Genomic DNA, 142,605 nt, shown 5'->3' with positions numbered 1-142,605 from the left:
GTCCCTTCCCCCTGGGGTTGCTTTCATTTTTCGCTGCCGGGAAGCCCACATTGGGCCTTCCCTGATGGAGGAAGAATGAGTTTCAGTGGTCTCAACACTGAAAGGGAAGACTCTGAGCCAGGTGCCACAGGCCTGGGTGAATGAGAACCTGACGGGGTCACTGACACCAACCATAAGGGAGGGAATCACATGACCATCCAGGGGTGGGAGATGATTGGTCTGGAAAGAGCTCCTGGACCCATTGCCCTGAACTGTAAAGTCAAGTCGGGAGAGCAGAGACATCAAGGTGTCAAGAGTGCCCTGCACCCTCTGAGGGCTCCAGGGGAGGATCCTTCCTGCCTCCTCAGGCCTCTGGTGGTAGCTTTCAGCCCTTGGTGTCCCTTGGCTTGCAATTGCATCATCCCAGTATCTGCCTCTGTTGTCACATGGCCTCTCCCTATTTGTCTGTGTCTCTTTTAAGGACACCAGTAATATTGGGGATGAAGGATGCTCTCTACTCCAGTATGACCTCATCTTAACTAATTACATCTGCAAAGATCCTGTTGGCAAATTAGGTGCCATTCACAGCTGCTGGGGGGTCAGGACTTGAGCATATCTTGTTTGGGTGACATGAATCAGCCCACGGCAGTCATCACCAGAAGTGCTCCTTGAAGTAAAGTATTCTGTGTCTTGAAGAGGCATCTGCACCCTCAACTGTGGGGCATGGCGGGGCTCAGCAGTCTGCACCCACAGCTCCAACCACAGGGAGTCAGAGCCAGCTCTCAGGGAAAGAATTTGCATCAGATTCCCTCCCCTCTGGAACTTGGTAAAAGCTATCATTTTTAGATATTTAAACTTTTGTACTTTTTTGTTTGTTTTTGTCTTTTGTCTTTTTAGGGACGAACCCTCAGAATGTGGAGATTCCCAGGCTAGGTGTCGAATCCGATCTATAGCTGCTGGCCTACACCAGAGCCACAGCAACGCTGGATCCAAGCTGTGTCTGCGACCTACACCACAGCCCACAGCAACACCGGATCCTTAACCCACTGAGCAAGGCCAGGGATTGAACCTGAGTCCTCGTGGATACTAGTCAGGTTTGTTAACCACTGAGCCATGACAGGAACTCTTTTTGTACTGTTTTATCTCAATTTTATTTCATACTCTGTAAGAGAAGCTGACTGCAGTTCATGTTTTCCTTTGTATTTTCATAATTCCAGGTGATAGCACTTGGTGTCTATCCTTGCTGGCTTTTGCTATATATTTATACATATGTGTGTATATATGTGTATTATATCTATAGATGAGCATAATATTGTTTTGATTTTATTATTCCTTTTGTGACAGCATTATGAGATATAATTCACATACTGTACAATTCATTCTTTCAAAGTATGAAATGTAATGGTTTATTATAGTATATTCACAGAGTTGTGCAACCATTATGTCTCTCTAACTCTGGAACATTCCATCACCCCAGAAAGAAGTCCTGTCCCCATTACAGTCACTCCCCCACCCCAGTTCCTGACAACCAGGAACCCACTCTCTCCCTGCAGATGTGCTTGTTCTGGACGTTTCCCATCCATGGAATCCCACACCGTGTGTCCTTCTGTGTCTGCTTCTCTCACTGAGCATCGTGGTCTCAAGGTCCATCCATGTGGTAGCGAGTGTAGGTGCTTGTCTCCTTTTCGTGGTCAAATAATTTCCCACTATATTGATGTTGTATGTGGTGTTTATCCATTCTTTACTTGATGGCCTTTTGGGTTGTTTCTACCTTTTCACCGTTGTGGGTTATGCTGCTGTGAACATGGGTGTGTAGGTTTTTTTGTGGATGTGTCTTTTTTTCCCCCCAATTTTTTTAGGTAGATACTAGGAGTAGAACTGAGTCTTATGGAAACTGTAACCATTTGAGGAACTGCCAGACTTTTTTTTTTTTTTTTCTTTTTAGGGCCCCACCTGCAGCATATGGAAGCTCCCAGGCTGAGTTGGAGCTACAGCTGCTGACCTACGCCACAGTCACAGCAACTCGGGATCCGAGCTGCGTCTGCGACCTACACTACAGCTCATGGCAACGCTGGATCCTTAACCGGCTAGGCAAAGCCAGGGATCGGAACCCAAATCCTTCTGGCTCCTAGTCGGGTTTGTTAACTAGTGACCCACAAAGGGAACTCCCCAGACTTTTTTTTAGGGCTACACATGACATATTGAAGTTCCCCGGCTAGGGGTCAAATTAGAGCTGCAGCTGGGGGCAATGCCAGACCCTTAACCCACTGAGTGAGGCCAGGGATTGAACCTGCATCCTCACAGACACTATGTCAGGTTCTTAACCCGATGAGCCCCAACAGGAACTCTAGATGAACTGCCAGACTTTTTTACAGTGGCTGCAACATTTTCCATTCCCACTTGCATTGCATGGGGGTTCCATTTTCTTCCCATCCTTGGCAACACTCATTATTGTCTTTTTTTTTTTTTTTTTTTTTTTGTGGCTGTGATCTTGGCATATGGAAGTTCCTGGGCCAGGGATTAAACCTGAGCCTCAGCAGTAACCTGAGCCACAGCAGTGACAATGCTGGATCCTTGACTCACTGCACCACCAGGAAACTCCTTGTCTGTCTTTTTGGTTCTAGCCATTCTGAAGGTGAGGTGCTATCTCCCTGTGGTTTTGATTTGCCCACTAACTCTGACGGTTAGTGATGTTGAGCCTCTTTTCATGTGCTTATTGCCCATCTGTATAGTGTCTTTGGAGCCTTGTCTCCTCTTTAACTGAGATTTTTATTTTAAAATCATTTTACTTTTTCTTTTTCTTTTTTTGTCTTTTTGTCTTTTCAGGGCCGCACCCACGGCATATAGAGGTTCCCAGGCTGGGGGTCGAATCGGAGCTGCAGCCACCGACCTACACCAGAGCCACAGCAACGCAGGATCCGAGCCACACCTGCACCCTATACCATAGCTCACGGCAATGCCAGATGCTTAACCCACTGAGCAAGGCCAGGGATCGAACCAACAACCTTGTGGTTCCTAGTCGGATTTGTTTCTGCTGCGCCACGATGGGAACTCCAATCATTTTACATTTATAGAAGAGTTGCTGGGATGGCATAGAGACTTCCTACATAGTTCCCACAGCTTCCCTTTGGGTAGTGTTCTCAGCCGTTTGTTTTTTTTTTTAAATTATCACCCCCTTTTTAGTCATTTTTCCCCCTAATCCCCTTTCCCGTGAAACTCTTTTTTGGGAGGAGGCTACTATTTTTTTTTTGAACTTTAAATTTTGATTGATTATAGACTCATAAGAAGTTGCAAACTCAGGGCCGAGTCCCAGGTACCATTCCCCAGCCTTCGCCTTGGTCGCAGCTCTATAACTATGGAACCAGAAGGCGAGGTTTTCGCTGAAGTGACTGAGCAGGGTTTTAGCAAATTGGGTTATGCAGAGATGAACAAAGTTCTCAGGAGCCCAAAGGTCAAGGCCAAGTTGGGATGAGGGCTCAGAGGGGCTGAACAACATTTGGTCATGGACAGGAGTCCCGAGTTGCGGAATCAGCACAGCCCAGATCCAGCCTGAGCTCCTTCCTGGAAGGAAGGGAGTCCCCTGGGTCTGGGGGGACTTCAGAATTCCCCGCAGGCATTCAGGACCGCATGCTCCTGTTTCTCCTAAGGTGGGACGGGCCTGTCTAGGTCCTTCCTACTATAGTGTGAAGCAGAAAGGTCTCGAGGAGAAGAGAGGAGGGTGGGAGAGGGAGCCAGCCATGGGAAGGGGGAGGTGAATCTGATTGATGCAGGGGCGGGGACACCTCAGGGGTCTGAACTGAGCCTTCCAGGGATGTGGGCCTGGGAGGTCGTTCTGGGTTGAGCTGTGTCCTCCCCCCAAAAATTCATGTCCACCTGGAAACTCTGAATGTGACCTTATTTGGAAATAGAGCCTTTGTAGTTGTAATCAGTTAAGATGAGGTCATACTGGAGTTGTGTCAGGCGTTGGGGGGGGCGTGTCCATATAAGAAGAAGGGAGAGGGAGGTCCGTGGTGGCTCAGTCCGTTAGGGATCCAGCATTGTCATTGCCATGGCTCGGGTTCAACCCCTGGCCTGGGAACTTCTGTACACTTCGGGAGTAGCCAAAAAAAAAGAGAGAGAGAGACAGAGAAGTTCCCGTTGTGGCTGAGCGGGTTAGGAAACTCGACTAGTATCCATGAGGATGTGGGTTTGTTCCCTGGCCTCACTCAGTGGGTTAAGGATTCGGCATTGCTGCATAGGCTGCAGATGAGGCTCCCATCTGGCGTTGCTGTGGCTGTGGTGTAGGCTGGCAGCTACAGCTCCGATTTGACCCGTAGCCTGGGAACTTCCATGTGCCACGAGTTTGGCCCTAAAAAAAAAAAATTAAAAAAAGAGAGAAACAGAGAGATGATGGCTATGTGAAGGGGAGGCAGAGACTGGAGTGATGGGGCCGCAGAAACTGGAAGAGGCAGGAAGGACCCTCCCCTGGAGCCTTAGGATGGCCCTGCCACCCCACAGTCTTGGATTTCTGGCTTCCAGAACTAGGAGAAAGTTAATTCTGTTATTTTAAGCCCATTTATTTTAAGTGCATGGTCATTACAGCCTGCCCCCCCACCTCACCCCTGCCAGACGCTAATACCAAGTGCTTCACAGTAAAACTTGTGTGCTATTGGAGTTCCCATTGTGGCTCAGCGGAAATGAATTTGAGTAGCATCCATGAGGACACAGGTTCGATCCCTCGCCTCGCTCAGTGGGTTAAGGATCCGGTGTTGCTGGTGTAGGTTGCAGACTCAGCTTGGATCTGGCGTTGCTGTGGCTGTGGTGTAGGCTGGCAGCTACAGCTCTGATTCAACCCCTAGCCTGGGAACCTCCATATGCTGTGGGTGTGGCCCTAAGAAGACAAAACAAACAAAAACTTGTTTGCTACTAAGACTTTCAGTATCTTCATCTAGAAAATGGAGCCATTAAGACCCCTGGCCTGCCTGATTTCCATGACTGTCCTCTGTGTGTGGGGTCACCTCAAGTGCTATGGGGGTTCTGGGACCTGGGGACAAGGCTGGGTCTGGTCCTCACCCCGCCTTTCTCCTCCTGCAGCCCTGCCTGCCCAGGAATCTGCCTGCCCAGAGGAGAGGATGGCTGCTGGCTGCCTGCTTCCCTGGCAGCAGGTGAGTGGGAACTTCTACCTCCCCTGAACACACCCAGTGCTCCGGAGGGAGCACACCTGCTGTGTGAGAAATGAGGGAGGACTCCCCATGGGTGTCTGGGTCTAGGCACTGGGCTCCTCCTGGGAATAAGATGTGCACAAGGTCCCTGCAGGGGAGCTGTTCTTCCTGCTATCCCCCAGCACCTCTGGAGAACATGAAGATCCCAAAACTTCCTCTGTAGAGCAGGGAGGGGCTGCCCCAAGGCAACATCCTTTTTTTTTTTTTTTTTTTGGCCACAATTTAAAAATTGTGGTGAAATACACATAAAATTTGCCATCCCCACCATTTTTAAGTGCACAACACCGTGGCATTAAGCACATCCCCATCATTATCTCCAGAACTTTCTTATCCTCCCAAACTGAAACTCTGTCCCTATGAAACACTGACTCCCCCTCCCCTCCCGCAGCCCCTGACCCCACCATCTCCTTCCTGTCTCTGTGGGTCCGACTCCTCTAGGGACCTCCTGGGAGTGGAGTCAGACAGTGTTTGTCCTTCCATGTCTGGCTTCTCTCACTGAGCATCATTATTCTCCACATTGGAAAAACAGGGCCAATCCATAGTTCAGTTTCATTTCCCTTTGGAGAACAAGCCCTTTCTTGTGGAGCTTTGTAAGCACCCAGATGGTCCAGGCAGTGTCTGTGACATTCTCATTGTTTAGATCCCTTGCCCAGGTGTCTTGATTCTGCTCTGGTCCCTGATTCCAAGTCCTGGTAGCTGAACCTGTACCTGCTCTTAGGTCACTGTGGCTGAAACAGCCCATGTGCGCCAGGTTTCAGTCTGGAGCTTTGCGAAAAGCAGAGAAGTGCCCCACCAAGGCTTTTTTCCCCATTTTCCCCAATTGTTATGATTTCTCCATTATGAAATAATAACAATATATTTCTATAATTTATTATATCATAAAAATTTACCATAATACTATAATGATGATTTTTTTTTTTTGGTCTTTTTAGGGCCACACCCATGGCATATGGAGGTTCCCAGGCTAGGAACTGAATCAGAGCTGTACCCACTGGCCTACACCACAGCCACAGCAACTCCAGATCTGAGCCGCGACTGCAACCTACACCACAGCCCAGGGCAATGCCAGATCCTTAGCCCACTGAACAAGGCCAGGGATCGAACCTGAGTCCTCATGGATGCTAGTCAGATTCGTTTCTGCTGAGCCACTACGGGAACTCCTACTATAATGATTATATCGTAATATAAATATACTAATACACTTAATAAATACAAGCCAATAATATTTCATAATGATTTTTTTTGTTATACATCCCATGTAATAGCCATAAAATACAAAGCCATTAACTTTTTTCCCTTTTTATTTCCTTGCAAATTTACTCAAAACCTTGCAGCAAGTTAGCAGTTACAGGGTTAAGGTTAAAGCCTTGGGGAAGAAATGGGCTGGAATCTGGCAGCTATAGCCTCCAGGAGAAAAGGCAGCTTTTTCTGCTCTATTTAAAATGTTGCAGTAGCTCTGGGCACTCATTTAAGCTTTTTTCCGCCATCTAAGAGGAATGGGCCTGGGGGATGTTGAGTATGTTTGGTCCTTTCCACATTCCTCCTTGTAACTGTCTGGGCCCTGTTCTCCCAGAAGAGGGAAAAGACCAAAGGTGTCACCAGCACTTGCTTTTTTTTTTTAAATCTCACTTCAGTCAGAATGGCCCAAACCTGCCAGGGGATCCAGCATATCCACTTCTCTGGGATTGCATCTTTCATTGTCAAATTCCACCTAAAAAAAAAAAAAAAAAAAAATTCCCATTGTGGCTCAGCGGGTTAAGAACCTGATTAGTATCCAAGAGGATTCGGGTTCAATCTTTGGCCTCGCCCAGTGGGTTAAGGATTCAGCGTTTCGACAAGTTGCAGTGCAGGTCACAGACATGGCTCAGATCTAGCATTGCTGTGGCTGTGGCCTAGGCCAGGCAGCAGCAGCTCTGGGAACTTGCATATGCAGCAGGTGTGGCCTTAAAAAGAAAAAAAAAAAAAAAAAAACCCATTATCAAATTCCAGATAGCTTTTCCTTCTCAGGACAGTCTGCAGCCCCCACCTTCTAGGCACCAAACATTCGTCACCCACTAGCTGTCTACCCCTTTTTCTCTAACTCTGCTCCTCCTGAACAGGTAAGTCAGGGGCAGGGGACCAAACCCCACTCCCTGCTCCTCTGTGCCTTGTAACGTGGAAGTCCAGCTCTCTGGCACCCAAGAACTAGTCTCTGTGGACCCCATGTTTTGGATGAGGGCCTCATGGTCAGATGGATTGCTCCCTGTGGCTTCTGGGGTCTCTGGCTCTATCCACAGCAGAGGCCACAACCCATGAAAACTAATTATTTGGCCCTCAGGACAAGCTGCGAGGTTGTCCAGGAAAGGTCAGTAATATACCTGCCATCGCATGACCCTGGAACAGCCCAGCTGTGAATAAGAGAATAAAGGGGAGATTCTCAAATGGGCAGGGCATGCTCACAGCTCCAGAAGTTAGAATTATAGCCGAAACCCAGCCTCTGTCCACCAGCACCAATTAAGTCTTGGAGACAGAGTTTTGTATGAAGTGGAAAGAACAGCTTTATCACTTTGCCGGGCAAAGGAGGACACAAGCAGGCTAACACCTCAAAACTGTATCTTCTCTTGAGAGGGGAGAGCAAGAGGTCTTACAGGTTTAGCTTGAAAATCAGGCTGTTGATAAGGATTAGGGTGTCTGCATTCTTCTCCCTCCATAGGTAACCATTAGTAATAAGTCAGTGGCCAGGGCAGTACATAACATAATGGAGACTTTTAACTAGTTTTTAGCTGTAACAGTATTTCCTAATCATTAACTCTTAAGTCAGCCTTTTGAGACAGAAGGGAGGCTTGGGAGGCTAAAAGAAAAGGTTTTTGCTTCAAAACTCAAGGACCTAGGGTTTCTTGTACATGGTTTCAGAATCACTGGTTTAGGAGTTCCTGCTGTGGTTCAATGGGATTCGCTCAAACCCTGGCTGGGTACAGTGGGTTAAATATCCTGCATTGCTGCAGCTTTGGCGTAGGTTGCTGCTTCGGCTTCTGATCCCTGGCCCGGAACTCCATATACTGTGAGACGGTGAAAAAAGAAAAAAGAAAAAAAAAAAATCACCAGTTCAGGGAGTTTTGTAGTGCAGCAGGATTAAGGATCCAGTGTTGTCACTGCAGCAGCTTGGGTCTCTGCTGTGGCACGGATACCTTCCCTGGACCGGGAACTTCCACATGCTGCAGGTGCAGCCAAAAATAAAAAATATAAATCAACACATTACAAAAAAAAAAAAAAAAAAAAAAGAATCACCATTTCAGTAAGAAGTGGGGAAAACATTTCCATCAGGCCCCAGCATCCATCTGTCCCTCAGGCTGTAAGCCGATGACAGGTGGCCACCAGGTGCACCTGTGGAGTCTGACCTCTGGGTGCTCCAGTCCAGCTGTACTCCCTCTGGGCATGGTGTGGGCCGGGTGGGGGGCGTGTGGGGGGGCTCCTTTCTTGAACAGAACCGACATGGTATTTTAGGAAGTGGTAACCTTGGAGGATGTGGCTGTGTATTTCACCGTGGAGGAGTGGGAGCTACTGGACCCTGCTCAGAAGAGGCTCTACAGAGGTGTGATGCTGGAAATATGTGGGAACCTGGCCTCCGTGGGTAAGATCAGCCGTTCCTTCACGTGTTGGTCGGGTCATGTTTATTTAGCATCTACTATGCGTAAGAACTATGCTGGGAAGTGGGGGTTACTGGTGAGTGAGTAGGGTGTGGTTCCTGCCCTTGGGGGGCTTAGTCTGCTGGTTTTCCCAACACAAGGAATGGCCTGATTCCTTCAGTGGACAGCAGCCAGAGCAACCGCTGAAATGCATCTTAGATTAGGAGGATAACATCCCTGATTCCTCTTGGGAACAGAGTCAGGACATGTGTATACTCTCTGCCAAAGTGAAGAGCCAGGGTTTTTAAAAATTTTTTTAAATTGTTGGAGTTCCCATCGTGGCTCAGCAGAAAACTAATCTGACTAGCATCCATAAAGATGCAGGTTCGATCCCTGACCTCGCTCAGTGGGTTAAAGATCCAGCATTGCCTTGAGCTGTGGTGTAGGTCTCAGACTCGGCTCGGATCCTGTGCTCGGATCCTATGCTATGGCTGTGGCATAGGCTGGCAGCTACAGCTCTTATTTGACCCCTAGCCTGGAGATCTCCATATGCTGCAGGTGTGGCCCTAAAAACAAAAATAAATAAATAAAAATTTTAAATTGTGGTAAGGAGTTCCTGCTGTGGTTCAGCAGGTTGAGAACCTGACGTAGACTCCATGAGGATGCAGGTTCAATCCCTGGCCCAGCTCAGTGGGTTAAGGGTCCAGCATTGCTGCAAGCTGTGGTGTAGATCACAGATGCAGCTGGGATCCCACATTGCTGTGGCTGTGGCCTGGGCCCGCAGCTGCAGCCGCAATTTGACCCCTAGAAGGGAAACGTCCATTTGCCATGGGTGCAACCATAAAAAGAAAAAAATCATCTAAAATTGTGGTAAAATATATGTAGCATAAAATTTTTCCTTTGAATAATTTTTGAGTATACAATTCAGGGACATTAATTACATTCACATTGCCTTGCAGCCATCCTCATCATCCATCTCCAGAACTTTCTTATCTTCCCCAATTGAAACCGTCCCCATGAAACACTGACTCCCCATCCTGTCCCCCAGCTCCTGGCCCTTCCATCTATTTCCTGTCTCTGTGGATCTGACTCCTCTAGGGACCTCCTGGGAGTGGAATCAGATAGTCTTTGTCCTTCTGTGTCTGGCTTCTCTCACTGAGCATCACATCCTCAAGGTCCATCCATGTTGGAGTAGGTGTCAGAATCTCCTTCCAGTGTGTGGATGGACCATGTTGCGTTTATCCATCATCTATTGATGGACACTTGGGTTGTTTCCACCTTTTGGCTGCTGTGAATATCGTTCTACAGGTATCTCTTCTAGTCTTGCTTTCAGCTTGTATGTGTCTCTACCAGAAGCAGAATTGCTGGATTATATGGTGATTCTACGTTTAGCTTTTTGAGGAACCTCCAAACTGTTTTCCACAGCAGCTGCCCCATTTTTCATCCCCACTAGCAGAGTACAAGGGTTCCAATTTCTCCACATCCTCTCTGATACTTATCTTATGTTTGTTTGTTTGTTTTGTCCATTCTTGCAGCATGCAGAAATTCCTGGAACAGAGATTGACCCCACAGTACAGTAGTGACAATGGCGGATCCTTAACCTGCTTCACCACAAGGGAACTCCTGGTTTTTCTTTTAACAATTCTTCCTTCCTTCCTTCCTTCCTTCCTTCCTTTCTCTTTCTCTCTTTCTCCATCCATATGCACCCAGGGCATATGGAAGTTCTTGGGTCAGTAATCAAGTCCAAGCTGCAGCTGCAGCCTAAGTCACAGTTGCAGCAACACCAGATCCTTAACTCACTGTGTCACACTGGGAACTCCTTTTCCATTTTTTTTAAACCATAGTCATTTTAATATATGAAGTGGTATTCACTGTGGTTTTGATTTGCATCTCCTTAATGACTAATGATGTTGTGTTTCTCTTCATGTGTCTGTTGGCCATTTGTCTTTCTTCTTGGGGGAAATGTAAACCCACATTTTTAAAAACTCAGTGAATTTTATTACATTTATAGTTGTACAGCTATCATCACAACCCAGTTTTATAGCATTTCCACCCCCAAACCCCTAGCCCATCTCCCCACCTGTTTCCTTTGGAAACCATAAGGTTCTCAAAGTCTGTGAGTCTCTTCTGCAAAGGAGTTCATTGTGTCCCTTTTTTAGATTCCACATATAAGTGATAGCATATGACACTGGTGTCTCACTGTCTGACTAACTTCACTTAGTATGATAATTTCTGGGTCCATCCATATTGCTGCAAATGCCGTTATTTCTTTTCTTTTTATGGCTGAGTAATATTCCATTGTGTTTATGTACCACATCTTCTTTATGTACCCTTCTGTTGATGGAGATTTAGGTTGCTTCCATGACTTTGGCTCTTATATTTTGTGCGGCAGTGAAGCTTGGGGTACATGTGTCTTTTCGAGTCGTGGTTTTCTTTGGATAGATGCCCAGGAGTGGGATTGCTGGGGCAAATGGTAATTCTATTTTCAGTTTTTTGAGGAATCTCCATACTGTTTTCCATAGTGGTTGCACCAATTTAAATTCCCACCAAGAGTGTAATAGGGTTCCCTGTTCTCCACACCCTCTCCAGCACTTTTTTCAGATTATTTGATGATGGCCATTCTGACTGGTGTAAGGTAAACCCACATTTTTTAATCAGGAAAATAAAACCTTTAGCTTGGTCAGTGTGCCACCCCTCCTGTGTACTCTTCTTTCAGAAGCCTTGAGGAACTCAAGTCCTGAGATTGGCATTGAGGATGGCACAATATCCTCAGCACAAGCTTCCCAAGTCACCAGTCTCTCTCCATGGACAGCATATTCACTCTTTCGACCAGTGGTATCTTCCCACTTGGAGCAAGGAGAAGCCATGTGGACCATGGGGAAAGAAACCCTCCAAGCTTCCTGTTCAGGTAAGAACCAGGCAGATATGAGCTTTTGGGATGGGGCAGCGTCTGGGGACTTCAGTCAAAGACCCCTCCACAGAGGTCCTAATTTTCTAGGTAGGAGGCTGAGCTCCTTGGCTGTACTTTCCCGCATAACCTTCGCTTTGTCCTCTGGCAACTTCTCCTTTGGTGAACTAGCATCCACTGCCCCTGTTTCAGCACAGAGGAAAGAACATCCCCTTTCTTTCTAGAAGCCCTTCTACCTGTGTCCCCCATAACAGCTCTTCCCTCTCTGCTTTCTGGGTAATTCTTTCTCTCTGTCATTCTTCTTCCTTCTCCTTTCTAGAGCAGTTTCTTCTCCATTTACAATTCCCTCCCCAGCATACTGATCCATCTTCCCTTCACCTTGCCTTCCCCTGTATTCAAAGCTTTTTTTTGTTGTCGTTGTTGTCTTTTTAGGGCCGCAACCTTGGCATATGGAAGCTCTCAGGCCAGGGGCAGAATCAGAGCCATAGCTGCCGGCCTACACCACAGTCACAGCAACACCAGATCCCAGCCGTGTCTGCAGCCTACACCACAGCCCACGGCATTACTGAATCCCCAACCCACTCAGGGATCAAATCTGCGTTCTATTGGATGCTAGTCAGATTTGTTTCCGCTGAGCCATGACAGGAACTCTCCAAGGCTGTTTTTTTTATTTTTTTGTTTTTTGTTTTTTTTTTTTTTGGTCATTGAATTACTTCATTTATTTAAAAGTTTTTAAAATTGAAGTATAGGTGATTTATAATTTCTGCTTTTCAGCAAAGTGATTCAGTTATAAAATTATACATGCACACGTGCACACACACACACACACACACACACACACACACACACATTCTTTCTTTTTCCAGCATATGGAAGTTCCCCAGCTAGGGTTCGAATTGGAGCTGCAGCTGCCTATGCCATATCCGAGTCATGTCTGCAACCTACACCACAGCTCATGGCAACGCTGGATCCCCGACCCACTGAGCAAGGCCAGGGATCAAACCCAGATCCTCCTGATACTAGTCAGATTCATTTCCCCTGTGCCACAATGGGAACTCCCTTAAATTTAATTTCTATTTTATATTGGTATATAGTTGATTTACAATGTTGTGTTAGTTTTAGGTGTGCTACAAAGTGATTCAGCTATATATGCATACACACATATACTTATATCCGTTCTTTTTCAGATTCTTTTCCCGTATAGATTATTGCAGAATATGTTATCTTTTTTCCCCCTTTTTAGGGTCACACTTGTGGCATAGGGATATTCCCAGGCTAGAGGTCAAATGAGAACTGCACCTGCTGGCCTGTGCCACAGCCTAAGCAACTTGGTATCCTTAACCTACAGAGCAAGGCCAGGGATCAAACCCACATCCTCATGGATACTAGTTGGATTCTTAACCTCCTGAGCCATGATAGGAACTCCTATATACATTCTTTTTAAATATTCTTTTCCATTAGGTTTATCAAAGGACATTGGATATAGTTCTCTGTGCTATGCAATAGGACCTAGTTGTTTATCCCCTCCATGTATAGCATCTTGCAACTGCTAACCCCAACCTCATACTCCATCCCTCCCCAACCCCAACCCCCTTAGAAACCACAGTTCTGTTCTCTATGTCTGTGAGTTTGTTTCTATTCTGTAGACAAGTTCATTTGTGCCATATTTTAGATTCCACATATAAGTGACATCATATGGTATTTGACTTTCTCTTTATAACTTACTTCACTTAGTATGAGAATCTGTAGTTGCATCCATGTTGGTACAAATGGTATTATTTTGTTCTTTTTTATGGCTTAACAAAGCTTATGTTTGAACATGAATCCACACATGCCTTGTGTATGTTGGAAATACTTTTGTCCCATTGTTCTTAAGGTAGAAATCTCTTTGTCTCCCTCACCCTCAATTTCTTTCAGATTGGAAGACTAGACTGAAAAGCCAAGAGTCAATTTACAGGAAGGATGTTTTTGGGGAAGAACCACCTGGTACTGTGAATATTATAAAGCTCCCCAGAGAGGACTGGGGAGATGCTCAACTTGAGGAGAAGCATGAAGAGCCCCAGGGGCTTTTAAGACAAATGGGGTACCTCCAGATAGAGGCATTTACTCAAGAAAAGGCTACTGCCTGGCATGAATTTGGGGAAAACTGTAATCTCGGCTCAGACCCTGTTTTATCACAGAGAGGTTCTATAGGGAGACATTTCCATGACTGTGACTTAGCTATTGAGAGTTTGGCATCTGATCCATTCTTAAACTGTCATCAGATGGGATATGCAGACCAGAGACCCTGTGAAGGGAATGAAAGTGGAAGGGATCTCAGCCAAAATAATCACCCTTTTCAACATGGAAGAGTTCAAACAAGGGGGAAATCTGCCTGTGCAGAAAGTTGGAAATCATTTAATCAGGAGATGACACTTACCATACACGGCAGAATTAATACAATGGAGAAAGCCTATGAATGTCATCAGTGTGGGAAAGTCTTCAACCGGAGGCACTCCCTAAGTGAACATCAGAGGATTCACACAGGAGAGAGACCATATGAGTGTCAAGAATGTGGGCGAGCCTTTACCCACAGCTCAACCCTCACTCGACATCTGAGAACTCATACTGGAGAGAAGCCCTATTCGTGCAGTGAGTGTGGGAAAGCCTTCAACAGGATTTCATCTCTTACCCAACATCAGAGGATTCACACAGGGGAAAAGCCCTATGAGTGTAAAGACTGTGGGAAATCCTTCTGCCAGAGTTCTTATCTGATCTTGCACAAGAGGACGCATACAGGCGAGAAGCCCTATGAGTGTAATGAATGCAGAAAGGCCTTCAGTGACCGTTCTTCTCTTAATCAACACGAGCGGACGCACACTGGTGAGAACCCCTATGGGTGTCACCAGTGTGGAAGGGCCTTCAGCCAGAGGTCTTCCCTGGTTCGGCATGAGAGGACCCACACTGGGGAGAAACCATATCGCTGTAATGAATGTGGGAAAGCCTTCAGCCAGAGTTCTTCCCTTATCACACACCAGAAAACACACACTAGCCAGAAAACCTATAAAATAATTGATTGTGGGAAAGCTTTCTATCAGAGCAGCCATCTTGTTGGATGTTAGTGGTTGCATATGGCTTTACAAAGTACTGCTTATCGCTTTACCATTCAGACTTTGCTCCTCTGATGTACTCCTTGAGAAGAAGTAGGCTAAGTCCATATTATGGAAGGAAAGAACTGAGGTCAAGAGTTGAGAAAGGATCTTTTAATGGGGAGAAATAGTCATTGAACAATGCTCAATGAGCTCTGCCGTCTTGGAAAAGATTGGTAAATTAAATGGGATTTTGCTGAGAATTAACACAGTAATTTCTTTGTTGAAATGGAGTTCCTACTGTGGCTCAGCAGGTTAAGAACCTGGCTACTATCCATGAGGATGTGGGTTCGCTCCCTGGCCTCGCTCAGTGGGTTAAGGATTTGGCATTGCTGTAAACTGCAGTCAAACGTAGGGAATGTGGCTCAGATTTGATGTTGCTGTGGCTGTGATGTAGGCTGGCAGCTGCAGCTCCAATTCCACCCCTAGCCTGGGAACTTCCATATGCTGCAGATGTGGCCCTAGAAAGAAAGAAAGAAAGAAAGGAAGGAAGGAAGGAAGGAAGTATTGTTTCAACTTTTTGTTTCAGTAATCAGTTTTCATATTTTTCTTACTCCTTCTGCCCCTGTTGGTCACTTAGCTAGGTCCTGAGTTGTCTCACACACTACTTGTCACAGTACCATGGCCATGCAGAACATATGCTAAGACAGAAGGTGCTTTGGCTGGGAAGTGAAAAGCAAAGAGTGCCAAGTATTTTATGTAATTATATCTAGTGAAGTCAAAACACATATGTAAATGGGGAAAGGCCAGAAATGTGGAGAAATGAACAGAGTTTCCTCGACAGGGTCATCTGATTATGTGTGGTTTTCTGCCTGCTGCCATTTCACTTGGTACTTCTGGGATCATTTTCACAATAAGAAACAGAGGAGCCCAAGGGATTTCAAGTTTCATCAATTAGTTGAGGAGGACTGTGGACACTGAGATGGTAAGGATACAATGCAGTAGGTCTTGGGACGTGGAGAGGTGAAATGACCTTGGGAAAAGCCTACTGTGAGATGTACTTGCCAGAGTGTGGATGTGTGTCATCATTACCAACATTTATGGGGTGTTTACTATAATTCCAACACCAGTCTAGCCTCTGTATGTGTTTCCTCATTTTACCTTTTCAACAAACCCCAGGAGATAGGGGTTTTTACAGAAGGGGACACAGAAATAAGGTATCTTGGAGTTCCCGTCGTGGCGCAGTGGTTAACGAATCCGACTAGGAACCGTGAGGTTGCGGGTTCGGTCCCTGCCCTTGCTCAGTGGGTTAACAGTCCGGCGTTGCTGTGAGCTGTGGTGTAGGTTGCAGACGCGGCTCGGATCCTGCGTTGCTGTGGCTCTGGCGTAGGCCGGTGGCTACAGCTCCGATTCAACCCCTAGCCTGGGAACCTCCATATGCCGCGGGAGCGGCCCAAGAAATAGCAACAACAACAACAACAAAAGACAAAAAAAGACAAAAGACAAAAAAAAAAAAAAAAAAAAAGAAAGAAATAAGGTATCTTACCCAAATTCAGCCAACCAGAAAGTAGGGGGATCTGTATTTGAACTTGAGCAACCTATACCAGGCCACTGCCACATTTATAAGTAAGGATATAAGGTGTTTTCCAAACTGTCCCTTGAAAGTCACCACTGGAGTTCCCACTGTGGCTCAGCAGCAATGAACCCGACTAGTATCCATGAGGACTCGGGTTGGATCCCTGGCCTTGCTCAGTGGGTTAAGGATCCATCATTGCTGCAAGCCGAGGCATAGGTTGCAGATATGGCTTGGAACTGGCGCTGCTGTGGCTGTGGCATAGGCTGGCAGCTCTGATTGGACCCCTAGCCCAGGAACTTCCATATGCCACGGTGTGGCAAAAAAAAAAAAAAAAAAGAAGAAGAAAAGGGATTCTCTAAACTTCTGGGTGTTTAATATCCTTCTCCTCCTTTTTTTTTTTCCCCATGATGGAGGTATGTGGAAGTCCTAGGGATCAAACCCATGCCACAGGAAGTTCCTTTTTGGCTCAGTGGGTTAAGGATCCAGCGTGTTCACTGCTGTGGGTCTAGTTATAACTGTGGCGCTGGTTGAATGCCTGGCCCATGGGAACTTCCAGTTGCCCTGGGTGAGGCCAAAAAGGCAAAAACAAAAACCTGCACCACAGCAGCAACCTGAGACTCAGCAGTAACAATGCTGGATTGTTAACCCAGTGAGCCACCAGGGAACTCCTGCAACACAATTTCTAGTCAGAACATCATCTGTTCAAAAAAAGTGCTATATTTCAAACACAAAGATGCAAAGATGTTCTATGAGCATCATCAGGTCACTCCGAGATGTACTGAGTGGGAGCAGAGCTGTGTTGAAGGAGCACATGGCAAGTTCAAATTTTCCTTGTGAAAGAAGTTGAGAATAGGAGTTATGTGTACCACTTACTAAGCTATTGTCTCTCTGCTTCAGACCCACTATAGGAGTTTCCTGCTGCTGCTATGACAAATGACCACATATTTAGTGACTGGAAAAAGCTAGGTTGGTTTTTTTTTTTTTCTTAAAGTATAGTTGATTTACAATGTTGTGCCAATTTGTACTATACAGAAAAGTGACCCAGGCATACATATATATATACCTTCCCTTCCTTCCTTTCCTCCCTCCCTCCCTCCTGCCTTCTTTTTCTTTTTGTCTTTTAGGGCCACACCCATGGCATATGGAGGTTCCCAGGCTAGGGGTTGAATTAGAGCTGTAGCCGCCAGCCTACGGCACAGTCACAGCAATGCCAGATCTGAGCTAGGTCTGTGACCTACACCACAGCTCATGGCAATGCCATGAGTGAGGCCAGGGACTCAATGGCATTTTGCTCAATGGCAATGCCCACTGAGTGAGGCCAGGGACTGAACCTGCGTCCTCATGGATGCTAGTCGGATTTGTTTCTGCTGAGCCATGACGGAAACTCCTTCTTTTTTTCTTTTTAAGGCTGTACCTGTGGCATATGGAAGTTCCCAAGTTAGGGGTCAAATTGGAGCTGTAGCTGCCAGCCTACACCACAGCCACAGAAACACTGGATCCAAGCCGCATCTGCAACCTAGCCACACCTTGCAGCAACTTGAGATCCTTAATTCACTAAGAGAGGCCAGGGATCAAACCTGCATCCTCACAGACCGTGGTGGGTTCTTAACCCACTGAGCCACAGCGGGAACTCCTATACATTCCCTTTGTCATATTATTTTACATCATGGTCTATCCCAAGAGACTGGGTATAGTTCCCTGTGCTGTACAGTAGGGCCTCATTGCTTATATATTTAAGTGGTAATAGTTTGCATTTGCTAACCTCAAACTCCCCATCCACAGCTAGTTTATCCTTATCAGAGTCCTGGAGGTCAGAAGCCCATGTTCAAGGTATGGGCAGGACTGGTTCCTCTGGAGGCTCCAGCAGAGTTTGTTCACACCTTTTCCAGCTCTGGAGGTACCACATCCCTAGCTCGAGACCCCTTCCTCCATCCTCACAACCAGGGGGTCAGCATTTCCCATCTCTCTGCCTTTGACCCTCCTGCCTCCCTCTTGGGAGGATCTTGTGATGACACTGGGTTCCCAGGGAATCCAGGACCATCCCCATCTCAGGGGCCTTCACCGAATTCCACCTGCAAAGTCTCTTTAGACATTCATGAGTTCCAGTAATTAGGATGTGGATATCTTTGGGAACTTTTATCTGCTGGCCGCAGCTATCATTCAATACTTTGCTTCGTGATATGAGTAGAAATGTTGCAAACCATGATTCTGCTTTGCCAGCAGCTTGTGCTGATTGGAGGGAGGATGGAAGACAGGAGGAGAGGGATTGGAGGATGTCTCTGTTACCTTGGTGCTTGAATAACATCCCTGCGTGGCCTCAACACCTTGCCTCGCCCTCCCCTCCCTCAGAAAGCCACATGCTACTCTGCTCTCGTGGCAATGGATGTTTTGTGGAGGTCAGAAACCAGTCTCCATTTTTCCACCTTAAGAAATGAAATGACATTCTTTATGTGTGATGCTCACAAGATAGATCTCTGAGTACATAATGGCAACAGGCAGGAGTGCTTGAGGTCTATGACAGGACCCAGTCTTAGGCAGACCTCGAAATTCCATGCTGATTTATTGAAACTTGGCATTCATTATTAATATCTATCTATCTATCTAATTTTTTTTGCTTTTTATGGTTGCCCCTGCAGCATATGGAGGTTCCCAGGCTAGGGGTCAAATCGGAGCTGCAGCCACTAGCCTACACCACAGCCACAGCAATGCCAGATCTGAGCTGCATTTGCAACCTACACCACAGCTCACGGCAATACTGGATCCTTAACCCACTGAGCAAGGCCAGGGATTGAACCTGCATTCTTGTGAATGCTAGTCAGATTGGTTTCTGCTGAGCCACGATGGGAACTCCCATATTTTTAAAAGTATATATTTTTTAATAGTTTATAAAGCCAGCAAGTAATTTATTTTTGCCTTGATTTTTTTTTTTTTTCTTTTTTGGCTGCACCCATGGCATATGGAAATTCCCAAGCCAGGGATCGAATCTGAGTGGAACCTGTGATCTATGTCACAGCTGCAGCAATGCTGGGTGCCATAGTAGAAATTCCATTGCTTTTTACATGTTAATCAAACACATTTTTATGAAAGCACCTAAACATTTTTGGAAACATTAAAAAAGCATTTCTTTCTTTCTTTTTTTTTTTTTGGCTGTGCCCGGGGCGGGGATCAAACCCACAGCACAGCTGTAAGCAAAGCCATAACAGTGACAACACTGGATTCTTAACCCACTGAGCCAGGAGGGAACTCTAAAAAAGAAATGTAAAAAATTCTGTAATTAAAATGACAAGTGCTAGCAGAGTTTGGGCGTCCACTTAATGTCAAGTGAGAGAATGTTTTCTAAGAGAAGCAGGCATATTAAATATATTTGGTGTTTGGCCCCCATCTATTAAGAGTATTAAGAATTTTCAGGTCCATTCCAAATTTATATAAGCTTTTTTGTTGTTTGATATCAGTTAATAGAGGAATTCAGTTGCCTCTGGGATATCACCGCTTTTTAGAAAAATAAAACCTTTAAAAATATGGTGACAAAATAGATAAAAAAATTAACCATCTTAATTTTAAAATATACATTTCAGTGGCATTAAGTACATTCATATTGTTATGCACTATGAGACCCTTTTCATTTTGAAAATTCTCTGGCTAAAAACCTGATCAAACATAAATTTCTTTGCAGCATAAAACGCACACCTGAGGACTCTGACATCTCACACCTGTGGCTGTGATGACACTAGTTCAGCAGAGAGGCTGGGGTCTCAGATCCACCTCCCACAGGGGGAAAAAGTCCCCAGGGCAGAGTTGCTGATCCCTAGTCCCAGCAGTCGGGGCGCTGCCTTCTCGTGTCAAGGTTACAAGTCAAGAATCGAGCTAGGCCGGACTTGCCGACAGTGACATCACGAGCATCTTCGTTCTTAATCGAAGGGCACGTTTCCACGGTGACCTCACCCACATGGCTGACTCCTGACCCCGGAGGTCACCAGGTCACTCCACCACCCCCTACCCCTCGTCCCGTTCAGTCCCGGCACGGAACAGGAACAGAGGGTGCTTCACGTGCAAAGTGAATCAGGACTCCCCGTTCCTGAGGACTCAGGGCTGGTGGCCAAGGGGCAGGTTCTGCGCCGAGCTATCTCTGGGGTTACGGGTCGGCAATAGATCCATGAGGCCAGTCACTCAATGATCAGAAGGCGTGCCTGCGGCGCAATCTGGCAAAAAAAAACACAAAAAACCGGGCGGGGCTCGGAGAACTGTCCAATTGGGGGCGCTAGGGGAGGGTCTCGGGAAACTGTGCAATCAGAGCCCCCGGCAGTAGTAATGCTCGAGGTCCTGCCCAATCAGGTCAGCGGGACGCGGAGCAGCTTCTACTCAGGAGCCCGGTGGTTGTTGAGTGCCAAGAAGACCATCCAATCAGAGCTGGGGCCGGGAGCGCTTCCAGTCCAGGTGCAGGTCGTTTTCGGCCGGTCGTGGCGCTCTTGCGCACCTGCCCCGCGGGGCCTCAGGTGTTTGTTCCCCATCGCTCTCACCTGCCCAGGCCCTAGGGAGGACGCCCGGGAGATCCTGGAGCAAGGCGGAGATGGTGAGTGCGTGAGGTCGGGGCTTGAGACTAGGAGGGGCTGGGTCGAACCGGCCAGAACTGGCTAGAAGCGGTTGCGGGTGGGGTCCCAGCGTCCCGTCCAGTTTCTGCGCGGGAGTCTGGGGTCTCAGGACTGCCTGGGTGGCCCAGATGCGCACAACCGCCCTCTGCTTGGGGATCTGGGAACCTCAGCCCCTGGTCGTTTCCTCCCTGCCTGCAGCCTGCGGGGGCGGGTGAGGAGTCTGCGGGGACCTACTTGGGGGCCCTGCGCTGGTAAGGGTCTCCTGGTATGCCCTAGGTCCTGAGTGACTCCCATCCCAGTTCTCATTCCCTAGAGGGACACGACTGGTCGATTAACCAGATGCCGGTGCTGAGGAGGAAAGACAGAAATGTTTCCTGCCCCCGGGGTCTCACAGGTGAAGGGAGAAAAACAAAGGTCAAAGGAAGCCCACCCTGGGGTAAGGCAGCACGCCTCACCGTCCCCCCTTCCTCAGCAAAATGCACTGGCTACAGCCAGTGTCCTTTGTTCAGCGAGCACTTCAGGGAGTAGTGGGGGAGGGGTGCTCCACGTGGTAGCGTGACTGCACCTGACCCTTGTAGTTATTAACACAGACCTTTGTGTTCCAGTTCAACACTGCCCCTTCCTGGGTTTGTCACCTTGAAAAGATGTATTCACTTACTGGAACCTCAGCTTTCCAGCAGATGTAAAATACATTTAATTAATACAGCAGGGGAGTTCCCGTCGTGGCGCAGTGGTTAACGAATCTGACTAGGAACCATGAGGTTGCGGGTTCGGTCCCTGCCCTTGCTCAGTGGGTTAACGATCCGGCGTTGCCGTGAGCTGTGGTGTAGGTTGCAGACGCGGCTCGGATCCCGCGTTGCTGTGGCTCTGGCGTAGGCCGGTGGCTACAGCTCCGATTCAACCCCTAGCCTGGGAACCTCCATATGCCGTGGGAGCGGCCCAAGAAATAGCAACAACAACAACAACAACAAAAAAAAGACAAAAAGACAAAAAAAAAAAAAAAAAAATACAGCAGGAAACAGTATTTTCAAAAGAATGAGTTTCAGAAGAAAAAGTCTTACATTCCACTTGTTAAACATTCATTTAAAATCTCCCCCAGTCTGCAGTAAGTTTCTCAAGACTGTTCCTATGGATGATAAACAGAATTCCAGGACTTAGCCTCCAGAATTCTGGGGGGAAAGCATGTCAAAGAAATAGAGAAATTCTCCTTTCCTGTACAGCTGCAGAGAAGTGAATATAGTGCCACAAAGCGTGGTAGGTGAAATTGGTGAGTGTTAAAGATTCACCAGAAATATCAGTGACTTAATTTGTGACAGTAGATAATAACTGTTGTTTCTTATTATCTGCAATACAGTTTGCTTAAATCTGCAGTAAGTTGATAGTTGTCCATGGAAGAGGTGGAAATACAAGCTTCCTGATAACCACTGGTTGTTCTCTGTATTTTTGCGTCACTAGTTTATTTTTGAGATTCCATATACAAGTGATATCATACAGTATTTGTCTTTGGCTTGTTTTACTTAGCATAATGCCAAGTCCATTGATGTTGTTGCAAATGGCATCATTTTATTCTCTTTTATGGCTGAGTAGTATTCCATTGTGTACATGTACCACATCTTCTTTATCTGTTCATCTGTTGATGGACACTTAGGTTGCTTCCATGTCTTGGCAGTTGTAAATAGTGCTGCAGGGAACATTTGGGTGCAGGTATCTTTTTTTTTTCCTTTCTTTTTTGGCGGCATATGGAGTTCCTGGGTCAAGGATCAGATCTGAGCTGCAGCCTAAGCCAAAGCTGTGGCAACACTGGATCCTTAACCCACTGTGCTGGGCCAGGGATGGAACATGTGTCCCAGCGCTCCCAAGATGGGGCCCATTCTGTTGTGCCATAGCAGGAACTCTGTGCAGGTTATCTCTTTGAATTAGTGTTGCTGTTTTTTTTTTTTTTTTTTTTTTTTCCAGATATATACCTGTTTGTCCTGTGCCATGTATTGAAGTATCTGTCATTTCTGCCTGCCTCCAAGTGGCTGCCCTGTCGTGAATCAGGTCTCTCATAAACACAGGCCTGCCTGGGGCTCTGTTCCTTTCTGTAGACCTAGGTCCATTGTGTCAGGAATGCTCTTGCCTTAAAATCCTTGCTGTGTGTGGCTATAAATAAATTAAATCATGTCACAGGCCAGTGGGTTTCCATTCCTCTGAGAGTCTAAGACACGGCAAAATCTAGTCTTCTGTGGACTTTAATTCATGCCTCTTGTAAGGTCGAATACAAGTGAAAAATAATAGGCTTAATTCTCCTTGTTGAAAATAAGGGAAGAGGAGTTCCCGTCGTGGCGCAGAGGTTAACGAATCCGACGAGGAACCATGAGGTTGCGGGTTCAGTCCCTGGCCCCTGCTCAGTGGGTTAAGGATCCAGCGTTGCCGTGAGCTGTGGTGTAGGTCACAGATGTGGCTCGGATCTGGTGTTGCTGTGGCTGTGGTGTAGGCTGGCAGCTACAGCTCCAATTAGATCCCTAGCCTGGGAACCTCCATATCCTGAGGTTGCAGGCTGAAAAGACAAAAAGAAAAAAAAAAATAAGGGAAGAGACTTCCTCTTGTTTCCTGTTTTTAGAGCATTTAGAGAACTTGTTAAATTCTTTGTGCTGTTTCTTTGACATGCATGTAAATCTTTCTAAAAGCTAAATAAACTTTTGGCACCTTTAGTACCCAGGAATGCCTTTCTCAAGGACCTTGACCTGTCTTTTTGAAATGTCATCACCCAGGAAGATAGAGCCCCCATAACCCAGTTTCTGCGGAAGGGTAGGAGCCTAAGTTGGGCGGATGCCTCTTGTCATAAAGAAGTTAATTTTTCCTTTGGATAAAGGCAATTAGCTAACACAGGTGGTCACCCCAACTAAATAAATTTAGGAAGAATTATGGGTAACAAATGGTGCTATCAAGTCCTCTTACCTGACTAGCTTTGTTCGAGAACAGATATGCAAAGGGTTGATCTGCCTGGTTCTATGAAGAGTGAGGTGTCTTACAGTCCTTGTAATCTCTTAGATTGTAATAAGTATCACATTCTGGCTTAATGCTGATTCGATAATGGAATTGTTTTCTTTCTCTTCTAAAAAAAATCCTTGTTGTGTGATGGGCATGTTCCCATCTGGTTCTGCAGAATATTTTGGCTGTTTTTGAACATTTGTTCTTAATAGGTTTGTGAAGTTAGTATGTCAAGTCCTAAAAAACATACCTGGTTTGGGAATTTAATGAATTTTGTAAAGACTATAGGTCATCTTGGGGAGTTTGATATTGAGGTCTTTTTAAGAACATGTGCCATCCTTTCATTTATTTCATTTTGCTTTGTTATTATTCTGGATTTTTATTTTTTGTCTTTCTAGGGCCGTACCCACGGCATATGGAAGTTCCCAGGCTAGGAGTCACATCAGAGCTGTGGCTGCTGGCCTATACCACAGCCACAGCAACACCAGATATGAGCCTCTCTAGTCTGTGACCTACATCACAGTTCATGGCAATATCAGGTCCTTAACCCACTGAGTGAAGTTACGGATCAAACCCAAGTCCTCATGGGTACTAGTTGGGTTTGTTTCTGCTGAGCCACAATGGCAATTGCCTGAAATTTATTTTTATATTGAGTTTTATCCTGGAATCTTTTTCAGAATCTTTTCTGTGATCATATTTTTGTCCTGTTGGTTTCCTACATGTACAGCTGTTTGAGTTAAGCATTAAAACCAGTATTTCTGGAGTTCCTGCTCTGGCACAGTGGGTTAAGAATCTGGCTGCGGGGAGTTCCCGTTGTGACTCAGTGGTTAACGAATCTGACTAGGAACCATGAGGTTGCAGGTTCGATCCCTGGCCTTGCTCAGTGGGTTAAGGATCTGGTGTTGCCGTGAGCTGTGGTGTGGGTTGCAGACGTGTCTCGGATCCTGCGTTGCTGTGGCTCTGGTGTAGGCCAGTAGCTACAGCTCTAATTAGACCCCTAGCCTGGGAACCTCCATATGCTGCAGGAGCATCACTAGGAAAGGCAAAAAGACAAAAACAAAAAACAAACAAACAAAAAACAAAAAAGAATCTGGCTGCAGTGGCTTGGGTTGCTGTGGAGATGTGGGTTCAATGCCTGGCACAGTGGATTTAAAGAATCTGGTGTTGCTGCAGCTGCCGTGTCTGTCACAGCAATGGGTTGGATTCAGTCCCTGGCCTTGGAGCTTCCATATGCCGCAGATGCAGCCATTAACAAAATGGCAAGGGTTTTGTTTTCTGTATTGCACATTTGTTCATTTTCTGGATTGGAGAGCTAGTATAATGTTGACTAATAGTGGGAGCAGGAGTTCCCATTGTGGCACAGCGGAATGGAATCCGACTAGTATCCATGAGGATACAAGTTTGATCCCTGGCCTCGCTTAGTGTGTTAAGGATCAACAATGCCATGAGCTGTGGTGTAGGTTGCAGACATGGCTGGGATCCCATGTTGCTGTGACTGTGACATAGGCCAGCAGCTGTAGCTCTGATTTGACCCCTAGCCTGGGAACTTCCATATGCCATGTGTTTGGCCATGAAAAAGAAAGAAAAAGGAAAAAAAAAAAGTGAGATCAACTGGCCATACTTCATTTGTACATAATTGTCTTAGAGAAAACACTGAACTTTTACTGTTTATATATTCCTTGTTCTTTTTTGAATATTCTTTTATAAATTTTCCGTTATTTGGTCATGCACATTATCATATATCTCCCAATGGTAGGAGTTTTTTTACTATATGACTACTGAATATTATAAAATGCCTTTCAGCAACTCTGAGATAATTATAGGTAAATCGTATGAGTCGACTTTAGAGTTTTCTATTGTATGATACAACATCAGTGTGAGAAAGTGCACATGATGTATGTACAATTGATGGCAATATTAAAAAAAACCCTTTGTGTAATGAAACTCAGCCCTAAATGTAGAACAAGCTTTTATGCCAGATCTGAAATGAACCCCAGCCCCCTCCCCCTCCAAATATAACCGATATGTTGAATATACTAAATTATGTGAATGTATGTATAATTATGCATGTATATAATTGTATATTCATATATATTTTATATTATTATTTTTTTCTTTTTATGATTGCACCTACGGCATATGGAAGTTCCCAGGCTAGGGGTGAATGGGAGCTGCAGCTAAGGCCTACAACACAGCCATGGCAACACTAGATCTGAGCTGCATCTGTGACCTACACTGCAGCTTGTGGCAGTGCCAGATCCTTAACTCACTGAGTGAGGCCAGGGATTGAACATGCATCCTCACAGACACTGTGTTTTGTCCTTAACCCTCAGAGCTGCAACGGGAACTCCTACATATATATTTTAGATTTTTAGGTATCATTTTGCAGTCTTAGCTCAAATGATTATTTTACTGTTGTCCTTTACTCTGCCCTGCAGCCATTCATTCCAGTATATGTGTATTGATATCAGCATATACACACACACAAACACCTGAAAAATCTCTCTCTCTGTATATATATATATATATATGTATCTCCCACTCCATATCCCTTCACTCTGCCGCATTTTCCTCAGTACTTATATTTAATTTGTTTGTTTTCCTCCAAAACAATTTAAGATCCATATTGTTCAGAAGTTTTGTTTGCTTAGTGCTGTAGTCCTAGTGCCTGCAAGATCTATAACCTAAATAAATTTTCCTAAATGAAATAGCCAGGTGTTAGCTCTCCAAAGTATTCTTGCCTGAGACACAGAGCTTGGCCTCTCCCTAGTGCCCGGGAGAAGACAAGCTTATCTCCTCATCACAGTGGGAGATATCACACACTAGGGGAACAACTGTGAGTGTGTGAAGGAAGGGCAGGTGTGCCAAGATGGTGTGATGTCATCACTGTTCTTCATTGCCTCTGCTGTGGACTACTTTTAATAATGTCTGCCTCACAGAGTTACTATAAGGACATATGAGCTAATGTGTGTGAAGCTCCCTGTAAGTCTTTCTCTGTAACCAGGGTGCTCAGTGGCACATTTAAAAAATGAACATTGTAAAGAGTGTTACAGGTATTTGATGGTTTCAAGCTAGGTATGTTGAGAGTCCCTGTTGTAGTCAGCTGGGACACCGTAGTAAAAATCCCCCAGTCCGGGTGGCTTATACGCAGTGGACATTTATCCTCACAGTTCTGGAGGCTGGAAGTCCATGACCAAGGCACCAGCAGATTCAGTGTTAGGTCAGGGCCTACTTCATAGGTGGCCCTCTTCTTGATGGGTCCACACCCAGCAGAAGGGTCAGGGAGCTCTCTGGGGTCCTTTTTTTTTTTTTTTTTTTTTTACTTTTTTCAATTCGATTTTAATTTTATATTGGAGTATAGTCAGTTTATAATGTTGTGTTAGCTTCAGGTGTACTGCATAGTGAATCAGTCATACGTAGACATATATCCATTCTTTTTCAGCTTCTTTTCCCATGTAGTTTATTACAGAATATTGAGTAGAGTTCCCTGTGCTATACAGTATGTCCTTGCTGATTATTTAATCTTTTTTTTTTTTTAATTTTTTTGTCTTTTGTTCTTTTAGGGCTGCACCCACAGCATATGGAGGTTCCCAGGCTAGGGGTTTAATTGGAGCTGTTGCCTCCGGCCTCCACCAGAGCCACAGCAATGCCAGATCCGAGCCACGTCTGTGACCTACACCACAACTCACGGCAATGCCAGATACTTAATCCACTGAGCAAGGCCGGGGATCAAACCCACAACTTCATGGTTCCTAGTCGGATTCATTTCCACTGTGCCACGACGGGAACACCCTTGATTATTTTATATGTAGTAATATATATATATTAATCCCCAACTCCTAATTTATTCCTCACCCCCATTTTTTCTCTACGGTAACAGTAAGTTTGCTTTCTGAGTCTGTTTCTGTTTTGTAAATAGGTTCATGTGTATTATTATTATTATTATTTGCCACACCCACAGCATGCAGAAGTTCCTGGGCCAGTGATCAAACCCATACCACAGCAGTGACCCAAGTCATATCAGTGACAGTACCGGATCTTAACTATTAGGGCACCAGGGAATGCCAATGTATCATTATTTTAGATTCCACGTATGTGATATCATATGGTTTTTGTCTTTCTGTGTCTGGCTTTCTTCACTTAGTATGATAGTCTCTAGGTCCCTCCATGTTGCTGCTAATGACATTATTTCATTCCTTTTTATGGCTGAATGGTATTCCATTGTATATATGTTCCACATCTTAATCCATTCATCTATGGACATTTAGGCTGTTTGCATGTCTCAGCTATTGTGAATAGTGCTGCAGTGAATATAGGGGTGCATGTATCTTTTCCAGTTACGGTTTTCTCTGGGTAGATGCCCAGGAGTGGATTGCAGGATTGTCTTGTAGTTCTGCATTTAGTCTTTTAAGGAACCTCCATACAACTCCATTGTTGTTGTACCAATTTACATTCCCACCAACAGTGTAGGAGGGTTCCCTTTTTTCCACACCCTCTCCAACATTGATTGTTTGTAGACTTTTTTGATGATGGCCATTCTAACTGATGTGAGGTGATACCTCATTGCAGTTTTGATTTGCATTTCTTTAATAATTAGGGATGTTGAGCATTTTTTCCTGTGCTTTTTGGCCATCTGTATGTCTTTGGAGAAACCTCTTATTTAGCTCTTCTGCCCATTTTTCAACTGAATTGTTTTTTTTTGTTTTGTTTTGTTTTTTTCTTTCTAAGAGTTTTATAGTATCCGGTCTTACATTTAGGTCTTTAATCCATTTTGAATTTATATTTGTGTATGGTGTTAGAGAATGTTCTAATTTCTTTCTTTTACATGTAACCATACACTTTTCCAGCACTGCTTGTTCTGGGGTCTTTTTTTGCCCATGCCTGTGGCACATGGAAGTTCCTGGGTCAAGGATCAAACCCATGCCATGGTAGTGATAATGCTGGATCCTTAACCCACTGAGCCACCAGGGAACTCCTCTGGGGTCTTTTGTATAAGGGCACTAATCATTCCTAGACACCCTCAAAAGGCCCCATCTCCGAACACTATCTCATTGGGAATCAGATTGTAACATGAGTTTGGGGGGAGGGCACAAACCCTCAGTCTGTAGCAGTCCCCAAGCCCACCCTAGGTTTGGGGGTTCACCAGGAGGCCTCCCAGGCTTCAGTGAGTAGTTATGTTTGGGGCTGTGATTTCTGTCCCTAAGAACAAAGTGAATTCAACAGAGAGAAAGGTGCCCAGGCAGATTACGAAGAGACCAGGTGCAGAATGCTGAGGGTCCCCTCCTGCAAAATCATGCAGGCAAGCTTCATTCCTCCAGCAGCCCTGGTGACAGCACAGATGAAGTGCTCTGTTAGCAGGGTTTTATGGGGGGGCTGGTCATGTAGATGTCCCCTGATGAGCCAGAACCAAGATTCCAGAGGCCTAGAAGGACGACTTGGCCTTGAGCATAAACTGTATTATTTGCATAAAAAAGGTAGAGGAACCACTGCTGTCAGAGAGGTGAGACCTCTCCCCAAATCTGAGTTCCAGACACCAAGGGGGACCTGCCTCTCATATGGGGCTTTATAAGGAGAGGGACTTTACACCCAGGCTTCTCTGTGCTGTCAGTCCCCTCGGCCTTTGGACGGACATCTTCCCAGCAAATTTATTATCAGTAGGACTATAGCAGTGGAGGGAGACCAACCTGCAGTATCTATTTCCCTTCCGCCCTTTGGGGTCCTGGACAAAGCCAGTTCAAATAAGTCCCATTAACCATGGGGAGCTTAGAAAGCTACTTGGCTACAGGCTCAAGAGTTCTGCATAGCGCGTGCGTACCTACATGAGTATGTGTGTACCCTGTACTCTCTTCCCTGGTCTCGGGTTATCAGTTCCCAGACAGCACAGCTCAAGCAGGAAGCTTGATCACCTGAGTGCCTCCCAGGGATGTGACAGTGTCCAGATGGGTTGCATACCTGAGAAGAGCAGCAGAAGGCACAAGTGGTCCTGGGCGGGGCAGAGCCTACGGTGGGCGGGGTCAGTGCGGGGCAGCTGGGCTGATAGCTGCGGTAGAGTGGGGGCACCGTTGCTTCAGTTTTGTTACCCACATGCTCTAGTTGATGGACCTAAGCCTGTGGACGGCCTTCAAGGCCATCTGCCTGGAAAGCGACAGTTCTGAAGTTCAGCCATTGCCTGACTGCAGGTCCCATCGCAGATCATGCCCTCTCTCGGGTGACTGTAAGGGAGTCAAAGGTGGCCAGCCTCTGTGAGGTTTCCCTAGTTAGGGACAAGTGCTCCTCGTGGTGGGGTTGGATGCCTGCCCTCAGGTCAGCACAGCCTGGGAGACCTGAGCAGCCCAGTGGGCACACTGTTGGGTTTGAACCTACAGTCAAGTTCAGGCAGTTAGGATTTGAGTTTAGAATTCTGTAAAACCTAAGGGGCTTCCCACAGCAGCAAAGCCCAAACCCTGCCAGGTCAGACAGCTGTGTTCTCAGAGCAAGTAGCAGCTCTGAGATGGTCCCAAGCCTTTTTGTCTGTCTGCCTTAGAGCCCAGCTGAACCTCTGCTGGTCAGTGGGCAGCCTCTGAGGGTCATCGTAAGAGTCTGCCTGCAAACTGAACACTTTTACCTAAAATTCCAAAAGTAGGGAGCTCCTATTGTGGCACAGTGGTGACGAATCCGACTAGTATCCATGAGGTCTTGGGTTCAGTCCCTGGCCTTGCTTAGTGGGTTAAGGATCCAGCACCGCCATGAGCTGTAGTATAGATTGCAGGCACAGCTTGGATCTGGCGTAGCTGTAGCTGTGGAGCGGGCGACAGCTACAGCTCTGATTTGACCTCTAGCCTAGGAACTTCCATATGCCTTGGGTATGGCCCTAAAAAGCTAAAATAAATAAATAAATAAATAAAATTATTAAAGTAGATCTCTACTTGGAGATGGGCTGTGTTGGAGTTCTAGCTCTGGTGCAGTGGGATCGGGAGCATCCCTGCAGCACCAGGATATAGTTTCAATATCCAGCCTGGTACGGTGGGTTAAAGGATCCAGCGTTGCTGCGGCTGTGGTAAAGGTTGCAACTCCAACTTTGATCTGGTCCCTGGCCAAGGAACTCCATATGCTCTGGGGTGGCTGAAAAAGAAAGAAAAAAAAGGGAGAGAGGTTGCTTGCCTTTTCATTTTGTTTCCCTCTTTTTTTGAACCACCAGTAGGTAAAAGTCAGTAAAAAACCATTTATGGGAGTTCCTGTCGTGGCGCAATGGTTAATGAATCCGACTAGGAACCATGAGGTTGCAGGTTCGTCCCTGGCCTTGCTCAGTGAGTTGGGGATCTGGTGTTGGGGATCGTGAGCTGTGGTGTAGGTTGCAGACCCAGCTCGGATCCCACGTTGCTGTGGCTCTGGCATAGGCCAGTGGCTACAGCTCCGATTCGACCCCTAGCCTCCATATGCCGCGGGAAGTGGCCCTAGAAAAGGCAAAAAGACAAAAAAAAAAAAAAAAAGAAAACCATTTATGGAGAACTAAACTTGTTTCTAATACTTAGAGTTCATGGCCAACTCCCGCACCAGATGCAAATAGCGGGGAGGCTGGGTCTCACTTTTTCTTTGCACTCACTGGGATGATCCCTCAGGCATTTACAAAATTACAGATACTGTTTGTATCAGTTTTTATCATACAGTCAGGTGCAATAAGTAGCCATAAAACAAAACCGTTTTAAGTAAAAAAAAAAAATCCCTTCCCCTTTTTTCTCATTGCAGTCAGACCCTGTGTTCTTCTTCAAGGAATGCCATATAAGAAATTACCATAGTGTGGGTGGCTTAGAAATGTGTTTGTTCTGTTTGTTCTCTCACAATTCTGGAGGCTGCAAGTTCCAAATCAAGGTCTTGGTAGGGTCCCTCAGAATCCTCTAGGTTTCCTGGGCCTTCCCTGGTGGTCTGGTGGTTAAGACTTGGTGCTTTCACTGTGGTGGCCTGGGTTTAGTCCCTGGTCTGGGAACAGATCCAACATCAAGCTGCAGTCATATCACTTCTGGTGGCCCCAGGCATTCCTGTGCTTGTGGCAGCATGAGTTGAGCCTCTGCATCTCTCTTCACATCACTGCCTTCCCTATGCACCTCTGTCTTGGCATTTTCCTCCTGTAATAAGGACACCAGTCTCAGGATGAGGGCCCACCCTAATGACCTCATCTTAACTCGATCACATCTGCAAAGATCCTATTTCCAAGTAAGGTCACATTTCTTGGTAAGAGGGTTTAGGATTTCAACATATTTGTGGGGGCAGGACTTCATTTAACCCATAACAAGTCCCTTGTAGTAAGTTCAGTATTTACGGAGGGTGTCACAGCTGCCAGGGAGGATCCTGGCTGGCACAGGTGGGGTTGGGGGTGGGGGAGGGCAGGCGGCTGCAGCTGCCAGCAGACAGGTTGAAGAAAAGGTGGAGTTTCCCATGTAAAGGATTACATTTAAAATAGATAAGCAATGAGGACCTATTGTACAGTACAGGGAACTATGTCCAGTCTCCTGGGATAGACCATGATGGAAAATAATATAAGAAAGGAAATGTATATATATGTATGACTGAGTCACTTTGCTGTACAGCTGAAATTGGCACATTGTAAACCAACTGTACTTTAATAATAAAAAATAAAAAAAAAAAAAGAAAAGCTGGGAGTTCCCATCATGGCGCAGTGGAAACGAATCCTACTAGGAACCATGAGGTTGTGGTTTCCATCCCTGGCCTTGCTCAGTGGGTTGAGGATCCGGCATTGCCATGAGCTGTGGTGTGGGTCGCAGATGTGGCTTGGATCCTGTGTTGCTGTGTCTGGTGTAGGCCAGCAGCTGTAGCTGTGATTGGACCCCTAACCTGGGATCTACTATGTGCTGCCAGTGCAGCCCTAAAAAGCAAAAAAAAAAAAAAAAAGCTGGAGTTTCCCCTTCTGTTTGTTTGAAATTTTGCTTCAGCTCTAGGAACTGATTTAACTTTTCCTCTCCCCATGCAGTGCCATCTTTTAACATGTTTTCCCATGCAAAGCTCGCTTTGGGGAACTTGGCCTTTTCTTCTGCCTGGATGGAGGCGAGAATCAAAGGCATTACCAGCCCTGGACTTTGTTTCCTCACTTGAGCAGCATGACCACAGGCAGCTGGTGTGTCTGGTGAGCCAGCCCACCTGGAGTTGGAACTCTAACTTTTACCTCCATCAACTTCTAACCTTGCAACTGACAGCAGCTCAGCTGCCCTTTCATCCCCCAGGTGACTCCACAGCCACTGGGGCACCAAAGGTTCACCCTCCTCTCCCTCTTCACCCTTCCACTTCCCAGATGGCGCTTCTGCCATATTTTAGTGAGTCAGGGTTGCAAATCCCACGTCTAATGTGTCTGGTGTCCCCAAGACCACTCCTAGGTCCTGTTAGGAGGACCCATGTGACTCAGCTCATAGTTGTATTCACGACCGTGGTTTGTTAAAAAGACACACAGTGAAATCAACAAAGGGAAAAGACACATGAAGAGAAGTTGGAAGGAAAGCAGGTGAAAGCTTTCAAGAGTCCTTTCTCTGGGGAATCATACCTGACATGCCAGATAGCCCCAGCAGTGCATTGTGACAGCATGTCTGTGAGGGAGGCTCATTAGGGACAGTGCCTGGGAGCTTTACTGACAGCTGATACGGTACATGTCAGCATGTATGCCAAGCCCAGATTCTCAGAAGCAAGGAGGTGCTCAGCATTCTCAGTGTTGTCTGCATAATCAGGTTAGAGACGGTAATGAGGGTGATGTGAAACCCTCTAAAACTAAAGTTCCCAGGAGTTCCTGTTGTGGCTCAGAGGTAATGAACCTGACTAGTATCCATGAGGATGCAGGTTCAATCTCTGGCTTCACTCAGTGGACTAAGGGATCAGGTGTTGCCATGAGCTGTGGTGTGGTTGCAGCTGCAGCTCTGATTCAATCTCTAGCCGGAGATCTTCCATATGCTGTAGGTGTGGCCCTAAAAAAAAAAATAATTTAAGGTTCCCAGTCACCAGCCAAGGCCACCCTTGCCAGCAAATGTTACTAAGGATAAAGTTAAGGCTTGCAATATCTATTCCTTAACTGTACACTAGGTAGGAAAACTTATTAGAAGAAACTCTACCGGTAACTGTACTGCAACAACTCACCTGGGTTGTAAGACTCACCTGACTCAGGGAGTTCCTGTTGTTCCTTGTACAATAGGGATATTCCTATTAGGCTTCTGCTCTGTTGAATGGCTACTCAATTCTGGCATCACAATTATTGCATGAGGAGTTCCTGCTGTCACAGCAAGTTAAGGATCCAGTGCTGTCTCTGAAGAGGCTTGAGTTCAGCCCCTGGCCCAGGAACTTCATAGGCTGTGGGTGTGGCCAAATAAAAAAATGGTTGCATGAGAGTGTTTTCTTTCTCCAGCTCTTGGATGTAAGTGGGTTGATGAACTCTCACTTTTTTTTTTTTTTTTTTTTTTTTTTTTTGGTCTTTTTGCCATTTCTTGGGCCGCTCCTGCAGCATATGGAGGTTCCCAGGCTAGGGGTCCAATTGGAGCTGTAGCCACCGGCCTACGCCAGAGCCACAGCAATGTGGGATCCGAGCCGCGTCTGCAACCTACACCACAGCTCACGGCAACACCGGATCGTTAACCCACTGAGCAAGGCCAGGGATCGAACCCGCAACTTCATGGTTCCTGGTCGGATTTGTTAACCACTGCGCCATAACGAGAACTCCTTGATGAACTCTGTTAAAAATGGCTTAAGGGGGAGTTCCCGTCGTGGCGCAGTGGTTAACGAATCTGACTAGGAACCATGAGGTTGCGGGTTCGGTCCCTGCCCTTGCTCAGTGGGTTAACGATCCGGTGTTGCTGTGAGCTGTGGTGTAGGTTGCAGACGCGGCTCGGATCCCACATTGCTGTGGCTCTGGCGTAGGCCGTACAGCTCCGATTCAACCCCTAGCCTGGGAACCTCCATATGCCGAGGGAGCGGCCCAAGAAATAGCAACAACAACAACAACAACAAAAGACAAAAAAAGACAAAAGACAAAAAAAAAAAAAATGGATTAAGGGAGGCATGTACCTCAGTGGTTCCTGTACTCAGGGGTTGGCCTGACATGCCCTTGTGCCCAGCAGGGGAGGGACAGGGACAGGAAGGAAGTTGAGAGTGCAGCCTCTAGGATGGTTTGTAAAGAACCATTGTCTCCTGGAATTTGAGGCAAGGGAGTGTTTCCTTTGTAGGAAGGCACTGTTGAATCCTTTATGTATTTTTAAATTATTTTTATTGAGGTATAGTTGATTTACAATGTTGTGTTTCTGCTGTACAGCAAAGTAATCCAATTACACACACACACACACACACACACACACACACACTCTTTTCTAAAATACTTTTTCTGGAGTTCCCATTGTGCAGCAGAAACAAATCCAACTAGGAACCATGAGGTTGTGGGTTCAGTCCCTGGACTCGCTCACTGGGTTAAGGATCTGGCATTGCCGGCTTCAATAGAAATGTTTCAGTCAGCTAGTTGGACTGTCCCTATGGTCTGGAGTTTTTTAAGACAGTATGACCAGCTGGCCCTTTCAGCAGGTTGGGTTCATACAGGCCCACTGACCTCTCATATTTGATGAAGGGAGGAGAAGGAAAGTTTCCAGTCCTTCACTGTGTTTTTATTACTTAAAATCTCATCCAGGTGACATTGGGCTTCATGTGTTTATGGTGTGAGACAGGAGGAGCTGAAATTGCTTGTATCATGAAGGATTGATGGGTCTTAAAATACAAATATTGTTTCATTGGTATAGCATTTTTTTCATTTCTGCAGTGTGGTCTGAACCCTTTGGTTAGAGAAGAATAAAACTTGAGGTGGTCATAGTAAAAATGTAGAAACTTGTTCTCTTTAGTGTACTAGTGCTGTTAACTCTTTGAAGACATGGGTAAGAGGTGTAGTGAGTAAGTGGTAGATAGACATTAGGTCACCACAGTAAGAGGTGTGACGACTGAGTGGTAGATAGACATTAGGTGACCACAGAATCATGTTTGAAGGTCCTCTGCTTGGGTCCAGTTGCCCAGTGCTGTGAGTCTCATACTTCTCCTGTGCATATCTTGGGTGTTTTTTAGGATTCAGTGGTTTTTGAGGATGTGGCCGTGGACTTCACCCTGGAGGAGTGGGCTTTGCTGGATTCTGCTCAGAGGGAGCTCTACAGAGAAGTGATGCTAGAAAACTTCAGAAACCTGGCCTCAGTGGGTAAGAATGACATCGTTCCTTCACTTAGTCTTTTAGAGACAAGCATTTCTGGCACATCACTATTCCAAGATTTGGAATGCAAAAAGGGAATTTGTTAACAAGACAGACATGGTCCCAGCCATCATAGAACTAGAATCTAATAGTTTCTCTCCATAAGAATGAAAATGTTAAGTGTTAAATTGAATTCTTACTGTAAAGAAAGCTCCCTTAGTATCATTAGTGGATATAAGTTTCATGGGGCCTTCGGGCCAAGTGAGGTCTGTTTTTGAACCTTGTGAGAATTTTATTGTGTTTATTGCAGTGCTTACCATCTTGACCCCTTGTATTTTTTACTGATGAAATCTTGACACAGCTAAACTCCTTGGTGCCTTTTTTGACTAACAAATACCTTCTTTCTTGTAAGTTTAGTTCCATTTTTGCTTTCAGATGATGAAACTCAGTTTAAGGCCATTGGGTCAGTTTCTCAGCAGGATGTTTATGGGAATAAAATATCCAGGAAACATAACATACCAAAGTTCACTGGAAATGATTCCTGGGCCTCTGTCCTAGGAAAAATTTGGGAAGAGCTCAACCTTGAAGATCAGCACACAAACCAGAGGAGACATCCAAGGTAAGTCTCACTCATGAGAGAAGGCAGCATTCCGGGAGAGAATCTTAGTATGTTATGAAGTTTAAAAAGCAAGCAAACAAAACACACATAAGCCTAGATCGAATTTGTTCATTCATTGGGATTTTCATGAAGATTTTTTTTCTTTAAATGTGACATTGATGTTGAGTGTTAGAAACAATCAGCAGGAGAGCCTATGTTTAAGAAACATTGTTTTTGTAATGGTTGTGGTTGAGCTTCTTCCATGTTATTGAGTTCATTCCACTTTAAAAGAAGTCAGATAAGAAAGAAAACCTAGGAGTTCCCGTCGTGGCGCAGTGGTTAACGAATCCAACTAAGAACCATGGGGTTGCGGGTTCGATCCCTGCCCTTGCTCAGTGGGTTAAGGATCCGGCGTTGCCGTGAGCTGTGGTGTAGGTTGCAGACGCGGCTTGGATCCTGCTTTGCTGTGGCTCTGGCATAGGCTGGCAGCTACAGCTCCGATTAGACCCCTAGCCTGGGAAACTCCATATGCCGCGAGAGTGGCCCAAGAAATGGCAAAAAGACAAAAAAGAAAAGAAAAGAAAGAAAGAAAACCTAGTCCCCATGCTATACAGTGGGGGGAAAAATTATGTTGGGGAAATACCAATTAAAAAAAAAAAATCTGCACATTAACTGAAATTGGAGAAAGTCTAATCTTTGTACTTACTGATAAATATTAATAAGTCATTAGTAATCAAACTGCTGATAACATGCTTCTCATTTTTAACAGAAATCATGTGGTGGAGAGACTCTGTGAGAGTAATGGTCAATGTGGGGAAAGCTTCAGTCCAATTCCAGATCTTAATCTGTACCAGAAAATTCTTAATGGAGTAAAATGGTGTGAAGCTCATGCAGATGGAAAAGCCTTCAGGCACCATTTACCCCTCAAGAGTCACCACACTGCTCACACTAGACACAAACCATATCAATGTCAGGAATGTGGGAAGGTCTACAATTGTCGTTCACACCTAAGGAAGCATGTGAGAAGCCACAGTGGAGAGAGAACCTACACCTGTAAATTATGTGGAAAAACCTTTCCTCGTACTTATTCCCTCAACCGGCATATAAGGATTCATACTGCCAAGAAAACCTATAAATGTCAGCAATGTGGGAAAGCCTTCATTGATTTTTCAAGTCTTACTAGTCATGAGAGAACTCACACTGGAGAGAAGCCATATAAATGTAAGGATTGTGGAAAAGCTTTTAGTTATTCCTCAACTTTTCGAAGACATATGATAACACACACTGGAGAGAAGCCCTATAAGTGTACAGAATGTGGGGAAGCCTTTAGCTATTCCTCAACTTTTCGGAGACACATGATATCCCACACTGGGGAGACACCACATAAATGTAAGGAATGTGGGGAAGCTTTCAGTTATTCATCAGCTTTTCGAAGGCACATGATAACACACACTGGAGAGAAACCCTATGAATGTAAACAGTGTGGGAAAACCTTCATTTATCTCCAGTCCTTTCGAAGACATGAAAGGATTCACACCGGAGAGAAGCCCTATGAATGCAAGCAATGTGGAAAAACCTTCATTTATCCCCAGTCATTTCGAAGACACGAAAGGACGCATGGTGGAGAAAAACCCTATGAATGTGACCAGTGTGGGAAGGCATTCAGCCACCCCTCATCCTTTCGGGGACATATGAGAGTGCACACTGGAGAGAAACCTTATCAGTGTGGTCAGTGTGGGAAAACTTTCAACTGGCCCATATCCTTACGAAAACATATGAGGACACATGCTAAAGAGAAACCCTATGAATGTAAACAGTGTGGAAAAGCCTTCAATTTGTCTGCCTGCTTTCGAGAACATGTGAGAATGCAGCCGGGAGACAGATCATATGAGTGCAAGTTATGTGGGAAAGCTTTCTATTGCCACATCTCCTTACAAAAGCACATGAGAAGGCACACTGCAGAGAAACTTTATGAGTGCAAGCAGTGTGGGAAAGCCTTCAGTTGGCCTGAACTTTTGCAACAGCATGTGAGAACACACACTGCCGAGAAACCTTACGAGTGTAAGGAATGTGGTAAAGTCTTCAAATGGCCATCATCTTTACCAATACATATGAGAATGCACACAGGAGAGAAACCATATGAATGTAAGCAGTGTGGGAAGGCCTTCAGTTGTTCCTCCTCCTTAAGAAGGCATGTGAGAACACATGCTACAGGAAACCACTACATATGTAATGTGGGAAATCCTCCTGCAAATGAACTCATGCACAGTGCTTCAGAAAATTCACATCAGGAGAGAGGTCTTATAAAAATTGTAAATCTGCCATTGCCCTTAGGAGTATCTCATCGTTAAAATGTACACATAGGGAGTGTATTTCCAGTTCTTTTGCAAATAAACATTTAATTTTATTTTTATTTTTTATTTTTTTGGTCTTTAGGTCCACACTCATGTCATGTGGAAGTTTCCAGGCTAGGGAATCAGAGCTGCAGCTTCCAGCCTAATCCACAGCCACAGCAGTGCTGGATCTGAGCCTGTCCATGGCCTACATCATAGCTCATGGCAATGCCAGATCCTTAACCTACTGAGCAAGGCCAGGGATCAAACCCACATCCTCGTGGATCCTAGTCAGGATTGTTAACCACTGAGCCACAAAGGGAACTCCCTTTTGCAAATAAACATTTAGATGAAAATTGTCAAAGTACCCTTTTAGCTCTAGTACATAAATTTTGCAGGTAGTGGTTTCCTTCTATTTTAAGAAATAAAACATTTAGCTTTACAGTTCGTTGGATTCATGGGTGGTTTGAAATTTATTATTATTATATTTTTTAAAATTTTATCTTATTTTTTCTTTTTCAGCCACACCCATGGCATGTGGAAGTTCCTAGGCCAGGGATTGAATCTGATGTATAATTGTAACCTATGCCACAACTGCAGCAGTGCTGGATCCTTAACCCACTGCACTGGGGATTGAACCAGTGGCTCAGTAGAGACAAACTGGATCATTAAATACCCACAGTGGGAACTCCTTGAAGTGTACTTTTAATGTGTAATTAGTTTTAATATCTTAGTTCTTTAAATTGTTCTTAAGAGGTTATTGGAACAATGACACTGATATTTGTTGGGATTTTCTTACTGGCTTAGTGTGGCACATACTGGACAATTCACCCATTATGTGTTTTCTACCATGGTATTGAGAAAGAGTATTTGTTTATTTTAGGCCAGAGGAGCCTCATTCACACACATAGTTGGCAGAAATTTGTAATGCAGAGTTTTGTGAAGTTCATAGTCTCATGTGAATTGTTATTTTCAGCTTTTTTTTTTTTTTTTTTTTTTGGCTTTATGGGGCTGCACCTGCAGCATATGGAGGTTCCCAGGCTAGGGGCCAAATTGGAGCTACAGCTGCTGACCTACACCACAGCCACAGCAATGCAGGATCCAAGCTGCGTCTACGACCTGCACCACAACTCACAGCAACTCGGGATCCTTAACCCACTGAGCGAGGCCAGGGATCAAAGCCACAACCTCATGGTTCCTAGTTGGATTCATTTCCGCTGTGCCACGGCAGAAAGTCCTGCCCTTTGCTTTGTACTGGCTTGTGACTGGGAATTGAACAGTAGGATTAAATGGAAGAGACACTTGTGATGCAACCATGAGATAGATAAACAGAGTTCTGGATTGTGTTGTCAGCATGGGTAATGGTGGGAACCGTATTTCCCAGAATCGCTTCCTTTTATGATTCTGTGTTCTGATTTACTGGTAGCCTATTGGCATGTGATTTGGAAGGTAGAAGTGAAGCCATTGCTAAGTTTCTGGGGCCACATTAAAGTATGATAGAAAGATGCTTAGGGGCTTCTTGGAAGCTTTCAGTCCATTTACCTGATTGTTGGCCTTACCAATCAAGAGTACCATCAGGAGTTCCCATCATGGCGCAGTGGTTAACGAATCCGACTAGGAACCATGAAGTTGTGGGTTCGATCCCTGGCCTTGCCCAGTGGGTTAAGGATCCGGCGTTGCCGTGAGCTGTGGTGTAGGTTGCAGACGCGGCTTGGATCCTGAGTTGCTGTGGCTCTGGCGTAGGCTGGTGGCTACAGCTCTGATTCAACCCCTAGCCTGGGAATCTCCATATGCCACAGGAGCGGCCCAAGAAATGGCAAAAAGACAAAAAAAAAAAAAAAAAAAAAAAAAAAAGAGTACCATCAAAAGAAATGCCAAGTATTTGATTTCTGTTTTTCTCAGAGTTGTAGGCTTACATAAATATCTCCAAGAGCTCAGTGTCAAGGATGCATTTTAGGGTCAGGTACTCACAGTTTGGATTTTCCTTCAGACCTCTAATTCAGACTCATGGTTAGTGATCAATCCCTAATGCTATGATGGTGTCTGCTCTTCTCTGGATGTTAATATTTTCTTTAAGGTCTAATTTATAAAGAGAACTCTTTGTAAACTTTTCATGGCTCTCTGATCCTAATTCTACCACAAAAGCTACAAAGTTGCAGCAGAACAAAACAACATATGGAACTTTGTTAATCTAATGTTCTGAGTCCTTCTATGTGAGAACTGATGCCTTCCTGATAAATTTGGGGAGATGTCTTGTTAGAGTTGAATGCAGTTCCTTGATACGGGTTTAATTATTATATTTGATTATGACTCATAAAAACAATGTTTTATTTTCAAGTGCAATCTTCTGTATGTATTTCTTTTCATTTTTTCTAGGGCCCCACCTGTGGCATAGAGAGATTCCCAGGCTAGGGGTCCAATTGGAGCTGTGGCTGCCGGCCTACACCACAGCCACAGCAACAGCAACGCGGGATCTGAGCTGCATCTGCGATCTACACCGCAGTGCATGGCAACACTGGATCCTTAACCCACTGAGCGAGGCCAGGGATCAAACCTGCAATCTCATGGTTCCTAGTCAGATTTGTTAACCACTGCGCCATGATGGGAACTCCTGTATGTATTCCTTAGAAATTTTTTAAATTGTGTTTTCAAGTCATTTGTATACAAACAGTATTAGTTTCCTAGGCCTACTATAACCAAGTACTACAACTGGGTGGCTTAGGACAACAGGAATTTTTGTCTCATAGTTCTGGAAGCAAGAGACCATGCTGCCTTTAAAAGTGCCAGAAAAGGATCTGTTCCGGCACTCCTGTCTTCTGTATTTTGTTCACTGGCTTGTGGCAAGCATAAGTAATCTTCATGTGGCATTCTACCTGTGCATGCCTATCTCTTCACGTGGCATTTCTTTTTAAGAACACCATACCTATTGGTTAGAGCCCATCCCATTCCAGTATGACCTCATCTAATTTATATCTGCAACAACTCTGTTTTAAGGTCATGTTCTGAGGTACTGAGATTTCAACATGGATTTTGGGGGAACACAGTTCAACACATAACACTAACAAATATTCTCTTTCATTTACTGAGCATATATTAAAATATGCCATTGCAGTTATGGATCCCAAATCAACTCTGTTAATTTAAGTATTGTACATTATGAGTCATTATTAGCATGTATATACAAGTTAAGGCCGTTTGTCATGTAAACATTTTTAAAAAATTTTTACATACTTGAACATTTATCATTAAATGGATTGCTTATTCATTGTTAATAATAAAAGCTTAAATAGTATTTTGTCAGTGCTCTCTAGCCCCAAACCACCAAGACCACACTGTTTGATCAAACTGGGTATAGTGAGTTAAAGCAGTTTGAATGCACATATAGTGGGTTGTATCAGTCAGGGCTTGTTTAAAAGAATGTATTTTCAGGTTTGGGCTTGTGTTTGCTAAGTTTAGAAAGCGTAAATAATTGAGTTTAGCTAAAACGAATTGGTAGAGCAGCAGTCTGTCATATTATGGAGAAAAGGGGACTGTTTCATCATTTCTGTGATTTGGAGGTAAGCAAACCTAAAGAACATAAAGTATCAACTTGAGTAACATGTAATATAAAATAAAATATATTTGTCATCCTTGAAAAGGAAACTTTTTTTTTTGTCTTTTTGTCTTTTTCGGGGCACACCCACAGCATATGGAGGTTCCCAGGCTAGGGATCCAGTCAGAGCTGTAGTCACCGGCCTACACCACAGCCACAGCAATGTGGGATCCTACCCGTGTCTGTGATCTACACCACAGCTCACGGCAATGCCAGATCCTTAACCCACTGAGCGGGGCCAGGGATCAAACCTGTGTCCTTATGGATGCCAGTCAGATTCGTTAACCGCTGAGCCACTACAGGAACTCCAAAAAAGAAGCATTTTTAATATTTGATAGGAGGAAAGGGGGGAAGCTTTTCATTTTAATGATCTACAAAGCTCCAAAAGCCCATTTTACCTTTTACAAGTATCATTTCCATTTCTGTAGACTTTCAGCACCAGCCAGGAGGAGAAAAAGTAAAATGTAACACCTTGGTGTTTTATTAAAGAGCAGATGAGAAATAGTCTATGTTTTCAAATAAGTTACATGCTAACAAATATCAGTCTCTGTTTTTCCTTTGCTGAAAAAATATTAAAATACTGCAACTATGAGGTGTCAGATCAACTTTGTAACTTTGTAAATTTAAGCATTATACATTTTGAGTCAGTATTACCGGGTGCATACAGGTTTAGGCATTTTTCTTTCTAGTAAATTTTATTTCTCATATTGTTATGATTTTATCAATGTAATTATTCATAACAGTAAAAAATAATAGTTTTATCAGTTTAATTACCAAATGAGTCAAGCAAAGGATATAAAAAGATCCTATTGAGAAAACAAACTTTATTGAATAATACCAAAGCAGAATTAAGTAAAATATATACCATGATAAGGGAGGAGTAAGGAATACAGAATGAATGAAAGTAACGGCCTCAGTAAATGAGGATATCAGCATTAATTTGTATATATTTACAGCATCTAATATGCCTTAAACACTATTTCTGGGACTGTTCAAAGGTGTTGGTAATTGTGGACAGTTACACAGAGATAATCCTCTCTTCATGGATTTAACAGTATTTTCCATAGAAAGAAGATATACACATAGTTCAGTCTCATTTTTGTAGTGGTTCAAGTTTTTAGGGTATATGTGTTTGTGAGATTGTACATTGGCATCTGGGACCAGAGGCTTCATACTGATTTGAACCACAGCGTGTAGGTGTTTGTGTCCAACATCCTTGTGAAAGAACTTAAACATTTGGCATTATCATTTTGCTGCTCCTACACATCGACTGACAGAATTTGTTCTGCAAAAAAGAGTTCCTCACAGCTTGAGGAAGCTTTATGGTTACCTGCAGGTTGCTAACTCCCCCCATGAGTCTTCCAATGAGCAGAGTGACATCTATGCAAGTCCACTATGATTTCCTACTAGAACCTAGGAGAAGAGCTATGGATCATAAGAGGAGAAACTATCCCAGGAATAACTGAAGTGACCTGCTGATGGGGGATACCGTTTTGAGTGACAGCCCAATTGTTAGATACCCTCAAATAGGGGAAATCTTTTCATGCTCTTTTATATTATAGGCGGAGAAAGTATAAGTTTTTGTTTTAATGATCCACAAAAGCCACAGTGCCCCCTTTTGCTTTCCATAGGTATTGTTTCCGTATGCTTACACTTTCAACACAATTAGGAAAGAGAAAAATGTAAAACAGCTTCATGTTGAATTAAAGGGCAGATGAAACCCAGTCTGACCATTTTCTCATGTTAACTCTTGTTTGCAGAGCACTGCAGAGATGAGTGTCACTTCATAATCATTAGTACCTTATATGATCATCCCTCCCCAACGTCCTTCCCATTGATGAATGACGAAGAGTACAGGAGTGGAGTCCTGCTTAAGCTTTTGCACCCTATAATAATAATGGAATCTCTTTTGAAGACCTAACATGTGCTGTACTGGGCACTGTCAAAACTTTTTATTTTTTGTCTTTTTAGGGCTACACATGTGGCATATGGAGGTTCCCAGGCTAGGGGTCGAATCGGAGCTGTACCTGCCAGCCTGCTCCACAGCCACAGCAACGCCAAATCCTTAACCCACTGAGCAAGACAAGGGATGGAACCTACATCCTCATGGATACTAGTCAGATTAGTTTCCACTGAGCTGTGATGGTACTCCTTGTCCAAACTTTTAAATCTATGGAGTTACCGTTGCGGCTCAGTGGTTTAAGAACCTAACTAGTACCCCTGAGGATGCGAGTTCAATCCCTGGCCTTGCTCAGAGGGTTAAAGATCTCACCTCGCTCTAAGCTGTGGTGTAGGTCTCACATGTAGCTTAGATACCATGTTGCTGTGGCTGTGCCATAGGCCAGCAGATGCAGCTTTGATTTGACCCCTAGCCTGGGAACTTACATATGATTCAGGTGTGGCCCTGAAAAGCAAAACAAACAAAAACAAAACCCGCACCAAACAAAAGCTTTTAATCTCACGGCTCTGTAGGACAAGTGTAATTACACAACTTTCAAACTACAGTGTCAAGTTTACAAAGTCTACGTTATATAACATTCTGGGAAAAACCAAGGTATAGGGAACTAGAACAGAATGGGCTGAGTGGGCAGAAAGTCTGTCTACAAATGGACATTAGGAGGGTGTTTTCTTTGGGTGATGGAGTGTTTTGTATTTTAATTATGGTGGCATCAGTATGCATTTATGAAAACTCATAGAGCTACAGTTAAAAATGTGAATTTGGAATTCCTGTTGTGGCTCAGCAGGTTTAAGAACCCCATTAGGATCCATGAGTATGTGGGTCCAATCCCTGGCCTTGCTCAGTGGGTTAAGGATCTGGCATTGCCACAAGCTGTGGTCAAGTGTAGGTAGAAAACAAAATCTCTTATGAGCTAAAAGGAAATTTAAACTCCCCCAAACCTTGATTTTTAGGTGTGTAGCAACAGTATTTTCCACCTCCAAAGACTCGGGGCCCAGCAGGGCTTTCCTGGAACCCCATGTGAAGTTAGGAGTTACTATTCCAGGGTCACACCTGCCCTCACTTCAGGCACATTACCTGAGGACACACTCTCTAAGGTTCACACCCAATTCCTGTTGCCAAAACTCTGGGAATACTGTGGTTCGAATCTCAAAAAGAATCCCACACAGTTCCAAAGGGGATCCTCCTGGAGGTCAAGTGTGGATGTTAATGTTTCCTTATCCTTGGGCAGTCACACCAAGTCCTTTCCTGAAGCCACTTGTGACTCAGGTCCAGGCTACCCGAAATCTTAGGGCCAAACCCAGTCCTGATCCCCACTGCAGTAAAACTTCACTGAAGATCTACATGTGAGCCCCTCTGGCAGTCATTTCTCCGCAGAAATTCCACATGGCTGCGAGGCACAGTGTCCAGAGGAAGGAGTGTGACAGTGACCCACATTCTCCTTCCAGAGTTTCAGTTCCCACATGAACTCAGCCAAATTGCTTCAAATCTGTCAGTCTCAACACCTAACACGTGCACGACGTGGGAGAACGGCGGGCTCAGCAGCGCTCACACTCACGCCCACCTTCCAGCTCTAGTACCCAAGGGGCGAGCAGCCACGTAGGCGCGGTCAACGTCCCCAGTTTTTTTCATGTCCAAACTTCCCAACTGCTCCAGGCAGAATGTGCAGAGATTTTACCAGTGCACAGCACGCTCGCTTCCTGGACACAAACCACCCAGTGGACCCCAAGTCTTGTGGTAAGTGTTCAGAGTAAGAGCCTCCTCAGACACTAGGATTTCATGCTTCGGATTGCTCCCAGCATGCAATGCGACTGCACGCGGATTGGGGCCGCGGAGACACCAGGGAGTCCTGAGGTCCTCATGCTGTTGAGAGTCCTTCCTGTGGTGGGAGCTGAGACATCAACTGTTTGAAGAGCCAGTGAATACGCAGTGGGGGTCAGGGTAGGATTGGAAGTGCTGTGGGGCCTTCCCTCACCTCCTGCCCAAACTCCTGTCTGCCAACTTCCGGTTGGCTTGATGATGGGGCTGGTTGTCAGCTTATGGCCGAGAGACAAGATGTCCGAGCTTGACAGGCCTTTCCTCTCCCCTACCTGGATGCTGCAGGTGTGGTGTGGTGGGAAGGTGACGAAGGGTGGTGAAAGCCATAGGACCTTTGGTGGGAGCCAACCCAGGACCAACAGGGTGGGGAGGCGAACACCAGTGAAGAGCGCAGCAGGAAACATGGTGGCGACTGGGAGGGTGGGGGTTAGGGGGAGGATAGATTCCCTCGAGGCCAGACTCCTGGCGGAAGCAAAGGAACAAGCAAACTCCCTGAGATGTAAGGGAGTGAAAGGCCTTCTGATTACCACACGGAAAATATGTCAAGCCACTGACTTTTAGGATCTCAGGCTTCCGTGACTAGATGATGGCGCTCAGCTCCTAGGAGGTTGCTATGGAGATGAGGGGCTGGGGTGGGTGCAGAAAGGCTTTGTGCACGATGAGGGTTGTGCAGTGTGACACCTCCTACCCTCAGAGCAGGTCTGCCTGAAGGATCCCTTGGGAATTCCTTTGAGGGGGGGGGGCAAAGGATACCCTTTACCATTTGGAATGGAGACGATAAGCCTGAGCAGACAAGTGGATGTGAGCCATGAGAGAGTTAAGGTAAATGGACAAAGCCCCCAGAGGAAGGAGGGAGGGTGTGTGTGTGTGTGTGTACTGGCCTTTCGGTAAGCGTTTCTTTATATATAGCAGGCTTTCTACTGTGTGCTGTTGATTTAGCAGTGATCAGATCCAGGGAAATACCATCCCCTCTTCCAGCTGAATTTCTATGAGAGCTAAACAAGGATACATAAGTGATGGAAGGCATTTCCTCGTAATGAGGTATGGTGAAGTCCTTCTGTAATGGAGCAACCTTTAGTGAGCAACCTTTAGTGGTCCTATTCAGCCATTGGTCAGCATTGTTGTGAGCAAGCCCTTCCCCCAAGCAAGTGACAGTGAGTGACTATTGGCTCTTCCGCCTCCCCTTTCTCAGTATAAAAAGAGCCTGAATTCAGACTGAGGCAAAATGGTTTTTTTGAGACACTAGTCTGCCATCTTAGTCTTAGTCTGCTAGTTTTCCGATTGAAGTCGTCATTCCTTGCCCCAACAATTCGTCTCTGAATTTATTGGCCTGTCCTGTGGCAAAAAGAGTAAACTTGGGTTGGATAACAATTCTGGCTTATACATCATTTGGCTTGGACTTTATGCTAACTAGAACAGCCTGTCTTATGGCCTGCCAAACATGCATTGTAAATCTGCTTTAAGTGTTAAGAAAAAGAATGCATTATCTAAAGGCAAAGAATGTCACTTTGAAGACAGGGATAAATGCCTCCTTTTCTATGACACCCACACTGGTAGTCCTTCCCAGATGCCAAGGCCATACTGACTTGCTGTGTGTGTAGTCATCTGTCTTTTGAAACCTTGAAGGAATGTGCCCCCATCATGGTTGATATATGGTCTTTGTTCTGACAAGATGTACATCAGTGCTGGAAACCATGCTTCCCTGAAGCAGTTTCTTTGAGCTTCTGAGAGGCTGCCTCTTGGGTTCATTGAGCTTGGCTCAAATGAAACTCTTTTCTATTCCTTTTAGAGATGATTTAATGAAGATTTCCCTGGTGGCCTAGCAGTTAAGAACTTGGTGTTGTCACTGCTGAGGTTCAGGTTACTGCTGTGTCTTGGGTTCATCCCTGGTCTGGGAACTTCTATATGCCATAGGCATGGCGGGAAAAGTAAAGAGAGAGAGAGAGAGAGATCATTTATTGATTGTTTGCATTGACATAAGTAAAATATAAGGTGTATCAAAAGGTGGTAAGTCCTAAGGAGAAGGAGAAAGAGGAGGGTTGTTTTTACCCTTTAGAGGTCTGTCTATTAGTGTCCAGTGTCTCAGAGTGTGTGTACTTTTAAGTCCTAGGTTCCAAAGTCTTGATGATTCTGTTTAGGGGCTACATGGTTACGGCCGGGATTACCCATGTTGCTAAGTTGTGTTCAGGCAAGAGTGTCTATGAATCTCATGTATGGCCATGGTGTTTCTTTGCCTCTGTGTATTTTTCCAATTCTGACTATAATAACCTAGTGTTGGCCATTTGGATGTCTCCTTTAAAAAGTATTTATTCAGGTCTTCTCATTTTTTAATCAGATTGTCTGGGTTTTTTGGGTTTTTTTTGTTTTTGTTTTGTTTTTTTGCTATTGAGTTGTGTGAGTTCTTCATATATTAATCCTTTTTTGGATACATATCTTGCAAATAGTTTCTCCCCTTCTGTTGGTAACTTTTTTTTTTTTTTTTTTTTAGGGCTGCAACTATGGTATATGGAAGTTCCCAGGCTAGGTGTCAAATGGGAGCTGCAGCTACTGGCCTACGCCACAGCCATAGCAATGCGGGACCAGAGCTGTATCTGCGACCTATGCCACAGTTCACGACAACACCAGATTCTTAACCCACCTGGTGAGGCCAGGGATCAAATCTGCATCTTCAGGGATACTAGTTGGTTTTGTAATCTGCTGAGCCACAGTGGGAACTCCCTGTTTGTAACCTTTTCATTAAAAACTTTTTTTGGCCACACCCACAGCATGTAGAAGTTCCTGGGCCAGGGATTGAACCCATGCCACAGCAGTGACCCAAGCTGCTGCAGTGACAATGCTGGATCCTTAACCTGCTGTGCCACAAGAGAACTCCTGGTTACCTTTTCATTTTGCTAATGAAGAAAAGTTTCTTAAAATAACTAAAAATACACCTGTCTCAACCACCTCACACCCATTAGGATGACTACTATCAAAATCACAGAAAAACAAAAAAGAGAAAATAACAAGTGTTGGTGAGGATGCGGAGAAATTGGAACCCTGGTGCACTGTGAGTGGGGATGTAATATGGTGCACTTGCTATCATAATCAGTATGGTAGTTCTTCAAATTATTAAAAATAGGATTAACATATGATCCAACAATTTCACTTGTGAGCTATACCCAAAAGAATTGAAAGCAGGGATTCAAAGAGATATTTGTTCATTCACATTCATAGCAGCATTACTTATAAGAGCCGAAAAGTGGAGGCAACTGAAGTGTCCTTCAATTGGTGGATGATAAACCACATGTGGTATATACATACAGTGAAATATTAGTCAGCCTTAAAAAGAAGGAAATTCTGACACATGCTATGACATAGATTAACCTTGAACACATTATGCTAAGTGAAATAAACCAGTCACAAAAAGACAAATACATAGAGACAGAAGGTAGAATGGTGGTTGCCAGTGGTAGGGGCAGGGATGGGGGACAATCAGGAGTAATTGTTTAATGGATATACAGTTTCCATTGCACAAGATGAAGAGTTCTGGAGATGGTAGGTTGATAGTTGTACAACAGACTGAACATACTTAATGCCCCTGAGCTGTACACTTAAAAATGGTTAAGATGGTAAATTTTATGATTTGTGTATTTTACCATGGTTTTTAAAAGCATAACTATCTCAAAATTAGGACCAAATTCATCCTTCATAAAGTATGTCAGTCTCTGCTGGAGTGGAGGGAAGGGCATGTCATCTTTTGAGGCATATGGTGTTCCTGGGCCAGGAATCAGATCCAAGCTGTAGGCAGGACCTAAGCCACAGCTGCGGCATACTACTATTCTGGGCCAGGAATCAAACCTGTGCCCCAGTGCTCCTAAGATGCTGCGGAGCCCATTGGACCACAGCTGGAACTCCAGGGCATGTCATCTTATGTAAGAGTAGTTGTCTGCTGCTGCATAATAAAATCACCTTAAAAACCTATAGATTAAAACAACATTTATTTTGCTAACAAATCTACAATGGAGTGTTCTCTAGGACAACTGGGTTTTAAGGGGTTTATTATGCCTTTTTTTCCCGTGAATCATAGGGAGGTTTATAGCAAATAGTGTTACCGAACTGAACTTGTGTCCACTTAGCCAACTTGCAGCAAAGCCAACCTACTGACACTGGATTGCAGTGAAGCAAAGTACAGTGTTTATTATAGGGTGCCAGCAAGGATAACAGCAACTCATGCTCAAAAGACTCAAACTCCTTGATGGTTTTCAGGGAAGGTTTTTTTGTTTGTTTGTTTGTTGTTTTTTGTTTTTGTTTTTGTTTTTTTCTTTTTGCCATTTCTTGGGCCGCTCCCGCGGCATATGGAGGTTCCCAGGCTAGGGGTCTAATCGGAGCTGAGCTGCCAGCCTACGCCAGAGCCACAGCAATGTGGGATCTGAGCCACGTCTGCAACCCACACCACAGCTCACGGCAGCGCCAGATCATGAACCCACTGAGCAAGGGCAGGGATCGAACCCGCAACCTCATGGTTCCTAGTTGGATTCATTAACCACTGTGCTACGACGGGAACGCCTCAGGGAAAGGTTTTTAATTTTTATTTTTTGGCCATGCCCGCAGCATGTGGAAGTTCCTGGTCCAGGGATCAAACTCGTGCCACAGCAGTGACTCAAGCCTCAGGAGTGATAGCACTGGATTCTTAACCACTAGGCCACCAGAAACTCCCAGGGAAGGGTTTTTAAAGGCAACATTAGAGCTGTGGGTTGCAAGGTACCTGATCAGCTTGTAGACATTCTCCTGATTTGTTGGTGGTGAGGTTAACAGTGTGATGTTTCAGGAATCTCAAGCATCAATCTTCTGGTTCTAACTGGTCTGGGGTCTACATGCTTGTAGTCAGCAATTTCCATTTGGTGGGAGTCTGGTTTCTGTAAAAACATTTTAGGAATATGCATCACACATTGTTATCTATGTCCTTCAGGGAGGAACTAAAAGTTCTGTGACTCTACTATATGGCTGATCAATTGTTTAAATTGTTACCAACTGCTATTCCTTATTACTACATGTTCACATTATTCCAGTCATTAACCCTTGAGCCATCCTGTCTGAGACTCTAGTGAGCCCTAAGGGAATAAAAAAAAGCCTTTTACTTCAAGAAATGGGGACACAGTACTGGGGATGGGGGACTCATGTACCTGAGAGGATCCCCAAGGGTTCTGCTTGGTTTTAGTCCTCCGTTTTCATTGTTACTCCTCAATCCTAAGGGGAAACAAAAGCAGGACAGGAAAAGGAATACAGTTTTGGATAGAGAGGGTTAATCACAAACTCAGGGGAACTTGGTTTCAGTGACAATGTTAACACAAAACAGTATAGTATTTTCCGCCTCCCCCTTTATTTATCCCCCCCCTTTTAGTGAAAGTGTCCTTTTTACATCACTGTTGGTATATCTGCTCTCTGTCTAGTATGAAAGAAAGTCAAAATCAAGTTATAATGGACAAAAAAATTCTCTTGGGTTGGACTCTAAAAAGCTATTACTCATTGTCTTTAACAATCTTGTAAAACAGTCTTTGGTTGTCATTTTCGGAGGTTTGGGGGTGTGCATTACTAGTAGACATCACTAGGTGGTAGGGGAGAGCAGTGGTCAGATTTCAGTAGAAGGATAAGCCAGTGCAAGCTTTAGGATGCTGCTCCAGTCAAGGCTGCAGGTGAAGCACCTTCCCCTGCACACACATGGGGCTCATGTGCCCCTTCAAAAGCCTCTATATTTGACCCTTGGTGTGCCAAATGGCTGCTGGTGTACCTGAAGTTTCTTTGGACAACAGGCTACCATTTAGTGTTGCCTGGCTTTGTGATCCAAAATTTTCCCACTTTTTGCACCCCTCTGCATGTAGGTCTGAGCTGAGCCAACCTTTCCACTCCCCTTTTGTTGAGAGCATTCCCAGGGTCTGCTGGGTCATGTGCTTACCTCTGCCCCTTAGGAATTTTATATGGAAATAAAAAATATGTAAATATGCACATCATGCCATACGTAAAACTTCTTTCCAAATGGACCAAAGATAAAGGTGAAAACTTAATTTAAGAAAGAAACATAAGGGATCACCTTCATGAATTTGGAATAGGAGAAAAGAATTTAAATAGTTCACAAAAATAATAGCCATAAATATAGACTGTACTGTAATTAAGAACTATTTTTAGGGAGTTCCCATTGTGGCTCAGCAGAAATAAATCTGACTAGGAACCATGAGGTTGTGGGTTCAATCCATGGCCTCGCTCAGAGGGTTAAGGATCTGGCATTGCTGTGAGCTCTGGTGTAAGTCACAGATGTGGCTCAGATCTGGCGTTGCTGTGGCTCTGGCGTAGGCTGGCGGCTACAGCTCAGATTAGACCCCTAGCCTGGGAACCTCCATATGCTACAGGTGCAGCCCTAAAAAGCAAAAAGCAAAAAAAAAAAAAAAAAAAAAAAAAAAAGAAGAAGAACTATTTTTAAAAGACTCTATTAGGAATGTGACAGGGCAGCCCATAGGATGGGAGGAGAAGCTCGCAATCTATATTTGGCCAAGAGTTTGTATCCAGAATGTATTATAAGCCCCAACAAATTAATAAAAGTCAAGCAATGCAAGAGGAAGGTAAAACAGAAAGATTCAATGAATCACCCGCAAAGGAAGACATTCAGATGGTTAATATAAATTCAAATTAGATATACTTAACTGTAATTATAATATAGGTATATACTTAGAATATGAATGTTCAGTGTTATTAGTCCTCAGGGAATACAGATTAAAAGCATGGTGAGATACCAGTACATCCTCACCAGAATTGGTAAAATGAATGTATACAAAATATCCAGAAGAATGCCAGTTTTGGTAAAGATGTGGAAGAATTGGAATACCTGTACACTTGCTGAGAGTGTAAATTGATATAACTTTGGAAAACTGTTCCCAGTATCTACTCATGCTAATGCACACCCTGTATCTCATGTATACATACAGATGTATGTACGTCAAATAGAAGTGCATGTGTATTCTTGCCAAAAAGGTTCTTGCTATGATGGTCAGTGCAGCACTATTCACAATAGGTCCAAACTGGGAACTGCTCAAATGTCCATCAACAATACAATGGATAAATATATTGTGGGATAATCACAGAACAAGAATGAATATAAATATAAACAAAGAGACTGAATCTCACAGTGTTGATTAGAAACCCACACACAGGAGTTCTGTTGGTATCTCAGTGGGTTACAAACTCGACTAGTATCCATGAGGACTCCAGTTCAGTCCCTTGGCCTTGCTCTATGGGTTAGTGATCTGGTGTTGCTCTGAGCTTTGGCATAGGTTGCAGACATGGTTTGGGTCTGGCGTTGCTGAGGCATAGGCTGGGAGCTGCAGCTCCAATTTGACCCCTAGCCTGGGAATTTCCATATGCCACGGGTGCAGCCCTAAAAAGGAACCCCCCCTCCACAAAAAGGTATATGCGTGTGGTCCTAATTACATAAAGTAGAAAGTAGGTGAAACTTAATCATGCTATTATCTTTTGGGGATAGTGACTTAAAGCACAAACAGAGCTTCATGTGCTGGTAATTTTCTGTTTCTTGATCTTGTGCCAATTGCCTGGGTGGATTGACCTTATAAGAAATTCAGTGAGCTGGAATTCTCTTTTGACGCAGCATTAAGGATCTGGTGTTGTCACTACAGTGGCTTGGGTCCCTGCTGTGGCTGGGGTTCGGTCCCTAGCCCAGGAACTTCCATATGCTGCAGGCGTGGCCAAAAAAATTCCCTGAGCTATCTTATGTATTCATTTTTCTGTTTGCATATTTCATTTTTATTAAAAAGTTTAGGGGAGTTCCCGTCGTGGCGCAGTGGTTAACGAATCCGACTAGGAACCATGAGGTTGCGGGTTCGGTCCCTGCCCTTGCTCAGTGGGTTAAGGATCCGGCGTTGCCGTGAGCTGTGGTGTAGGTTGCAGACTCGGCTCGGATCCTGCGTTGCTGTGCCTCTGGCGTAGGCCAGTGGCTACAGCTCTGATTCAACCCCTAGCCTGGGAACCTCCATATGCCGCAGGAGTGGCCCAAGAAATAGCAACAACAACAACAACAACAAGACAAAAAAAAAAAAAAAAAGTTTAGGAGTTCCCATCATGGCTCAATGGAAACAAATCTGACTAGCATCCATGAGGACGCAGGTTTGATCCCTGGCCTCACTCAGTGGGTTAAGGATCCAGCGTTGCCATGAGCTGTGATGTAGGTCATAGACGAGGCTCAGATCTGGTGTTGCTGTGGCTGTGGTGTAGGCTGGCAGCTGCAACTCCAATTCATCCCCTAGCCTGGGAACCTCCTTATGCCGTGGGTGCAGCCCTAAAAAGACAAAAGACAAAAAAAAAAAAGAAAAAAATTAAAAGAACCAAATGGAAGTCATATGACTAAATATATATATATCAGCAAAATTAAGAACTCCAAGGGTAAAAGTGCCATTAATATACATACAGCTGAAGAGAGATTTAATGAAAAGTAAGATAATATAGAAATATCCAGGATAAAGTACACAGAGGCAAAATTGATGGCAACTACAAAGGAGAGAGTATGAGACATGGTGATGTTCAAAATTATGGATGTTAGGAGTTCCTGTTGTGGTGCAGCAGAAACAAATCCGACTAGTAACCATGAGCTTGTGGGTTCGATCCCTTGCCTCGCTTAGTGGATTGAGGATCCAGGGTTGCCGTGAGCTGTGGTGTAGGTTGAATCTTGGATCCCGTGCGGCTGTGGTAGTGGCGTAGTCCAGCAGCTGTAGCTCTGATTTGACTCCTAGCCTGGGAATCTCCATAAGCCGTGGGTGTGGCCCTAAAAAGCAATAAATAAATAAATAACCTTAGGAGTTCCTGCTGTGGTGCAAGGGGATTGGCAGTGTCTCTGCAGTGCCAGAATGCAAGTTTGGTCCCTGGCCCTGCACAGTGGGTTAAAGGATCCGGTGTTGCCACAACTGAGTGTAGGTCACAACTGTGGCTGAGATTTGATCCCTGGCCTAGGGGCTCCACATGCCACAGGGTGGCCAAAAAAGAAAAAAAAATTATGGACGTTGAAATGTGGTAAAGGAAGGTAAAGTTATACTTATGGCAGAACTGTCCCAATATGCCTATGTAATATATAATTTAAATATTAAAATTGTATCCAGGAGTTCCTGTTGTGGCTCAGTGGGTTAAGAACCCAACCAGTATCCATGAAGATGCAGGTTCCATCCCTAGCCTCACTCAGTGGTTTAAGAATCCGGCCTTCGGTGGCTACAGCTCCGATTCGACCCCTAGCCTGGGAACCTCCATATGCCGCAGGAGCGGCCCAAGAAATAGCAACAACAACAACAACAACAAAAAGACAAAAGACAAAAAAAAAAAAAAAAAAAAAAAGAATCCAGCCTTAACTCGGATCAGTTTCCTGTGAGCTGTGGTGTGGTTCAAAGACGTGGCTCAGATCCTGCATTGCTGTGGCTGTGGCATTGGCCAGTGGCTACAGATCCGATTTGACCCCTAGCCTGGGAACCTCCATATGCCATAGGTGTGGCCCTAAAAAGCAGACTTGTGGCCATCGTGGCATGTACCACATCAGCATTTTCTGCTCATTGTGGGGGAACTTATTGGAACTGTACAAACTGATACAAATTTCAGTTGAAGGTGGGGTGGGGAGAGGAAGGGATGAAATCTTTCCTCAGCACCATGCTCTCACAACTCAACAGTGTGTACGTTTGATGTGGGGGGAACTAGACCCATGTATTTTTCCCAGGGGACAACTAGAACACCTCATAGTCTAGATGCGGTGGGCCTTTTATGTAAGCCTCACGTGAGATTTTGAGTTAAAACAGGAAAACTGAGCATTATTAATGTAAGTAAATCACACTCATTTCCAGGAAACCTGCTTTTAACTGTTGATTTCCTGATACCTCTTAGAGGAAGGAAGAAATACAGAAAATGGAGTAGAGGAGTTCCCATTGTGGCTCAGTGGAAACAAATCCAACTAGTATCCATGAGGATGTGGGTTTGATCCCTGCCCTCGCTCACAGCAATGCCAGATCCCTAACCCACTAGCTTATTTCACTTAGAATGACTTCCTTGGAGTTCCCGTCGTGGCGCAGTGGTTAACGAATCCGACTAGGAACCATGAGGTTGTGGGTTCGATCCCTGGCCTCCCCCAGTGGGTTAAGGATCCGGCGTTGCCGTGAGCTGTGGTGTAGGTTGCAGACGCGGCTTGGATCCCGCGTTGCTGTGGCTGTGGCGTGGGCCAGTGGCTACAGCTCCGATTCGACCCCTATCCTGGGAACCTCCATGTGCCGTGGGAGTGGCCCAAAGAAAGCAAAAAAAAAGACAAAAAAAAAAAAAAAAAGAATGACTTCCTTAAGGTTCATCCACATTGTGGCATGTGTCAGAATTTCCTTTTTAAAGTTGGATAATATTCTACTATATGGTATATAACTATTGGTTTGCAACCTTGGAAGTTTCCTAGGTGAAATTCAAAATAGGCCACCATATACAGAGGGCAAGGAGAGACCAAAGAAAGAGGGGAACCATTCCAGATTGGTAGGTGGCAGGTTTAATAAACAAAGGTACTTACATACAAGGCTTGTCTTGGGTAGCTGAAACACAAGTAGATCTCTGTGCTTGCCTGCCAAAATCTTAAAAGTTTATACAGGACTTCCCATTGTGGCTCAGCGGGTTATGAACTCGACTAGTGTCCGTGAGGACATGGGTTCGATCCCTGGCCTTGTTCAGTGGATTAAGGATCAGATGTTGCTGTGAGCTGCTGTTTAGGTGGTGGATGTGGCTCAGATGTGGCATTGCTGCAGCTGTGGCATAGGCTGGTGGCTGCCACTTCTATTTGACCCCTGGCCTGAGAACGCCCATGTGCCACAGGTGTGGCCCTAAAAAGGAAAAAAAAGTTTATATAGGTGCTTTATCTGAGTTCATTCAGTCTCGATGGTCTCAAAATGCCTTAACTTTCTCAAAGCTACATCAGTGAAATGGCTGCTCGTGTGTATGGGAACAGTAAGTAAGTGGAATGTATATTCCAAGGACAGGGAGGCAGCATCCAGCGTCTGATTGCCCAGGTCCAAGTTCACTAGTCAAGCAGCAGTCACATCCTCTCGATGACCTCCTCCAACATTATCACATTTTTATACTTGATTTTTTATATACTGTGAAATACCAAAGTTACATGTGCATGTGGCTCTGGTTCTAGGCCCCCTATTTTAGTCCATTACTCAATTTGTCTATGCTTGAATCCATACCATGTCCATACACACTGTCTTAATTATTATACTTAATAATAACCGTTATATTATTATTATTATTTGTCTTTTAAGGGCCACACTTGCAGCATGTGGAAGTTCTCAGGTTGAATAGGAGCTACAGCTGCCAGCCTACACCACAGCCACACAAACGCAGGATCAGAGCCACGTCTGCGACCTGCATTACATCTCAGCCAACCCACTGAGACCAGGGATTGAACTCGCATCCTTATGGATGCTAGCTGAGTTCATTACTGCTGAGTCACAGTAGGAACTACTAGTTTGTATAATTATTGATATTTGATAAAGCAAGTCTCTTGTCCTTGATTTTCTTCTTCTGAAGTGCTCTGGCTATTGCCCTTTCCTCTTCTATGTACATTTTGCAATAATTTTACCAAGTCCCATAAAAAATTCTATTGCGTTTTGGTTGAAATTGCTTTGAACCTATAGATTAATTTAGGAAGAACTGACATCTTTATGACACTGATCTTTCTGCTGAGGAATATGGTATATCTTTTAATATATTTGTCTTTAAAATATATTTAAATGTTTTGTATTTTCTCAGGTATTACGTATCTTCTGTCATATTTATTCCTATGGACTTGGTATTCTTTGATTTACAGTGGGATATTCTCTTTTATTATGTTTTCCAGTAGTTTGCTGATGGTATAATGAAAACACAACTGACTTTAAAATTCTATTTATTAAAAAATTTTTTTTGATTCTGCTGTGTAGCACTGGGAACTATGTCTAGTCACTTATGATGGAGCATGATAATGTGAGAAAAAAGAATGTACACATGTATGCGTAACTGGGTCACCATGCTGTACAGTAGAAAATTGACAGAACACTGTAAACCAGCTATAATGGAAAAAATAAAAATCATTATATTAAAAATTTTGTGTGTGTGTGGAGTTCCCATTGTGGAGCAGTGGAAATGAATCCAACTTGGAACCATGAGGTTGCAGGTTCGATCCCTGGCCTCACTCAGTGGGTTAAGGATCCAGCATTGCTGTGGCTGTGGCGTTGGCTGTTAGCTGTAACTCCAATTAGACCCCTAGCCTGGGAAACTCCATACACCGTGGGTGCAGCCCTTAAAGGTTTGACTGGGTCTGTGCATGTAGAAGTTCCTGGGTCAGGGATTGAACCTCCACCACAGCTATAACCAGAGCCACAGCAGTGACAACACCAGATCCTTAACACGCTGAGCCATGAGGGAATGCCACAACTGACTTTTTACTTTGTAAATTTTTCATTTATTTATCTTTTTAGCCACACCCATGGCATATGTAAGTTCCCAGGCCAGGGACTGAACCCATGCTACAGCAGTGACCTCAGCCACTGCAGTGACAATGTTAGGTCCTTAATGTACTGTGCCACAAGGGAACTCCCACACTGCCTTTTTAGATACATAATTTTAAACAACCAGCACATCTGTAGTTTCTTCATGTTTTCAATGTAAACCATCTTATTGGCTGCATATAATTAAATTTTCTTCTTTTGTAGAACTTATGCCTGTAATCTCTTTCTCTTATTTTATTGCACTATCCATGGCTTTCAATGCCACATTAAATAGAAGTAAAAGTGAACATCATGGTATTATTCTTTATTATCTTACTGAGGTATAATTGATATATATAAAGATAGTTTCAGATATAAAACATAATTTGTTATATGCGTATATCACGAAATGATCACCATAATAATTCTAGTTAACATCCATCTTTATACATAGTTGTATATATATATATATATATATATATATATGTTTTTTGGTGATGAGTACTTTTAAGATCTACTCTCAGTAACTTTTTATTATTTTTAGTAACTTTTAAATACATAATACAATATTATTAACTATAGTCACCATGCTGTTAATTACATCCCCATGACTGTGTGTGTTAGTTCATTGCTGATTCTCCAACAAATAGAACAAGACCTGGTACATAGGTGGCCCTCAAAACAAATCCAGGAGTTCCCGTCGTGGCGCAGTGGTTAACGAATCCGACTAGGAACCATGAGGTTGTGGGTTCGGTCCCTGCCCTTGTTCAGTGGGTTAACGATCCGGAGTTGCCATGAGCTGTGGTGTAGGTTGCAGACGCGGCTTGGATCCCGCGTTGCTGTGGCTCTGGTGTAGGCCAGTCGGTGGCTACAGCTCCGATTTGACCCCTAGCCTGGGAATCTCCATATGCCGCGGGAAGCGGCCCAAAGAAATAGCAAAAAGAAAAAAAAAAAAAAAAACAAATCCCAAGGGAGCCTTTCAGCTAGCCTAGTGAGGGAGGCAACTTCACACTGCTGAGCCCTCACCAGGCGTAATGTTCGAGGGCACTTGCTGTTTCGACTCCCTAAGAAACTCCCAAGGGGACATCCCACCAAAGGACAGAAGCCTGAGGCTCTGAGAGTCCAAATATCCTTTGTCAAGGACGCTCTGGGTTTCCTCTGGGAACAAGCCCTTCATTACCTGACAATACAGTGGGTTTTGGGTGTCCCTTTACTTTCAGGAGGTAACTGCATTGGGGGCTGCACAGGTGTGTAACCTCTCTTTAGCTGTCCTATCCTCTGTTGTCACTCAGTATCCGCTGTGGTTTCCTTAGCACCTGGCAGCCTTTGCTGTCTTCAGCAGCCTTCCCGATGGCAGCCGTATTGGGGGACAAGAGCAGGTTGAGGCCCAGGGAAACATCCCGACACGTCGCCTGGCAATAGTTCCTGGTTACTAGCCAGAAGCAGATGTGAGATCCAGTGAGGCAGGATGAGAAGGCAGGGATTTCTGTTACTTCTGGCCCTGGACAGCATCTCTTCTGGCTTTTTGGGAAACACATTCAGTGCAGCTTCCACCACAGGAAGGATAAGCCACTTGAACCTGGGTGGTCAGCAAAGGTCAGAACTCCCAGCAGCCTCGGGGCCTGGCTGGTAGGGTCTGGGGGCTGGGTTGTGTGCTGGGAGCAATGAAGGGCTGGCTGTCTTTATTTGAACTGCATTTCCCAAGGGGCATGCATTCCCTGGTGTGTTGTCCCAAGAAGTGAGTGCACATTGGTTCAAAGGAATGGTCTCTTGAAACCTGGTTGGGAGCCTGGGGATGACTAGGGAGCCAGAGTTGAGGTGGTGGTAGGTGTATACCATGCATGTGCTGGCCTCAGCCCCAGTTCCAAGGGCTCCTGATGAATGGAGGTTGACGGTCACGTAGGGGCTGTGATTTACACATGCATGTGTCTGTGGGCACTTGGTCAAGGTAGTTGTGAGATTGCTAGGCGTGGTGACCCCCATAGCTGCTGCTGCTGAGTTGACAGTGCCGAGAGCCACTTCCTCTACCTTCTGTCAGAGAGTTGTGAGCAACTGTCCTGGGCCTTGATTGCCCGTTTTCTATTCCCTCCCACCTCACTGCCACGTAGCACTGCTCAAGGCATGTATTCCCAAGGTAGTGATAGATGTGGATCCCTTAATGAAGTCTCTCAGCAAAAAGACACAGAATTAGGCTTGGGAAAGCAATTTGAGAGTTGAAATGGACTATGATGTGGAAAAATCCTGTCACTCCCCACAGTGCTCCTTGCATCTATCGGGAGACCACTGAGAGCTTGCATAGGTATTGTTCTGCTTATAGGAAAGGGCACATGTTGGGGAATAGTTTTGTAGATGAACACATCCCCTTTTCAGATTAAGGGCAACTCTGATTTCTGGGATACAAATTCTGTTACTGGACTATAATAGCTGCAAAATGATAAGTGCCAACTGTATAATGCAGTCTTTTTTTGAAAAAGAAGCCATACTCTGTGGCCCAAATAAATGATGGGAGTCTTGTGACAGAAACTCCTTCCAATTCATTAGTACATGTCACAAAGCTTTTAACTATTACAAATTGAAACATGAGTAGGATTTTATTTTTATAGAGACTCATTACTCTGCTAACTGCATGGATGCAGGACTGTGTATAACTCCCTGCTATTCACAGTTCCCCGCTATTGAGCAGTTCCATTAGGAGTGTTTACTTCAGATGGTCTAGATGCAATTATAAATTAATGAACACGTCCTTGCTTACTGATGCCCCCTATCTTTCAGAGAAAAAATACCACACCTTCCTGCTTTCCCTATTATCTCTCCCGTCATGGATTATTATTTTTTTAATGATTTTTATTTTTTCCATCATAGCTGGTTTACAGTGTTCTGTCAGTTTTCTGCTGTACAGCAAGGTGACTCAGTCACACATACACATATACATTCTTTTTCTCCCATTATCGTGTTCCATCATAAGTGACTAGATATAGCTCCCAGTGCTACATAGCAGGATCTCATTGCTTATCCATTCCAAAGGCAATAGTTTGCATCTATTAACTCCAAATTCCCAGTACGTCCCACTCCCTCTTCCTACACCTTGGCAACCACAAGTCTGTTCTCTAAGTCCATGATTTTCTTTTCTGTGGAAAGGTTCATTTGTGCCATGTATTAGATTCCAGATGGGATATCATATGGTATTTGTTTTTGTCTTTCTGACTTACTTCACTTAGTATGAGAGTCTCTAGTTCCATCCGTGTTCCTGCAAATGGCATTATTTTGTCTTTTTTATGGCTGAGGAGTATTCCATTATGTATATATACCACATCTTCTTAATCCATTCATCTGTCAATGGACATTTAGGTTTTTTCCCCATGTCTTGGCTATTGTGAATAGTGCTGCAATGAACATATGGGTGCATGTGTCTTTTTCAAGGGAAGTTTTGTCCAGATATATGCCCAAGAGTGGGATTGCTGGGTCATGTGGTAGTTCTATATTTAGTTTTCTGAGGTAACTCCACACTGTTTTCCATAGTGGTTGTGCCAATTTACATTCCCACCAACAGTTCAGGAGGGTTCCCTTTTCTCCACACCCTCTCCAGCATTTGATATTTGTGGACTTACTAATGATGGCCATTCTGACTGGCCAGAGCGTACCTCATAGTAGTTTTGATTTGCATTTCTCTGATAATCAGCGATGTTGAGCATTTTTTCATGTGCTTGTTGGCCATCTGTATATCTTCTTTGGAGAAATGTCTATTCAGGTATTTTGCCCATTTTTAAATTGGGTTGTTGGTTTTTTTTGCTGCTGAGTTGTGTAAGTTGTTTGTATATTTTAGATATTAAATCAGTTGCATCATTTGAAACTCATCATGGATTATTTTCCAAGATATATTTGTATCTTTGATGCCAACTCTCTACTTCTTACATAAAAATCTTGACTTTTTTACATCTCTTTTCCTACAAAACTGTATATATTAGAACTGCAAGGATTTTTTTTTCCTGATTCTACATTAAGAGCCTACCATGTGTGCCATGATTGGCATTGAGCCTAACTTTGTTATGAGCTTAGCCTGGCTCTGGTATATTGGAGGTTCAAAGATTAACCTACAGTGAAGATCATGGTTTCTGGGCTAGAAGGGCTAGATTTGAATCCTTATCCTGTCTTTACTACTTGCTAGCTTTGTAATCTGTGGCCCAGTTAACTCACAAAAGGAGATAAAGTGTCTGCATTATAGTTTAGACGATTACTTCGATTTATGTTAACTAATTTATGGGAAACAAACAGTGCCAGATACATGGTAAATATATTAAAAGTGTTTACATAGTGAGAAGAATCAGCCCTTGAGGATAGAGATCTACCTGGCCAGGTATTCAATCCTAAGCAATGGTGTTCTGCTGAACGGAAACCATTTTACGTAATAACACTGTCAACAGATAAGGCCACTGGGTGTTATGTCTTGGAGTAAGGCACAAGCAAGAGAGCACTCAGGGATCACATCATCACAGGGTAAAAAGAGAATTGTGTGGAGTTCCCTTGTGGCCTAGCAGCTAAGGACCCAATATTATCACTGCTGTGGCTCAGGTTCGATCTCTGGCATGAGAACTTCCTCATGCCATGGGGTGTGACCAAAAAAGAGAATTGTGCAAAATCACAAAAATGATGAAATATTGTTAGTCTAGCTGACAAAACTGATTTGTTTCTTTACAAGTTAATTTTAGCGCCAGTCCCTTCTTTCTGCATCCTAAACAAGAAATATTAAAATCCCCAATCATACATTTACACTCACTTTCTGTATCAGAACTCCCCAAGGGCAGTCTCAAGTGTGATGATTTATTAGAACTGACAGGATTTGGAAGAGCCATTATATCATGATTATGGTAAAAGCTTACAGCTTAGAAGCAGCAAAGGGAAAAGGCATATATTTGGTGAAGTCCAGGAGAAATCAAGTGCAAGCATCCAGCTATCCTCTCTAAGTAAAGTTATGTGGACAGCACAACCAGCAAGGGTATGTGACAACATTGAAGTGATGCCAATCACAGAAGCTTACCTGAACCTTGGTTTCCAGGATTTTTTATTGGTGGTCTTGTAGTCATGTAGCAGACAAAACATTCTTATCGGACAGAACATCCCAGGGACTCAAAATTTATTTCCCAAGAACTGGTCAAGGACCAGTTTTTTTTTTTTTCTTTGAAAAGTGTGGAGGGAGTTCCTGCCATGGCTCAGTGGAAATGAATCCAACTAGTATCCATGAGGATGCAGGTTCGACCCCTGACCTCGCTCAGCAGGTTAAGGATCTGGCATTGCCTTGAGGTGTGGTGTAGGCTGGCAGCTACAGCTCTCTTTCAGCCCCTAGCCTGGGAACTTCCATGTGTCATGGGTGTGGCCACACACACAAAAAAAAAAAAAACAAGAAAAAAAAAAGTGCAGAGACTGAGCAGCCAGACCCTGCTGAATTAATACTCCACTGCACACTTCCTGGCAGTGGCCAATCTGGTGCAAAGCCTGCTTCTGTGAAGCTTCTTCCAATCACCTGAAATTAGTCCAATTCCTGTACATTCTTTCTAACACAGAATTTCTGAGATGTCCTATTGTTTCTCAAGCTATGTGATCATGCCATTGCAATGAGTCAACAAACCCAATTTTGTTCACCTGCAGGTGTGCTTCTCATGGGTTTTGGTTGGTAGGCACTGACATAGCAAATATATAAGCTTTTATTCTTATGAATGAGTAAGTTCCTTTAATGGGGAAATTTTTTGTATTATAAGAAATTTCAGGGGAATATTTTTAAATAGTTATGTATTATGATCTCAGAACATGGTTAAAAAGACAGACTTACATTACTGATTTGATAATACATAATTATATTGAAATATTTTAACTTATCCTTTCTCAGTATGTTAATGTTTTCAGTACATACAAACATAAAACCAGTTTTACTAGTTTTCCTCTAAGAAATAAGTACAGAACCTCATGTCTGACTTAAAAAAACATGTATCAGAACTCTCTTGTGGCACAGTGGGTTAAGGATCCAGCATTGTCACTGCAGAAGCCTGAGTCATTGCTGTGGTACAGGTTTGATCCCTGGCCTGGGAACTTCCACATGCTGCGGGCTTGGCAAAAAAAAAAAAAAAAAAAAAAAAAACAGGAAAAGAAACATGTATCTTATTTTGCAAACATAAAAATTGTAATATTTGACCACATATTAAGTTTACTGTTTACAGACTACATCTGGATGTGAAAAGAAAACTCACACAATCTACTTTATATATTTTCCAGGTGCCTATTTCTCAAATGGAACTACTGTCTAGAAGCAAAAATACAGAGTAAGTACAACCACTCTACAATGCAATCAGGAAATGAAGTCCTACATGTTTTCTTACTCACAATTATAACTTTCAGGGTAGAGTCAGGAACACAGGGCCACTAGATATATATGTAGATATATATATATATAGACATATATATATATATCTATATATATGAAGATGTTCACTACACAAATTAGACTCAACACAAATATGGTAAAAACTGGAGAAAAGAGAGTGTCAGAGAACATCACCAACCATGAAAGTAAAAATCAGTGGTGTGGGTGGACATGTTGGAGCTTGCAGGAAGATCTAAATTGTAGACTGCAACATAATGATAATTAGAAGCAAATAAAACTACATAACATCCCAATGGTTACATATTTTAAAATACACTTCAAAAGATCTGTGGGTCCAAAAAGATTTCATAGTGTGAATAACTTTTATATAAGCAATTCATAATGAAAACACTGTATAGCAAAAGGTCTGAAAAAAAAAAGGTCTGTTATTTGGCTGACAGGGTATGTAGTGGGTAGAATGGTGCCCTCCCCCCAAAGATATATCCACTTAAAATCTGTGAATGTGACCTTATTTGGAAAAAGTCTTTGTAAATGTAATAAGGATCTCAAGATGATATCATCCTGGACTCGAGTGGGCCCTGAATCCAATGACAAGTGTCCTTATAAGAGAAGGGGATAAAACACTTAGAGAAGGTGATGTTAAGATGAAGACAGAAACTGGAGTGATGCATCTACAAACCTCAAATACCAAGGATTGCTGGTAGCCACTATAAGTTTGAAGAGATCAGATTCTTCCTCAGAACCTTCACAAGGATCCAACCCTAATGATACTTGATTTTTTATTTCTAGCGCCCAGAACAGGAAGAGAATGCATTTCTCTTTCTTTATGGTGATTTGTTAGGGCAGCCCTGGCAAATAAATTCTTAAAGGAAAATTGTCTCCTAAATGCTATTCTCAGAAAGAACTGGAAGCAATATGATTGGGATCTACTTTAAGAATAAGGCACAAATAAAGCCAACAGGGTATCTAAGACCTCTGTAAAATTTTTGCAATGGTATGCAGTTTGTTGTACACAATAAATGTGACCTGCATGAAGATCTTCCATCATTACTTACTGACATGGAGTTTCTCTTTTGTGTGAGTTTGCATATATTTTGTTTTTGGCTGCCATTGTGGCATGTGAAAGTTCCCAGGCCAGGATCAAACACATGCCACAGCACTGACCCAAGTCATTGTAGTGACAATGCCAGATCCACAGCCCACTGCACCACAAGGGAACTCTTGAATTTTTTTTAAGGATAGGGGACTACAGAAGACTTTCCCCCAATGCTGACATTTAGAGTTTCTCCCCAGTATGAATTCTCATGTGTCTTTGTAAGGATGAAAGCCTGCTAAAGGCTTTACCACATTCCTTACATTCATAGGGTTTCTCTCTACTGTGAGTTCTCAAATGTCCTCGAAAAGATGATGACCAACTGAAAGCTTTCCCGCATTGCTTACATACATAGGGTTTCTCTCCAGTATGAATCCGCACATGTGTTCTAAAGTATGAAGGACTACCAAAGGCTTTCCCACATTCATTACATGCATATGGTTTCTCTCCAGTGTGAGTTCGCAAATGTCCCTTGAAAGATGAAGGAGAACTGAAAGATTTTCCACACTGTTTACATTCATAAGGCTTTTCACCTGAGTGTGTCCTCATGTGAATCCTAAGGTCTGAGGGCCAGCTGTAGGCTTTCCCACATTCCACACATCTATAGGCTTTCTCTCCAGTGTGCATCCTTGCATGTATGATCAGGTAAAAAGAATGAAGGAAGGCTTTTCCACAGTCTTTACATTCATAGGTTTTTTCTGCACTGTGAACCTTCACATGTTTTCTAAGAGAAGAGGGAGAAGAGAAGGATTTACTGCACTCTTTACAAGCATAGGGTTTCTCAACGGTATGAGTTTCTCTATGTGTCCAAAGGTTTGAAGGAGATCTGAAGGTTTTCCCACATTTTTCACATTCATAAGGCTTCTCGCCAGTGTGAGTTCTCATATGGACTCTAAGTTTGGAGAAATATATAAAGGCTTTTCCACATTCTTTACATGCGTAGGGTTTCTCTTCAGTGTGAGCTCTTATGTGTGCCCTGAAGGATGAGTAAGAAATAAAAGTTCTCCCACATTCCTTACATTGATAGGGTTTTTGTCCATGTTGAGGTGATGCTATGGGACTCTTTAGTGATGAAGAATCGATGATGGCTTTTTCAAATTTATTGTATTCATAGGATTTTACTCTAGCAGAAAGTCTCTTAAGTACAATAAGATTGGAAATCCCGCTGGTTTCTCCACCCTGATTAGTTTCTTTACTTTCTGAGGATATGTCCATCACATGACATCTGTTAAAAATAGGAATCATGTTACTCATGATTTGTTACTGATTCATTATAGCTTTTAATGATCAATAGGATTACATTGTTACCACTTTCTACAAATGTATGTTTCTTGCTCTGTTAGAATTGTTTCAAAGTAATATAAGTTGAGAGTGCTGACAGAGGGCTCAACCCCAGGCACCATTTTCAGTGTTTTTAATATATGGGATTTTGTGCCCTGACAGTTGTTTACAACTGAGCTAAATCTCAAAGAGTCACTATTTTCCTTTTTATTTTTATTTTTTGCTTTTTAGGGCATATAGAGGTTCCCAAGCTAGGAGTCGAATTGGAGCTATAGCTACCAGCCTATGCCACAGCCACAGCAACACCAGATCCTTAACCCACTGAGCGAAGCCAGGGATTGAACCTGCATCCCCATGGATGCTAGTCAGATTCATTACTACTGATCCATGATGGGAACTCCAACCTCTGTATCATTTTTATAAAATTGTCTTGTGAAAATTCTCTGTGAATACTTAAGATCTGACATGTATCTACATATATACACACATATACATATTAATATCATGGCAGTCTATCCTGAGACTGACTTTCTTTAATATATGGGTCACTCACCTCAAATGTGTTCCCTGGTTCTTGTGCTGTTCTTCAGTGTTATGGCATTTCCAGTTTTCCCCTAAAATGAAGAACCAGGAATGATTTCTTCTTCAAACATACACTGTGGAGGATTTGACCTCCTGATTTTTGAGTGTCATGATATGAAAAATCAAAACAAATTTACATTCTTTGGAAAGAACTGGCAGGATAAAGGGCAAGAAAATAGGTAGGAAACATGTACATTTCTTTTCAAGAACAATCCAAAAGATAAACAAATTTTATAAGAAAAATGCACTTCTGAGCAAAAAAAAAAAAAGAATTGGAGGAATTTTGGCTATTTCAGGATTTTAACAATAAGGACAAGAGGTCAAAGTCAAAATGATGGCCAGCTTATGGAAAATACTTCCATGAAGACTGAGACTTCTGGTGACATAATGCCCTATTATCAGGAAGCAACACAGGATGGAACTGCTGAAATGCACACGCTGAAACAGCATATGGAAGTTTCTGGGCCAGCGATTGAATCTGAGCTGTATCTGCAATCTACGCTGAAGCACAACAACTCTAGGTCGGGGATCGAATCTGCAACACCATGGAGACAAGCTGGATCATTAACCTACTATGTCACAGTGGGAACTCCTAGAAGGTCTTTCAGTGTCAACAAGGACATTTGTGAGGATGGGGGAAAAAAAAAAAAAAAGGGAAGCTAACCCTTACAGTGGCTAAAAACATTTAATGAGAAAGTAGTAGGTTTCATACATAACATGAGAAAGTTGTTAGACTACATGCTCCATGCTCCATAGTAGTGTGACCCTGACTTTCTTTCTTAGCAATAAATTCCTATTGTTCAGCCCATGTTCTGAAACAAGTGCAATAGCTTGAGGATATCTGCACTCTAGAGAGTAAGTGAAGGAATGATGCCATCCTTACCTACTGAGGCCAGGTTCCTGAAGGTCTCCAGCATCACATCTCTGTAGAGGTTCCTTTGAGCCAGATCCAACAAAGCCCACTCCTCTGGGGTGAAGTCCACAGCCACATCCTCAAAGACCACTGAGTCCTGAAACATGCACCAAATTCTGGCTTAATGAGGTACCACTCTCCACCAGTGTGTGAAGGAGGAAGGGGGAGGCTGACAGCACTGAGTAACCAGGACTCAATTCAGAGCAAGTTTATCCATGGCTCCATGGTCTCCCATCTACCCTAGGGCTTTGTCATCAACTCTCTTTCCCTCTATTCAGCACCAACTTCCTCAGTGATGTTAGCCTGCCTCAGAGATTTAACAGATTTAGTGAACTCATCTCTCCACTGTTTGAATGTGGCTACTTCTACTCCTCCGCTCCATCTGAAGGGTCCAGCTCCATCCACACTACATTGGGGATATAGAAGAAATACTCTACAAATAAAACAACTATTTTGTTTTTAATGAAAATGATTTTATCCCCTTCTTCATGGTCCCATACAGGCCTCAGCCCATTATGAAACCAAGGTCGGGCTTGGATGAGGTTTTAATGAATGAAAACACAGTGAGGGTCTGGGAGCATTTCTTGCTTTTCTCCTTGCCAACAATCTGATTCTTTTTTCTTTTTTGTCATTTTTTTAGGGCCGCACCCTTGGCATATGGGGGTTCCCAGGCTAGGGGTCCAATTGGAGCTGCAGCTGCAGGCTTATACCACAGCCACAGCAACTCAGGATCCAAGCCATGTCTGTGACCTACACCACAGCTCACAGCAATGCCAGATCCTTAACCCACTGTGCAAGGCCAGGGAGTGAACCTGAGTCCTCATGGCTACTAGTCTGGTTCGTTAACCACTAAGCCACGATGGGAAATCCAAAATTTTAATTCCTTTATTTGCTTTTCAAGGGCCAAACTCATGGCATATGGAGGTTCCCAGGCTAGGGGTCAAATTGGAGCTACAGCTGCCAGCCTACACTATAGCCACAGCAACGTGGGATCTGAGCCGCGTCTGTGACCTACATCACATCTCACGGCAATGTGGGATCCTTAACCCACTGAGCAAGGCCAGGGATCAAACCCGCAACCTCAGGGTTTCTAGCCAGATTTGTTTCCGCTGTGCCACAAAGGGAACTCCCAAAAATTTGATTCTTAAGATGCCTTGTTATGCCCAACCTTCAACCCAGGCCCTGATCTGGATATTTCCTTGAAAAACTCCAATCCCTCATAAACTGGCAGGTCCACCTGGTGGAATAAGAATATTCTTTATGAGAAGCATTAATATTTACTTATCTGTCTCCTGTTCTTCTATAAAACAGCAACTTTTCCTTTCTCTTCATGCTCTCTGGGAGTCAGGCAGTGTATTGACAAGTTGGAACCCAGGCAAGAGAAAGGAAGCACAAGACTTCAGACCTCACCACAGTGCCTGCATTCAGGAGCCTCAGTGTTGATGATGACAAGTGATGTCACAATTATGGGTGATAGTTCTTCCTCAACACCTAGGCAAACTGATGTTACATGATGCCAGAACAGCCCTGCCTTCCCTAGAAAAGAGCGCACTGTCCTTCTAGCTTGTGAAGAGGCAGTTGTGAGAAGTGAATTATTTTAAGCCCAGAGGGGTATGGCTATGAGTTCGCCCAGATCGTAAAATGTATAATGGGATCTGGTAGCACTTTCATCCTTAAGGACATCTGCTCCCACTGAAAATCCAGAGCACTGACCTATCCACCAGCCTCTTGGGGGCTCTACACAGAACAGTAATTTCTGCGCCCCCTGGCTTGCAGACAAGCCTAAATGCCCAGCCCCTGAGCGTGGAATCTGATGACGTGCTGCATCCCCCAAAAGCCTTGCCTTTGAGAAGTACATCATTCCACTGACTTCCACATGCAGAGGTGTGAACACAGGCTGCCACACTGCAATGCAGGTGCTACAGTTTGCCTGAACAGGAAACAGCAGAACTAGAATGCTCCAGGTGGGAACCCTCTTGTGAGGCTGGTAAGTAAAGCAACTGCTCTGGGCATCCTTGATCATTCTTGGTGCACTGGTATCCAGCACTGTCTCAAAACAGGCTTCCACAAAATTCAGCTAACTCTTCCGCATTTTAAAACCATCAAAATTCCTAATAGATTCACAACAATGTTAAAACTAAAATGCACTATTGGAGCATCCATGATGTGTGACGTATTTTGCACATAGATTTCCACACATTAGCTCATTTATTTCTCATAATCTCCCAAGTAGCTATCATTACAATCAGTATGGAGCAGAGGAAACTCCATAGACAACAGTCAATTAATACTCTCAGTGTGACCCAGTTAGAATGCTGTAGGTAGGTCTGCCTGCTTTCAAAGCCTCCTAATAGCTGCATTTCTGTTCATACATGTTACGGGATGATTATGCCCGTTATTCCACAGCATGAGTAACGTGACCCAGAACAGAGATCAGCAAGCTTTGTCTATTAAGGTCACACAATACATTGTTAGGCTTTTCTAGCTATGTAGTCCCTGTTGCAACTGCTCAGCTCTGCCTTGCAGCACAAAAGCAGCCAGGGATAATATGTAAAGGAATGCACATGGCAGTGTGCTAATGGCACTTTATTTATACAAATAGGTGGTTGGCAGTGTTTGGCCTGAGGGCTGTATATTGCCAACCCCTGATCTGGAGCAGTGCCATCAAATAGGAAGACAATATAGACCGCATATCCAAATTTGAATTTTCTTGTCACCACCTTATAAAAACTAAGTTGTATTGAAATTATAATACATATATTTTTGGGCACACCCGTGGCACGTGAAAGTTTCCAGGCTGGGGACTGAAGCTGCACCATGGAAGCAACACAAGCCGCTGTAGTGACAATGCTGGACCCTTAACTTGCTGTGCCACAAGGGAAATCCAATAATACTTTTCATTTGCCCAGCAAATACAGTATGAATATCATTTCAACATGTGATCCACATAATTACTGAGATATTATAGGAGTTCCTGCCATGGTGCAGTGGCTTAAGAATCCAACTGCAGCAGTGTGGGTCACTGAGGAGGTGTGGGTTCAATCTTCCACCAAGAACTTCCATATGCTGCAGGTGTGGCCATAAAATAATAATACTAATAGAAATACGTTACATTATTTTTGTTACACTAAGTGTTAGAAATCTAGTATGGATTTCACACATGAGCCCAACTCAATTCTGGGCTGTGTTTCAAGAGCTTAACAGCCACGTGGGGCCAGGGATAGTGGACAGTGCAGATCCCCACTCTGCCTGTCTCCTGAACAGGCCAGTGGAGACTAGAAAAATGGAACATTCTCTTCACGTCGGACATCCTCGGGCTCCCTCTCCTGGCAAATCCCTCTGTCTCAGGCCCTTCCTTCTCTAGGCACTTTTAACTGACTCATTTGGGAAAGATCTATTTGGGTGACAGTTCCTCCTACATGCAGTTATAGGGATACAGCACTTAAGAGAAAAATCCTGAACCACATGAGTCTTAAAATCTCAGAGGAAAGACAATAAGTAAATTGAATATTATCTAGAAAAAGGGATAAGTGCTGTAGGGTAAAATCCAGGACAGTGAAGGCAGTTGGAACTAGGAACAAGAGCAAAGGGACTGGAACAGGTGACATCAAAACAGTGAGATAGGAGTTCCCGTCATGGCGCAGTGGTTAACGAATCCGACTAGGAACCATGAGGTTGTGGGTTCGGTCCCTGCCCTTGCTCAGTGGGTTAAGGATCCGGCGTTGCTGTGAGCTGTGGTGTGGGTTGCAGACACGGCTTGGATCCTGAGTTGCTGTGGCTCTGGTGTAGGCTGGCGGCTACAGCTCCGATTAGACCCCTAGCCTGGGAACCTCCATATGCCGTGGGAGCGGCCTAAGAAATAGCAAAAAGACAAAAAAAAACCCCACAAAAATAACCCAGTGAGATAACCATCTGAGTAACACACAATTGATACCTTGGATGGATTGTTTGTTTGTTTTAATGCCTCTACGTTTTTGAACTATAAGGATCAGAAAGAGAATGTCATGATTTCAAGTGTTTTTGTCAACTTCACCATGTCCCTTTGGAGAGACAGTAGAATCAAAGTGTTCCCAGCCAAGTGCAGAAGCACCATCTACTCCCAGAAATGAACAGTACCACAGGGCTAAAAATGAACTCAAGAATTTGGACAAAGAGCAGTAGGATTTAAGCACAGAAAGGAGTTCCCATCGTGGCTCAGTGGTTAATGAATCCAACTAGGAACCAGGAGGTTGCGCATTCGATCCCTGGCCTTGCTCAGTGGGTTAAGGATCTAGCATTGCCATGAGCTGTAGTGTGGATCGCGGCTGTGGCTTGAATCCTGAGTTGCTGTGGCTGTGGTGTAGGCCAGCAGCTACAGTTCCAACTGGACCCCTAGCCTGGGAGCCTCCATATGCAGTGGATGTGGCCTAAAAGACAAAAAGACCAAAACAAACAAACAAAAATATTTGCAGCAATGAGAGATTATCATACTAACGAAATAAGTCAAAAAGAGAAAGACAAATACCATATATCACTTAAAAGTGGGATCTAAAATGTGCACAAATGAACCTATTTACCAAACAGAAACAGACATGCAGACATGGAGGACAGACTTGTGGTTGCCTGCCCCCCGCCCAACGGGGCCAGGGGGTGGGTGGGGGTGGGGGTGAGGGGGAAGGGGGTTTAAGGTTAGTACGTGCAAACCATTACATTTAGAAAGGATAAACAAGGTCCTACTGTATAGCACAGGGAACTATATCCAATCTTTGGACAGACCACGATGTAAAATTATACATATATATATATGGCTGAGTCACTTTGCAGTACAGTGAAACTGGCACAATATTGCAAATAACTATATAGTCAAATTTTTTTTAATAAAGCTAAGAATACATCTCTTAGAACTACTCAAATTGAAATCTTTGGCAATCTTCTTCAACAAAAACAAAGCTTGGGCAAATAAATTTATGAATGAAAAAGCAGGCATAATTAGGGATGTTCTAGGGATTAAACATGAGAAGAGGGGAATGGTCTAAAATAAAATTTTAAAATCTGAGTACTTCTATACTATTCAGTAGTTGAAAGTAATTTAATAAAATGGTGTTTTCAAACATTCACGGAAAAGAAACAAAAATCCCAAACCATTTTACGGGCCAGTTTTATTAAAAAGAGATCAGTAATTCTTTTTTTTTTTTTTTTTAATCTTTTCAAGGCCGCAACCGTGGCATGTGCAAGTTCCCAGGATAGGGGTCGAATCAGAGCTACAGCTGCTGGCCTACATCACAGCCACAGCAACGCAGGATCCAAGCTGCATCTGCGACCCACACCACAGCTCAGATCCTTAACCCACTGAGCGAGGCCAGGATCAAACACGCAACCTCACAGATCCTAGTCCAGTTCGTTAACCGCTGAGCCACGAAGGAAACTCTGAGATCGATAATTCTATGTGTAGAAGATAATTCCTTTTTCAGAGATGTGCCAAGAGCAGAATAGCACAACAAAATTAAATATCATTAACAAATACAAGCATAAAATTCTACTGAAAATTAGTTTCCTAAATAATGAGTAATAATGTACATAATAAAACACAACCACGTTCATTTTACTCTAGGAATGCAAGAATGTTTCAAAATTAATGCATTTTACCATATTAATAGAAACAGAAAAATCATAATCCACATCATTAGATACAAAACAATTACTAACATATTACTCTCAATAATGGATATAAACTTTTAATACACTAGAACTAGAAGGAACACGGCTAACTGGGGAATATGTGCACAAAAACACTTACTGCAGTGTTAAACGAAATATGTGATATAGTAAAGCAGCTTTCTTGTCAAAAAGATAAGACACACAGTATCTTATTCTATATTGTACTAGAAGTCCCTGTGAATCATTAAAAAAAAAAAGAAAAAGGCAAAATGACAGGACCAAAAAAGCTGAAATATTACTTGCAGGTTAGATTCTGTATGTAAAGATTCAAAGAATTTATAGATGAATAATTAAAATCTATACTTGCATCTAACAAGGACTCCAAAATATTACTCAAAAATGTGTTTACTTCTATGTACTACAAACAGTACTTTAAAAAAAATACCATTTAAATCAGCATCGATACTAGGTAAAGAGGAACAAGGCTTTATAAAGGTTTTGAAAAACACGTATGATGAAAACAATAAAACATCATTAAAGGAAATTAATGGAGAGACATACCAAGACTGGGGATCGCACAGCTCAGTACTATAAAGGATCCATCCCCGAATTCATCTACAGGTTCAATGTAATCTCAACTCAATCTTTGTACTTGAAGTGGTGATTCTAATCTTATTTTTTACACACAAGAAACAATCCCATTGGGCACCAGAATACATCCACTTCTGAGTATACTAGACCAGACCCTCACCTCTGTAGTCGCTATAAACCAACGAGACATTAAAAGGTCTCCTTTTTTAAAGCTTCATAGTCTAGGATATTTGGTGACTCAGTAAAGAAAAATCTGGGTGACACAGGGACCAGCCCTCCCCAGCACCCTGCAACCGAGGACGGAGATTCTGGTCAGAACTGCGGGGGAGGCGCACACCGGGCCCGCGTCATCTTCCAGTAGGTTCCTGCCGCCTCGAACCAGCCCCTCCTGGTCTCCAGCTCGGCCCGCGCACTCACCATCTGGGCCCGCTCTGAGCTCTCCCTGGGGTCCTCCTCGCGGTTCCGCGATCAGGGGAGGTTAGAGAGATGGAGACTGTACACCTGGGGCAGCGCGGGGCAGGTGCGCAGGAGAGCCTGCGGTCCAAGAGCTACATCCATACCCTCGGGAGCGCGAACACCCCCAGCTCTGATTGGATGGAGCTAGGTATTCTCTGCTCTGATTGGGGGGTTCTTCAGCCAGTCCCCTCACAGGGGTTCTGATTGGGTGGTTTCTCGAGACAAACACCTTGATTGGGCAGTGTGTCCTTTGGAGCGTCTGAGGACCGTGCTCCACGCTCCGACGCAGCTAATTGGGCAATTTGCGTGTCTGGCGTGAGTGGTGGGTGAGGTGCGGATCACGTGGTTGAGCCTGGAGGAAAGCTGATTCTCCGCTTCAGAGTTGTGCTTGTCCAGCCTCTTCAACCGGCTCCGGCCCGCTCTTGGCTCTGACCCGAACCTGCTCTCTGCCTGGCCAACCGGGCATCCGCCCACGTCCGTAGCTCCTCCTGGTCCTCCCTTGGACTGGGAAGTCCTGGCTTGGCTTCTCGGCGGAGCGCCCCCTACCCTCGGCCGGAGCCAGAAAGCAACAGACCCGAAGAGCCAGGTGACCTCCGGGGTCAGGGGTAGACACGGGGCTTTGGGGACCACGACCTCTAGGAAGTCAGTACCCACACTGGAGATTGATATCATCCTGTCTGAATTTCAGGAAAAAAAAATTTTTTTCCCACTAGCCTTGATTTTTTTTTTTTTTTTTAGTGTACTTAAAACAGATCTGATTCTGGTTAGCTTCTTTAAGATTTCATTTCTAGGAATTCCCGTCTTGGCTCAGTGGTTAATGAATCAGACTAGGAACCATGAGGTTGTGGGTTCGATCCCTGGCCTTGCTCAGTGGGTTAAGGATCCAGCGTTGCCCTGAGCTGTTGTGTAGGTTGCACACGTGGCTCGGATCCCGCGTTGCTGTGGCTCTGGCGTAGGCCGGCGGCTACAGCTCGGATTAGACCTCTAGCCTCGGAACCTTCATATGCCACAGGAGCAGCCCTAGAAAAGGCAAAAAGACAGACCAAAAAACAAAAACAAAAAAAAAAAAAAAGATTCATTTCTAGAGAGCTCCAGTTGTGCCTTAGTGGGTTAAGGACCGGATGTTGTCTCTGTGAGGATGGTGTTCCATTCTTGGTCTTGCTCAGTGGGTCAAGAATCCATCTGATGCTGCAGGTTGCAGATGTGGCTGGAATCTGGCGTGCCTATGGCTGTGGTGTAGACTACAGCTGCAGCTCCAAATAGACACCTCGTCTGGGAACTTCCATATGCCAGGGGTGTGGCCCTAAAAAGAAAAAAAAAAAAGATTTAATTTCTATCATTTTAACTTACCATCAGGATTTTTTTTTTTTTTTTGGTCTTTTTTGCTATTTTCTTGGGCCACTCCCACGGCATATGGAGGTTCCCAGGCTAGGGGTCGAATTGGAGCTGTAGCTGCCAGCCTACGCCAGAGGCACAACCAATGCAGGATCTGAGCTGCGTCTACAACCCACAGCTCTCTGCAACGCCGGATCCTTAACCCACTGAGCAAGGCCAGGGATCGAACCAGCAACCTCATGGTTCCTAGTCGGATTCGTTAACCACTGAGCCATGATGGGAACTCCAAGGATTTTTCTTATTAATATTTCTATTTATATTGTTTTCTTTCCCAGGGTTATTTTGCTTAAAATCTCTACAGCAGGGAGTTCCCGTCGTGGCGCAGTGGTTAACGAATCCGACTAGGAACCATGAATTTGCGGGTTCGGTCCCTGCCCTTGCTCAGTGGGTTAACGATCCAGCGTTGCCGTGAGCTGTGGTGTAGGTTGCAGACGCGGCTCGGATCCCGCGTTGCTGTGGCTCTGGCGTAGGCCGGTGGCTACAGCTCCGATTCAACCCCTAGCCTGGGAACCTCCATATGCCGTGGGAGCGGCCCAAAGAAATAGCAAAAAGACAAAAAAAAAAAAAAAAAAATCTCTACAGCAGGAGTTCCCACCATGGCAAAGTGGGTTAAGAACATGACTCCTTAGGTCATTGCAGAGGCACAGGTTGGATCCTTGGCCTGGTACAATGGGTTAAAGGATCCAGCACTGCCAAAACTGTGATGTAGATCACAGCTGTGGCTCAGATTCAGTCCCTGGCCCAGGAACTTGCATATGCCACTGGTGTGTTCATAAAAAATAAAAAAAAATCTGTATGCCTCACTCCCACTTCCCCAGTTTGTTGTTTGTTTGTTTTTTTTCCTTTTCAGGGCCGCACCTGCAGCATATGGAAGCTCTCAGGCTAGGGGTGGAATCAGGATCTGATTCCACAACACAGGATCTGAGCCACATCTGCAACCTATACCACAGCTCATGGCAATTCCGGATCCTTAGCCCACTGAGCAAGGCTGGAGATCGAACCTTAAACCTCATGGTTCCTAGTCAGATTTGTTTCTGCTGTACCACGACGGGAACCCCCTCACATCCCCAGCTTCTGCAGGGTTCAGCACCACCCTTTCTCTGGTCCTCAGATCCAGTCAGTCAGTTAGAAAATCAGTGAGACTCTCCCCACAGTCCGGTGGCATTGATCTCAATGTAAAGGTCTCTCTCCCTCACAGTGCCTTCCAAGGAGCTCCTTGGAAGCATTATCTTTCCTTTTGTTAATCAGTCTAATAGGAGTTTCTCTTTTGCATTTATACTCATTTTCTATTAGCTCATTTAGGTGCTTGTTGTCTGTCTCCCTGACACAATTGCACTATTGGAAGGAAGTCTGTGGCATTACTTCACAATCTTAGCCTCTGGGCACACTGCCATTACTATTATTACTAAATTTTCTCTGATATATTTCAGACAATGACTGCCAGGTTGGGGTCTTACTCATAGGAGGTATTTGAGAGCAGTAAGTGAAGAGGAACTGAGGTCAGTAGGCCTTCCCACTGATGTGGGATCTCAGTTCTCAGACCTGTGGTGAAAGCATGGAGTCCTAACTCCTAGGCAACCAGGGAACTCCCTGGAATCTATTTTTTCTGAGGCACCATGGGACTAATGCATAGGCTCCTTTGTTATTATGGTCAGTGCCTTTGGTCTTGACGTCTACTTTTTCTCCTTTTGACTTAATTTCCTGCTGCCCTTTTGTCCCTCTCTTTTTGCCTTTCTGATTCACTTCATTTCACATGTGTCTTCTGCATGCAGTTTCTATCTACATCTTGTTTGGTGAGCCAAATTGAGACTCCTTTTTTATTTAATGGTGAGTTGAGCCAGTTCACATTTGTTGATATCCATAATATGTTTGGTTTCACTTTGTTGTAACTTTTTTGTGGTAAAATACATATAACATAAAATGTACCATCTTAATCATTTTTAAGCACACAGCTCAGTGGAATCAACTCTGTTCACAGTGTTGTGCAACCATCCCCACCATCCCTCTCCAGAACTTTCTCACCTTCCCAAACTGAAACTCTGTCCCCATGAAACACTCTCTATCCCCTCTCCCCTCCGCTGGCCCCATCATCTACTTTCTGTCTCTTTAGGATTTGACTTCTCTGGGGACCTCAACAGGAGTGTCATCATCCAGTATTTGTCCTTCTGCGTCTGGATTATTTCATTTAGCATAGTGTCTTCCTGGCTCATCCATGTTATATAGCATCAGAATGTCATATTTTTTTAAAATACACACTTTATTTTTAGAATGATTTCAGAGGAGTTCCTGTTGTGACTCAGTGGTAATGAACCTGACTAGCATCCACGAGAACACAGGTTAGATCCTTGGCCTTGCTCAGTGGATTGGGGATCCAGGGTTGCCTTGAGTTGTAGTGCTGCCATGAACTGTAGCACTGCCATAACCTGTAGGGTAGGTCGTAGGTGCAGCTCAAATCCCAACTTGCTGTGGTTGTGGCATAAGTTGGCAGCTGCAGTTCCAATTTAGCCCCTAGCCTGGGAGCTTCTATATGCCACAGGTGGGGCCCTGAAGAGAATGATTTTAGATAAGCAAAGGAAAAAAAGTAAAGCTAGTACAAAGACTTCCCTGTATCCCATATCCAGTTTACCCTATGATTAATATCTTTTATTAGTCTGGTACATTTGTTACAAATAATGAACCAATACTGATATATTATTTTTTGGTTTTTTTTTTTTTTTTTTTTGTCTTTTTGCTATTTCTTGGGCTGCTCCTGCGGCATATGGAGGTTCCCAGGCTAGGGGTTGAATCGGAGCTGTAGCCACCGGCCTACGCCAGGGCCACAGCAACGCGGGATCCGAGCCTCGTCTGCAACCTACACCACAGCTCACGGCAACGCCGGATCGTTAACCCACTGAGCAAGGGCAGGGACCAAACCCGCAACCTCATGGTTCCTAGTCAGATTCGTTAACCACTGCACCACGACGGGAATTCCTATTTTTTGAATAAAAGTCCTTATAGGCCAGTGCTGGAGCTCCAACCTCAACAACATGTATTTTAGTGGGCAAACAACCTGACACCCTATGAACTACATACACCAAAATCATGCCATAGTATCTAAAATCTATTTGCAATAGAGCCACCTCATCACCCTCTAGGAGACATCTTGGACTGTTGGGAGCTTTTAGATTCACCCACCCTCAACTGGGGCTTTAATTATACCAGCTGGATTCAATGACAGCAATTTCATGGAGGCTGCCATCACTTTTGTTGGCTGTGAACCTTGATTTGAAAGGTTTTTTGGTTTGTTTTTTTTTTTTTTTTTTTTTTCTTTTTGCCAAATCTTCGGCCGCTCCCGCGCCATATGGAGGTTCCCAGGCTAGGGGTCTAATGGGAGCTGTAGCTGCCAGCCTACGCCAGAGCCACAGCAATGTGGGATCCGAGCCGCGTCTGCAACCTACACCACAGCTCACGGCAACGCCGGATCCTTAACCCACTGAGCAAGGCCAGGGATGGAACCCACAACCTCATGGTTCCTAGTCGGATTCGTTAACCACTGCTCCATGATGGGAACTCCTGAAAGGTATTTTAAAGTCAAGCTTCCAGGCCCACATTTACCTTAAAATTCTGTAAGTGGCTCAGCCTCATTGTTATACCAGAGAGCCACAAAACTCACTGCACCTCAACCCAAGTGGATATTCTCAGGTGGAAACAAAAATGAAGGCCTAAAAAAGAATAAGTTCACGTGACTCATTGACCCACCCTGACCCAGACCTGCAGTCTCCACCTTATTGGACCTCCACAGGCAAAACAACCAAGCCCACCAAATGGTTGACCTCCCAAGGACAAAGACAGCCTCAAGGAGAAAGTTAAATTTTGATACCATGATCTCAACCACTATCCTGGACCCATAGAACTCAGCACATGACCCCCTGCCTATAAAACCTGATTCTCTGCTAACAGCAGGAGGCTCTGAGCTCCTCTTGCTCAATGCTCTTGGCCACTCTGCTGGTCAATCAATCTTGCTTCAGATCTCACTGGTCCGGTCAACTGTCTTTCTTTCCCCGGCAATCTAACAGCCACTTGGAAAGAATATCCCAGTCCCAGGTAACATGGCCCCAGCACCAAGTCCTTAGGAAGCTGCAGGATTCATCTTTTTAAATGTCTAAAATAATAATAATAATAATAAATATTAAAAAAAGGAGTTCCCGTTCGTGGCGCAGTGGTTAACGAATCCGACTAGGAACCATGAGGTTGTGGGTTCGATCCCTGCCCTTGCTCAGTGGGTTAAGGATCCGGTGTTGCCGTGAGCTGTGGTGTAGGTCGCAGACATGGCTCGGATCCCGCATTACTGTGGCTCTGGCGTAGGCTGGCGTCAACAGCTCTGATTAGACCCCTAGCCTGGGAACCTCCATATGCTGCGGGAGCGGCCCAACAAATGGCAAAAGACAAATAATAATAATAATAATAATAATTTTAAAAAGTATGTCTAGACTTAGATAAAGAGACTAAGCACAAAGACTGCTGAAGTACGGCCAAGGCTTGGATTTCAGAGATGTACCAGGGTCTCCAACCCCACAGAAAAGGGCTTTTCTCTTCTGTGTGAGGAGGGTGAGCAGGAGGGAAGTTGGGCGAGTGAGGGCAGTGTATTGACTGTGGGACCAGTGTGCCTGGACAGGACAGGGCCCCTTGGTGGCCCATTCTCTGGAGAAGCTGACCAAGGACTTTTTCTGAATCTCGGTGTTGCTCAGGCATGGTGATGCGCACCCTGCTGATGCGGCGTAAGAAATGGACTCCTAGAACTTGGTCGAGACCAGAAGTGCAGGCTGAACAGGAGTGCCGAACCTCCCAGTGTCAAAAGTCACACGTCAAACCCTTTCAAGCTGATGTGTCTCTGCTCTTAAAGCGCAGAAACCCACGGTGACCTTACTCCCGGGCCGACCGCCGACCCCGGATGTCCCCAGGCTCTCCTGTCCCATCTTGTCCTGTTCCGACTCAGGATAAGGGGATGCTCCGTGGGGACATTGAGTTAGTACTTCCCAGTCTAGGAGGAAGATAAGGAGGGGCGGCCGAGCTGCGGGCGAACGCTAGTTCCGCCAGCCCGGGAACAAGTTTTCTCCGAGCTCCGAGCTCATGTCCGGGACGGACAGGTCTGGGTCCTGAGGAGGAGACCCGGCAAGGAAGGGCTGAAGCCAAGAACCCGCATTTCCGCCCCGCAAGGCGTTTGACCAATATCCCCGCAAGTCACTGAGACCCGGAGGGGCTATAATACCTTTCCAGTCAAAGAAGTCGGCGAGCGCGGCGGGGAGAACTAACAAATGCTGGGGAGGGGCCCGGGAACTGCCCAATCAAGGGACGGGAATAAGGGGGCGGGGGCTGTCCGAACAACTCCCCTATCAGGGTCTGGGAACTTGCCCGAGCTCTATCCATTCATAGGCCTCAATAAGGTGAGTGCCTGGAATACAGTCCAATCAGACTGAAGGGACCTTGAGAACCATCCAATCAAGGGGTTCGGGGGGCAGAATCGGAGCTGTTTAATAAAGGGCGCCGGGGCGGATCTCGGAGTACACTCAGAAACCCGGGGAGGAGGAGTGCGTGGGTCTCCGTCCAATCAAGGCGGAAGGTGGGCGCGCTCCCAGTCCGCGCAGGCGTCACTCTGCTGATCTCGGCGCTCCTGCGCACCTGCGGGGCGCGGCCCCAGGTGTCCTTTCTCCGTTGTCTTCACCTACCTGCATCTTGGGACCGTGGGGAGGACGCCCTGCAGACCCCCCCAGAGCCGGAAGGAGATGGTGAGTGAGCGAGTCCTGGGCCCGAGATCGGGAGGAGCTGATTTGGACCGACTGGGAGCTGAGGCCAGCCCGGGTCTCCCCGCGCCAGCTCTTCGGGTTTCCGACTCCAGTATCTGCTCTCGGCGGCGGCTTGAGGACCTGGCGTCCGGTTCTTAGGTCCAGGCCGCGACCTGAGTTTCCTACTTCGGCTGCGGGGTGGGATCCCGGGATCTTGACTCGCATCTTGGCTTCTGGAGGCAGGGTGGGGGGACCTGGCGTTCTGACCCAGGTCCCTACCCCAGTTTCCGCCCTAGGTCGCGACGGGGCGTGGGGGCTGCTCCCGGTGTCCTGTACTGGGGTCCCGACCCGAGTCTCCAGAAGGGGTGGGGTCCCAGCGTCCGGTCCTGTCACCACGTTGGCGGGGTAGGGCCCAGGTACTGACTGAAATCTCCGCCATTGCCTGCGTGTGGGTCCTGGCTTCCTGCCCCTTCCTGTCCTCTCGTGGGGGTGGAAGGTCCTGACCTGAGTATGCGCAACTTGGGGGTCCCAGGGGACCCACCCTGATCTGTCAAATTCCTACTTGGGTAGGGCGAAACTTTATTCCTGTTCAAAAAACCAAAATTCCGCTGAGTAAATTTTGAAGCTTTTACTGGTTTTATTCAACAATTCACTAAAACAGCAGCTTCCCATCCCGCAAATAGAAGGGCGCAGCCCGGAGCTGAACAGAATGAAAACCTTAAATGGGCAGAAGAGAGCGGGAAAGAAACTAGCGAAAGTGGCTTGTCTGTGGCAGGATTACTTTAGGGAGGGCGGGGGTCTGGCGGGCAGGTTACCTCACTTAAGGTGACCAGGTAATTCCTGATTGACTGGTTTCTGATTCTGTTTATTAAGAGAGGCTGAAACTGTAGTTAAGTTGAGCCTCCTTGTGATTTGGAACTTGCAGAAGCGACCCTATTTGGGGCCTGTGGTTTTGTTTTTAACATTTCTAAGACTTGGATTAGGGTTGAGACTCAGATCTCACTCACAGCTGTGCCAGGGTCTCAGATGAAACAGAAAAAGGGTTGTATCTTCTCTTTACAGGAAGTTGAGAGCAAAACTGTTGGATAGGATGGGGCCTCCCTGTGGTCACTGTATCCTCAGCAGAAGTGGGGACTGTTGGGGAGGCAGCTATGTTCTACATCTCAGTGCTTCTTGGTAGAGGGTGGTGACCCAAAGTCAGGGGCTTGTGGGGAGACAGGAGCCTAAGTAAAGCTAAGGTAAGAAATGGGCGGTTGTGAACACTTGGTTAAGCTAGTGTCAAATAAAAAAAATCCGAATTTCCTAAGGGCAGACTTTCTTTCAGATGAGTTTTTATTGCAGGGGAGAAAGGTCTCTTGCACCAGCACAGGGATTCTGCAGCAGGGAGAATATGACCTTGAGATATGCAAGCATCTCAGGAGTTGGGCAAAGAGAGTTTTTCTTTTATACAGAGGAGTAAACAGAACCAGGAAGGACCAGGTGTGATGCTCTGATGGCAGAACCCTGAGGCCAGCCTGTCCTTAGGGGGCTGTCTGCTGGCTGGGGTTGAGGCCAATCAGGGGTCAAGGGTCAGGAGAGGAGCTAAAACCAAGTCTGACCTACAAGCATTTGTTCTGCTTGGGCAGCGGGGACCAGCAGTTCAGCCAGTCACTGATGAGGCGGAGGTGGGGATTTAAGGCTGTGTCTGGCCTCATCCTGGCTACCTGGCCTCAGTGGGAGTCTTCTCTAAGTCAGGTGTGGATGGGCAGGTGACAGCGCTCAATGCAGCCTGCTGTTTTCCTTGAAGACCAGAGGGTGGGGGTCCTCTCACCCTCCATGGAAGTTTCCAGGAGCACAGGGCTCAGGGAGCATTGAGCATTGTCACCTGACACCTGTGAGCAGCCTCCTCTGGGTCCAGCTCAGCACTCAGAGCTGCCCTTAATCCAGCTTCAGGTTTTGGCAGGTGTGAAATACTGAGTTCTTTGTGCCTGGTTTCTTCTCCTTAATGACGGTGGGAAGCATCTCAGGTCTTTGCCGTTTTCTGCAGACTCGTGAGCGTCTGGGCCTTTGGGGCTTAACCAGAGGTGCCTCTGAGGACAAGTGTCAGTACAGAGACTGTTCTCTCTGCCATTATAATTTTAGGAAACGCAGGCAGTTCCCCACATTCATGTGAAATGAGTGGAGATAGGGATTAAAAAGATTCATAGAAAGAGTATTGACTGTTTCATGCAGGGGGCAGAGTTAGGACATTTGTCTGGTCCTAGTTCACTTCCTGTTCTTAGCTGGTCAGCAGAGGTTAGTGGACATTCTGTGAATAGTGACCTGTGCTTCTGAGATTTGCTCACTTCTGAATAGATGATGTACAGCCTGTTGTGAGGATGCTAGTGAGCAAATGGGATAATCCAGCTCTAGTGACTCAGACCATAAAAGGGGCCTAGAATTTCCCAGCCCTGCATTACCTGTGTGCTATCCTTTGCAGCTTTACATCTGGTCCTTCCTCACCAAGTAGTGTTGTGTTTTGTTTTAATTTTCTGTTTAAAATTCTGCTTCTGCTGAATTTGCAAAAAGTGAATATTACCAGTACAGCACCAGTAACACCGCCTAGAAGGTTTCTCCATGGTTCTCAGCCCTGGTCTGTTTCACCCGTGCTGGTGTCAGTGGTCACCCGGTTCCCTCCTCCATCCAGTCCTGTGGAGCTCAGGGTGTCTCAGGTTTAGGTTTGATTTGTCAGCAGGCTGTTATATTCCTGCTGCTTTTTGTCTCTGAGTGCAAATTTATCACAAATTTTTTTACCCCTGGACTAACATTGGTGGGTTGTAGATCCTGGATATTTTCAGAATACTAGGAGGTGTGGCTGGAGGGCTGGAGTCAAATGTTTATTCCACATCCTGTCCAGCACGGGGAGAATCCAGCTTAATTTTGTCCCTTTTGAGTGTGTCAAGTGGGATCTGCTTGTGGACTGTATATTGGTTCTGTGTATGTGGTCAGTATGTTGGTTTTTTACTGATAACCATTGGGCTTGAACATTTCTCGTAAGTGGTGGTTCATCTTCTGTGAAATAGTTTTCAGTCATTTTCTCACCTTTAATTCATTTGTATGTTTACTGATTTCTTATGTTTTCTTTATATACTCTGGACATTCAGCCTTTTTCATTTCTAAGTGTTGCCAGTACGTTCTCCCAGATTGTAGTTCCTTTTTTCTCTCTGTCCTACACTTTGATAGACACATCTTACCTTTAATAGACTTGAATTTCTCCATCTCTTCCTTTGTAGTGTACCCTTTTTTTTCTTATACAAGAAAACTTCCCCAACTATCAAGTCGTAATGCTTTTGCCTATAATTTCTCAGTGTATTCTACTTTTGTCTCTCATAGTAAGTCCACAGGGAATTGGTTATCATATATGCAGTTGATAAGGAAAAAAGATTTCTTATTCCCCTGTGGATACCCAGTGGTCACTATCCCACGTGTCAAAGCGTCATCATCTCAGCCCTGCCTGGCAGCCCTTGCTCCAGAGTAGACCCAGTTGCCAAGAACTTGTGGACCTGTTTCAGTGTGCTGTGGGTTTTTTCCTACCCAAGTATTTGTCTATCCCTGTGTTAACACCATCCTGTCCTAAACCCTGCTATGTAAAAAGCTTCCATGTCGTTTAGGGAAAATAGTACCACCTTGTCCTATAGAAGATCTTGGCTAATAGAAATTTGCCTTCCATTTCAGTTTTTAGAAGTAGTTTCTCTTTGTTTTTTGTTTTGGTTTGGTTTGGTTTGGTTTGGTTTGGTTTCAATGTGCAGCGGCTTCATATGGGATCTCAGTTTCCAGAGCAGGGATTGAACCTGGGCTACAGTGGTGAAAGGGCCAAGTCCTAACCACTAGGCCAACAGGGAACTCCCTAGGAATAGTTTTTCTTAAGTTCAAGCAAAATGGAAACAACCTCCAAAACAAAACCCAAAGTAAACCTGCTTGTAGTCAATGGAATTTTCTTCAGCTCTTGATCTGGGGAGAAGCTGACGTGGTGACATTAAGTTGCCTTGGGAGAACGTAAGCTGTCTCTCCATTTATTTCATTCTACTGTGGCATCATTCAGTAATGTTTTAGGATTTATCCATAAATCATTTTATATATGTAGTTACACACATTTTAGGACTTAAAGAAAATTAACTTTTAGTAGCTGTTTGCTTAAAAACTCTAATATTTAAAATTTTTACTTTTTAGTTGCTTGTTTCTAGTGATTCAGAATACACTGAGATTTATCTTTATGAGTTTGCATGCTGGAAACTTAGTAAAAATATGATTATGTGCTTATATTCATATTCTTTTCTGGGTGTGACATACACATATTTAAGCTAGGAATAAAGGCAGATGTTTTCTTCTATTATAATATTTTTTTTCCTGTCAAAACTTACACCATTAGTTCCCCTGTTAATGGATTTTAAAAATCAAACATGGGGAGCTCCCGCTGTGGCTCAGTGGTAACGAACCCAACTAGGATCCACAAGGATGTGGGTTCGATCCCTGGCCTCACTCAGTTGGTTAAGGATCTGGTGTTGCCATGGTGTAGGTTGCAGACATGGCTCAGATTTTACTTTGCTGTGGCTGTGGTGTAGGCCGGCAGCTGTAGCTCTGATTGGACCCCTAGCCTGGGAACTTCCATATAAAAAATAAATAAAAAATAAAAAAGTCACATCCACTAGAATAAGATGATTTAACTTTGATTATGTATTATTTCCCACCTTTGTCCATTTTCAAACCTCAGCAGGCTCCATAGAGTGTGTTGAAGAGTGACCTGTTCACCTGTTATTAAGGCAGGTTTGTGAAAATGAGGTGTTTCAACCACATCACTTTATGAACTGTCAGCTCAGAGTTTTTCCTAAAAAAGTTATCAAAAATTGTGTTTTATGGAGAGTTCCCTGGTGGCTCAAGAGGGATGAAGAAGATATAGCGTTGTCACAGCTATGGTTTGGGTTGCTGCCGTGGTTTAGGTTTGATCCCTGGCCTGGGAATTTATGCCGCAGGCACAGCCAAAAAAAACTGTATTTTATGGAGGATTCCCCCCCCCCGCCCCAAGACCAGGAAAAAGTGTGAAGATTTTTGAACCCAGTTTACTCTCTTTTTTTTTTTTTTTTTGGCCTCCCTGTAGCATATGGAGTTCCTGAGCCAGAGATCAGATCTGAGCTGCAGTTGCATCCTACACCACAGGTATGGTAACACTGGATCCTTAACTCTCTGTGCCAGGCCAGGGATCAAACCTGCATCTTGGAGCTGCAGAGATGCCACTGATCTTGTTGTTTTATTTTATTTTTTTTTTCTTTTTAGGACCACGCCTGAGCATATGGAATTTCGCAGGCTAGGGGTTGAACCAGACCTTCAGCTGCCGGTCTACACAACAGCCATAGCAATGCGTGATCCAAGCCATGTCTGCGACCTACACCACAGGTCATGGCAACACCAAATCCTTAACCCCCTGAGTGGGGCCATGGATTGAACTCAAATCTTCATGGATACTAGTCAGGTTTGCTACTACTGAGCCACAATGGTAAGTCCCCAATTTCCTTTTTAAAGGATGCTCTTTCCTTGTTTTCAAGCCTGAGGGCATATCACCACTGTGGGGCCGGTTGTGTTTAAAGACTTATGAGTGGATAGAAAATTGTATTCGTCTCTGCCTAGCTCCTGATTGGTGCTCCTGAAGCCCTTTTAATATCCTGGGTAATAGAAGTATCTTTTGTTCTAACAAGGTGACTGTGGTTGGGTTCCTGGATGAGGTCTGGTCATCAGGAAGACCAAGCCCTGATCACAAGCTTGTAATTGTCAGCTCTGCCCTCCCATGCTCTTAAAAAGGAAGATGGAATTAACAATCAATCCTGCCTAAGCTGAAGGCTCCACAAAATCCCAATAGTATGGAATTTGGCGAGCTTTTGGGTTGGTGACCAGGCAGAGGTGTGGAGAGGGTGGGGCCCAGAGAAGGCATGGAAGCTTCAAACCTCTTTGCATGTTCCTGACTCTACTTATCTGTTCATTTGGATGTTTCTCTGTGTCCTTTATCATGTCCTTTAACAAACTGGTGAATATAAGAAAGTGCTTCTCTGAGTTTTGTGAGCTGCTTCAGCAAATTAATGGAACCCCAAGAGGGGAGTCTTTGGAGGTCAGCAGAAGCCCAAGTGACAGCCTATTCTTGGACTGGCATCTGAAGTATATGTGTGTTTGGGCGTCAAGGGCACTCTTGTGTGACCGAGCCTTGAACCTGTGGGTGTTGATGCCATCTTCAGGTAGAGGGTGTCAGCACTGAGTTAAAGCATAGGAAACACAATAGGAGTCACAGTCAGATTCTTAACCCACTGTGCCACAGTGGGAACTCCCATGTGTTGTCTTTTTGATGATAGCCATTCTGACTTGTGCAAGGTGATACCTTACTGTGTTTTTTTTGTTTGTTTGTTTTTGGCTGCCCAAGAAATGGCATACGAAGTTCCCAGGCCAGGGATCAGATCCAAGTTGCAGTTGCATCCTCCGTCACAGCTGTAATAATACCAGATCCTTAATCCACTGTGCCAGGAATTGAACCTGCATCCCAAGTGCTCCAGAGATGCCGCCAGATCCCATGGTGCCACAGTGGTCCCTTACTGTGGTTTTCATGTGCATTTCCCTGATGATTAGTGACGTTGAACGCCTTTTTATAAGGCTGTTGGCCATCTGTATGTCTTCATTGGAAGAAACGTCTGTTAAGGTCCTCGGCCCATTTTTCAGTGGAGTTATTTGGGGGCTTTATATGAGTTGTATGACTCTTTTTTGCGGATTTTGGCCATCAATTCCTTATTGAACATATCATTTGTAACTATCTTCTCCCACTCGATAGGTTCCCTTTTTGTTTTATCAGTGGTTTCTTTCACTGGCAAAAACTTTTCAGTTTGATGTAGTCCCATTTGTTTATTGGCTTTTGTTTCCTTTGCTTGATGAGACATATGCAAAAAATTATTGCTAAGACAGATGTCCAAGAGCATACTGCCTGTGTTTTCTTCTAGGAATTTTATGGCTTCAGGTCTTACGTTTAAGACTTTAATCCATTTTGGAGTTCCCATCATAGCTCAGCGGAAATGAATCTGATTAGTATCCATGAGGACACAGGTTCCATCCCTGGCCTTGCTCAGTGGGTTAAGGAGCCAGCATTGCTGTGGCTGTGAAGTAGGCCAGCAGCTACTGCTCCAATTCAACTCCTAACCTGGGAACCTCCGTATGCCGAGGGTGGGGCCCTAAAAAAAAAAAGGTGTTGCCGTGATCTGTGATGTAGGTGGTAGACATGGCTTGGATGCCCCCGGTGCTGTGGCTGTGGCTGGCAGCTACAGCTCCGTTTTGACCCCTAGCCTGGGAACTTTCACATGCTGCAGTTGCAGCCCTAAAAAGCAAAAAAAAAAAAAAAAAAGAAAGGAAAGAGAGAAATACAAATTGGAATGGAAGAAGTAAAACTGTCACTCTTTGCAGATGATATGATCCTATACAAAGAAAATCCTAAAGATGCCACCAAAAATCTATCAGAATAAATGAATTCAGTAAAGTTGAAGAATACAAAATGAGCATACAGGAGTTCCTGTTGTGGTGCAGCAGAAATGAATCCCACTAGGAACCATTAGGTTGTGGGTTCGATCCCTGGCCTCACTCAGTGGGTTAAGGATCCAGCATTGCCATGAGCTGTGGTGTAGGTCACAGACACAGCTCGGATACCGAGTTGCTGTGGTTCTGGCATAGGCCACCAGCTATAGCTCCAATTAGACCCCTAGCCTGGGAACCTCCATATGCCATGGGTGCAGCCCTAAAAAGACAAAACAAAAACAAAAACAAAAGCAAAAACACCAAAATGAGCATACAGAAATGTTGTTTCTAACAGCAAACTATCAGAAAGAGAAATTAAGAAAATAATTCGGAGTTCCCATCATGGCGCGGTGGTTAATGAATCCAACTAGGGACCATGAGGTTGTGGGTTCGTCCCTGCCCTTGCTTAGTGGGTTAAGGATCTGGCGTTGCCATGAGCTGTGGTGTAGGTTGCAGACGAGGCTTGGATCCTGTGTTGCTGTGGCTCTGGGGTAGGCTGGCAGCTACAGCTGCAATTAGACCCCTAGCCTGGGAACCTCCATGTGCTGCGGGAGCGGCCTAAGAAATAGCAAAAAGACAAAAAAAAAAGAAGAAAAGAAAAGAAAAGAATTCATTTACAACTGCATCAAAAAATAAAACACATAGGAGTAAATCTAACTAAGGAGGTAAAAGACCTGTACATGGAAAACTATTTAGACACTGATGAAACTGAAGACGACACAAACAAATGAAAAGATTTATGATTCTCATGTATTAAAAGAATTAATATTGTTAAAAAGACCATGCTACTGAAGGGAACCTGTAGATTCAATATGATCCCTAAATTACCAATGGCATTTTCCACAGAACTAGAACACACACTTCAAGAATTTGTACGGAAATACAAAAAACCTAAAATACTCAAAATAATTTTCCAAATGAAGAACAAAGCTGGAGGTAACATCCTCCCTGATTTCAAACTACACAACAAAACCACAGGAATCAAAACAGTATAGTACTGGCACAAAAACAGACTCATAGGTCAATGGAACAGAATAGAAAGCCCAGAAAAAAGGCTTTAGTCCATTTTGAGTTTATTTTTGTGTATGATGTAAGAAAGTAGTCCAGTTTTACTTTTTTTTTTTTTTTTGTCTTTTTGCCATTTCTTGGGCCACTCCCGCGGCATATGGAGATTCCCAGGCTAGGGGTCGAATTGGAGCTGTAGCCACCGGCCTATGCCAGAGCCACAGCAACGCCAGATCTGAGCCACGTCTGCAACCTACGCTACAGCTCACGGCAACACCGGATCATTAACCCACTGAGCAAGGCCAGGAATTGAACCCGCAACCTCATGGTTCTTAGTCGGATTCGTTAACCACTGTGCCACGACGGGAACTCCTACTTATTTTTTTGCATGTAGCTGTCCAGTTTTCCATTTATTGAAGAGGTTATCTTTTTCCCATTATATATTCTTGCCTCCTTTGTCATAGATTAATTGACCAAATAGTGTGATGTCTACCACCTACATCACAGCTCACGGCAACACCAGATCCTTAACCCTCTGAGTGAGGCCAGGGATCGAACCCACATCCTCATTGATACTAGTTGGGTTTGTTACCCACTGAGCCATGATGGGAACTCCCCAATTTGGATTTCTTAATTCCTTTTTCTTGTCTGATGGCTCTGGCTAGGACTTCCAATATATACTCTGTTGATTTAAAGTGGCAAGAGTGGACATCTTTTGCTTCTTCCTAATCTCATCATTGAGTATGATATTGGCTCTAGGTTTGTAGTATTGTATTTTGTTTGTTTGTTTGTTTTTGTTTTTTAGGGCTGCACCCGTGGCATATGGAGGTTCCCAGGCTAGGGGTCCAATCAGAGCTACAGCTGCTGGCCTGCACCACAGCCACAGCAACATCAGATCCAAGCCACATCTGCGACCTACACCACAGTTCATGGCAACGCCAGATCCTTAACCCACTGAATGAGGCCTGGGATCGAACCCACAACCTCATGGTTCCTAGTTGGATTTGTTTCCACTGCGCCATGACAGGAACTCCTGTCATGTTGTTTTTATCATATATGGATGCTGAATTTTGTCAAAAGCTTTTTCTGTGTCTGTTGAGATGATCATATGATTTTTATACTTCAGTTTGTTATGTGTTGTATCACATTGACTGTTTTACAGATGCACAACCATCCTTGTATCCCTGAGATAAATCATAGTGTGTGTATGATCCTTTTAATGTATTGTTGATTTAGATTTGCCACCGTTTTGTTGAGGATTTTTGCATCTGTGTTCATCAGTGATATTGGCGTGTGATTTTCTTTGTATATATGGTGTCATTGTCTGGTTTTGGTATCAGAGTGATGCTGGCCTCATCGAATGAACTAGGAAACATTCCTTCCTCCTCAATGTTTTGGAATAGTTTGGAAAAGATAGGCATTAACTCTTCTGTAAATGTTTGGTAGAATTATCTGTAAGGCTCTCTGGTCCTGGACTTTTGTTTGTTGAGAGTTTTCTTTTTGTTTTTTAGAATTACTGATACAATATCATTACTGGCAGCTGATTTGTTCATAATTTGTATTTCTTTCCTTTCTTTTCTTTTTTTTTCTTGGTATTTTTGTCTTTTTAGGGTTGCACTCACGGCATATAGAGGTTCCCAAGTTAGGGATCCAATCGGAGCTGTAGCCACCAGCCTATGCCACAGCCACAGCAACATGAGCTTAACCCACTGAGCAAGGCCAAGGATCAAACCCACATCCTCATGGATACTAGTCGGGTTCACTAACTGCTGAGCCACAATGGGAACTCCTGTATTTCTTTCTATTTTGCCCACACCTGTGACCTATGGAAGTTCCCAGGGCAGGGATCAAATCTGTAGCTTTGTAAGAGACTCTTATACTACCTTTATTTTTGACTTTACCGATAAGATTTTTCCAATTTATAAAAATATATAAAGTTAGGAGTTCTTATTATGGCTCAGTGGTAACGAACCTGACTGGTAACCATGAGGATGCAGGTTCAATCCTTAGCCTCGATCAGTGGGTTAAATATCCATCATTGCCATGAGCTGTGGTGTAGGTTACAGATACAGCTCGGATCCTGTGTTGTTGTGGTTATGGCATGGGCTGGCGACTACAGCTCTGATTAAACCCCTGCCTGGGAACATCCATATGCCACATGTGTGGCCCTAAAAAGCTATATATAGGAGTTCCTGTCGTGGCTCAATGGTTAACAAAATCCGACTAGTAACCATGAGGTTGTGGGTTCGATCCCTGGCCTTGCTCAGTGGGTTAAGAATCCGGCGTTGCCATGAACTGTGGTGTAGGTTACAGACGCTGCTCAGATCCCGTGTTGCTGTGGCTCTGGCGTAGGCCGGCAGCTACAGCTCCGATTTGACCCCTAGCCTGGGAACCTCCATATGCAGCGGGAGCGGCCCTAGAAATGGCAAAAAAAAAAAAAAAAAAAGCTATATATGTATATATATAATTTAATATTTATATTAAATTAATTATAATTAATAATGATGATTTTAATAATTATAATTACATTAATAGAAATTTCTAGTTATGGTTTTTTTTTCCCCCACTTAGAGAATTCCCTTTTACATGCTTTTTTTTTTTTTTTTTTTTTTTGGTCTTTTTAGGGCCACACTTGTGGCATATAGAGATTCTTAGGCTAAGGGTCCTCATGGATGCTAGTCAGATTTGTTTCTGCTGGTCTACAATGCGAACTTCCCCTTTAACATTTCTTACAAAGCCAGTTGAATGGTTTTGAACTATTTTAGATTTTGCTTATTCATAAAACTCTTTACTGTGCTTTCAAATCTGAATTATAGCCTTGCTAGATAGAGTATTCTTCATCGTGGGTTTTTCCCATTCAACACTCCCTTCTGGCCTGAAAAGTTTCTGATGAATGTTGTTGTTTTTAATATTTTGAATTGTCCCTTTCTGGGTTTTGTAATGCTGTGAAATTTCTTTCTAAGGTTTGGAATTGCTGATTTTTTTTATGGCCACACCCACAGCATATGGAATTTCCCAGGCCAGGGATCGAAGCCATGCCACAGCTGTGGCAACACCAGATCCTTAACCTACTTCACCAGGCCTGGGATCAAACCTTCACCACCACAGCGACAACAGCAGATCCTTAATCTACCATGCCATAGTGGAAACTTCTGGTATTTTAATATTTTGTACTTGGCCTGTGAACCATTTGAGATTTATATTTAGCATGTGGGAGCATTTGCATCTACTAATTTTGTTTCTTTTATAACCATGGACCCTCTCAGATGTTCTCTTTGCTTACATCATCTCAGATATGTTTAACAGGTTCTAAAAACCATCCCATTACATCTAATTAAAAAAACTTTTTCCGGAGTTCCCGTCGTGGCGCAGTGGTTAACGAATCCGACTAGGAACCATGAGGTTGCGGGTTCGGTCCCTGCCCTTGCTCAGTGGGTTAAGGATCTGGCGTTGCTGTGAGCTGTGGTGTAGGTTGCAGACGCAGCTCAGATCTGGTGTTGCTGTGGCTCTGGTGTAGGCCGGTGGCTACAGCTCCGATTAGATCCCTAGCCTGGGAACCTCCACATGCTGCGGGAGTGGCCCAAGAAATAGCAAAAAGACCAAAAAAAAAAAACTTTTTCCCGCAAGTGTTTTGTAATTTCTCCTAATTCCACTTAATCTCAGAAAAACCTGTAATTTTGTTCCTTTTCTACACTTTTTTTTATTTGCTGGAGTTCTGTTATTTTTTAATTAAATTGCCATTGTTTTAAGAAGAATATGTTTTGGAGTTCCTGCTGTGGCGCAGTGGGATCAGTGGTGTCTCTGGAGCACTGGGAAGCAGGTTTGATTGCTGGCCTGGCACAGTGGGTTAAAGGATCAAGTGTTGCCGCAGCTATTGGTGTAAGTCGCAACTGTAGCTCAGATCTGATCCCTGACCTGGGAGCTCCATGTTCTATGGGGCAGCCAAAAAAGGGGGGAAAAAAGGATATGTTTTTTTTCTAATTTATTTTTTTATTTTTTGCTTTTTAGGGCTGTACCCACAGCACATGGAGGTTTCCAAGGCAAGGTCGAATCAGAGCTGTAGCTGCCAGTCTACACCACAGCCACAGCAATGCCAGATCCAAGCCTGTCTGTGACCTACATCACAGCTCACAGCAATGTGAGGCCAGGGGTCAAACCCACAACCTCATGGGTACTAATTGGATTCGTTTCCATTGTGCCACAGTGGGATCTCCAAGAAGGGTATCTTTTTAGCTCATTTGAATTTATGCTTTAAACAGTTTTATTTGACCCATAATTTACATATCATAAAGTTTACCTTTTTAAAGTATAAAATTCAGTGGTATTTAGTATATTTATAGAATTGTGCAACCATCCCCATATTCTAATTTTAGAACATTTTGATCACCCCAGAGAGTACTATTTTGCATTCTGTTTGGCAGTGTTTGAGAGTTCCCACTGCCTCACATCCTCCCCAGCATTTGTTTATACCTCTTCTACCCATCGTAGTGGGTGTGAAGTATCAGCTTGTAGTTTTTTGGTTTTTTTTTTTTTTTTGTCTTTTTATGGCCACACTTGCAGCATATAGAAGGTCAAATGTGAGCTGGGCCAATATTCCACCCCAAGGCTAGGGGTTGAATCAAAGCTACAGCTGCAGGCCTATACCACAGCCACAGCAATGCCAGATCCGAGCCTCATCTGCGACCTATGCCACAGCTCATGGCAACACTGTATCTTTAACCCACTGATCAAGGCCAGGGATTGAACCTGCATCCTCATGGATCCTAGTCGTGTTCATTACCACTGAGCCATGATGGAAACGCCATCAGCTTGTGGTTTTGATTTGCATTTCCCTAATGACTAATGTCTAGCATCTTTTCGTGAGCTTATTGGCCATTTGTGTTTCTTTGGAGAAGGGTCTGTTCAGATGTTAGGTGTGAGCTTCTCTAGTTCCTTCTGTCACTAGTTTGCTGAATTGTTTTCTTTTTTGGCCTCCTCACAGCATATGGAGTTACTGGGCCAGGGATCAGATCTCAGCTACAGTCGTGACTCATGCTGTAGCGATCCCCCAATGCATTGTGCCAGGCTGGGGATTGAACCTATATGCTCAGGCACTGCAGAGACACTGCTGATCCCATTGTGCCATATCGGGAATTCCTGCTAAGTATTTTACCATGAAAAGATAATTGTGTTTGAACAGATGCTTTTTATGTGTCTATTGAGGTGATCAGGTGATTTGTACTTTGTTAATAAGGTATATAATAAAATGCTTTGTGGGTTTTTTGTTTTGGTTTTTTTTTTTTTTTTTTTTTGCCTTTAGGGGCCGCAGCCATGGCATCTGGAAGTTCCCAGACTAGGGGTCAAATTGGAGCCACAGCTGCCAGCCTACACCACAGCCACAGCAATGCCAGATCTGAGCCAAGTCTGTGACCTTCACCACAGCTCACAGCAACACTGGACCCCTGACCCACTGAGCAAGGACAGGGATTGAACCCACATCCTCATGGATACTAGTTGGATTAGTTTCCACTGTGTCACAATGGGAACTCCCAATGCTTTGTTTTTTTGAACCAGATTTTTAAATAAATCTCACTTGGTCATGGTGTTGAACCCTTTTTATGTTTCTCTGGATTTTTTGTGTGTGTGTGTCTTTTTAGAGCTCCACCGTGGCATATGGAAGTTCCCAGGCTAGAGGCCCAATCAGAGCTGCAGTTGCTGGCCTATACCACATCCACAGCAATGCCAGATCCAAGACTCATCTGCGACCTATACCACAGCTCATGGCAATGCCCGATCAATGCCACTGAGTGAGGCCAGGGATCAAACCTGCGTCCTTAAGGATACTAGTCGGATTTGTTACTGCTGAGCCATGACAGAAACACCTATTTCTCTGGATATTGATTGCTAATATTTGAGGAATATTTTTGTCTGTGTGTATCAAGGATACTGGTCTGTGGATTTCTTTACATGCCATGGGATGTCTTTTTCTGGTTTTGGTATCAGGATAATACTGGCCTCATAGAATGGGTTGGGAAGTGCATCCACAATTCAAGTCTGTATGTGGATCCCCAGTTACTAATGGTGTTCGTGATCTTTTCATGTGGTCATTGGCCATTTGTGTATCTTTGAAGAATTGTCTATTCACGTTTATTCCCCCATTATTTAATTATATTATTTGTCTTTAATTTTTTTATCTTTTATTTTTTATTGTTGTCCTATGAGTTTTTATTTTTATTTTTGTCTTTTTAGGGCCACACCCATGGCATATGGAGGTTCCCAGGCTAGGGATCAAATCAGAGCTATAGCTCCTGGCCTACACCACAGCCACAGCAAGGTGGGATCTGAGCTGCATGTGTGGCCTGGATCCTTAACCCACTGAGCAAGGCCAGGGATCAAACCTTCATACTCATGGATGCTAGTCAGATTCATTTCTGCTGAGACACAATGGGAACTCAGTCCTGTGAGTTTTTAAAATGTATTCCTAATACAGATCTCTCATCAGGTGTGTGATTAGCAAACCACATTTGAAGTAGCATTGGCCTCTTTGTAGATGATGATGTAGGGATTTTTTTTTTCTCCTGTTGGCTTTTGCAACCATATTTTTTGTTTAAAAATCTCTGATTTTGGAGTTTCTGCTGTGACACAATGGGATCAGCGGCATCTCTGCAGCACTGGGATGCAGGATTGATCCCCATCCCGTCACAATGGGTTGAGGATCCAGCATTGTTGCAACTGGAATGTAGGTCACAACTGCAGCTCAGATCTGATCCCTGGCCCAGGAACTCCATATGTTTTAGGGTAGCCAAAAAAGAAAAAAAAAATCTCTAATTTTTAATTTCATAGTTGTTTTCTTTTGATATCATTAGTGCAGTATGGTCCCATATTTCACTAAAGATAAAAATTAGGTGTTTTTTTCCTCCCCATTAAAGTCACCTTCATCTCTGTTACCATCAGAACCTTCTGTGACTCTGTGTAGCATCTTCCTTGATTTCTGGGCATGTGGTTATTCATTTGAGAGACTCTGGTGCTTGACACATTCCTCAGGAACCAGGCCTCCTCTTACCCCATAGCTGTGCTAGGCCCTGGGCCCTGGCCTGTTTGTATCCTTGCTGTCCACTTCATCATGACAGGGGGACATGTTTGTGCTTCTTTTGGATATGAGGGGACAAAACTGGCTCCCTGATGCCATTGCCTTCAAGTTATAAGTTGAAGTTGTAACTGAGTTGTACAGGAATTCCTGCTATGGCACAATGGAATCAGCAATGTCTCTGTAGCACCAGGATGTGGATTAAATCCCCGGCCTGGTATGGTGGGTTAAAGGATCTGGAATTGCCACAGCTATGGCTCAAACTTGATCCCTGGCCTGGGAACTCCATATACCGTAGGGCAGCCAAAAAAAAAGGGAAAAAAAGAATTGTTCAGATTCAGCAGCTCTAGAAAATCCATGTTCATTGCATCCTGACAATCTGCTCCTATTCTTGGACCTTCAAGGAAATAACTTATGAGCAAACCTGGGGCCCATTTCCATGTCATATGGGTGATAATTTGATTTTCTGTCTTTATGGTACCTCAGGATCTGCTCTCTCAGTTTTCCCCCCTTTTTGGCTACACCTTTGGCATGTGGAAGTTTGTGGGCCAGGGATTGAATCCGAGCCACAGCTGCAGCTATGCCAGATCTTTAACCCAATACACCGAAGTGGGAATTCCAAAAGCAATTCTTTTTAATCTTGTGTCTATAAATCTACTTCCATTGTTGTTGTCACACTTTTCTTGAATTTCTAGCACTTAACATCACTGAATAATTGGCACTTGATCTGCTTGTCTATTGTCATTTCTCATGAGACTATAAGCTCGAGAGTCCTAGGGATTGATCCAGTTCCCTGACCATTAGCCTCCTCTTCTTCCCACACAGGCAGGTGAAAAGGGACTTTGCTGAATAGAGTATGTGGCTGTTTCAGGAATCACTGGTCTTTGAAGACGTGGCCATAAACTTCACCCCAGAGGAGTGGGCTTTGCTGGACCCTGCTCAGAGGAGGCTCTACAGAGATGTGATGCTGGAGACCTTCAAGAACCTGGCCTTCGTGGGTGAGGATGGCTTCACTCCTGTACTTAGTCTTTAGGAAACAAATATTTCTTACAAATCTCCTTTCTTACTAGAACCAAAGAATGGGAATATGTTGAAAAAAAGACAGACACGGTCTAAGTTTTCATGAAACCTACCTAGGGTCAGAGAACTTTTCCATGAAAACAAATTTCATCTATTTATTTACTTTTTTTTTTTTTTAAATCTTTTTAGGGCCACAATCATGGCATATGGAGATTCCCAGGCTAGGGGTCAAATCGGAGGTATAGTTGCCAGCGTACAACACAGCCATAGCAACACAGGATCCAAGCTGTGTCTGTGACCTACACCACAGCTCACAGCAATGGTGGATCCTTAACCCAGTGAGCGAGGCCAGGGTTTATACCTGTGTCCTCATGGATGCTAGTCAGATTCAGTTCTGCTGAGCCATGACGGAAGCTCCTATTGATTTACTTTTTTTTTTTTTTTTTTTTTTTTTTTTGGCATAGCTGGCAGGATACGAACTATTGATTTACTTTTTATTACTCTTGATCATAAGCCCAAATTCCTAATTTTATAAATGTTAGCATGGTCTCCAGTGTCACCTTGGGCAGTAAGAACGGTGTGATGGGTTTCACCCTGTGAAAGTTACACAGTGGTCAGTTCACATTTGTTGTCATAACCTTGTTGCAGTTAAACCCACTCTTGCCTGTCATCAGTGACATAAGGACCAAAGAATCAGTCCATGTCATGGAGTGCTTTTGGTCCTCCTTCCTCCCTCATGATGAGCTTCCTCCATGAGCAGGACAGCAGCTCATACCACCCCACACCCCATCTCCCAGTGGCAGCTGGGTCAGTGGAGACAGGCTCCATCTAGGACCTCTGTGCCTGTGATCCCCAGGAGAGCACATCTCCCTGGATAAGGGGGAGGTATTTGGACACACCATTAGGAACATGACTTAATCTTTGTTTAAGAAGGTGATGTTTATCATTAACCTGGCTTCCCTGTTGGAGTTTTCATCCATCCTTGCCCACTTGGGAAGTCTTTCTGTAGCTCATCTTATAAAGTGAGCATTTGGGAATGTGCATGTTGCCCAGTTCCTTTCTGCTTTGCCTCTCTGGTAATATTGACTCAGTCTCTATTCTTTTTGAAGTATCTCTTACTGAACAAGCTGCCCTGTTGACTCATTTCCCCTGTGATGGCCAAAGTTCCAAATTTCTCGGAGGTCCTTGGAGTTTTTCTTTGTTCCCATGTCTGTTTTTCCTAAAAAATTTGATTACATTTTTGAATCAGTATATGGAGAGAAATATCTATGTTCTCTTTTGCTTTACTTATATCACCATTTTTTCCCCAAGCATTTAGTTACGCTACTGATTGTTGCAGGTTTTTGCCCTCGAGTTAAAACCACTGGATCAAGTCCTCAATGGAATATTTTGGAGAACAAACTATGCAGTGATGAGAAAATACTAAGATTCATAAGAAATGGTTCTTGGTCTGTTTTTGGAGCAAATTGGATGTTTCATAACATTGGAGATCACCAAACCCAGGAGAGAGATTTGAGGTGAGTGCCACTGCCTCAGGGGAAGGGGAATCTTGGCAGAGTGTTAGACTAACTTGAAACTAAACGAAAGGTATAAGCCCAGGTAAACAATTTTGTACTTGAAAAATTTTCACAAGAAAAAACTTTGGTAAATGTGATATAGGGTATCTTAAACGTAATTCAGTTGGACACAGTGACCAGGAAACCCTATCTCTAAGACAGGGTCTCTAAGTGTATTTGAGCCATAATTAAGCCAGAGCATTAAGCTTGTTGCCCTTTGTTGCAGTGTGGGGAGTGCCTGTAACATACCCATTCATTGAAAATGGCAAATACAGATTCAAAATAATGAAAAACCATCAATACATCATTAATGAAGAAATCACTTTAAATCATTAATCCCTAACACTGTGCTTCCCATTTTTAACAGAAATCATTTGGCAGAGTGTCATCAATGCAAAGGTAATGACAATCATCAATGTGGAGAAACCCTGAACCGGATTACAGATTTTACTGTCCAAAAGGGATATCTGAGATATCCGACTGCAGTTCAGCCCTCTAAATATACTAAGTGTGGAGAAGACTTCAGCGACCATTCTTTCCAGAAGCATCACCAAAGGTCTCACACTGGACATAAATCTTATCCATGTGAGGAATGTGGGCAGGTATGCAGCTCTGTCTCCCACCTAAGCCCTCCTGGAGGAACAGACATTGTAAAGAAACCCTATAACTGTCAGGATTCTGGGATAGCATCTAAGAGATTTGTGAAGAGTCATAGTAGTAAACAGTCTTTAGAGTGTAAGAAATGTGGACAAGTTTTCACTTGTCCCTCTTCCTTTCGAGAACATATGAGAAGCCACCATGGACAGAAAATCCACGTGTGTAGAGTATGTGGGAAATCCTTTATGTATTATTCCTACCTTTTAAGACATGTGAGAACTCACACTGGAGAGAAACCCTATGAATGTAAGGAATATGAGAAAGCCTTCCAATATCCCACATTCCTGGGAGGACATGTGACAATACATACTGGAGAGAAACCTTATGTTTGTGCAGAATGTGGGAAAGCCTTCAGTTGTCCCAAATATTTCAGAAGACACCTGAAAACCCACAGTGGAGTGAAACCCTATGAATGTACAGAATGTGGGAAAGCCTACAGTTGTTCCTCATCCCTTCGAGAACATGTGAGGACACACAGCGAAGAGAAACCCTATGAATGTCAGCACTGTGGCAAAGCCTTCAGGCATCAGCGATATTTTAAAAAGCATGTAAGAATGCACAGTGGAGTGAAACCCTATGAATGCACAGAATGTGGTAAAGCCTACAGCTGTTCCACATCCCTCCGAGAGCATGAGAGAATACACACTGGGGAGAGACCCTTCGAATGTCAGCACTGTGGGAAAGCCTTTACTCGTCACGCCTCTCTTCGAGGACACATGAGAACACACAGTGGGGAGAGAGCCTATGAATGTACCCAGTGTGGGAAAGCCTTCTGTTGGCCCTCATCTTTAAGAAAACATGTAAGAATGCACAGTGAGGAGAAACCCTATGGGTGTCAGCAGTGTGGAAAAGCCTTCTGGTATCCTGCCAATCTGCGAGGACACATGAGGACACACACTGGGGAGAAGCACTGACTGCAGGGACTGTAGGAGAGACCTCATTCTCTCTTGTGACTTATAATGTGAGCAACACACTGTAGAAAAGCCTTATGAATGGGAAAAATGTGGAAATGTCTTCAGCACTTCACTTATTTTGTACATGAAGACTCAGGGCATGACAGAAATCTTTCAATGGGTATAAATATGGTTTTTCCTTTGTAAGTGGCTTGGCTTTAATAGAATCCCAGTGTATTAATTTCTAGTTCATGTTGCTGATCTGAATGTTTATGATAATAGCTATCTTTCTATGTACTCTTCATCTGCACTACCTGCATTTTGTTATCTCAGACTTTGAATAATCATGCAGTCTTATAAAGCTTGTCTCATTTCCATTACAATGTCCTTGGAACCCAGGGTGTTAAGTGGTTTTCAGTTTTTGACATTTTTCATGTGCAACTTTTTTTTTTTTTTTTTTTTTTTTGGTTTTTGTCTTTTTAGGGCTGCACCTGCAGCATGTGGAGGTTTCCAGGCTAGGGGTCTAATCGGAGGTACAGCTGTTGTCTTTCACCAGAGCCACAGCAATGCTGGATGCAAGCCTCGACTGTGACCTACACCACAGCTCACAGCAATGCTGGATCCTCAACCCACTGAGCAAAGCCAGGAATTAAACCCACAACCTCATGGTTCCTAGTCGGGTTCATTTCTGCTGCACCATGGCAGGAACTCCTTCATGTGCAACTTGGTCTAATTTTTAGATGAAAAGTGTTTTTTTTGTTTGTTTGGGGGGTTTTTTAGCTGTGCCCATGGCATATGAAAGTTCCTGGGTCAGGGATCAAACTTGTGCTACAGCAGCAACCCAAGCTGCTGCAATGACAATGCCAGATCCTTAAACCACTGTACCAAAAAAGAACTGGAGATGAAAAGTTTTTTTATTCCTACTTTGCATTATGTTCCCATTGTGATCATGATATGAGACCTGTGTTGTTGCAGTGTCTTTTCTGGTCATGTTATAGATAACTGGAATTTTCTGACTCAGTATTTACACTCCCCTTGATTCTATATTAGTGAAAGTTGTATCTTCCAAGTTGATCGTTGCTAGTGGGTACCATGTCTCTGTTCCTCACAGAAATCAGTAATTGCGGAAAGTCTTGGAAGATAATAGTCTTGTCTGATTAATGTTCATAATTTGGTCTCTTGCTCATTGTCCTTGGTTTTGGTCAGAAATTGGACACAATACATTGAGTTAAGGGTGACCTGGGAGTTCCCTGGTGGTCTAGTGGTTAGGACTCAATGCTTTCGCTGCTGCATCCCAGGTTCAATACCTGGTCTAGAAACTGAGATCCCATACCAAGCTGCAACATGCTACAGCCCCCCTGCCCCACCAAAGGAAGCGCAACCTGGTGGTGGCATGAAAGTGAAAGCTACTGTCCTGATGGTTCTGTTGAATTGTGTTGTCGGCTTGGAGAAGGTGGAAAACTATATATCCCTGAATACTTAATATTACTGGTTCTGAGTTAGCATTCATGGGAGGGAAAAGATGCATGAGGTCTAGAAAGCAGAAGCAAAGAAGCCATCATTCTCGGGTCTTCTGTACCATCAGGAGACAGATGTGTGGCAATTTAGTGGGCCCAAGTTCCAGCCCAGTTTTCTGACTCCTGGCTTTGTCCATGTGGAACAGCCCCAACCAGACACATGAGTGATTTTAGTTCCCTCTTGGTCAGAATCCACACTTCTCCCCAAGCTCCCTCAGGATGGATCCTCTTTGGTTTTCAGGTTCACACATGTCCTTGCATGTTCCTGTAGCCCTTCAGGGCCCATCAAGCCTCTTCAGACATTTGCACTTGGTGATCCTCTCCTATTGTGTGACCCCCTTCATGTCCAGCAATTTTCCTAATCACATGATTTATGTAGGAAGCATCTTATTCCTCTAACAGCATATTTCCTTCCTCCACCCGTGGTAGATTTAATATGACAGCTACAGATGCAGGAAACCTACTGCCCTGGTTGCATGGTCGAAAGTCTGCACTAACCCTGCATTTGTTTCTTGATGTTTCTATGATTAAATACTGGCGAATGTATCTGGCAGTGTATTTCATTTTCTCTTACAGCTGACTGCTCTCTAAATGATAAGCCCAGTATGTTTAATTACTTTCCATTTTTATATGTGATTACCCAGTGTTTTTTACAGGTAACCACCTAGTATGTGGTCTTAAAATGGTGTGCATTTTTCAATCAAATTCAGGTTTCTGCATTATTTCTTAGAGCTCTTATTGCCTAGGTTTTCAAATCTTTGTGTACTCACAAGTGTTGCCGTGCTTTACGTGCATTAGCTGAAAGGATAGGTTGAAAATATCCCATTTTGGAGGATTAACTCATTCTTGTAGTTGGGTCAGTTTTTCTACAAACATTCCGGGCAATATTACTAAATACATAGACCTTTTGACATTCTTCTTTCAGGTGGTGTTTTCTGTTAATTTCTATGCAGCTACCATCTTTTTTCATTAAATGACTTATTCATTCCTAATATCAGAAATCTAAATACCGCTTCCAGCTTCCAGCCAGAGATGACCAGGAGTCAGGCTTCTACAAGTCAACAGTGTGGGAGGGAGAATCAAACATATGTCTTCCCAAGTTGTCTTTGCACAAATGATACTCTTGGTGCGGTGAGCACTTCAGGTGTGGTGGGGATTAAGTTAGGAGATATTGCTCTAGTTTATAGGCATAACCTCACTGAATAAACTGCTCATCTTGGGAGATCCTGCTTCTAATGTTTGTTTTCCAAATAGCTCTTTGAAGTTTAATGGAAAATCAATACTGAAATGGAAACATCTCTCTGTCTTACTTTTTCTTGCTAGTAATTTTGTGCCATATCCACAGGGTTTTTCTTTTCTTTTTTAAAGCATAGTTGATTTATGGGAACCTCCATATGCTGAGGGCATGGCCCTAAAAAGACAACCCCCCCCAAAACATAAAATAAGGTATAGTTGATTTATGATGTTGTGACAATTTCTGCTGTACAGCCAAGTGACCCAGTCATACATTTATATATATTCCTTTTCTTTATACTATCTTCCAACATGGTCTGTCCCAGGAGATAGATATGGTTCCCTGTGTTGTACAGTAGAACCCCATTCCATATCCATTCTAAATGTAATAGCTTGCACCTACTAACCCCAAACTCCCAGTCGCTCCTACTCCCTCCCTCTCTCCCTTGCCATCCACAAGTCTCTTCTCTATGTCTCCACAGGATTTTTCTTCCTGTGGTGGCTGGATATTTGACTGACGGACTACTTACTTCCCAGTGGGTTCCCTTGTATTTTTCTGATGGATGACAAATGGCTCCTGCTCATTTCTCTTTTAATCAGACCTCTCATGTAAAAGCACGGGAGGTGTGGCTATAAACACACAGCGAATTTCACCACTAGCAGAAAGAGAGTTCACACTCAATATTCCAACCTAGGGGGATGTGTGGATCAACCCATGATGTCATTTAAGCTACAACCCAAGTCTTTGAAGAACTGAGAGAAACTTGTCCTTATCTGACATATCTTTGCAACCAAAGCCCTATATTTCATTGTAAGGAAGGGGATGTAAAAGAAATAAAGAAATGTAAAGAGAAGGAGGGTGGAGTTTCCTGGTAGCACAGTGGGTTAAGGATCTGGCATTATCACTGCTGTAGCTCAGGTTACTTGTGTGGCGTGGGTTCATTCCTTGGCCTGGGAACTACTGCATGCTGTGGGTGTGGCCAGAAAAAAACCATGCCTGTGTTTCTTGTCTCTAAATACTGTTGGAAAGTCCTTTGATCCCACTGCTGCCCCCAAATCTGTCAAACAACAAAAATTTTACTGAGTAAATTTAAAAATCAAATTGGGGAGTTCCCATTGTGGCTCAGCAGTTAATGAACTTGACGAATATCCATGAGGCTTCGGGTTCAATCCCTGGCCTTGGTCAGTGGATTAAGGATCTGGCATTGCTGCAAGCTGAGGTGTAGGTCACAGACGCAGCTCAGATCCCATGTTGATGTGGCTGTGGGTGGCAGCTACAGCTCCAGTTCGACCCCTAGCCTGGGAACCTCCATGTGCCACGGGTGCAGCCCTAAAAAGAAAAGACAAAAATAGGAGTTCCCGCCGTGGCGCAGTGGTTAACGAATCAGACTAGGAACCATGAGGTTGCGGGTTCGGTCACTGCCCTTTCTCAGTGGGTCAACGATCCGGCGTTGCCGTGAGCTGTGGTGTAGGTTGCAGACGCGGCTCGGATCCTGCGTTGCTGTGGCTCTGGCGTAGGCCAGTGGCTACAGCTCTGATTTGACCCATAGCCTGCGGTAGCGGCCCAAGAAATAGCAAAAAAAAAACAAAAAAAACAAAAAACAAAAAAAAAAGAAAAGACAAAAAAACTAAATGAAATAATCAAATTAGCATATTAAACAATTTATGAATGAGGCAGCACCACATCTAGCAAGTAGAGAGAAGCACCATTGAGCTGCAGAGAAGGAAAGATTCTTAAATATGGAAAGGAAATTATTAGCAAAGAATGCATTGTTTCAGGCAAGGCCACCCTCCTAAAGGGAATGGAAGTGGCCTATCAAGAAGATTATCTCATGAGTGCTGAGCAGGAAAATCCATATTGACTGCAGGTCACATTCCTGGGGAAGACTGAAACCATAATTTGGCTAGGTATTAAGTTTTGGTTTGCTGATGGGATTTAGCACAACTGACTATACATTTTGGGCCTGATAGCTCTTTTTTTAAAACACATGATATCAAGGAGTTTCTGCTGTGGCACAGTGGGTTAATAATCTGACTGCAGCAGCTCCATTTAATGCAGAGGCTTGGGTTCCATCCCTGGCCCAGTACAGTGGGTTAAAGGAGCCAGTGTTGCTGCAGCTGGGCTTGAATTCCTGGCCTGGGAACTTCCGTATGCTGCGGGTGCAGCCATAAAAAAAAAAAAAAAAACAAAATAAAACATGATATCATGATTCATATAAGACAGAGGTGTTGCTGTTATACCCGCCACATCCCACTTGGGATTATGTCCTATCAGAAGCCCATCTTGCCCTCTTGCAGTTACCAACATCCTAAACTTTTAAAAGATAGTTTCCATTCATTTCTTTTTGGTTTCTTCATCTGTGTATGCAATAATTTTTCCTATTTTACATTGCATGTAAATAGGTATGTACCATTTTATATGAAGTATCTTTTATTAAAAAATGTTTAGCTTTCCATAGCTTAGTACTTTATGCACTTTTATTAACCTGTTTTCACCCTTGTAGGACTATACCTTTTTTTTTTTTTCAATCTTTTTATGGCTGCACCCATGGCATATGGAAGTTCCCAGTCTAAGGGGTCAAATCAGAGTTGTAGCTACCAGCCAATGCCACAGCCACATGAACACCAGATCTAAGCCACATCTGCAGTCTATGCTGCAGCTCATAGCAACACTGGATTCGTAACCCACTGGGTGAGGCCAGGGATCTAACCTGAGTCCTCGTGGATAGTAGTCATGTTCTCATTCTCTCTCTCTCTCTCGGTTTTTGTTTTTTTTTTTTAGGGCCTCACTCTCAGCTTACGGAAGTTTCCAGGCTAGGAGTCAAATCTGAGCTGTATCTGCTGGCCTATACCACAGCTCACAGCAATGCTGAACCTTTAACTGAATGAGGCCAGGGACTGAACCCCCATCCTCATGGATACTAGGTATATTTGTTACCACTGAGCCACAACAGAAATGCCAAAATGAAAGTATTTTTATTTATTTTTTGTCTTTTGTTGTTGTTGTTGCTATTTCTTGGGCCGCTCCCGCAGCATATGGAGGTTCCCAGGCTAGGGGTCCAATCGGAGCTGTAGCCACCAGCCTACACCAGAGCCACAGCAATGCGGGATCCAAGCCGAGTCTGCAACCTACACCACAGCTCACGGCAACGCCGGATCATTAACCCACTGAGCAAGGGCAGGGACCAAACCCGCAACCTCATGGTTCCTAGTCGGATTCGTTAACCATTGCGCCACGACTGGAACTCCCAGTATTTTTATTTTAAAGTGAAGAATGGGAAAAGAAAACACAGAACAAAATTTGAAGGCAAAAAAGTTGTAGAGAGTTCCCGGGTGGCTCAGTGGGTTAAAGATCCAGCATTGCTAGTTCTGTGGCAAGGATTTCATTCCTCTCCCAGAAACTTCTGCATGCCACAGGCGTGGCCAAAAAAAAAAAAAAAAGTTAACTGTAAATTTACCACATGACCTATCAATGCTACTCTTAGCTATCTTCCCAAGAGAAATGAAAACACATATCCACACAAAAGTTTGTGTATTGTGTAGCAAAATCTATAATAATAGCCAAATATTGACAGAAACATAAATGTTCATCAACCAGTGAATGGATAAATAAAATGTGGTATATTCACATGAGGAAATACTATTCAACAATTAAAAGAAACAGACTACTGATCCATAATATGATATGGGTTAAACGGAAAAAAAATCACGTTACAATAAAGAAACCAGATATGAGAGTACACGTTCATTTTATATGAAATTTCCAGAAACTGCAAATCTACAAAGACTGAAAGCACTTCAGACTGTGTGGGGTGGGTAGTGAAGAAAATTAAAACTAAATAGGCATCAGCGGTCTTACTAAGGTAATAGAGATATTTTAAAATTGACTTATCATAGTGGTTGCACACCTTGACACATTTCTTTTTAAAAATCATTGAAAAGTAACACTTGAGAAGTTCCCGTCGTGGCTCAGTGGTTAATGAATCCAACTAGAAACCATGAGGTTGTAGGTTTGATCCCTGACCTCGCTCAGTGGGTTAAGGTTCTGGTGTCGCTGTGAGCTGTGGTGTAAGTCGCGATGAGGCTTGGATCCCTAGCCTGGGAACCTCCGTATGCCGCAGGTGGGGCCCTAGAAAAGACAAAATAAGAAAAAAAAAGAAAAGTAACACTTGAAATAGATGATTTACATGATATACGAAATTTGGCTCAATTGGTTGCAACAATTAATTCTAGAATGATAAAATTGAAAAAAGAACTTATGGAGTTCCCATTGTGGCTTAACAGGTTAAGGACCTGTCATTGCCTCTGTGAGGATGTGGGTTCAATTTCTGGCCTTGCTTAGTGGGTTAAGGATTCAGAACTGCTGCAAGCTGTGGTGTAGGCTGCAGATGTGGCTTGGATCTGGTGTTGCTGTGGCTGTGACATAGGCCTGCAGCTGCAGCTCCAATTCAGCCCCTAGCCTGGAAACTTTATTATGCTGCAAGTGCAGCCATAAAAAGAAAGAAGAAATGAACTTATATGGTCAATTGCTATTATTGGACTTACGTAAATAATCAGGTGAAGTTTGATGTGAACAAATTACTTTTACTATTGTTATATTTGGTTAAAAATGGAGGTAATTGTAGAGAGACAAATTTTGTTTGCACCTTTGTAAATATTAGATTCTATTCCTGGAGTTCCCCATCGTGGCCCAGCAGTTAACTAATCCGACTAGCATCCATGAGGACTTGGGTTTGATCCCTGACCTCTCTCAGTGGGTTGAGGATCTGGCATTGTCGTGAGCTGTGGTGTAGGTTGAACACGTGGCTCGGATCTTGAGTTACTGTGGTTGTGGCAGAGGCTGGCAGCTGCATCTCTGATTTGACTCCTAGCCTGGGAACCTCCATATGCCATGGAGGTTTTTTTTAAAAAAACAAAAAAGACCAAAAAAAAAAAATCAGATTCTATTCCTGTTAATTGTCTTTGAGGTTTTGTTTGTTTGTTTTGCTTTTTAGGGCTGCACCCAAGGCATACGGAAGTTCCCAGGCTAGGGGCCGAATTGGAGCTATAGCTGCTTGCCTACGCCACAGCCACAGCAATGCAGGATCCGAGAAAGAGGGTCTTACTCTGGTATTGGCCTTTAATGATGATGCCATCATCTGTATCTCTCAGACTTTTGCTAAAAGGAGTGACTTCTGGAATTTATTTACTTGTCCTGTGAAATGTCCTGGGCCAGGCATTGAATCCCAGCTGCAGGTGTGACCTATGCTACAGCTGCAGCAACTCCAGATCCTTAACCCACCGTGCCACAGCAGGAACCCCACTTCTGGAATTTTTTGGGGGGGGGCTGCAAATAGCTTTATCCTTTTGGCTGGCAAAGGGGGCCACAGCAGGCTAACGCCCTAAAGATTGTGCTCTCCCTTGGGAGAGAATATGAAATGGTTTTATAGTTTGGGAGTGGAAAATAGGGCCACAGATAAGTTATCAGGGTAGATTTAAGCTTCCATTCTTCTTCAGAGTTGGTGTTTAGTGGCCCCAGGACTGGTTCTGGTGGTCCTCCTCTCTGGCTTTCATTGTGGGGGATTTAGTTCTACAGAAGAACTCAAAGATACGTATATTCCTTGAGGAGAAACCAGGAGTCTCTCCCAAGGCTGCACTGTTTTTTCTTTCTTTTTTTCCTTTTTTTGTCTTTTGTCCTTTTAGGGCCACACCGGCAGCATATGGAGGTTCCCAGGCCAGGGGTCTAATCAGAGCTGTAGCCGCCGGCGTACACCACAGCCACGCAATGCCAGATCTGCAACCTACACTGCAGCTCATGGCAAGGCCGGATCTTTAACCCACTGAGCAAGGCGAGGGATCGAATCCGAAACCTCATAGTTCCTAGTCGGATTCGTTTCTGCTGCGCCACATTGGGAACTCCCTGCACTGTTGTTTCTTGACTGTTTCTCCTTCTCTCTGAATCCCCTTCCTTTCTTTGATTAGCAACTGTTTAAACCTGCCCTTTGGACCTAAGGGAAGGTCATGGAGGCTCACTTCTGCAGTTTAGAACAACTTACTTCAGGTAGGAAAAAACCTGATTTGAAAGGGCAAATGTAACAGTCATTGCAAATGAATCCATTCACGGTGCTGCCTTAGTGGAAGTGCCTTTGTGGAAGTGCCTGTGCACAACAAAATTTGTCTTTGTCTCTGCTGGTGATCATTCTCCTCAGGCTTATAAATGCCTAGATGGCTGCCTCTTAAGTCATCTAACTCTGCCCCTAACTTTTTACATAGTACAAGACACCTCATTGGTCAACTCCCTTAAAATTTTGCATTGCCAAGTTAGAAAGGACCTACCAGGAGGTGACTGTGATTCAAATGTAGCTTCCTCAGATAGATCACTGCTCCCCTGGCCTCCCTGGTACAAGAGAAAGTCCAAATGAGGCTATGATCAGAAAGCTCTCTTTTCCTCTTGAAGTTCAGAATCTGCTGCTAAAGCAATGCTGCCCAACAAAGATTCTTAGACTCTCTGGAATTCCCGTCGTGGCCTCGCTCAGAGGGTAAGGATCTGGTGTTGCCCTGAGCTGCGATGTAGGTTGCAGACGTGGCTAGGATCCTGCGTTGCTATGGCTGTGGCGTAGGCCAGCAGCTGTAGCTCTTATTAGACCCCTAGCCTGGGAACCTCCATATGCTGCAAGTGTGGCCCTAAAAAGCAAAAAAAAAAAAAGATTCTTAGACTCTCTGACTAATGTTCCTGATAAAAGGATAGCCCTTAGTTTTCTTTTTTTCTTTTTAGGGTAGCACCTGAGGCATATGGAGGTTCCCAGGCTATGGGTTGAATCAGAGCTGCAGCAGCTGGCCTGCACCACAGCCACAGCAATGCCAGATTCGAGCCGCATCGGTAGCCTATGCTGAAGCTCATGGGAGCACCAGATCCCTAACCTACTGAGTGATGAATATCTTCATTTAGGATGAACTAGTCAGGTTCTTAACCCGATGAGCCACAGTGGGAGCTCCACCCTTGGTTATCTTTTAGGTGAGCAAGAAGATGTCTGTGCTGTGGCCAACACCACCTGCTGCACCTAAATTAACACTTCTGGGCAAACTGAAACTCAGGTAAGGTCACTAAGCAAGCCACTTGGCTCAAAAGAGTGACTTCTTTGGAGTCAAGGATCAGAGCGTCAAGGATCTGGCGTTGTCACTGCTGTGGCTCTGGTTACTGCTGTGGCACAGGTTCGAACTCCCACATGCTTCAGGTGAGGCAAAAACAAAACAAAGCAAAACAAACCACAAACCCACCAAAATGGGAGAGTTCATGGATTATCCTTAGGAGAAATCTTATCAGAGTGATCAATTACCTCCAGAAGTCAATAGTACATAGTACATAGTACTTCCTCCTCATAGTACAGCAGGAAGAGATACAAAGCATAAGCAGTATTAAAACAGAACAAATTAGAACAATGATTAGTACTACTAGTGGCAACTCAGATGACAGTAAGGCACCAGAAATGAGCCAGCTAAAGATGATACCGGAATCCGGGTTCTTGTTCATGGCAGTCGAAGGAAGAACTCCACGAACACACAGGCGGGAAGCAAGCAAAGTCTTTATTAAGAAAAGCAACTAGCTTCCAGGGCTCCCGGGAAGGGGGAGAAGAGCCCCCTTCTTTATTGTCCTATAGGGGCTTTTATTCCTTAAAGATGGGGGTACCAACATGGGGTCCAAAAAGATGCGGTTTTCTCCCATTGGCCTTGCTCAGTTACCTCTATCAGTCCTTGTCCAATAGGGTTTTAGGGCTGGAAATGTCCCCATAGGTTTGATGACTTCTTTGTCCTTCTCTTCCCTTGGACCAGGTTACCATTCCTCTCATTCCTTTTCTATCAGTTGAAGAGTGGGTTAGAGATTATGGTCTATGTTGGGGAAGGCACATTTTCTATAGTAAACAAGGCCTGTGAGGAATTACTCTCTGGGGCCCCTAAACCATAAATATTCGTCAACAGCCATATCAAAGAATGCATCGAAGCCCATGCTCCTACACTGACTACCTGAGTTAATATTCTGCCTCAAAACATCTTTTGCAGTTTGAAATGTCTTTGATGAGGTCATCAAGTATTTAGGTAAACTTTCTGAGTGGTTCATATGGCAACAGGCACAAAAATGTTCTATTCAGAACTGTTAGGATGATTTCTCTAAAATCATTATCTCAAGTTTTCCAATTTTTAGCTTGCCTGGCTTTGGGAAGAGAGCAGTTTGGTTCTCAATGATTCCAAGTCAAAAGGATGGAAGAAAAAGTAGACATGTTAGTTTGGAGAGTCATAGCCATATGTTGGAGGAAATGAAAAGAATTCAGGATTTAGTCTAATTTACAGGTCAATGCCAAAGATGATTAACATTCCTAGGACCTAATATCCAAATGGTATATTACAGAAACATAATTTTTCTCTCTAAAATCACCTCTACCACATTGAATAATTAATTTGCAAAATAAGTCTGGTTTCAATAAACTTGGCGGGATTATTTACATAAATGTAACAAGAATAACAATTGGTCATGTGCTGAGACCAGCTCAGCAGGTGAGGGCTGAAGAACGGTTGCTGTGAAACTTAAGAAAAGGTTAGTATAGGGAGTTCCCATCATGGCTCAGTGGTTAAAGAATCTGACTAGGAACCATGAGGTTTCGGGTTTGATCCCTGGTCTTGCTCAGTGGGTTACAGATCCGGTGTTGCTGTAAGCTGTGGTGTAGGCCGGTGGCTACAGCTCCGATTAGACCCCTAGCCTGGGAACCGCCATATGCTGCGGGTTCAGCCCTAGAAAAGGCAAAAAGACAAAAAAAAAAAAAAAAAAAAAAAAAAAAAGAAAACGTTAACATAAAACAAGACACAGAGACATTTGTCTTAATCAAATGTGGGAACCAGGGGACTCAAGATCTCAGGACCCAAGAGCGCTGCCTCAAAAAACCACACTGTTTTTATTGTGCTCTTTAGGATTTTGTCAAGTGAGGTGGGGGTTGTAGGTGCAGGATATGGTTCTTTTATTATCTTTTATTATTTTAAAAGTTACATAGCTGGTAGTTGGTTAAGCTTTTACTCTGAAATTTAGGCATTTAACGGTCATTAGCACTGAGGAAGCCTGGCGTCAGCTGTCTATGCATAGTTGTCTAAGCATAGCCTCTAGAGAATCATCGTTGTTCTTCCGCAGATGACAGGGTGACTATCTGTGACAACCCTGCGTGCCTAAGTTTGCACCTCCTCCTCCCTGCTGATGCATATCCCACTAACTACCCCTCATAAACCCCCTGGGGCCTTGAGGCTCCTCTTCCTCTTATTCTAACAGGACATATCATGCTGTGCAAAGGGCATGCCTATCTGCACAGGTCCGGCATGCCTAGATCAATGCATTATGTCCTTATTCAGCTGACCACACGAATAACCTATGCCTTTTGGTCTTTGGTCTTAAGCTTAAGTTATTTACCAGCACTGCGACTGTTTTTCAAGCAGGAATTTAGAGTAAACATAAAGCAGGACAAGATAGAGTTTTCAGCATAGAAAATATAAGCAGAGAGGATAAGAAATGATTGTAGAAACATATCTCCCGACAGTCATGTAGGCCCTTTTAAATCTGCTTTGCTGGAACTTTTCACAAGGACGAACTTAAAGTCCTCTTGAGGAGTTCCCATCGTGGCTCAGTGGAAATGAACTGGACTAGTATCCATGAGGATTCCTGGCCTGGCTCAGTGGGTTAAGAATCCTGTGCTGCCACAAGCTGCGGCATAGGTCAAGGATGCGACTTGGATCTGGTGTGGCTGTGGTGTAGACCAGCAGTTGCAGCTCTGATTTGACCCCTAGCCTGGGAACTTCCATATATCAGAGGTGGAGCCCTAAAAAAGAAAAAGAAGTCCTCTTGAGCCCAGGACAGCCAACCCAAGGACTTGCTATTAGACTTTTTCTGCAGTACCTATAGATTGGTGTGAATTCCTATCTTACTGAGTTTACTAAATATCTTGAGGTTCCTGCACCTGCCAGGAAATGACCTTCCTTACTTACCTAGTAAGGCTGCTGCAAAGCCCTAAAAGCAAGGTATCAACCTGTTTTTCCAAGGATCTTTATTAATTCCATAAATTCAACCTTCATTACTTAAAGCTCTCTGGTCACATCTGAGTCTATACATGTCTCTTTCAAATATGACATTCCAGTCAAAGACTTTGTAATGTAACTGATGTTTCCAATTATGCCCTGTTATACAGGGCATAATTGGAACAGATTCTCATTGAACTCATCCAAATAACTATACTGCCATGAAAATAGGACTCACTAAGAGTTTCTGAGTTCTAGAGGGATCAAGTAGGGAAAAAAATATAAATGTTTCATCATTTGTTTACAGTGGTGTACATTATCAAATTGTTGTCAATCATAGATAGCTTGAGTTGTTTCTTTAAATCTGGAAAAGCAAAATGTAAAAGAACCAGAAATATTTAAAATAAAGAGTAATAAAAATTGTAATTATCCTCATGAGTTTATTCAGTTCCTTGGAATTAATTCTTTTTTAAAATTAAGGTGTAGTTGATTTACAATGTTGTGCCAGTTTCTGGTGTACAGCAAAGTGACCCAGTCGTGTGTGTGTGTGTGTGTGTGTGTGTGTGTGTGTGGGTGTGTGTATTCTTTTTCTTATACTTTTTTCCACCATGTTCTATCCCAAGAGATTAGATATAGTTTCCTATGCTATAAGTAGGACCTCATTGCTTATCCATTCTAACATAATAGTTTGCATCTACTAACTCCAAACTCCCAGTCCATCCCACTGCCTCCTCCTTCCCCCTTGGCAACCACAAGTCTGTTCTCTATGTCTGTGAGTCTCTTTCTGTTCTGTAGGCAGGTTCATTTGTGCCATATTTTAGATTCCACACATAAGTGATATCGTATGGTATTTGTCTTTATCTTTCTGAATTACTTCACTTAATATGAGGAATTAATTTTTTTTTTGGCAAGAAATAGATTTCTTAAGATAGGACGCTTGTGAGAGATGCAAGCAGGCAGCAACGGAAGCTCTGCCCCTGTGGAATTAATTCTTGATCCTGATTTTTTTTTGTTTTTGTTTTTGTGCCTTTTCTAGGGCCGCTCCCGTGGCATATGGAGGTTCCCAGGCTAGGGGTCTAGTTGGAGCTGTAGCCACCAGCCTACACCAGAGCCACAGCAACAGGGGATCCGAGCCACGTCTGCAACCTACACCACAGCTCATGGCAATGCTGGATCCTCAACCCACTGAGCAAGGCCAGGGCTCGAACCTGCAACCTCATGGTTCCTAGTCGGATTCGTTAACCACTGTGCCATGAGAGGAACTCCCTGATATTTTGTTAATAGTTTATGAAGCCATGCATTTCATTGTCAGAGTTCTATAAACTCTTACCCAGTTCAATGGTGTGCTCTGAAAGTTTTTATCAGAAACTTGTACTTTAGAGTAAGGGTCAGAGTGGTTTCTGTGAATCTCTGTGAAGATGACATATATGTGTAAGATCATCAAAATAAAAAGATAACTCTTTGTGAATGACAAAAGACTTTAAATGGCATGGATAAATATCTAATTACAATGAGTTGACAAGGAAATTAGATTATTTCTTTGACATACATTTTGAGATAATAACTAGAATTCTGATCAATAGCATTATACCAGAACATATCAGTTTCCAGAAATTTCACATAGTTTCTGAAACAAGTAGAACATATACAGACTCAACATAAAGAAGGCTTAGTAGGAGTTCCCACTGCATCCCAGTGGGTTAAGGACCTGACTGCAGCAGCTTAGGTCGCTGCAAAGGCACAGATTCATTCCCCCACCTGGTGCAGTGGGTTCAAGGATCCAGCCTTGCTGGATGTCACAGCTGTGCCTTGAGTCAGTCCCTGGCCCAGGAACTTCCATATACCTCAGGTGTGGCAAAAAAAAGGCTTAGTATTAATTCTTTGACAAGGTTTCCCATGTGACTTTATATATATATATATATATATATATATATATATATATGTATTTTTTTTTTGTCTTTTGTCCACTTTTAGGGCCGCACCTGCGGCATATGGAAGTTCTCAGGCTAGGGGTCCTATCTGAGCTGTAGCTATCAGCCTACACCAAAGCCACAGCAACACCTGATCCAAGCCGTGTCTGTGACCTACACCACAGCTCATGGCAACGCCGGATCCTTAACCCACTGAGCAAGGCCAGAGGTTGAACCTGTAACCTCATGGTTCCTAGTCCGATTCGTTTCCACTGCACCACGACGGAAACTCCCCACAATATGTTTTTAATAGGCCAAAATATCTTTAGTTTTCTATAAGACAAAAGTAGATAGACCTGTTTAGTATTTAACCTTTCAGTATTTTATCTTATTTGGAAATGATATATACTTTCAATGAATTACCATCATTTAATTTAACTTAGCAACCTCTAAGGGTTTAAAGTACCAGAAAAAAATTGGGGACTTATTCTAAATATATATAAAATGATTATCACTTAAAAGTTCATGGAGTTCCTGTTGTGGCACAGTGGTTAATGAATCTGACTAGGAACCATGAGGTTGCGGGTTCAGTCCCTGGCCTTGCTCAGTGGGTTAAGGATCGGGTGTTGCTGTGAGCTGTGGTGTAGGCTGCAGACGCCATTGGGATCCCGCGTTGCTGTTGCTGTGGCTCTGGCATAGGCCAGCAGCTACAGCTCCGATTAGACCCCTAGCCTGGGAACCTCCATATGCCACAGGAGCGGCCCTAGAAAAGGCAAAAAAAGACAAAAAAAAAAAAAGTTCACATAAAACCTCTTCTCTCACTTAAGTTTATTCAGTTTTTTGTTTTTTTGTTTGTTTGTTTGTCTTTTTAGGGCCACACCCTCAGCATATGGAAGTTCCCAGGCTAGGGGTTGAATTGTAGTTGCCGGCCTATGTCACGGATCACAGCCATGTCTATAACCTACACCACAGCTCATGGCAACACCAGATCCTTGACCCACTGAGCAAGTTTAGGAATTGAACCCGAATCCTCATGGACACTAGTCAGATTCGTTACCGCTGAGCCACAATGGGAACTCCCTATGTTAAGTCTTTTAAGAAACCTCCATAGAGCTGCACCCATTTGCATTCTTACCAACAGTGTAGGAAGTTTTCCTTTTCTCTACACCCTCTCCAGCATATTGTTTGTAGACCTTTTGATGGTGACCGTTCTGTGTGGTTTGAGGTGATACCTCATTGTAGATTGGATCTGCATTTCTCTAGTAATTAGTAACATTGAGCATCTTTTCATGAGTTTTTTGGCCATCCATAATGATTTCTTTTTCTTTCTAAGTTAGGGCCTCACCCACATCATTATGGAAGTTCCCAGGCTAGCTGTCAAACCACAGCTGCAGCTGCCGGCCCACACCACAGTCATGGCAATGAGGGATCCGAGCCGCATATGTGACCCATAACTCAGCTTATGCCAAGGCCGGATCCTTTAACCCAATGAGCAAGGCCAGGGATCAAACATTGTCCTTATGGATACCAGTCCAGATGGTTACTGCTGAGCCACAATGGGAACTCCTAAATTTGTTAATCGTATATATGGTAAGGTTTATTATCCAGAACACATTTAAAAGCCTTACATGTCAATCACAAAATGCATACAACCCAGTGTAAAAAGTGGACAAAGCACTTGAATAAACATTTCTCCCAGGGTTATAAATAAATGGCCAATAGGAAGTTCCTGTGTGGCATAGTGGGTTAAGCATCTGGCTTTGCTACAACTGTGGTACAAGCCTCAACTGTGGTTCAGTCCCTGGCCAGGGGGAAGTTCCACATGACCGCGGGAGCACTCCAAGGAAGGAAAAAAAAAAAAAGATTAGATGCTTCCCTTCCTGGGACACCAATGCTGGTACTTCTTCAGACACCAAGGTACTAAGGTACCAAGGCCATACTGACTCCCTGTACATGATTGGTTTGCTCTTGAAACCTTGAAGGAATGTATCCCTCATTTGTTTAATGTTCGTCACATGATATAAAACTGTTCTGAATACCACGTTCCTCCTGAGCAGTTCCTCAAGAGTTATCTAAGAGGCTGTCAGTTTGACTCAAATAAAGGTCATTTCTATCTCCTATTATAGATTATTTATTTTTTACTTCCATCAACAAAGCCCTATGACTCAACTTTTCTAGTCCACACTGAGATATGGAGAAATCGGAAGGGAAACCGAGTCTGCACCTCCAGATGCCACCGGGTCCACAAAGCCGGGGGCCCCAATCCCAGATGCCAGGATGTGTCGAGAGTTTCGAGGGTCTTTTTGGTCTGTCACTCAGGAGCTGGGGCGAGGTCTTGTTGAACTGTCCAATCAGCGGAGACCGGGCGGAGTCCGAATTATCCTGCAAGGAGGGTAGGGAGGGACCAGGAGGATGGTCCACGGGGGGGTGGGGCGGGGCGGGGCGGGGGCGGGGCAAGGATTACGGTCCAATCAGGACCGGCGGCGGGCGCCTTCCCAGCTGGTGGATGTTGCTTTCAGGGGCCGCGGAGTCCCGTGAGAACTTGTCCCGCGAGGCCTCAAGGGTCCCATTCCCATCGCTCTCACCTGCCCTGGTTGCAGAGCCACGAGGAGGAAGTCTTGGAGAACCCGGAAGGAGGCGGAGATGGTGAGTAAGCGGCCTGGGATCGAATAGGGAAAAGGCTGATAACAGCTAACCCGAACCTGACGAAAGCGGCCACGGGTCAGGGTCTCCCCGTGCCCCATCCACTCCAGGGTCCGGACCGGATTCTACCCCTCGGCCAAGTGGTCATGACCCGGTGTGTTGTCTGGTCACTGCGCGGGGTCCGGGGCGTCCGGACCGAGTCTTTGGCCCCGTGGAGTGGCAGGGAGGACGCGAAAACTCCCTACCCGGACGGTTAGGCGCCGGAGGAAGGGATCTGCCCTGGACCTGACAGATAAAGTCCAGCCCGGACTTGTCAAGGAGTCTGAATTGCAAATGCCGTTGCGATAGGACCGAGGCTCGGATTTCTGAGATGTGCCAGCGTCTCCAATCGCACAGAAAAGGACTTTTCTGGGTGAGGCTGAGCAGAAGGGCAGTTGGGCGAGTGAGGGCAGTTCGCTGACTGCGGACTAGAGTTTCTGGAAAGGACAGGCCTCCCTGGGTCTGCCTGTTCTCAGGAGAAGCTAATCAGGGGAATGTTATTCAGACGTGGCGGCGATCCAATGTTCAGAGGCCTGCAGGGAGGGAGCCTGATGGTGTGGGTTAAGAAATGGGACACAGAGAATTTGGTTAAGCCCAAATGTGGGGGCAGGACAGGAGAGTGGGCCTTCCTGGTGTCAAAGGTAAAACGTCAAACTGGGGCTGGCTCCTGCCTTACATGCAGGGAGGGTCACGGAGCATTAAATAGAGGGAACAAATGCACAAGGTCCTTGCTGAAGAGCTGACTCAGAACTTGGGAGGTCCCCAGGCCCCTCCTCATATAGAAGAATAAAGTATTGAGGCTGAAGAGAAGAAAGAGCTTTACTGGGGGGGTGCTTCTTAAGAATTGCAATTTGTGGGACACATATTTGAGTTGATGGAATACAATTTATATTTTTGAGGCATGATAAGAAAATTTAAGCATAACATACTCCTTGTCCTTATTGGACCCTCCCTAATGTACATTGTGTATCTGCATTATACATTAACCAGACCTTTTCAAAGGCATAAATGTCTGCTCCACCAGAAAGAATAGAAAATGTTTTAAATTCTTCTTCTGCCACTACTTAGAAGATAACATTCCTTTCCTAAGCCTATAAGGGCTTTGGTGATCTGCAAATCTAGACTACATATCTTTTTTTTTTTTTTTTTTTTGGTATGTCTTTTTAGGGCCGCACCCATAGCATATGGAGGTTCCCAGGCTAGGGGTCCAGTCGGAGCTGTAGCTGCCAGCCTACGCCAGAACCACTGCAACACTGGATCCAAGCTGCATCTGCCACCTACACCACAAATCACGGCAACGCTAGATCCTTAACCCACTGCACCAGGCCAGGGATTGAATGTGTGTCCTCATGGATGCCAGTCAGGTTCGTTAACCACTGAGCCACGACGGGAACTCCTAGACTACATATTTTTGGTGAACTTTATGTGCAATGTCATTATGTCATTTGGAGTATTTTCCTTTGTCTCAAAAATGTATATAAATGCCTTAGACTTCTAGCAAGCAGAACAGCCCTCAGAGTTTTATGAGAATCTGTCTCCCAGGTTATATTCCTCAGATTGGCTCAAATAAAATTCTCTCTTTTCTTTTTTAGGTTGACTATTCATTAATTTTTCATCAACTGTGTAAAACTGAGTCTTCTAGGGAGGAGAAAGCTTAAGAGGTTTATAAAAGGAAAAGCCACAGGTTGTTAAAGCTGTCCGGCATGAATTATGATCAACTCTGACACAGGGAGTGAAATATTTGTCCTTGAGAACTAGGCTGTAACGGCTTATTGAGGGTAAGGGTCGGATAATCATCTTGACATTCTGGACCATTGAGCAGATGTTCTGGATGCCTGCATTAAGACACTAAGTGGTGAAAAAGTTCAGACCTGCATAAGCCCCACTTCCTCAATGACCTGGCTCCATTTTAGAGCGTTCTCTTGGCAATACCGAGTCCATTTTAATTTTCCTTGCACACCTGTCCCCCTCCTGCCCTGGCTCTTGGGCTGGAGGCAGCCCTGGACAGGAGGTACCGAAGGGAAGTGAGTCGCACTTTTGCCTTCAGGAGAAGGGGACTGCAAGCTGCTGTTTGCTGCTGTCTCTTTGGCCAGGAGTAGATTCGGCTTGGAGCCCACCAGGGCGGCAAGGTTCTGGTGCCCCAGAGAGGTCAGGCGGTGAAGGGCTGAAGCTGAAATCCCGCACTTCCGCCCTGCATGGTCACGTGACCTTCAGCCAGCCCTTCGCTCAGAATCCAGGCCTACAACGTTATCAATCAAAGCCGCGTGTGTTTGTGCGCCCAGAGGCCTGTCCAATCAGGGCGTGAGGGGTCGGACACCCCCCCTCCCATCCAATCAGGAACGGGGGCCGGCTCATTCGCTTGTGAGGTGACGTAGTTCGCTGCCGCCCGAGCGTACGGGCGCATCTACCTCATGGGGCGTGTGGTGTCTTGTGGCTGTCGCTCTAACCGGCTTGAGTCGTTGGGATCGGGGCTGCGGAGAGGAAGACCTGAGAGCGCGGAGAGGGGCAGTAATGGTGAGTGCGCGGGGCTGGCGACCAACGCCCTGGGGCTGGTTCGAGCTTGCAGGAAGCGACTGCCAGACGGGGTTCCCCGCTCCCGGTTTGGACCCTAGTTTCCCTCAACAGCGTTGCTCGGTCCCGGTACCCTGTCCTGTCCTCCCTTGGGGTCCTGGGTCCCAGCTCGACCTCAGCCCTTGACCTCAACGTGGGGTCCCGTGAATTCCAACTCAGTCTTTGAACCGGTGGGTGTCTAAGCAAGGACGTGACGACCCCCGGTGCGAACTGTCGGGCTCTGAGGTCCCACCCTGGACCTGACGAATAAGTTAAGTCTAGAGTTGGTCAGGGAGACGCTATTGCAAATACTCTTGTACTAGGGCCGAAGCTTGGGTCTCAGACAGTGCCAGCGTCTCCAACCGCAGAGAAACGGGCTTTTCTCTTCTCTGAGAGGGTGAGAGGAAGGAGGCTTGGCAGAATCAAAGGGCCCGTGATCAGAGGATTCTTGGCCCAGGTCAGAGCGGACCTGTTCTGCATCTCAGTGTTTCTCAATTTAGGAGGTGTGGAGTGGAGTGACTCAGAGTTAGGGGCCTGTGGGTAGAGAAACCTGAGTAAAGTTTGGGTAAGAAATGGATGTTGATCCTAAAAAGAAACAGTTACTTACCAGCAAAACTGGATTTATTTGGGAACAGCAAAAAATTGCAATTCAGGGCAAACTGGGTATATAGCAAAGAGGTACAAGGCAAGTCCAACAAACTTACTTATTGGAGAAAAAGAGAGTTGGGATGGGTTGTATTTAATAAAGTCCATGGAGAAAATGGAGAGTTCGTGGTGATGCTGCTTTGTCATCGGCTAGTTGCTGGAGCAGCCAGTTTCTTGTAGAATGCAGTGTGTGTACATCTTTTCTTATTGTGGCCTGTGACTGGTGATTCTTGTGTTTCTGTTGGGATCTGTAATTGGCATATCTTCCTGTAACTAATGTCAAATGGGACTTGATGAAACTTTCCCTTCTGCCCTGGCCCCGACTTCTTTTTTTTTTTCTTTTTTAGGGCCACACTCTTGGCATATGGATGTTCCCAGGCTAGGAGTTGAATCTAAGCTGTAGCTGTTGGCCTTTGCCACAGCCACAGCCATGCCAGATCCAATCTGCACCTGCAACCTACCCCACTGCTCATGGCAACAATGGATCCTTAACCCACTGAGCAAGGCCGGGGATCAAACCTGCATCCTCATAGATACTAGTTGGGTTCATTAACTGCTGAGCCAGGGCGGGTACTCCCCCACTTCTTTATAGTGTTTTCTCTTGCTTAATTTTCACATGGGCAGTTGAGAACGCTTGGTCAAGCCAGTGTCAAATGAAAAATAAAAACTTTTTAAGGGTGGACTTCCATTCAGACGAGTTATTGCAAGGGAGAAGGTCTGTTGTACCAGGCACTGGGGGCCATGCAATAGGGAGAACATGACCTTGAGATCTGCAAGCATCTCAGGAGTTGGGCAAAGAGGTTTTTTTTTTTTAGGGCTGCACCTGTGGCATATGGAAGTTCACAGGCTAGGAGTCGAATGGTAGCTGTAGCTGCTGTCCTAAGTCACAGCCACAGCAATGCCAGATCCTAGGTCTCATCTGTGACCTTCACCACAGCTCACCAAATGCCAGATCCTTAACCCACTGAGTGAGGCCAGGGATTAAACCTGCATCCTCATGGATACTAGTTGGGTTTGTTACTGCTGAGCGAAAATGAGAATTCGCTAGAGGTTTTTTTTGTTTTGTTTTGTTTTGTTTTCTCCTTCATTCAGAGGAGTAAACAGAACTAGGAAGAACCAGATGTGATGCTCAGATGGCAGAACCCTGAGGCCAGCCTGTCCTTAGGGGGCTGTCTGCTGGCTGGGGTTGAGGCCAATCAGGGGTCAAGGGTCAGGAGAGGAGCTAAAACCAAGTCTGACCTACAAGCATTTGTTCTGCTTGGGCAGCGGGGACCAGCAGTTCAGCCAGTCACTGATGAGGCGGAGGTGGGGATTTAAGGCTGTGTCTGGCCTCATCCTGGCTACCTGGCCTCAGTGGGAGTCTTCTCTAAGTCAGGTGTGGATGGGCAGGTGACAGCGCTCAATGCAGCCTGCTGTTTTCCTTGAAGACCAGAGGGTGGGGGTCCTCTCACCCTCCATGGAAGTTTCCAGGAGCACAGGGCTCAGGGAGCATTGAGCATTGTCACCTGACACCTGTGAGCAGCCTCCTCTGGGTCCAGCTCAGCACTCAGAGCTGCCCTTAATCCAGCTTCAGGTTTTGGCAGGTGTGAAATACTGAGTTCTTTGTGCCTGGTTTCTTCTCCTTAATGACGGTGGGAAGCATCTCAGGTCTTTGCCGTTTTCTGCAGACTCGTGAGCGTCTGGGCCTTTGGGGCTTAACCAGAGGTGCCTCTGAGGATAAGTGTCAGTACAGAGACTGTTCTCTCTGCCATTATAATTTTAGGAAACGCAGGCAGTTCCCCACATTCATGTGAAATGAGTGGAGATATGCCAACCCTAGCTCAGCTAAGGATGGGCGCTGCCAAGCTTAAGAAATGTTAAACAGTGACAAAGACATATAGACAGAGTAAAGTTTAAAGATGGGACCTGGGGACTTAAGGCCTCATGGGTCAAGAGCCGATGCCTCATCATCTTTATTGTGTTCTCAGGAATGTAAATAATGTAGAAAATAGAAATCCCAAGGCCCTCTGCCTCCAGTCACGTTGTATTTTAACTCTGACCGTTATTCTGACTGGCATCGCTAGGGCTGGTGTCAGCTATCTATGCATAGCATCTTGAGAAACAATCAGTGTCTTCTCAAGCAGTTTTCTGACTTGAGCTGACCCAGTTTTCCATAGTCGACACCTTGTCCTCTCAGTTAATGCCTTACTTGCTGAGCCAGTCCCCTCTAGCCCCTTACTTATAGTTTCCTTAGGGTTTAGAAAATACTTTAGGAAGATTTCTCCCCACAGAGATAGGAGTTAAAAAGATTCATAGAAAGAGTAGTGACTGACTGGATCAGAACTTGGAGTGAGAATTGGGGGCATTTCTATACTGAGGGGGAGCGCAAATGTGTGGAGCTCCAGGCTGTGTCCCTCCCCTACCTTGGGACACCCACCCAGGCTGTGTGTCAGCAGGGGGAGTACAGACCCCAGCTCCAGCAGCCTTTGACCTCTGACCTGGGGTTCCCCTGGGCACTGTGGGCAGTTGCTGCTGATCTGCGCCAGCTCACACTCTGCCGCTCTTCCCTCTTGTTTCCCTCATAGGATCTTGTGCCATGTGATTCCCATGTGTGAGTGCTGAATTTGTTTGTTCCCTTACCTGAAGGTGTAGGGTTTTTTGGTTTTGGTTTTATTCTTTGTGTTTTTTTATTTTTTATTTTTTTTGTCTTTTTGCCATTTCTTGGGCCGCTCCCGCGGCATATGGAGGTTCCCAGGCTAGGGGTCGAGTCGGAGCTGTAGCCACCGGCCTCCACCAGAGCCGCAGCAACGCGGGATCCGAGCCGGGTCTGCGACCTACACCACAGCTCACGGCAACGCCGGATCCTTAACCCACTGAGCAAGGCCAGGGACTGAACCCGCAACCTCATGGTTCCTAGTCGGATTCGTTAACCACTGTGCCACGACGGGAACTCCTCTTTGTGTTTTTTTAAATGAGGATGTTCATTTAATAGTTTTCCCCTCCACTTCCCCAGCCTCCCACCCCCTCCCAAACAAGTCTTTTCAACAATAATCGCGTGTTCATTTTTTTGAGAATAAGGTAAACCTCAGGTTAGAGAACCAAGGCCAAAATAACCAAGGCACAATTAGAGTGTGTTCAAGAAACCAGTCACAATTCGACTGGATTAGATTTCAACACGGAGATGATTGTGTTCTTCCAAATCATCTTCAACTTAGGAAGCTCACACTGCTCCAGTATGTGGAGAGACAATACACTTCCTTCTGCTCTCAGTCGCTGAGGAAGAAGTCTTCTTTCCTGATGGACCAGCATTATTTCTTTTTTTTTTGCTTTTTTCCCTTCTCCTTTCCTTGGTTTCCCCTTTCCACGAAGCTTTTTTAGACGCACCTGCTCATCCCTAAAGTGCTGAGGCTCATCTCTAGATGTGTCCTTCCTCTACCATGTGCCCCTTTTTTGGTTTGGTTTTAGATTTCACCAATTTTATATGTACTTACTTGTGTGTGTACAATTTTATCATGGGTAGACATGTATAGCCATCACCACGATCAAGATAACAGAACTTTTCTATCACTACTAAGATATTCATGCTGTCCCTTTATAGTCACACCAGCCCCACTTTCTGCCCCTCCTCATCCCTGATCTCTGGCGACCACTAATCTCATCTCTGTAATTTTCCTAGTAATTTTCTATTGCCTACTGTTTTCCTCTCTTTCTGGGACTCCAGTAATACTAATGTAATATCTTTTGTCTTTGTCCCACAGGTCTTTGAGGCTTTTGTCATTTATCTTTGGTCTATTTTTTCTCTTTGGTTCAGATGGGTAAATTCTGTTGTTCTGCCTTCAAGCCAACTGATTCCTTCCTCTGTCATATCCATCCTGTTTTGAAACCATCCCCTTTTTTAGTTTAGTTATTGTATTTTTCACTTCTCAAGTTTCCATTTGGTTCTTCTTTATATTTTGTATTTCTTTGATGAGACTCAAAATTTTTATTTGTTTCAAGTGCTTTTTAATTGCTTATTGAAGTATTTTTCAGTAGCTTCAAAGTCCTTATCAGATAATTCTTTGTATGATCTTGGTGTTCTCGTCTGTTGACTGTCTTTTAGGTTTAAGTTTTGTTTTTGTTTTTTTTCTCTTCAGCGCCACACTTATGTGTATGGAAGTTCTCAGGCTAGGCGTCTAATCGTTGTTGCAGCTGCCAACCTACACCACAGTAATCCTAGATCCTAGGTGCATCTGCAATGTACACTGCAGCTCATGGCAACTCCAGATCCTTAACCCAGCAAGAGAGGCCGGGGATGGAACTCACATCCTCATGGATACTAGTTGAGTTCTTTTTTTTTTTTTTTTTTGTCTTTTTGCCATTTCTTGGGCCGCTCCTGTGGCATATGGCTAGGGGTCCAATTGGAGTCATAGCTGCTGGCCTACACCAGAGCCACAGCATCATGGGATCCGAGCTGCATCAGCAACCTACACCACAGCTCACGGCAACACCAGATCCTTAAGCCACTGAGCAAGGCCAGGGATGGAACCTGCAACCTCATGGTTCCTAGTCAGATTCGTTAACCGCTAAGCCACTATGGGAACTCCCTAGTTGAGTTCTTAACCTACTAAACCACAACGGGGACTCTCTAAGGTTTAGATTTTTATTCCCTTGGTTGGTTGGTAGCACCTCTCAGTTGGGCGGCCCCCAGGTTGCCCACCCTCCTGGTCTCTTTGTTATTCTTTGAAGCTTTACATCTGTCTTTCGTCACCAAGCAGCATCTTGTTTGATTTTGCGTTTAGGTGAATATGACCTGTACTGCACCAGTAACAGCTTCCAGAATGCTTCTCTGTGGTTCTTACCCCTTGTGTGTTTCACACGTCCTGGTGTCAGTGGTCACCCGGTTCCCTCCTCTATCCAGTCCTGTGGGGCTCAGGGTATCTCAGGTTTAGGTTTGATTTGTCAGCAGGCTGTTATATTCCTGCTGCTTTTTGTCTCCAAAGTGCAAATACAATATAAATTTTTTACATGTTGGAGGAAACTTAAAGGGTTGTAGATTATGGGTATTTTCAAAATACTAAGAAGTGTGTATAGAGGGCTGGAGTTGAGTATTTATTCTACATCATTTCTAGTGCAGGGAGAATCCAGCTTAATTTTGTCCCTTTTGAGTGTATCACGTGGGAGCTGCTTGTGGACTGTATATTGGTTCTGTGTTATGTGGTCAGTATGTTGGTTTTTTACTGATAACCATTGGGCTTGAGCATTTCTCATAAGCGGTGGTTCATCTTCTGTGAAATAGTTTTCAGTCATTTTCTCACCTTTAACTTATTTGTATGTTTACTGATTTCTTATGTTTTCTTTACATATTCTAGACTTTCATCCTTTTTCATATTTAGGTGTTGCAAACATGTTCTCCCAGATCGTGACCTATCTTATTGTTTCTTTTTATTCTATACTTTTATAGACAATTTTTAACTTTAATAGACTTGAATTCAATTTCTCTCATCTCTTCCTTTGTAGCTTACTTCTTTTTCTTTTCTTTTTTTGTCTTTTTCTAGGGCGGCACCTGCAAAAAATATGGAGGTTCCCAGGCTAGGGGTCTAATCGGAGCTGTAGCCACTGGCCTACACCAGAGCCACAGCAACGCTGGAAGTGAGCTGTGTCTGCGACCTACACCACAGCTCACGGCAATGCCAGATCCTTAACCCACTGAGTGAAGCCAGGGATCAAACCATCAACCTCATGGTTCCTAGTTGGATTCGTTAACCACTGAGCCATGACGGGAACTCCACTTATTTTTCTTATACGAGAAAATTTCCCAACTCTCAAGTCATAATGCTTTTTGCCTGTAACTTCTTAATGTGTCCTACTACCTTCACAGTTAAGTCCACAGTAAATGGGTTATTGTATATGCAGTTGATAAGGAGAAAAAGATTTCTTATTCTTCTGTCACCCGCTGGTCACTGCCCCATGTATGAAAAAGTGTCATCATTTCAGCCCTGCCTGGCAGCATGTGCTCTGAAATAGACCCAGTTGCCAAAAACATGTGGGCCCATTTCAGTGAGCTGTGATTTTTTTTTTTTTCCAGCCATGTATTTTCCATCCCTCTGTTAACACCATCCTGTCCTAATCCCTGCAGTTTATTGACATTTCAGTGTGAGTTCCCACTGTGGCACAGGGTTAAGAATCCGACTGCAGAGAGTTCCCGTCATGGCTCAGCAGAAACAAATCTGACTAGTATCCATGAGGACACAGGTTTGGCCCTTGGCCTTGCTCAATGGGTTAAGAATCTGGTGTTGCTGTGAGCTGTAGTGTAGGTTGCAGACTTGGTTTAGATCTGGCGTTGCTGTGGCTGTGGCATAGGTCACAGCTGTGGCTCAGATTCAACTCCTGGCCCGGGAACTTCATGTGCCACATGCACACCCCCTGACTGGCACCACCACACAACACATAGGAACTTTCAGACTCACACCCAGCAGTCCAGGTTTTAGAGCTTCCATTCAGGCAGGCAAGCACCAGCATGTCCCCAATCCCTGCCCTCTCAGCAGAGTTTGTTTTGGGCAAAGGAGAAAAAAAAAATAGCTTTTTGCTTTGCCAAGCAAAGAAGGCCACAGCAGGCTAATGCCTTAAATACTGTGCCCTTCAGCAATAACTGTTTTTTTTTTTTCCCAGAAATTAGTTTTTAAAGTCTGTGTTTAAAAAGTCTATTTAAGCATTTACTTTTCAACTGCTTATTTCTAGTGATCAAAATACACTAAGCTTTATTTTTTGTGTTTGCATTCTACAAACTTACTACTGATTTTGTGATTACCTTCATATTCTTTTTGGGTGTATCATAGTTATTTGAGCTATGAATAAAGGGAGATGTTTTTGCTGTTACAGCGCAGGAATGTCTCCTTTTTTTGCACTTCATTTTATTATACTTTGCAGGTAGTGTGCTGTTTACAAATTGATTATGTTATGTAACCCTGCATCTGAGCAAGTCTTATCAGTTTCTTCTTCCTTCCTTCCTTCCTTCCTTCCTTCCTTCCTTCCTTCCTTCCTTTCTTCCTTCCTTCCTTCCTTCCTTCCTTCCTTCCTTCCTTCCTTCCTTCCTTCCTTTCTTTCTTTCTCTTTTCTAGGGCTGCACCCTTGGCATATGGAGGTTCCCAGGCTAGGGGTCGAATTGGACCTGTAGCCTCCAGCCTAAGCCACAGCCACAGCAAAAACTCAGGATCCGAGCCGCATCTGCGACCTACACCACAGCTCAGAGCAACGTCGGATCCTTAACGCACTGAGCAATGCCAGGGATCAAACCGGAGTCCTCATGGTTCCTAGTCGGGTTTGTTAACCACTAAGCCGCAACGGAAACTCCAGTTTCGTTTTTCAAAGAGCATCTGCTCACTGGTGGGTTACATTTTTTAGCACTAGTGTTCCTTAATGTATATACAGAGTTTTCTAGACATAATTCTGTTGAACACTTAATAGGCTACAGTACTGTAAACATGACTTTTCTGTACTGGGAAACCACAAACAATTTGTGTTACTTACATTATTGAGATATTTGCTTTATTGCAGTATTCTGGAATTAAACCCACAGTGTCTCTGAGGTCTGCATGTATGTTTTCCTGGTAAAATGAGGCCATTAGTTTCCTCTATTAATGATTTTAAAAATCAAGCATGTACTACAGTACAGGTCAGCATTAGAAAGATTTTTATGTCTATTACTACCAAGAGCTCAGGGTGAGAAATACATTTGGATTTTTGAAAAGACTGAGTAGAAACAAGTCTTGAAATGGGGTTTTATGATAAACCATTTAGAAGACCTCAGTCCTTCAATATTAGAAACAGAACAGAAGATAAATAGGAACTTACTAAGCTCATTGTTTCCAGCAATATAAACCTGACATGTTAAGGCATCTCTTGCTCCCACCCTGGTATAGACCTCCAACAGAGACAGGTTTTACACAGGAACCAGCACTTCTGCATTGGGCACATGTATATATATATATTTTTATTCTCCAATTCCACACACCCCGAAAGCTCTCATAATCAAGCACATCTTGACCCAGACTAGTACAGCAGTAAACACAGATATCTATTTACTGAAGAGGAGCAGTTCCCCATCGAACAATTGTAAGGAAATACAACACAGATCATGTATAAAGTTCCAGATTCTCAAGTAACATATGCTTTAGCCATGAGGAGGTATATTATGGACCACAGTTCTTGTGGGTTTTTTGTTTTTTTTCCTTTTTTGGCTGCCCTGAGGCATATGGAGTTCTTTGGCCAGGAATCAGATATGAGCTGCAGTGCTGCAGCTGTGGCAACACTGGAACCTGATCCGCTGTGCTGGGCTGGGATTGAATCTGCATCCCAGTGCTCCAGAGACGCCGAAGATCCTGTTGCACCACAGCGGGAACTCCTTTTGGACTCTTTAATCAATAGAAATTGATAAGAGGCCAGACAAGAAATTCAGGGAAGGCTTTATTGGGACTCATGCAGGAGGGAGTGAAAACAAGTAACAAGTTCGGTTGCTCTTGTTCACTCTTGGGGGAGTTGGAGGACATGGCAAGCTGGTCCTGTAAATGGGGCAGGTCTAGGGTTTGGGCCAGAGAGATAGCTTAGGTGGTCTGCCCACCTCATTGGTGGTCCTGTGTGCAGGGTGCATGCAGAGTACCCTGCTCTTGCTCTCTATACCTCCGAAGTGGCATTTGGGGAGTTCTTGGTGGCACAGCAGATTTAGGATCCAGCGTTGTCACAGCAGTGGTTTGGGTCCCCACTGTGTCAGAGTTTAGATCCCTGGCCCAGGAACTTCCATATGCCATGCGTGTGGCCAAAAAAAGTGGTAGTTGAGGTTTTGAACATTTTGTTTCTTCTTGTTCATAATTTGCCCCTACTGCACATAGACAGTTATTTTTAGTCCTTTCTAGTTTCTTTGTATTTTGTTGCTGGAAGTGATGTTCCTCCAGGTACAAGGATTGCAATAAAGGGTCCCAGGTCCCAGCTTGTCCTGGATAGATGCAGTGAAGGCTTGACTGAAGATGAAATTCCCTTAATTTCACCCAATATTTTGCTCCATTGGGATGACAGTTTGAGAAGCACTTTATACACCTTTAACAAATCACATCTACTAGAATAACATCATTTAACTTAATACTGATTATGTATTTCCCATATTTACTCATTTTCAAAGCTCAACAGGCTCCATAAAGTGTGCTGAAGAGTGACCTGTTCACCCAATATTAGGGCAGGTGTGTGAAAATAATGGACTACAACCACATCTTTCTTGAACTGTCGGCCTACAGCTTTTTTTTTTTTCCTGAGCAGGGTATTAAAAATTTTATTTTATGAAAATATCCCTCCAGACCAGGAAAGAATATGGAAGATTTTAAACTTGGATCCATCTCTGAGCCTTGTGGGCATGTGTCCTTAATATCTGGTTTGTAACATCTCCTCAACCTATGGAATCTTTGAAACATCTGTAATTGTGTTCCATGTACAACTCACATTGTCTTTTTTTCTTTTTCTTTTTTGCCCAAGGTCTATTATTATTTTTTAATAAAATTGCCATTAGAGTAAAAAGAACATATTTTTAACTAGTCCGAGTCTGTTTTTTCAATAGCTTTAATGGAGGTATAATTTATATACTGTAAGGCTTCCTGGTTTAAACTGTAAAAAGCAAATTTGTATCTGCTGGCAGTCACTCTTCATTCCAGGCCTCCAACCTCCTTTACTCTAGGGAGTTTATTAACCTAATTTCTATCTCTCTAGATTTGTGCGTTCTGTACATTTCATATAGGTTATAATGATACTGTCTGTGGACTTTGGTGAATTCTCTTAAGGTTTTTAAAGTTCACTGATTTTGTGCCACGTATCAATACCTCATTCCTCCTGTTGCCAGTGATATTCTGTTGTGAACTTATACCGAGTTTGCTTATGCAAATGAGTTGACAACCTTTTGTTAGCGCAGGTCCTTGCGCCTGAGGCACAGTGAGGCCAAGCCAACCAAAACGTCAAGAGTTTGGAGCACAGAAAGGTTTATTGCATGGCCATGCAAGAAGACTGGTGGCTTGTGTCCCCAGGATATCCCAAACTCCCTGAACCAAAATTACAAAACATTTTTTTTTGTCTTTTTTATGGGGGTACTGCACCCATGGCATAATGAAGTTCCCAGGCTAGGGGTCAAATCGGAGCTACAGCTGCCAGCCTGCTACACAGCCATGGCAACTCAGGATCTGAGCTGCATCTATGACCCGCACCACAGCTCATGGCAGTGCCAACTCCTTAACCCCCTGAGTGATAGGATCAAACCCTTGTCCTCTTGGATACCATTTGGGTTCAGTACTGCTGAGCCAAACAGGAACTCTGTAAAGCATTTTTAAAGGCAGAATGAGGGAAGGGTGTGGTTGATTGTTGCAAATGTCTTGGTGAAGAAACCCTTTTTTCTTATAGCTGTCCACAGAGGGCAGGTCATGATGTTCCTGTAAACCTCTAGCATGATACATGTTATACTTCAGAGGGGAGCTAAAGCAGAGGGTAGCCCTCAGAAGACCCCAAAGGGTCCTGCTCGGTTACACTTTTGAGTTGTTTGCACTTTTTGGCTGTCATGAATCATGCTGCTGTGAATGTCTGTGTGTTAGTTTTTGTGTTGGTGTTTCCTCTCACTTCTGGAGAGATGAAATTGCTGTGTTTTATGGTGACTCTGCTCATCCGTTTGAGTATTTGCCAGACTGTCTTCCAAAGTGGCTCCACCATCTTACCTTCCCACCAGCAGTGTATGAGTTTCCAGCTTCCTCACGTCCTCACCAGTGCTTGTCTGTCTGTCTTATAGACATCCTAGTGGGTGTGAAGAGGTACCTCCTTGTAGTTTTGATTGGCATTTCCCTGATGACTGGTGTCCCATATTTTCATGAGCTTATTGGCTATTCGTAGTTCTTTGGAGAAATGTTTGCTCACATTTTTTGCCTATGATTTAATTGTATTGTCTAGTATTCTCCTTTACTTTAGTTATTGGCCTGAGTTTTTTTAAAGTGTTTTTAGAATTCAGGTATCTTATCAGATGTGTGATTGGCAAACCCCAGATCAGCCTTGCCTTTTTTGGAGGTGATGTGGTGGGAATTATTTTTTTCAGCTATGCCTGCAGCATACAGAAGTTCCTGGGCCAGGGATCCAACCTGCATCTCAGCAGTGACCCAAGCCCCAGCAGTGGCAACACTGGATCCCTAACTGCTAGGTCACCAGGGAACTCCTAGTGAAGATTTTTTTTTTTTTTTTTTTTGGTCTTTTTAGGGCAGTACCCGTGGCATATAGAAGTTCCCAGGCTAGGGGTCAAATCAGAGCTATAGCTGCCAGCCTATGCCACAGCCACCACACGTGGGATCCAAGTTGTATCTGTGACCTACACCACAGCTCACGGCAACGCTGGATCCTTAACCCACCGAGTAAGGCCAGGGATCAAACCTGCGTCCTCATGGATGCTAGTTAGGTTACTATTATTACTGCTGAGCCACTACAGGAACTTGGGGTTTTTTTTGTTTGTTTGTTTGTTTTGTTTTGTTTTGTTTTGTTTTAATTTAGATTTTCTTTCTTGCTTTCTTGATTTATTTCCATTCTTCCTTCCTATGTTCATTCATTCGTTCCTTCTTTCTTTTTTTCTTTTTAGGACTGTACTTACAGCATATAGAAGTTACCAGGCTAGGGGTTGAATAGGAGCTGCAGCCACCAGCATACACCACAGCCACAGCAATGCCAGATCCAAGCCACATTTGCAACCTACTTCGCTGCAACTTTTGGCAGTACCAGATCCTTAACCCACTGAGCAAGGCCAGGATCAAACCTGCATCCTCATGGATACTGGCTGGATTCTTAACCTGCTGAGCTTCAATGGGAACTCCTAATTTAGATTTTTAAAACACATTTTTTTTTTATTAAAATTCACGTTCTTAAAAATAATTGTTTGGGAGTTCCCGTCGTGGCGCAGTGGTTAACCAATCCGACTAGGAACCATGAGGTGGCGGGTTCGGTCCCTGCCCTTGCTCAGTGGGTTAATGATCCGGCGTTGCCATGAGCTGTGGTGTAGATTGCAGACGCGGCTCGGATCCCGAGTTGCTGTGGCTCTGGCCTAGGCTGGCAGCTACAGCTCCGATTAGACCCCTAGCCTGGGAACCTCCATATGCCACGGGAGTGGCTCACGTAAAGGCAAAAAGACAAAAAATAATAATAATAATAATAATTGTTTGATTTTTACTTTATGAGTGTGATGTCTTCCCATATTAATTAATTAGGTATTTTTCTCTCTGTGAAAGACACCTTTGACTTTATTACATCAGATTCTTCCACACTTCTTGTTTGTGCGGCATCTTTCTTGAATTCTGTGCACTTGGTTATTCATTTGAGAGGTGCTGCTGGCTTGACAGATTCCTCAGGAACCAGGCTTCCTCTTACCCAACAGCTGTGTCAGATCCTAGGCCCTGGCCTGTGTCTGTACCCTCAGTGTCCACCTCGTCTTGACAGGGGGTTGTGTCTCTGCCTCTGTTGAATATGAGGGGACTAGCCCAGGCTCCTTGATGCCATTACCTTCAAGTTAAGAGTTGTTCTGATTCAGCAGCCCTGGAAATCTGTGTTCATAGCATCCTGACAATCTGCTCCTGTTCTTGGAGCTTCAAGGAAATAACTTATGAGCAAGCTGGGTGTCCATTTCTGTATCATCTGAATAATTATTTCATTTTCAGTCTTTACCTCGGGAAGTACTTTCTAATTAAAAGCAATTCTTTTTAATCATTTGTCTATAAATCTACATCTATCATTGTTGCTGTATTTTGCTTCAGTTTCCAGCACTTACCATCACTGAGTAAACTGCATTTGATTTGCTTGAGTTCAGTTCCCTGACTGACGGCCTCCCCTTACTCCCACACAAGTGGGTGAAGAGGGACTTGGCTGAAATAGAATACGTGGCTGTTATAGGACTTGCTGATCTTTGAAGATGTGGCCGTGAATTTCACCCCGGAGGAATGGGCTTTGCTGGACCCTGCTCAGAGGAAGCTCTACAGAGACGTGATGTTGGAGACCTTCAGGAACCTGGCCTTTGTGGGTGAGGATGATTTCACCCCATTACTTTTTTAGGGAACAATTTTTTCTTATAACTCTGCTTTCTTACTAGAACCAAGGAATGAGACTATGTTGGGGGGAAAAAAAAAGACACAATCCAAGCTTTCATGAAACCCACCTAGGGTCAGAGAGCTTTTCCATGAAAATAGTTTCATGTATTGATTGACTTTTTATTACTCTTGATCAGAATCATGAGACTAATTTTATAAATGTGAGCATGATCTCCAGTGTCACCTTGGGCAATGAGAACAGTGTTATGCCCTGTGCAGGTTACACAGTGATCAATTCACATTTGATGTCATAACCTTGCTGCAGTTAAATCTATGCTAACCTGTCATCAGTGACATGAGAACCAGAGAATCAGCCCATCTCATGGAGTGCTTAACCTCCCCACTTCCTCATGATGAGCTTCTTCCATGAATGGGACAGCAGCACATACCACTCAATCTCCCAGTGGTAGCCAAGTCATTGGAGACAGGCTCCATCTAGGACCTCTGTGCCTGTGATCCCCAGGAGAACACACCTCCCTGGATAAGGGGACGGTATTTGGACACACCATTAGGAACATGACTTAGTCTTTGTTTGAGAAGGTGATGTTTATCATTAATCTGGCTTCCCTGTTGGAGTTTTCATCCATCCTTGCCCACTTGGGAAGTCCTTCTGTAGCTGCTTTTATAAAAGGAGCATTTGGGAATGTGCATTTTGCCCAGTTCCTTCCTACCTTGCTTCTCTGAAGTTATCTCTTTTGAAGTTTTTTAGTGAATAGGCTGCATCTTGACTCATTTTCCCTATGATAGCCCAAGTTCCAAATAGCCAAGGTCTTCATAGTTTTTCTTTGCTTTTGTGTTAAATTAGGTTTGGGCCCAATTCTAGACACCCTAAACCAATACTCAGTTATTGGACACCATTGCGACATTAACTCAATTCTGACACCATGCAATCAGTGGCAGTTTCCACAGCTTAAGGGTTCATTCCTGTAAGATTCACTCCATGTTCTCTCACTTCAGGTGCCAGCCTTTTTTTTTTTTTTTTTTTTTGTCTTTTGTCTTTTATTAGGGCTGCACCCATGGCATATGGAGGTTTGCAGGCCAGGGGCTGAATCGGAGCTGTAGCTGCTGGCCTACACCACAGTCACTGCAATGTGGGACACAAGCTGCATCTGCAACCTACACCACAGCTCATGGCAACGCCGGATCCTTAACCCACTGAGTGGTGCCAGGGATCAAACCCAAGTCCTCATGGATGCTAGTCAGGTTCGTTAACCATTAAGCCACAATGAGAACTTCCAGATGCCAATCTTAAGCCCACATGTTTACCTATCCTCCTGACCAACTGACTATAAATCAGAGATTTCCATGATCCCCTTCTGAGGTTCAGTTAATTTATTAGTGTAGCTCACAGAACTCAGGGAAACATATGACTTACTAGGTCTAGGTTCATTATAAAAGGATTATAATTCAAGAACAGCCAGATGGAAGAGATGCATAGGGAGTGATTTTACAAAGATGTTTCCATGCCTTTCTGTGTGCTGGTTTCTGTACATTTGCCTGTGTTTATCAACTCAGAAGCTCTCTGGACTTTTAACAAAAATTTTCTGTGGAGGTTTCACTACAAAGGCATGATTGATTAAATAATTGGCCCCTTAGCAGTTGATTGGATCTCTAGTCCCTCCTCCATCCCCAGGGGGGTTGTTGGGGCTAGGGTTGGGTGGGACTGAAAGTTCTAACCCTTCAATCACATGGTTGTCTGTGTTGGCTGCCAGTCCCCATACTTAGTTTCTTTCTAGCAATTTCCTTTATTAATATAAACATATTTGTGATAGAAAGGGCTTGTTATGAGTAATAAGACACCTGTTTCACATTTTTGATCCTGAAGCATTTTCAAAAACTGAGCACAGAGAGCAGATATTACCCCATTGCTTTTATCACACTGGAAATTGGTTTTGGGGAGCCATCATCAGGGAAATGTGGGTGAAGACCCAGTTTATCTCATGAATATATGTTAGTCATCTGAATAACCAAATATGTATATTTCTTTTCTTTTTTTCTTTTTTTCTTTTTTTTTTTTTTTTTTGTTGCCTTTTTAGGGCCACACCTGCAGCATATGGAGATTCCCAGGCTAGGGGTTGAATTGGAGCTATAGCTGCTGGCCTATGTCACAGCCCCAGCAACACCAGATCTGAACTGAGTCTGTGACCTACACCACAGCTCATGGCAATGCCTGATTCTTAACCCACTGATGGAGGCCAGGAATCAAACCTGCATACTCATGGATCCTAGTTGGGTTCATTAACCACTGAGCCATAAAGGGAACTCCACAAATATGTATATTTCTTACTACACTATTGCATGCGACTGTCTTTTCTTATGAAATTTCTTTTATATTTTTCAATCAGTATATGGAAAAAAAATCAATATAAGGTCTCTTCTTTCCTTTATTCCATTTCTTCCCCAAGGATTTAGTTATGCTACCAATTATTGCAGGTTCTTGCCTTCACGTTAAAACCAGTGGTTCAAGTGCCCAGCGGGATATTTTGGAGAATGTACTATGCAGTGAAGAGAAAATAGTAAGATTCAAAAGAAATGATTCCAAGTCTGTTTTGGGAGAAAACTGGGCCTTTCCCAACATGGGACATCAACATCCACCTCATCAGAAGTATTTGAGGTAAGTGGCCCTCCTACAGGAGAAGGGGGTGCCCGCAAAATGGTAGACTCACTTGAAATTAAAGATATAAACCTAGCTAAATAAGTGTGTACTCACAGATTTTTTTTTTTTTTTGTAACAACAGTGTGCTATAAATGTGATGTAGATATTGGGAGTCTGATATAGAATTCAGTAGGAAACAACAATTAGGAAAGCCCACATGTAAAAAACACTGAAAGTTATAGCTCTGTTTTAGCCCTCAGCCAGAGCATTAAACTTGTTGCACTTTGTAACAATTCAGAGAGTGCCAAAACACCCATTCTTTGAAAATGGCAAATACGTAGTGGAAATAATAGTAATCATCAACAAATCATTAATTAAGAAATCACATAGGAGTTCCCGTCATGGCGCAGTTGTTAATGAATCCAATTAGGAACCATGTGGTTGCGGGTTCAGTCCCTGGCCTTGTTCAGTGGGTTAAGGATCCAGCGTTGCCCTGAGCTGTAGTGTAGGTTGCAGATGTGGCTAGGTTCCTATGTTGCTGTGGCTCTGGCGTAGGCCGGTGGCTACAGCTCGGATTAGACCCCTAGCCTGGGAACCTCCATATGCCAAGGGAGCGGCTCAAGAAAAGGCAAAAAGGCAAAAAGACAAAAAAAAAAAAAAAAAAAAAGAAATCACATAAAGTCATTAGTCTCTAATACTCTGCTTCTTATTTTGAACAGAAATAACTTGGTGGAGAGTCTCTGTGAAGGTAAAAAAGGTCATCAGTGTCTAGGAACCCTGAACCAGATTACAAATCTTGCTGTATATAAGGATTGTCAGACTGGAATTCAGCCCCATACATGCACTAAGTGTGGAAAAGCTTTCAGGGATCATTCTTTCCAGAAGAATCAGCAAAGATCTCACACTGGACATAAAGCTTATTCATGCGAACAGTGTGGGCAAGCCTGCAGCTGTGTCTTGTGCCTAAGCATTAGTAGGGAAACAGACATGGTAGAGAAACCCTGTAAATGTCAGGATGCTGGGAGAGCATCTAAGAGATTTGTTAAGAGTCTCATTAATAAACAGTCTTTAGAGTGTAAGAGATCTGGAAAAGCTGTCAATTGTTCCTCATCCTTTAAGGGACACGAGAGAGGTCACTATGGACAGAAAATCCACGTGTGTGAAGTATGTGGGAAATCCTTCAGTTATTCTTGCCAGCTTGCAAGGCATGTGAGAACTCACACTGGAGAGAAACCCTATGAATGTCAAGAATGTGGGAAAGCTTTCACTAGCATCTCACACTTCCGAGAACATGTGAGAATGCACACTGGAGAGAAACCCTATGAATGTAAACAGTGTGGCAAAGCTTTCAGTTGGTGCACTTACCTTCGAGAGCACATGAGAACACACAGTGGAGAAAAACCCTACGAATGTAAGCAGTGTGGCAAAGCCTTCCCATATCTCAAATCCCTGCAAGGACATGTGAGGATACACACTGGAGAGAAACCTTATGTGTGTAAGGAATGTGGGAAATCCTACAGTTGTCCCAAATACTTCAGAAAACATGAAAAAACACATAGTGGAGTAAAACCCTATGAATGTACAGAATGTGGGAAAGCCTTCATTACTTCCTCATCCCTTCGAGAACATATGAAAACACACAGTGAAGAGAAGCCCTATCAGTGCCAGCAGTGTGGGAAAGCCTTCAGGTACCCGAGATCCCTGCAAGGGCACATGATAACACACAGTGAAGAGAAACCGTATGAATGTCTGCAATGTGAAAAGGCCTACAGGTGTCTCATATCCCTGCAGAGACATATGAAGATACACAGTGGTGGAAAATTCTGAATACAAAGACTGTGGGAAAGCCTTTATTCTCCCGTAAAAGCTTATAAATGTGAGCAGTCCCAGGAGGAAAAGCATGGAAAGAATGTGGGGAAATGTTCAGCACTTCACCTCTTTTATACTTGAAAACTCAGGGTAGGACAGAAATCTTTTTGTAAGTGCCTTATCCTGAATAAAGATCCCAGTGTATTAATTTCTAGTTCATCTTGCTGATCTGAGCACTTAAGATAATAACTATCCATCTATGTTTCCGTCATCTTTAATTACCACTTATGTTTTAATATTTCGGGCTTTAAATGATTATATGGTCATATAATACTTGTTGCATTTCCATTACAGTATTTTTTGAGCCCAGAGTTAAGTCTTTTGTTTATTTTCTTATGTGTGATGTGGTTTGAGTTCAGATGAAAATATTTTTGATTCTTACTTTACCTTATGTTCCTAGTATGTGATCATGGTATGAAATCTCTATTGTTGAAATGTCTTTTCTGGCCCATGAACAGATAATGGAATATTCAGACTCAATGTTTATCCTTCTCTGAGTCTATGTAACTGAAAAGTGTGTCTTCCACATTTATTTACTTATATTTTTGTTTAGTGCAATACCTGCAGCGTATGGAAATTCCCAGGCTAGGGGTCAAATAGGAGCTACAATCACCAGCCTATGCTACAGCCACAGCAGTGTGGGATCTGCTCACAGCAGTGCTGGATCCTTAACCCACTGAGTGAGGCCAGGGATCAAACCCATGTCTTCATGGATACTAGTTGGGTTTGTTACTGCTAAGCCATGATGAACTCTGACACATCTGTTACTAGTTCATACCATATCTGTGTTCCTCAGAGAAATTAGTAATTGTGGAATGTTTTGGAAGACCATCTGTCTCATCCGATTCTGTTAGTAATTTGGCCTCTTTTCATGGTCCATGATCTTGGTTGGAAATTGAACACAATACATTGAATTAAGAAGAATGACTTATTGGCATGAAGTTGAAAGCTACTGTCCAGATGGTTCTACTGAATAGTGTTGTCAGCTTGGGAAAGGTGGGAAACTATATCCCAGAATACTTATTGTACTGGTTCTGAGTTAATAGAAGAGGAGGATTCATGTGGTCTGGAAGCAGAAGTGAGGAAACCATGATTTATGGGTCTTTTGTACCATTAGGAGACAGATGTGTGGAAACTTAGTGGGCCTGAGTTCCAGCCCAGTTTTCTGACTCCTGGCTCTGCCTATATGGAACAGCTCCAACTTTCCCTCTTGGGCAGCAGATTCCACTCTTTTTTTACAAGCTCCTTCAGGATACTCTACGGCTTTCAGGTTCACACAGATCTTTGCATATTCCTGTAGCTCTTTGGGGTCCATCAGGCTATTTCCTAAGCCTTCTGAAGATCACTTAGTGATTTTCCTGTACCCTGTAGTCCTCTTCATGTCCAGTGGTTCTCCTAGTCACCTCATTTCTGTCGGAAGCATTTTGTTCCTCTAACAGAGGATGTTTCCTTCCTCTACTTGTGGCAGGTTTAATATGACAGACATAAATGCAGGAAACTTACTTCCCTGGTTGCATTGTTGAAAGTCTACGCCAACCCTGCATTTGTTGTTTCTGGATATTTCCATGATTGCAATAAGCACTTGTATATATATTTGGCTTTTTGTGAGCATTTTCTCTTATAGCTGACTGCTATGTAAATGGTAAACCTACTACTAGGTTTAATGACTTTGCATTTTATATGTGATTACCTAGTGTTTGTTTTTTTGTTTGTTTGTTTTTGCTGCACCCTGGCATGTGAAAGTTCT

At 44.1% G+C, this 142,605-nt stretch overlaps 5 protein-coding genes across 21 annotated transcripts in view; 4 read left to right on the top strand and 1 right to left on the bottom strand.

Moving 5' to 3' along the window:
- ZNF554 (zinc finger protein 554) overlaps window positions 1-15,024 on the top strand; it is a 19,752-nt gene extending 4,728 nt beyond the window's left edge. For 2 of the 8 annotated variants that reach the window (XM_085013325.1, XM_085013326.1), the window contains exons 2-7: window positions 877-1,073; window positions 1,533-1,645; window positions 5,053-5,123; window positions 8,664-8,790; window positions 11,502-11,693; window positions 13,611-15,024. In XM_085013325.1, the coding sequence (XP_084869451.1) occupies window positions 1,561-1,645; window positions 5,053-5,123; window positions 8,664-8,790; window positions 11,502-11,693; window positions 13,611-14,794 (1,659 nt within the window). In that variant the 5' untranslated portion in view covers window positions 877-1,073; window positions 1,533-1,560 and the 3' untranslated portion in view covers window positions 14,795-15,024. Of the gene's footprint in view, window positions 806-876; window positions 1,074-1,532; window positions 1,646-5,052; window positions 5,124-8,663; window positions 8,791-11,501; window positions 11,694-13,610 lie in introns of those variants that run through there. The other 6 variants (XM_085013328.1, XM_085013327.1, XM_021084174.2 and 3 more) reach the window with 4 other exon arrangements.
- A 5,716-nt stretch (window positions 15,025-20,740) lies between these two features.
- On the top strand, window positions 20,741-39,471 carry LOC110259371 (uncharacterized). The gene is made up of 4 exons (XM_021084172.2): window positions 20,741-20,907; window positions 35,969-36,095; window positions 36,522-36,705; window positions 37,454-39,471. The coding sequence occupies exons 1-4, from the start codon at window positions 20,905-20,907 to the stop codon at window positions 39,033-39,035; spliced, it is 1,896 nt and encodes a 631-aa protein (XP_020939831.1). The 5' UTR covers window positions 20,741-20,904; the 3' UTR covers window positions 39,036-39,471.
- Window positions 39,472-43,413: 3,942 nt separating this feature from the next.
- Window positions 43,414-75,927, bottom strand: LOC100737823 (uncharacterized). Of its 4 annotated transcripts, XM_085013370.1 has the most exons (8): window positions 75,787-75,927; window positions 69,112-69,238; window positions 68,200-68,260; window positions 66,899-67,590; window positions 51,547-51,610; window positions 51,129-51,279; window positions 45,160-48,285; window positions 43,414-44,612 (listed from the first exon to the last, which is right to left on the bottom strand). In XM_085013370.1, the coding sequence occupies exons 1-6, from the start codon at window positions 75,787-75,789 to the stop codon at window positions 51,234-51,236; spliced, it is 993 nt and encodes a 330-aa protein (XP_084869496.1). In that variant the 5' UTR covers window positions 75,790-75,927; the 3' UTR covers window positions 43,414-44,612; window positions 45,160-48,285; window positions 51,129-51,233. The 4 variants fall into 4 exon arrangements, with proteins under 4 accessions (XP_084869496.1, XP_084869497.1, XP_084869495.1 ...); XM_085013371.1 differs by lacking the exon at window positions 43,414-44,612 and having other exon boundaries at window positions 45,234-48,282; XM_085013369.1 differs by lacking the exons at window positions 43,414-44,612; window positions 45,160-48,285; window positions 51,129-51,279; window positions 51,547-51,610 and adding an exon at window positions 64,597-64,937 and having other exon boundaries at window positions 66,437-67,590.
- Window positions 75,928-82,757: 6,830 nt separating this feature from the next.
- Window positions 82,758-105,472, top strand: LOC100516355 (uncharacterized). Its single transcript, XM_085013368.1, has 5 exons — window positions 82,758-82,985; window positions 88,096-88,154; window positions 99,479-99,605; window positions 100,967-101,144; window positions 101,551-105,472. The coding sequence occupies exons 3-5, from the start codon at window positions 99,572-99,574 to the stop codon at window positions 102,752-102,754; spliced, it is 1,416 nt and encodes a 471-aa protein (XP_084869494.1). The 5' UTR covers window positions 82,758-82,985; window positions 88,096-88,154; window positions 99,479-99,571; the 3' UTR covers window positions 102,755-105,472.
- A 14,447-nt stretch (window positions 105,473-119,919) lies between these two features.
- On the top strand, window positions 119,920-141,169 carry LOC110259370 (uncharacterized). Of its 7 annotated transcripts, none has more exons than XM_021084164.2 (4): window positions 119,920-120,068; window positions 136,200-136,326; window positions 138,827-139,007; window positions 139,709-141,169. In XM_021084164.2, exons 1-4 carry the CDS (start codon window positions 120,066-120,068, stop codon window positions 140,814-140,816), a joined length of 1,419 nt encoding a protein of 472 aa, XP_020939823.2. In that variant the 5' UTR covers window positions 119,920-120,065; the 3' UTR covers window positions 140,817-141,169. The 7 variants fall into 7 exon arrangements, with proteins under 7 accessions (XP_020939823.2, XP_020939825.2, XP_084869490.1 ...); XM_021084166.2 differs by having other exon boundaries at window positions 138,799-139,007; XM_085013364.1 differs by lacking the exon at window positions 119,920-120,068 and adding an exon at window positions 122,473-122,618.
- The last annotated feature ends 1,436 nt before the right edge of the window (window positions 141,170-142,605 follow it).

This window comes from Sus scrofa, chromosome 2 (genome assembly GCF_054392235.1).
Source record: "Sus scrofa isolate SSC_HxYL_T2T_F1_AM1 chromosome 2, Sscrofa_HxYL_maternal_Yorkshire_Landrace_v2.0, whole genome shotgun sequence".
NCBI classification, from domain to species: Eukaryota; Metazoa; Chordata; class Mammalia; order Artiodactyla; family Suidae; genus Sus; species Sus scrofa.
Note: the sequence above shows the minus strand (reverse complement) of the source record. Positions and strands in the feature narration are given on the sequence as shown.

Bases quoted from the DNA above. Each gene is read 5' to 3' on its own strand.
- LOC110259371 (XM_021084172.2), top strand. The intron at 36,096-36,521 runs GTAAGAATGACA...TTTTGCTTTCAG, and splicing joins CAGAAACCTGGCCTCAGTGG to ATGATGAAACTCAGTTTAAG. The intron at 36,706-37,453 runs GTAAGTCTCACT...CATTTTTAACAG, and splicing joins AACCAGAGGAGACATCCAAG to AAATCATGTGGTGGAGAGAC.
- LOC100737823 (XM_013990220.3), bottom strand. The intron at 68,261-69,111 runs GTAAGGATGGCA...TCTTCATTTTAG, and splicing joins CAGGAACCTGGCCTCAGTAG to GGGAAAACTGGAAATGCCAT. The intron at 67,591-68,199 runs GTGAGTGACCCA...TATTTTTAACAG, and splicing joins AACCAGGGAACACATTTGAG to ATGTCATGTGATGGACATAT.
- LOC100516355 (XM_085013368.1), top strand. From the start codon at position 99,572: ATGCTGGAGACCTTCAAGAACCTGGCCTTCGTGG. The intron at 99,606-100,966 runs GTGAGGATGGCT...TGATTGTTGCAG, and splicing joins CAAGAACCTGGCCTTCGTGG to GTTTTTGCCCTCGAGTTAAA. The intron at 101,145-101,550 runs GTGAGTGCCACT...CATTTTTAACAG, and splicing joins ACCCAGGAGAGAGATTTGAG to AAATCATTTGGCAGAGTGTC.
- LOC110259370 (XM_085013363.1), top strand. From the start codon at position 137,483: ATGTGGGACACAAGCTGCATCTGCAACCTACACCACAGCTCATGGCAA. The intron at 137,597-138,798 runs GTTCGTTAACCA...TTCTTCCCCAAG, and splicing joins TCCTCATGGATGCTAGTCAG to GATTTAGTTATGCTACCAAT. The intron at 139,008-139,708 runs GTAAGTGGCCCT...TATTTTGAACAG, and splicing joins CCTCATCAGAAGTATTTGAG to AAATAACTTGGTGGAGAGTC.